The sequence below is a fragment of the Struthio camelus genome, chromosome 1 (assembly GCF_040807025.1).
Source record: "Struthio camelus isolate bStrCam1 chromosome 1, bStrCam1.hap1, whole genome shotgun sequence".
Classification (NCBI taxonomy): Eukaryota; Metazoa; Chordata; class Aves; order Struthioniformes; family Struthionidae; genus Struthio; species Struthio camelus.
The window spans coordinates 212,093,548-212,213,719 of NC_090942.1; the positions used below are offsets into that span (position 1 = coordinate 212,093,548).

A 120,172-nucleotide genomic window follows, 5' to 3' on the forward strand; every position below is an offset into this window, starting at 1 on the left:
GCCCGCGCCTCGCCCAGCCGGCTCCGGTCGGCGCTGAGGCGGCAGCCGGTGATGTTGTAGCGCCGCCGGCAGTCGGCCGTGCGCCGCGGCCGCCCGAAGGGCTCCCACCACAGCAGCACGCTCACCTCGCCCCCGGCCCCGGCCGCGGCCCCGGGGGCCGGCGGCGGCCCCGGCTCCCGCAGGCAGGCGTAGAGGGCCAGGGCTGCGCCCAGCAGCGCGGCCGCCAGCGCCCAGCGCAGCCGCCGCCACCAGCGCCGCGGGCAGCGCGGCCGCGCGGCGGGGCGGCGCCGCGGGCCCGGCTCCATCGCGGCCGCCCGCCGCCGCTCTGCCCGCCCAGGAGCCGCCGGGCCGGCGCCGGCCCGCGCATGCTGCTGCTGCTGCTGCTGCTGCCGCCGCCGCCTCTCAGCGCCCACCCCCTGCCCCGCCGGCGCCCCGGCCCGCGGCGGCGGACACCCGCCGGCCGAGGGCGGGCAGCTGCCGCCAACGCCGCCCCGCCCGGCCATGCCGGCCCGGCCCCCGGCCCGGAACCAACCGCCCGCTCCCGGCGGCGGCGGCGGCGGCCGAGCCCCCGCCCCGCCCCGCCCGCCTGCGCGGGGCCGCTGCCGCCGCGGCTCCCCCCGCCCTCAGGGCTGGCAGCCGGGCGCTCCCTGCCCCTGGTCCCGCGTGGGCGTCTCCCCCCTCCCATCCCTCTGCCTGCTCTTTCTCCCCTTCCTCGCCTGCGGCTTAGTCTCACAGCCTCACGCCCTCCCTTCCCGCCCGTCTCCGCCGGCCTCCGCCGCTGCTGCCCGCCTGCCGCGCAGGCCCGCGTCCCGCTCCCCCGCGCCCGCCCTCGCGCCCCAGAAGGCCCACGGCGCGCGGTCAGGCCGCGGCTCGGCCTGGGCTTCAGGGCTGCCTGGCCTTCCCCACGCGGGGAGCAGAGCGGGGGCGCAGGCACCCCGGCGCGCGCACAGCACAGCCCGGGCTGTCGCGGCACGCGGGCCCCAGGGCTGACGCTCGCTCCTTTCCCTCTCGCTCAGGATGAACGTGCCCCCTTGCTTCCCACGCACCTTCTCTCTTTCCGTTCCTTCCCATCCACCTCCCTCCCAGAGCCAGAGGTTTTAACTCAAAATCCCTTTCCCGCATAAGCTCATGTACTGTATTGGGTGGGCATGCAGGAAAGTACAGTGGAAGAGGCAGGGGACTTTCTTTCTGAACAGTTGTTGTTTTGGAAGTAAAGCGGAGAAAAGTTTTGAACAAATCATTTGGCAAACAAACGGAGAGAGAGCAGCCACAGTAGCTTTGAATTCCTGCCAAATTCATCAAACAGTTTCAAGTGCCTCTGAAAGGATTTACAGTTTGGCAAGGGAGAAATAAATACTTTATAAACAAGTGGAATTTTTTATTTGTAGTTTCAGAACATCTTTTAGAATCAACCATGTTTAATTTTTAAACCCGACAGGTATTTAAACAAATATAAAACTTTACGATTAACAGAAAATTACCTTTTCCAGCTCTGTTTCACTCAGAATAACGGTGTGAAAAGTATCTCAGTATTTCACATTTGCTTCAGTGACCTAAGAGATCTTTGATTCACACAGTTCAGAGAAACCGGACAGTTTCCAAATCTGACACTACGCATTTTCTTATCCAGCACTATAGATCCAAGGTCATCTCTTTTATAAACCCACTGAAAACAACGAAGTTACATCAGGCATATATTCAGCGAGAATTTTATGCCTGGTGTAAGACCGCTGTCTTCAGTGACAGTGAAGGCTCACTGACCATTTACACTGCAGCATTGTATTTACATACCAAACAGGCCAAGGCCCCATGACTTGTCACTGTGTTAGTAGAGAAAGTGATTTACGACTGTTCCCCCCCCCAGAATAAAGAACAGTTGTGTGTGAGGTTGATGTTAGTAAGCTAATAACTAGGTATGTCTCCATAAACTTAATTTAATAGTTGTACATAAAATCACTTGCAGACTTGCACTGGCGATGTTGGAAGTATTCATAAAATACAAAAAACACCCAGCACCAGTGGTTATAGTTCAATGGCATTTTCTTCTGCGCTGGAACCTCACGTGCAAAATTTTCTATACTTCCATACCGTATTTCTCCAATTTATGTACAAACAAACTCCTATCTCATTTGCTAGAACTTGGAAAATCTTCGAGGATTACCGTCTTGTTGGCCCAGCTGCATTCAATTACAGAGAACAAAAATGGGATGTGCTAAACCCAAGCAGTCCTTAAAGGAGCTCTGATCCTTGAATGGGCTCGTGTGAAAAGATCTATATGTGCATATATTTATCACAACATCAAAATTACAGTTACAGATGGTCATCATAGCTTCGTTAGCCAAAGTCAGTATCATATTGCCTCTTTCTAACACACAGTGTTGGTTAGAAGGGAGCTCTGAAGGTCACTAGTCCACCCTCGCACTCAAAGCAGAACCATTGCCAACGCCAGCCCAGGCGCTCACCTAGGTAGCAGCTCGACTAGCATCGAGGTCTTGAACACGTTAAAGGATGGGGGCTTCGTAACATCTCTAGGCAGCCGTGCTGTTCCCACGCTGCAACACCCTCTTAGTGAAGAATTTTTTCCTCATGTCTAGCCCTGCACTCCCAAACTGTAATTTGTGGCTGTTGCCCTTTGTTATATCCAAGAACAGTCTGGCTCTATCTTCTTCATAATTTACTTTCAACCTGGCTGCTATTGAAACATCACTTCACCACCTCTTCACAAGACTAGCCCAAGTTCAGCTCTCTGAACCTCAGGACATACTGCTGGACATACTTCTCCTGATGTTGCCCAGCATGTGGTTTGCTTTATTTTTGAAAAGCGTTCACTGCTCACTCACATTCAGTTTGTGTTCGCTGTAACCCCCAGGTTCCTTTCAGCACGATTGCTTATCAGCCAGTCTATTCCCAGCCTGTACCAATGCATGCGGTTTTCTGCCTCACATGCAGAGGCAGATGTATTTCTCCTTGTTGAACTTCACAAGGTTTTCGTGGTCTCATTATTTAAGTTTCTCAAGGCCTCTGCAAACTGAAGCTCTACTGTCCAGTATGTCAACCCCCTTTCTAGTTTAGTATTGTCTGCAAAGTAGTGTGCTAGCCAATATCAGCAAAAAAAATTAATTCAGTATACACAGGAGCTGTCTTGACAAATAACCACACTGATTTATGTTACATCATGGGAATCTGGGAAAATGACTCCATAGTAAAAGAAAACTCCACATGAATACGGAAATATAATATAATGCCAACCAAAAGTCAAATTCTCTGCACTTTCAATTCCCTAACGCAATAAATATCTTTCTCCCCATTCAGAGCGCCCATTAAAAAGCCAATAGCACAAACTGCCCTGAGTCTATCCAGAGCCCACAGAGTACAATGAACATCAGCTAAAAAGAGCACAGCCCCTAGTCTGCCTTAACTAAGGATTCAAAGTGGTCTAAAAGCTCAACTTTAGTTTTACTAATTTTCTTTCCTGACCCATTTCTGCAAATAATGTGAAAAATTTGGGACCAATGAAAGGCAGTGGGAAAGCTCAACTGACTTCTGTGGAATTGTGATTCATCCAATACATTCGATCATATCAGCTGCAATTGCAGTTCCTTCAGAGGCATAAATTTCAGCATTGATGTAAGACTTTGGAGGAAGCTAAACCACATTTTACTTGCCTAGTCAAGTTTTCATGTCTATTGTTCGAAGATTTGTTGCTAAGCCATTTCAATTCCAAGGCCTAGCCAATTACAGCTAATTCATCAGCTCAGGCCGGATCCTGCACACAGTGATGACAACAAAAACATTTGGCATTAAATTAGCGTTTGCAAAATGTTTCAGGGCATCTAAACACAAAAGTTTCATAAGCCAAGTAGTGGTAAATTTGAAAATAAAATATGCTTTCTTTTTCATGATTAGTAGCTAGAGTTAGCTAGTTACTTTTGATTTTTTGCAGTCTCACAGTGAAAATTCAATATGAAATTCAACTGTATTGCAATGGCATCCTTCTAATTTTAAGATTAATGTCATGTGGGAACAACTCTGCTGATCAAAACGATGCTTTCTACATTCATCAGCTCACCATCAGCCAAAACTTTACAGTGCATATTGAAGAAAGCTATTATTGAAATTTACATTAAATTCCTATGGTATATACAGCATGGAAATGTAGTATTATAACGTTTCCCATTTGTTTTATTATGGCAAATAAAAATTAGACAATTCAAGATGAGAGGAAAGCAGCCTAAAATGTTTCACTGAGTGAGACTTTCACAATAAGTTCCACTTCATATTACAACTGTTTCAGTGGAGATCTGTATGTGTTTACATGTACACATCACAAGTAATCCACTAGTATGAAAGTCTTTATAGAGCTTGTATCTAGAGCATGAAGAAACTTATTTTTAAGGCATATTTTAGATTTCTAAAAATTACAGACCTGATAGTTGTGTTATTGCTACCCTTTCTTCAAACTTCTCATGAAGTGAGAGACAGTGCAAAAATATATTTTGATTAGATTCTCATCAAAATCACTAATAAAGGTAACAGCAGAAGTGCCTTCATCTAAATGTCTAACAGCCTTTTAGAAATTTTGGTGTAGTAAACTTATGAACAAGACATGGTATGTTAGGGTACAGGGAGAGACAGCTGTGTGGACAGACTTCCCAAGGTTATGGAAAGAACCTTTGTCAATGCCACCATCAGAAGTTAGATGGTCTCATTACCGTGTAGAGATTACTGGCTTTTCTGTCCTTCTTTTTAATATCTCACTTCTTCTATAGAGAAGAAATAGCAGTCTGGCACAATTATTCACTTGTCAGCTCTGTTTTGCCTCATTTCTGGCTTAAGACGCAGTTTATCAGTGGCACCATTTAAATCAGATACTCTGAGGCGCAGCAGCCCTATGGATTTGTAACCACCAGCTATGCCCTGCCCCTAGCACTGCTTTCACAAACCGCACCTGAGCAGAGCTGGGAACATGGAGATTGGCACAGCACTTCCTTCACAGTATTTCTTTTTCATAAAAGTAGGGTTTTGTCAAGCAGTTTTGTTCACTCTGACTCCCGTAGACACCAATGGGAAGCACAACGTAATGAAAGATAAGCAATGGCATTGTATGCCTGCAGACAATCCAGATTTTATCTGCTTTTGGAGGCAAAACAGCCCAGGATCTAGCTCCTTCTTGGACTGAGGACCGCACAGAATTCTTGGTGCTGTGTACACAAGTCAGGGAACTGTGATTAACTGCTCCATGGAAACTGCAGTAAGCTCTACTGTTGCTGATAGACAGGAATTAAAAAAAAATGCTGGCCCTTAGCAATGAAGCTGTTGCAAAATAAAAAAAAAATATTTTGCTTTTTTGAATGTTAAATATTTGCATTTTCTAACAGCAGTATTTTTTTTTTCTGCCTAGGGCTGCCAATCTGGCTTCCTCAGCTCCTCTGAATCATTCTGTTTTGTCACACTTGAGAAGTACTTAAGCCTGGAAGATTCTTTGAAGTTATTTAAGAACTGTCTTGAAAACAAAGTTTAAAAAGGTACTGGATGATGAAGTTGTATTTTCAGCCACAGCTATCAAGCCAGGTTCTATCAACCAAGGAAATCCTGTGGGGTTTTTTAATCCTAAAACAATGCGACCTGCTTAAAAGAGTGGCAGGACGCTATCTGGTACCAAAATGACACTAATAATGACTTTGAAATCTCTTCTGCATAAACAGTCCCTTTTCAATGGAAATTTTTGCCAAGTAAGGCAGTAAATCCTGTGTGCAAAAGAGTGGTGATATAAGTTCTGTTCTGTATAAATTGCATGCTCTATTTTAGTATAATGTTTACAAGCCTATAATTTGATTACTTAATGTTTCATATTTGGGATTATGATCTTGTTGCTTGACAGTTTAAAATTCTGAAATCTGACCAGAGATAAAAGATCCAGTTGAAAGTTGATGCCTGCCTCATGGGATGGACAGGCAAGCCACACTGTGCATGACTGGCACATGAAGCAAATGTGATGTTAAAATATTCTGCCTGGCTACAGTTCCATTTGTGCCTGTGAGTAGAGTTGGATTAAACCTATGCAAAGCTGGCATTTGCAGGTCACGGCACAGGCACAAACAGATGTGCTGAGCACACGGTCAATCAAGGATACTGTCCCCAAATGCTCTTCTACCTTCCGTTGCAGTAGACATCTTTGCTGTTCGTAAATAGGAGCCAAAACTGGAGCAGAAAACTCTCCTACCCAAAGCAAGCCAAAATGTGACTCTGTGGATATTTGTTAGCTATTATCACGGATTTCAATCTTGCTTGTTTTTTGGAGCACTGAACTATGAAAAGTAGGCTCATAAATTCAGAGAGAAAGAAGTAGGTATAAACTGCACCTTCAGACCTAATCTGCAGATGGATATATAAAATTATTTTAAGGTGAAGATCTGTAATTCTCCCACTGGCTTCAGGAATACAGGCCTTTCTGCTAGCACAGAGTATCTTTGAATCACTGGACTAGAGAGATCAGTTCAGAGAGTGCTGAGGGATGCAGTTGTTACTCCAAGTTAATATATTAAAGTTTGCCTACAAGCACTCCCCTGGTAACTAGAACACTATCACTCTCATCTGCTTCTACCAATGATAAAAAAGGAGAAAATATTTAGAAGAAAAAAATGAAATAATGGGCTTGTTGAATCTCCATTGCTTAATTCAGCCCTTTCAAGCAACGAGCATTTTATAAAGTGTTTTTTTTTTTATAGTAGCAGCTTAGATATATTGCATAACAACTTCTCTTTATTCCAGTCTGAAAGAAAAAGCTCACCCACATCTTATTTGTCATGAGAACATTACATAGAGACAAAGAAAAAAAAACTACTTAGGGCACAGCAGGTACTTGGAGGTAATTTGGAGGAGGCTGAGAAAGTTCATATCCAGTCCTTCACACAGGCAACGGTACCTGGTAGTCAGATGACAAAAGCATCTTCAATTTTAATATGGCATGTAGTAAAGGCATGACTAAACTGGGCATGGTCTCCTTCAGTTGTCCAAGCAAAGCCTGGTAATACAGTTATGCATTGAAATGCCTTAAGTGATTCAGGCAGGCACCCAAACGCTACAAATGATCCTTTTTCTGCTCAAAAAAGGCATCAGCATCCACTTTGATTCTGGGACTAGAGTTAAAAAAAACACGGATGTTGTGAGACCTTTCAGGGAAGCTTCCCGAGATGTCCATAAACTGTCTCAGTGGTCCATCAGGGCTGAAGAACAAGCGACTTGCAGCTCTAACAGTTTATATAATTATAGTTGCCCTGACCCGAGCACTGCATTAGAGCATGAAAAGCATCCATACAATTGCAGAACCCACGTAAGCAAAGGTTCAAGGGGTCTTACTAGCACCCTCCACGTGGACTAGCTCCAGTAAGAGGGCCGGAGTGATAGTCTTAAGGACGTCAATGACAAACTTGTCCACAGTGCATTTGCCCTCCCAAAGCTGTTAGCTGCTGACTACTAAGAATCAAAGATCATGATGCTTCACAGGGCAAAAAACACTCCCTTGAAAATAGGTTTGGACTCCTAAAATTCTGTCTGACAGTGGCAAAGTCATGGTGCCTGCTCTTGGCAGAGGGTGCTACCTGTGGTCCCTCACAGACAAGGTTTTGCACTTCCTGCTGGTCATCCAATGTTTCAGCTGTTCTGTGGTCCCTCCAGTCCAGGTTTATCTCCTTAGAGAAAATCCTCCATTTAGCCCAGGCAAAACAATTGCAGTGGCAACGACTCTCAGAAATTCACTGTCCCTTTCTTCCTCCTCACAGAAAAGGATCTGTGGGAAGATGCAAGTTGATTTATTTGGGGTGTCCTTCTGGAGAGTTGCCACAACTGAAGGATTAAGCACACCATTCCCTCCATACTTCACTTCTGTTTGGCAGTGGCCAAGCTTAGAGGCAGAATAAGGACTTGGGCAGCAGATACCATGTTATCACTTGTAAATGAGCAAGAACAAATACAAGAATTGCTTTTGCCTGTGAGATCTTACACAAGCAACAGTGGCAGGAACAGTGATGTGCAACCACCATCTGTACAAAACAGACAAAAGGTCTGATTCTCTCACTTTACCCAGTGAGAGTCCCCCAGTCCAGAGTGTGAGGGTTTGTGGTATAGCTTTTCTTCAAGTATATCTGAATCTCGAGCACAGAGGGGACATGAGGTCCAGTGAACTAGACTAGCTCTAGTTTGAAGTAAATCTCCTGAAACACTTATAGTCTAGTTGAGGGACCCTCAATACCGATTGCTTTAATATATTGATCCCCTTTTATTGTGCCTTATTACTTGATAATGTAGACATAGCCTTTGAAAGATCTGTCAGCGTTTGAATACTCTTAGCTGGAAGCGATGATAAGTGTTGTCTTTCAAAACAGCAGTGTTTAGTTTGGAAATGAAATAATACAAAAAAGGGAAGAGAAAAGAGTAGCTGAACAGTTAAAGAGTGAAAAATCACTGTGAAAACATGTGAGCACAGATTACCAGAAACTTCATTTAACGGATTATTATAATACTATAATTATTATAACATAATTTTTATAATAGTATTATAATATTTAAACAAATTACTCAGTTTGATTTGAATAAAAATTGAGACTCATAAAAAGGAACAGCAATGAACATGCCATACTAAGCTAAGAAACGCCCAAACCTTCACACTGGCGATAAGAAAATATTCAGCAGCTAAGATCTAAGACATTTCTCTGCTGTACAAGGTTGCATAAGAAGGAAGAGGGAGCTAGAGCAGCAGTGAGCTGTACTGAGACAGTCAGGTTTACACCGCCTGTGTTGCAGCTGAACTGAGCTAGTGCAGGAATCCAGGGTGAACCCAGAAAATCTTCTCATTTGTAAAGTTTTAAAACAAAATCATAAGGAGGAAAAATGACTAAGAATGAGAAAGCAGGGAGAAAAAGAAAAGAGTTAAAAACGAAGCAGGAAGCAGAAGTGAGACATAGCAAGGTTAATAAAAACCTCTATCTGATAACCCAGTGTTTTTAAAATATCATTGTGCTGTTTATGATCGCACTTGTATCTAAAAAAAAAAAAAAAAAAAGAATAAAGGTTTTAAAAGCAGCAAATCCTCTAGTTCCTCAAGTGCAATTCTCAGTGCTAATATTTTTTTCATTTAGAAATCCAATTAAAATGCTGAAAAGAGTTGCCTTTCAGCCAACTAGAAATAAGTTGTTTTTTTCTCACTGATATAAATATAATAGCAAGACTTTCTGGTATCAGAGAAGAGTCTCAGGCAATCTAAAAAAAAAACAAATCCCACTCCATCTGCAGATAATTGAAAAAAAAAAGGGCAAAGAAAAGATAGTCTGGCTTCATAAAGTTGTCACTGTGGCTATTTCTTTTTAACAATATTCAGTGTCGTTAAGATACTTCCTTAGGATACTAGAGTTCCAGAAACAAATCCCATGTCACCTCTTAGGATCATGCCCTAGGAAAGATGTGAAGTATCAGTCCAAGATAGAACTGAGAATAAGGAACTTCAACTTGGATGCTTATCCACCGGTCCTAGTTCACTTTTTTCACTATACCACACAATCTCCTCCTTTAAAAAGACAGTAACACTTCCCTATCCCACAACTGTGTTGGAGAGATGTCTGGAAAGAATTCTGACGATGAAACCTGTAAGGTAAGAGCTATGTACTATTAATTTGGAAAAGAATGTGATACAGTTATTCTCTAAGTACGGCATGGACTAATTAATTTAGATTGTTAAACTTGAAGACAGGAACTATCACACAAACACAGAAAGGCTGAGGTGGGAAAGGACATCTGGAGATCGCCTAGTCCAATCCCCCTGCTCAAGCATGTCCACTTAGAGCAGGCTGCCCAGTGCCATGTCCAGCCAGTTTTGAGTATCTCCAAGGATGGAGACTCTACAACTTCCCCGGGCAATTTATGGCAGTGTTTGAACACCTTCTCAGTAAAAGAGTTTTTTTCTTATGTTTAAATGGAATTTCCTGTATTTCAGTTTGTGCCCATTGCCTCTTTTACTCTCACTGGATACCACTGAGAAGAGCCTGGCTCCATTATCTTTACTCCCCCCCACCCTCCCACCCCATCAGGCATTAATACACATTGATAAGATCCTCCTGAGCTTTCTCTCCTCCAGGCTGAAAAACCCCAGCTCTCTTCAACATCCATCCCAGGCACACTTCCATGCATTCCCACTGCTCTCTCACGTAGTCTGCCCTTCCTAAAGAGCCTGTATCTCCAGCCAGCACTCCAGCCATGTGAGTTAACCCACCACATCTCTGTGATCCCAGTGAGATCTGCAACTGCACACAGATGCCTAATTCCCCCTGCTTGTTCCCCATACTGCATGCATTTGGGTACATGCACTCCACTCAAGAGATTTGGGCACCCACTCATGATTTCCCAGAAGAGTATGAGAGCTTTGCCCATAATGCTGTCTTGTAGGCACTCCCCAATTTTTGTGTATATACTTTAGGGTGGGCCCCCTTATGCCATATTCTGTTGTTTTCAGGGGCTCTCCTGTCTACACCACTCTGCACCCTTTGCTTACCAGCCTGGTCCACCACCTCCTCACTTCACTGGGGGCTGTCATTTCCCTTCTCCATCATTCCTATTTTATAGGTCTCCTCAGCAGGTTGGCCAGCCTGTTGGCAAAGATGGTTTTGCCCTGCTTGGTCAAGTGGATCCTATCTCTTCCTAGAAGTTCCCAGTCCTCAAAGAAGGTCCCATGGCTACAAAAGCCAAATCCCTGTTTAGTGCAGCCAATCATGGAGCCACAGGACCCATCCACTACTCTTCAAGCCCTTCCCCCTTACCAGCAGGATCGAGGAGAAAACCACCTGGGTCCCCATGCCCTTGACTCTCACCTCACAGCCACAGTCATGCTTGATACACTCCAGGTCTACCCTGCCAGTACCATTGTGTCACACGGAAGAGCAGCAAGGGGTAACAGTCCAAGGGCCAGACAAACCTGGGCAGTTTGCTCAGTGGCCTGGAGCTGAGCCCCTGGTAAGCAATACACCTACCTACACAGCATGTTGGGCTGGCCGATCGGGGCCTCTGTCCACTGCAGCAGGGAGTCTCCCATTGCTGTCGCTCACCACTTCCTCCTGGTGCTCCAGCATGGTTCAGGCACAGCCAGCTCACATGCTTTGCTGGGGAGAACTTTCAGCCCCTCATCAAAGGGTGAACTTTCAGTGCACCCTCAGCAAGTTTGCTGATGATACTAAACTGGGGGGAGAGGCTAACACACCAGAAGACTGTGCTGCCATTCCGAGGGACCTGGACAGGCTGGAGAGCTGGGCCGAGAGGAACCTCCTCAAGTTCAACAAAGGCAAGTGCAAGGTCTTGCACCTAGGCAGGAATAATCCCATGCACCAGGACAGGCTGGGGGTTGACCTGTTGGAAAGTAGCTCAGCCGAGAAGGACCTGGGAGTGCTGGTGGACAACAAGTTAAACATGAGCCAGCAGTGTGGCCTTGTGGCCAAGAAGGCCAATGGTCTCCTGGGGTGCATGAGGCAGAGTGTTGCCAGCAGGTGGAGGGAGGGGATCCTGCCCCTCTACTCAGCCCTGGGGAGCCCTCACCTGGAGTACTGTGTCCAATTCTGGGCTCCCCACGACAAGAGAGACATGGCACTCCTGGAGAGAGTCCAGCGGAGGGCTACCAAGATGATGAGGGGACTGGAGCATCTCTCCTCTGAAGAAAGGCTGCGAGAGCTGGGCCCGTTCAGCCTGGAGAAGAGAGGACTAAGGGGGATCTGATCAATGTATACAACTATCTAAAGGGAGGGTGTCAAGAGATTGGGGCCAGCCTCTTCTCGGTGGTGCCCAGCAACAGGACAAGAGGCAATGGGCAGAAACTGAACCACAGGCAGTTCCATCTGAACCTGAGGAAAAACTTCTTTCCTGTGAGGGTGACCGAGCACTGGAACAGGTTGCCCAGAGAGGCTGTGGAGTCTCCTTCCCTGGAGATATTCAAAACCCACCTGGACGTGATCCTGGGAAATATGCTCTAGAGGCCCCTGCTTGAACAGGGAGGTTGGACTAGATGATCTCCAGAGGTCCCTTCCAACCTCTACCATTCTGTGATTCTGTGATTTGCTACCACAGCCCTGAACCTATTCTATAGCTGCTGATCTGCAGATAGAAAAGGATCCTTCTTCCTGGTGCCAGAAGTCACAAGCTTCCGGCCTTCTCCATCATGGGAGCTTCATTTCTCAACCCAACAAGCACTCTGCCTGTCCCTCCTTCATTACAGATTGCCCCGGAGTCTTTTCTCCTCGAAGCTAAACAATCCCACCTCCCTGATCCTTTCCTGAATGACAGATGCTCCAAGTCCTTAATCATCTTCATGGCCCTTCGCTCCAGTAAATCCATACCTTTTCTTGTACTGGAGAGCCCAGTACTGGACACACCACTCCAGGTGTGGCCTCATCAGTACTGAGTAGAGAGGAAGGATCACCTCCCTCACCCTGCAGGCAACACTCTCCCCAAAGCTCTCCCAGCCTGTCCTGGTGCACAGGATTATTCCTCCCCAGGTGCAGGGCTCAGTATTCCCCTTTGTTGAAATTCAAGAGGTTCTTGTTGGCCCATTTCTCCAGCCTGTCAAGATCCCTGTGAATGGAAGCACAACCATCCACTTTATCAGTTACTCCCCTCAGTTTTGTACTGTCTGCAAACTTGCAGAGGGTGCACTCTGTCCCATCATCCAGGTCATTAATGAAGAAAAACTGTATTCAACCCAGTATCAGTCCCCAGGAGACATCACTAGTGATTGGTCTCCCGCTCAATTTGGTGCCACTGATCACAGCCCTGTGAGCCCAGCCGTTCAGCCAGCTTCCAGTCCACTTCACCGACCATTTATTTAGCCGGTAATTCATCAATTTGTGCAGGAGAAAGCTATGGGAGACAGCACCAAAAGCCCTGCTAAAAAAACAAGATAACATTCATGGCTCTCCGCTTGTCCACCAAGCCAGCCATCTCATTATAGAAGGCCATCCAGTCAGTGAAGCACAATTTCCCCTTTATGAATCCATGCCGGCTACTCCCAATCACCTTCTTGTTCTTCATATGTTTGGAAACAGTTTCTAGGACTATTTGCACCTTCCCAGGAATCAAGATAAGGGTGACCAGCCTGTAATTCCCCAGATCTCCTTCTTGCCGTTCTTGAAGAGAGCAGTAACATTTGCTTTCTTGCAGTCCTCAGGAACCTCCCCCCATCACCCATGACTTTTCAAAACTAATTGTTGTTCTGTGTTTGTGCACTACCTAGAAAACAATCATGGATCCTTCTAAGTGCTGTGATAACTCAAAAATACTTATTAATGATCATTCAGTATCACGTTACTGCAATAATGCTTTAGAGTGCGAATTAAGTGACAGGTTATTTCCAGTTCCATGTTGTTTCTATCATTCTTTAACACAAAGGTAGCTATGTTGTGTAAACACAGACATCACAGGCTTATTTATGTTAAGCTTTTATTAAATCACATTAGATAGTGAACCACAAACTCTTGGCCTATGAGCTGCTGGGTTTAATAAACGAACTCAGCCTAAAGAATAAGGTATCTCTACAATTATATTACAATCTTCTGCTGGAAGTTAGAATCATTTTACAACACAGAAGCGTATAAAAACGCCAAGTTTCACAGCAGCACATTTTTGTCCTCAAGTGACTTATTTAGCGCCTAATTTAGTGACTCTTGGATTGTGACATCTTCATCACTGACTGAAATACTAATCATATTTGGATACTACAGCTGAAGGAAGGCAGCACAAAGATATGAATAAAACAACAACAAAGGGAGAAGCAATAACCCCTTATCTAAGCAGAACTTTCTTCAAATCTTAGAAATATAGATCTACATTTCCAAAGGCAGCTAGTGATTTGGGCTGTTTGTTTTCAGAAATCAAACGGGACAAAAGTTCAGTAACCTGCAAAATACAAGATCCTCTACGAGGACAGGTGAGACACCTACATAGTGAAGCCCCCACAACCACTAGTCACTTAAAATGTATCCTACAGGATGGATTTTAGGGAAAGGCAATAAAAGGAAGAAGTAAAAATAAATGCATTAATTTCATGAAATTCAGCAGCATGGGCATACTCTCTTAATTTTTATAAGTTTTTATCTCTGCGCTGCTGAACTGTGTTCTTCTCTCTGGTTCTCCTATCTCCAGTTTCATTCAGAAATTCTTAACCTTTTGTTCTATGTCTGTTCTCTCATTCCTCTTGTCAATGTTTCTTCCTTTTCCTTTGGGGTATGCCTATTCTCCTTGCTCTAAAGCTGGTAGATTCATCTCCTTTCTAGAAATCTCTTTTCTTTTTGGTTCTTCCATAGCCTGTACCTATCCATCTCTCACTCTCTTGGTATATTATCACTTCATTTTTGCCTCAGTTCCTTTCACAGAAGAGGGTATGTGAACGGAAATGGACTCGTGAGTATAGGAGCTGAAGCCAGTTTGCTTCCACTTTTTCTTCTCTTCTGTATCTTTTCTGCCATTCCTTCTCTTATTTACCTGCCTGTTGTGCTGTAGAACATTCAGTATAGCTACTGAGGAGACACATCACTTGTACCTTTGTTTCTAGGGACTGCTACTAAACAGACATCTGGATCCCAAAAGGAAAACCAATAGATATCATGCATTTCAGCATCAAAATCAACTTGAATAAACTGCTTGATTTTAAAGCTGTGCTTCTCTTATGGAACTTAATGGGAAATGGAGGCAATCAGGATCCTTGAAAACTCTGTGTGCTTTTACTGGAAGCCTTATGAACACGACTTTTAAAATTATACCTACGTCTCTGAGCTCCGAGGCACTCTTTGACTATATTATCTATGTTTTGACTAAGATTTATTTCGCTTAAGTTCATACCACAGGTGACTGCAGTTAATATCTGACATAGATTAGGTCTGCTCTATAACCAAAATATTTCTCCAAGTACTACCCCTAGAATAAAGGCAGCCATGGCAGAATGCTATACTGGGTTAAACACATCTTATACTAATAGTAACTTAATTCAGGCTACTGCTGTAATTACACTCATATAACTTCCATATTCGGATAATCCAACAAAATTAGAAATATGATTCGCTAGTAGTATGAAACTTCAGACAAATAGATCTGGTTGCAGAGCCCTTGCATATTCACCCATTCCAGTTGCAATGCTGATAGATGCCCATGTAGATACCTTTACTATTTTATTGTTTAACTGGTATAGTATAAGCATTTTATACTTTTGAAATTGGGAAGTTTTTTTGTAAGAAACGACTGCTGTAGGTCTGATAATCACAGGTGCTTCTGCCCTGCTCAGTGTTCTTCAAAAATGAAGATGCTGCTTTTCATGAAGCCTATCCTAAGGAAAAAGTGCATACCGAAACAAGACAAATTAGCACATATCTTATGCTGAAGGGATTTTTTTAAATGATTTTGGCTCAGAATTATATCTCATTTTAAGATAGCTAGATAAGGTAGTACAGTGTATCTAAACCCACTCTAGAAAATTCTGTAGAGTACAGAATGCTAACTTTGAAGGGAAGAAAGAAAACGGAAATTAGATGTACCCAGGATGTCTTAGTTGTGTGTTAGTCAATCACTTATGGCCAAAAAGGGCTAGTTCTTAAGATGCCACTATCTCCAGAGCTCACAAGATCAAGATAGGAGAAAAGAGGTGCTGAAAGGGAAGTCATGCAGCCAGTCATATTTTAACACCACCGGTCCAAGAATGTGAGAAGGAGCCGTATTTAACTGCAAAATATGCTAAGTTCATATATTCTGCAAGCTTACGGCATGAACAATTTTCTTCTCATAAAGCTTATGAACTCTGCATTTCCTTTGGATCAGAAACTCTCTCTCTCTCCTCTATAGAGTTAATGTATTTCCAAGAAAGAGAGAAGCTGGGCGCATTGAGAAAGAGTATGCTAGGATCTACCAGCTCAGAAAGAACAGGGCCACTTTGCAAAAGCTACATCCCAGTGAGTTTAAAAACTACATGCCCCACAGCAGGCAAATGCTAAGATGCCTGAAATCATACTCAGAGCCATCTCTTTTCAGTTGTTGTGTTGGAGGAAGGCTTATTACAGCTGTAGGTATGCAAACATTTGAACTGGTTAAGGCAGGATGTTAAGAAATGCAAGGTTCACTATCTATGCATAAAAGTCACTGACCGTCAGTAAGAAACATGTGATTACTCTGCATGTTTTAGCAAGGTTTCAGGATATGAGATAAGGTGACTGAACATAGCAGTCCTGAACAGGTTTCTTAGGCAAAGATCTGAAGTGTGAAAGGAAGAGATGAGCTATGGCCTTAGAGAAAATACATCTGCAGTCCAGTAAGAAGATGTCTATGAGTTATAAAATAGTATCACCCTGCTATTTTAAAATCAGGTGTTACAGCAAAAATTTTTTATTATTGACTCTTACTTTTCATTCCTTCATGCCTCGAGTAGAATTTAGGTTGTAAAAGTAAACTGTTTCTGTTCTGTGATGCTGGTTTCAGGCCTCCCATGGAGAAATTCTTTTTCACACTCCAAATTCCTTCCAGAGCCACTGTTAATAATTTGTTAAAATAATACCATTATAACTGATTACTCCAACTTGGTCCAGAATTAATGTAACTTTTTAAAGACAATCCCTTTGGTCAATACCATAATTGGAAATAGTTAAGGACAACACCATAATATTCCTTCATAGTCAATGAAAGGCTTCTTCAGAGAGCAATTCATATCGCTAAAGATGCACATCTCTCTGTACTGTCTATACAACAGCCTAGGACTACTACGCTCCTAACATAAGCTGGGCGCAGCTGATCTATGATGAACACGAAATACTAGTTATACCATAAATGGATGTATTTATGATATATTGGTCATACAGGAACAGCAAATGTCCTCACAAATTCTCCCTAAAGATAGCAGAACAACAACAACAAAAGCCAATTTATTTTGTAGCAAGGTTACATTTTACTAATCTTAGTAAAACAGTAACCTTCTTACTAACCATCTACAATGTGTAAATCAGTAACTGCCCAACCCGAACAATTAGCTTTTATCAAAGCCCAGACCACTTAGGGAGCATCTCTATTCTCCAGATGCATACAGGAGATGAAAAAGGAACCAGGCAGTTGCTGAACAACATGCACACCACCATCTAATTGACCTTATTATAGATAGCGGTAAACCCTGTAAAGAATATTTTTGTACTGGTTCTATTTTATCTGAACTAACTTAAGCCTCTGTCACATACGTTTCACGACGGGATGTCCAGAAATCGGGAGAACATATATGGTAGCATCCGTTCATACGATCAGATTGAAATCATCCAGATACTTTTGATCCACTGGCTGATGAGCACAGTGAAACATAGATGTGTTAAGCTCTTAGTGACATTAGATAACATGAACAGCATCATCAGACCAAAGTTAACATCGGTAATTGAGCTAGTTGTCCAGATCCCCTTTACAGTCAATAAAAAAAGAACAGGGATTTTACAGCTTGATTCATGCAAAGATAGATGTCTACGTTACATCAGAGGAATTATGTTTTCAAAGTGCCTTTTCCTCTCCATTTACTATAAACAGAGCCTACCTACATAAGCAGTTCATTTCAAGGTGTGTGCCATACTACCTATAAAAAAATGAATCATAGTTGTGGAGTTGCAGGTTCTAATAGTCATTACACCTGATAGGATACTGATTACATCACCTAAATATTGTACATTTTCACCTGTGAATCCAACTGTTTAAAATCATTTTTAGTTAAGTTCACACTTGGGTCTCAATCCTGCATGAGAGAAATTGCGAAGACTTTTTTCCAACACTTTTTTCCAGATCTTCCAAATTTAGAAATAAAGATAAAATGCTTCTGTTACACTTATGGAGGATGTAATGATTAAGAGAGATAACGGTGGGCTTATTCCAGCAAAACGCACCCTAATATATCCAATAAACAGCTTTACTCTAAGGAAGAGAACCTTCCCTACAGAGTGGGAACAGCATATTGTGGAGAAACAGTATAAAGGCTTTACGAGCAACGGTCAACAAATAGTTCAAGGCCCTAGCGCTAATGTGATTTCTGGATACCAGTAGAAAGGTTAACGGAAGTACACGACTCTCCCTCTGTACAGGCCATGGGTGATACCAATACTGAAATAACACGATCAGATTTGGTATTTACATTTTAAAAGAGGAGGCAAGACAATTGGCGAGAGTACAGAAAGAGACCAAATTAAGTGCTAAACAAAATGTTTACACAGAGAGATGTTAAGAATTTAAACCGCTTAACCTATTAAACACTGAATATTAGCTGCTTTCATTACAGCAAATAAGTTAATTCTCTGAAAGAAAATCCGGGATACTAAAAAAACCACTATAACTAAGAAAAGCAAGAAGTTGAGTCATGCATACCAAAATTAGAAACCAGGTATGAATTCTTAACACACCAACCAGTAGAACAAACTAACAAGGCAAGTTGTGCAATAACCAGCTTTACTCATTGGACTATACGCCAAGGTACCTGGAGTGGCAATAAAGGCAGTGAGACCTGACAGTCAACCAGATAAGCTATCCTATCCTTAAACATTACACATTTCTGAAAAATACATTTTTAAAATTAGATTAATAGATATTATGGCTGCACGAAACCACCATCTCTTGATGTACATTAACATCCTACACGGGTCACAGGGCTACATACTAATTCCATCCTCAGGACTAGTAAATGAGTTTGGACCAGGCCTAAAACCTGAAGTGGAAAATATTCAAAATTTGTACTAAAAGTGCAGAACCTAATTGATCATTGTTAAATTGTTCCAGCATTAAGCACCTTATTTGTTAAAAATTACTATTTCTGCTTTGATTTTAGCACCAGTTCTTGGAGCCTGTAATACTTTTGTCTCTAGACAAAAGACCCTCTGACCTCTCACACAACTTACATTTCTTTGCCTACTGTAATCACATCTCTCCATAACCTTTAAGCTGCCTAAACAAGGCTGACAGTTTTCATTGTTTTCCTGTCCTTTATTTGCTCTTATCACTCTTATCTCAACATTTTCTTTTCAATACCAGCTTCAATTTTGAACAGCAATACTGGATACAGGATTCTAATAACTACAGCACTTGCTTCAAACAATGTGGTAACATAACTTCCCCGCTGTTTGATACTTGCTTCTGTTTTATTCAACTGATATGGAAGTATCTGTGTTCTCTATGCTCCTACAAGTTTAGGCTAAAAACATCTAATAAAGCCTATATGCAACTCTTCAGTTCTAAAGGTTCCCCAGGTTATTAAATAAATGTTCTGGAGTGCTTTTAGCAACGTTTTCACCACAGTTCCTCAAAACATTTTAATTTCATTTTCCCTGACAAACACTTTCCATGTGCTGATACTGTCAATTACCTGCAGCCGGATGTTTAATGTGGCATTCTTCTTTCCGAAAATAAAGCTCTTCTTCAAGTATTTCTTTAACTCTCCTAGATGGCTCAACATATACAAACTTCTTCCCTGTTTGTGAAACATATTACAAAAGAACCAGTTATTTTAAAACACAGCAAACGCTAACATGCTTTGTCGAATGTAATTTCATTTTTTCTTGCTCTACTTATAAGTGTCTTCAACAGTCTTTAATATACATCATTTACAGATATGCAATAGCATTCAGGCAGGCCCAGCTCCCCAAAAGTGAGCGACTCCTCACAACGGGGCCCCAGCCAGCATCTAAAAAGGGAGTGCTGCTAGATTCAGGCTGCACAGATGACAAGCAGCATGGCGGTGCAGCGGCTCTCTCCAGCAGGACACCACAGCCAGGGCGACCCCAGGGCATGAGGGACGGACAAGTGTGGTGAGGCCACAGCCAGGGCGACTCCAGGGCACAAGAGACAGAGAAGCACGGCGAGGCGGCTCTCTCCTGCAGGACACCACAGCCAGGGCGACCCCAGGGCACGAGGGACGGAGAAGCGCGGCGAGACGGCTCTCTCCCACAGGGCACCACAGCCGGGGCGACCCCAGGGCACGAGGGACAGAGAAGCGCGGCGAGACAACTCTCTCCTGCAGGACGCCACAGCCAGGGCGACCCCAGGGCACGAGGGACGGAGAACTGTAGTGAGGCCACAGCCAGGGCGACCCCAGGGCACGCGGGCCGGGGAGCGGGCTGTGCGGGGGCACCGCAGAGGCGTCTCCCCACGGCAAACAGACCAAGGTGCTGCCGAGGGCAGGCCTGCGCCTCAGGCGGCCGATGGAGGAGGTCTCCAGGGAGGCGCCTGGGCAGAGCCCGTGGGGGCCCCTCAGGGCAGCAGGGGGGCCCTTCCCGTCAGGACACTACCCCTGGAAACGGCAGCGATGGCTCGCGGCGGGATGAAGCCCCTTCCTCCCCTACGAGCCCTCAGGAAGAAGACAGCGCCCATCACCCGTGGGAAAGGGGGAGCCGGGGGACCCCCGCGAGGCGACGGGTCCCTAAGGGAACCAGAGGGGCCGGCGGAGGCAGCGAGGCTCCGCCCGGGGCGGGGAAGCGGGAGCCGCGTCCCGCCGCCCCGAAGCCGGGCGGGCTGCGCAACGACGGCCCGGCCCCCGCAGCAACGGCCGGCGAGCGCGGGGGGCCGCTGCCCGCGGAGGGGGGGGGACGCCGCCGCGCTCACAGGGCTGCCCGCCTCCCGCCGCCGCCTCGCCGCGGCTACCGCCGCCCGCCTCCTCGGCCGCCACGGCCGGCTGCTCCCCGCTGGCCGCCCGCATGGCCGCCGCCGCCGCCGCCGCGCCCGGGCGGTAGCAGGCGCACAGGCCGGTTGCCACAGGAGCGCGGGGCGGGGAGGGCGGGGCGGCGGCACCTGCTCGGCGCGGCCCCGCCCCCGCCATGTTGGGGCCGCCCCCGCCATGTTGGGGCCGCCCGGCCTCGTCCTTCGGGGGATGCGTGGCCGCGGGCGAGCCCGTCTCCTTTTCCGCCCGCATCTGAGGTGTTTTGCCCCTTCCGCAAGCCGGGGGTAACGACGGGCTGCGGGGGCGACCTCGAAGGCAGCTCATCCCGTCTCGTTAATATGCGGGCTGCGCTGTGGGACAGCGGTTCAGCGCTGCCTAGGCGCCTGCTTTGGACGGGCAGGGCATCGCGACCTGGAAATGCGGCGGCTGGTTAAAGAAGGGGGGTTGGTTGGTGCAAGCCGCCGGGGCGAGGCTCTGGGCAGGCCCCGACCTCGTTTGGAGCCCCACCGCGAGTTGCCGCTGCCTCGCGTTTTGACAAGGCGCCGAGCGTCCCTCACGCAAAGGGAGGAAACAGCGGGTTGAGGAAAATAAAGTCAGACGAATCCAGTCTGATTGGAGGCATGACGTAGGCCTAAGCATCAGCTTGTTTTAATAACGCCCTTTATAAAATGACGCATATTAGGACATACTTTATTTACAGGAGCGAAGCAGAGTTTCAGCTCCCCTCGTTTTGCTGCTATTTAACTCTCTTTTTTTGAAATTTGAGAGAGCAGTTAGAAATCGCTGTAGTAAAGGGGGAGAGCCGCCGGATGGCAGCAGGCACACGCACAGACACAAGACGAGTTTTGGTACAGTGTATGGCTGAGATCGCTTTGACAAAGTCATATTTTGCATACAGTAGAAAGTGAGAATATAGAACACGTAAACCATGTCTGGTTACACAAATGCACAGTAATGATGATTTTGGAAATATGAACTTGCCTTGTCTGCTTTTTCAGATAACAAGATACACTAATGTGTTGGTATATTCCTGTACAGCTGCTAGATTTAGTAATGTGTATCTGCATTCTGGAAGTTTAGTGTTACACTTTGTTCAGTGTCTAAAAGTTACAACACTATTAATAAAAGCTTAAAACATAATTACACATGAAAAGTGAAGAATGAAGATCCATACAATGCACATTTCTGTAGTTTTCCTTGATGCATTTCAAGGTGCATTCATCTTCTACAGCTGTCCAGACACCGGATTTCCAAAATACCTAGCATTAAAAATCATCTTGATCAATTCATATTTCAAAGGCAGTTCTGTATTCTCTAACAGAAATGCTGAACAGTGCTGTAGAAAGCTGGAGCAGTGGTGATGTCCACTATAGGTGCCTGATCAGAGGACCAAATGCGGGCCAGCATATCCCAGCCCTGCTGGCTGCTGCTGCTAAAAGCGTGCAAGTCCACATTAGTGGCAGCTAGATGGAGCTTGGGGGGAAACCACTTAGTAGGGTGTCTGCACAAGACAACAAAATGTTTTGTTAAGAGTTCTTATAAGGAGTGACGGTACTTCAAATCTCATATTCCCTTTTCGGTTCAAGTTGATTGACAAATAGAAACAAGTCTCTCCAGTCCTGAGTTATAGATGGAAAAGTTGAAGGTCAGAATCATACAGCGTGCCATCATCATGGGAAAAACTTTAGTGTCCAATTCTCATCCACTGCTTTACAGATCCCATGCTGGGCTAACAGCATTGCTGAACTTCTGCCAGTATCCTTCTAATTCACTCTGATTAGGGCGGAGTGCCTGCTCAAAGCAATTGTTCTGAGATGTACTATATTGATCCTTAAAAATTCACTCATTAAATGCTTGCATGAGGTCATGATTTTTGTCTGAAACTTGCACTAAATAAAGCAAAAAGAAAAAAAGCAAAAAAAAAATTAATAGACCTCTTACTGATAGCTAAGTAATCCAGATATGCCAGTTCTCTAAAAGAAGTTGAAAGACAGCAAATGCTGATCACTGCAGCTGATGTGAACAGTAACACTGGTATAGCATTACCTAAATATTTCCTGCTAAGTTAAACCAAATAGAGTACTCAGAGCTAGGACTTTAGAATACACACCTCAGAGGAACACTAATGCTAGTAGGAATGACTGAATCCATTTTAGTAATAGATAGACAGTTGCTGTTAACAAACAGTTGCTGATGAGGATCCTGGGCAACAAGTGCAGCCCATTGAGTAAGTGTGACACAGTCCTGTGATTAGACAGCTACAGCTGTGTAAAGGCAGAATCAACTGAAATTGCAGTACACAATTCAAGTTAAGAGATATCTCTTTAGACAGCTATGAGAGACGCTTGCTAAGAGTCTAATAGAGTTTGCATTTATTTATTCCAATGTGTTAGTCATTAGGCAAAGCAGGAAAAAAAAAAAAGAATCATGTAGTATTATCAACACTTCTGATTTTTCCCTGCAAATCTTTGGGTGAAGTTAGCCTATTCATTAAAGTCCTTGAACTTGAAGTCATGAAGAACACCTAAGGGCCCTAGCTTTCATTGTAAACAACTGAGGTCCTAGCCTGCATGACTGCAGATAAAAACCTGCATTCAGCTGCATGCTAAAGGACTCAAAATCTAATACATCTTGAGTTTGGTAGTCAAATCAGTGTCGGGACTTTTAGAAGCCCAACCCACACTTGAGTGCCTATAGTTAGCAATACTATCTATCATGAATTAAAAACGCATCAAATAAGGAAGCGAAAAGAACAGAATGGTATGGAAATTAGGGAAAAAAATACTAGTAAGCTTTTAAACCACGTTGGTGTCCTAGTATTTGAGTTGGAATAAGGGATTCTGTCCAGAGATTCAAACATGGAAGAGAAACACAGTTGAGTGTGTCTTGCACTAAGTTAGGTATAACTAAATCAAACACAATAGTATGTTGACTGTAAAACTTTACTCAAGTCATTTGCAAAGAAAAGCAAACTGGATCTTTAAAGAACGTCATTTCCTTGAAAAGTACCAAGAAAAATAAACTGAAACTACTTTAGCATTCTATGAATAATGCTCTCGATTATGAACAGGCAATTGCATTCATTATTGACTTTTCAATTAAAAATATGACAACATAACATTTACTGTTTAATATTTTATAATAAGCTGTACAACAGGATCACCAAACATTGTGTATCCCCCAAGTAATTTACATTCATCTTCAGCTTTCATGGAGTCTTTATAAAGTTAAATTTCTCAAAAATTAAGTTCCAAATGAGCTTTAATAAAGTCTGCATAACCAAGCTAGAATTTTTTCACATAAAGTAAATATTCCCGTTTTCCCTGCATTTCAAAAGACATTACTGTTTAGGACTAATTATAGTAGGTCCCTCTAAACGTGCACTACTTAAGTGGAGACTCACTGAAACTACTGAATTCACCGAAATTTTCTGAATACCCTGAGTAACAGCAATCACACTTCAAAGTACGAACCTACTGTCACTGAACTGCAAAAAAACTAACATGTTGATGGATAAGAATACTAAAATATCTCCAATTAAATCATGATTAAGAATGGACAGACCACCACAGCTGAGCATACAGAGTCCTGTCTAACAATCAAGAGGAAATAAAACTCACATTCCCAAGCTTAATTACAACTTTCAAGTATTTGACACACAATTTATGCAGTCTTCTACTATTTCAAAAAGGTAGTGATAAATATCAGTCCTCCTAGCAATGTCAAGGGCAGTTTCATCCAAGTTATTCTTCAGGTCTGGTTTCACATAGCGATTCATCAGCAAAAGTAGGAGGGTTTGTTTACTGTTTTTGTTTCCTGCAGCAATATGCAAGGGTGTCAGCAATCCATTTGTCTGAGCATTGATGTCTGCACCCTGCTGAAGTAAGAATGAGGCCACTTTTGTATTGTTCCACTTACAAGCACTATGCAGAGGCGTCCAGCCGTCCACGGTCAACGCGTGAACATCTGCCCCTTGGGCAACCAATTCTCGTGCAATGTCCAAATGCCCACTGTAGGCAGCTCGATGGAGAGGAGTGTATTGATCTTCATCACGAGCATTAACTGGAGCTAGCTTTTGGGAAAGTAGCCTTCGCACTGTACTCAGCTATGTAAGGAAAACAGATAATTTAATATGAAACACTGCAAGTGAGATGTATGGCTTTTACTGTTATGTTCTAGAAAAGTACTACAAAAAGCAAGTTTCTGTAGTCTCCAAAAAGCTTAGGTGCAACGTAAAATTTAAAAACAAAATTGTTTTTTCATCACTGGTTCTTTTAGAGATAAAACAGGAATTTTGGTCTTTTCTCCCCCACTTTAAAGAACAACAAGTTTTTCTGCACTAACAAGATAGGAAAGCAGACATTGAATTCTCTGTATATGTAGCTTTGATGAAAATAAACACAATTTTAAACACACGCCTTTCATCCCTATTAAAAAGCTTACTTTCTGTGAAGAAAAGTCTTGCATGCTTTTAGTTTCTGTGAAGAAAAAATCTTGTATGCTTTTAGTTTATAGCACGCTGTAAACACGTCCAAGTGCTGCTACTTGAACTACGATCAGAGCTTTTGTTCTGAAAACTAATTTACCCAGGGATGGGTGGGTGGCTGGCTGTGACTGTACCAAAAACAGACACCTTCTATATGGAGCGGCTTGCAAAACCTTGACAAAAATAGTTTAGAGAGATGAAATAAAGTATATGTAAGGTTTTTGCTGGAAGAAATTATAGATATCTATTCAAGATAACATTATTGTCAGTGATACAGATGAAGAAAATGAACATCTTACCCGGTTGTTTTCAGCTGCCCAGAGCAGCAATTTCTCTGGATTTTTTTCCATTTTTTTCTCTTGCATTTCATACCATTCCTCACTTTTTTCTTGTTCGTCCTCTTCATCTTCAGACTGCCCCGACCAACAACTCTGAGTTCCTACAGGAATCAAATGCCTGTGCGTTTCCAGCAGTTCCAGTTGGTTAAAGTTCTCCGTAAAATCCGCTAACGGCTCGCTGTCCTCGTCCCTTCCCTCAGCACCCTTCTCGTCCAAACGCTTGCCTTCGCTCATTTTCGCCTAGTGTCTCTAACAACCAGATACGCGATATTAACGTTTTTCCCTCTGTTGCTACCGTCGCGATTTTTCTCGCACGCTCTTTCCCTTTTTTTTTCCCCCTCTGAAACACAAAATTCCCCCGGGATTTTTTCCACGGTTTCGCTGTCGAGCGGCAGGAGTCAAGAAGGGCCTGTTTCTCCTCTGGCGCGTCACCAGCGCTCCCTGTTAACGCCGACCGCTCGGCAGCCGCATCGCCTTCAAAGCCGCACCACAAGAGCCGGCAGGTCTTCGGCACAGCACACTTGACGTCCCGCAGGACACCGAAAACGCTACGTTTCGCGTCGAGACCTCCGGGCCCGCGAGGGGCCGCGGCAGGGCTAGGCCCAGGGCCGCAGGCCTCGCTCCGCTCCCGCGGGGCCCAACCCGCTGCCAGCCTCAAGGGTGCCCAGCTCCAGAGTTTCGGGGCCGGTTTATCTCTGAGCCTCCCACCACCAGGTTTCGGTGCTCGCTGCTGGCAGAGCGCCGCCTGCCTGCCTGACGCACCCGCCGTCTCCCATCCGCGCTCGGACCCCGGCCGGCCCTGCTTAGCTTGTGCCCACTCCCGACCGCCCTCCCCCACAGGCCGCCACAGAGCCGAGCGCGCCCGCTACCCCCCCACCCCCGCGGGCCGCGCTCCGGGGGCGGGGCGGTGCCACCACCCGCGCGCCACTCACCAAAGGGGCGCTTCCGGCCCGCGCGCTCCGCTGGAAGTGACGGAGGCGGCTACCGGGACGGACGCTGCCAACCGACCAATCGCACCACTCCTACCTCCACGAAGGGCGGGCGAGCGCGCGCGCTTTGAGCCGGGCGGGTCTCGCGAGAGCCTCGCGCGGTCGCCGCGTCGGGCCCCGCCCCCCTCGGCGCCATGGAAACGGCGCGAGGGGCCGACGGTGGCGGGGCCGGGCCGTGGGGTGAGGAGGGGCGGCGGGGCCGGGCCGGGCCGCGGGGTGAGGAGGAGGAGGGGCGGCGGCGGGGCCGGGCCGGGCCGGGCCGGGCCGCGGGGTGAGGAGGAGGGGCGGCGGCGGGGCCGGGCCGGGGGGTGAGGAGGAGGGGCGGCGGCGGGTGAGGAGGAGGGGCGGCGGCGGGGCCGGGCCGGGCCGGGCCGGGCCGGGCCGGGCCGCGGGGTGAGGAGGAGGGGCGGCGGCGGGGCCGGGCCGGGCCGGGCCGCGGGGTGAGGAGGAGGGGCGGCGGCGGGGCCGGGCCGGGCCGGGCCGGGCCGCGGGGTGAGGAGGAGGGGCGGCGGCGGGGCCGAGCCGGGCCGGGCCGCGGGGTGAGGAGGGGCGGCGGCGGGGCCGGGCCGGGCCGGGCCGGGCCGGGCTGGGCCGGGCTGCGGGGTGAGGAGGGGCGGTGGCGGCGGCGGGGCCGGGCTGCGGGGTGAGGAGGGGCGGCGGCCGGGCCGGGCCGGGCCGGGCCAGGCAGGGTCGCGCCGCGGGGTGAGGAGGGGCGGCGGCGGGGCCGGACCGGGCCGCGGGGTTGAGGAGGGGCGGCGGGGCCGGGCCGCGGGGTGAGAACGGTGGGTGGTGGGGCCGGTTGGACCGGCCCTGGGCGGTGGCGGCGCTCGGGGCAGCCAGGCGGCGGTGTCAGGCCGGAGGGGGCCGCGGGGCGCGCCCCGGTGGCCTCAAGGTAGTGCGGCCGGCCCGGCGCGGCCCGGTCTGTCTGCTCAGGCGGCCCCGCTTCGCCGCCGTTGCCTCGGAGCGCCGTTGGGGCCCGCCTCGGGGGGCCGCTGCCTCTGCATGCCGGTGCGAGCCGGAGCTGGCTCATCTCCGCCCCGTGTGATCGAGATGTGTTGTGCGGCCGTCAGTGGTTGAGCTAAGCTTCCTTGCCTGAACTTGTTTTTCTGGTTTTTTGTTTGTGTTCTGGGCTTTTGCGGCTATTTTTCTTCCCCAAGGAATCCTTATTATTGAAAGACTAGGTAGATGGCAGCTCGGTTCGCTGTACCTTCGATTATAATTCGTTTGCGTTTTTCTCTCTTAGATATTATATAGCATCTTCAAAGCTAGAAACACAGTTTCTGGCCGGACTTATTAAGCCGTGTCTGCAGCCTCTTTGTGAGCAGTCTCTGCACAAAGATGAGTACCATCACCTCACAGTAAGCTGTTCTCCTCACCTCCGTGCTGACCTAGGAAATAACAAGTCTTGTGTGTTTGGAATGAGTTGAGAAGAGCTCGGTTTTGCATTAATGTTTTCTTTCAAATCCTTATGATCCTCATGCTTTCCCTCGTGTGTATGTAGATCACCAGTGCAAACAGAGGGGAGGAATGCTTATTTTCTTAAGTCTTTTTAGAGGCAGAAAACACACAAAGGATTCTTTAGTTATTTTATTAGTTCATTCAAAGAGATGTTTTCAGCTGTGTGGTAGACTGATTTAGATGACCTAACTTTCAAAATAGTTTGCTTAGTTATCTGAAGTACTGTTTGCAACGATAGTTACATGTTTTGAGAACGTTACAGGAAAGAAGAGATAACGTAGTAAAACTTTGTAACAAGTTCTCCTGTGTGCTTCATGACTTCAGACAGAACAGCTTATCTTAATAAAGTCAGTGCTATAGTTCTCAATTATATTGTTCTTCAGCACTAATTTTCCCTTTTTACTCAGGGATGATGAAGATACCTTTAAAATACTAATTGCTACTGATATTCATCTTGGATATTTGGAGAAAGACCCAGTACGTGGAAATGATACCTTTGTAACTTTTAATGAAATTTTGGAGCAAGCTCAAACAAATGAAGTAAGTAGTACTTATTTGGAAAAGAAAACAGTGAGACCATGGAAAGTCCATTGGAGCCCAAAAGCATGTAGTGTAAAGCTTAGTCCTGGTGCAGTCTTAGTAATAACAAACTAAATTTATTTATTTATTGCGACGACTTACACTTCTGTCTTGCTAAAAAGAAATATTTTTTCCTTCATGAGAGTGTTCTTCTTAAACTATAACTTTGGTAAAGTTAATAGTGATTTCAGCTTGCTGTTACCAGTTCCAGAGGAAGGAAAAAGAACTGGGGAGAGTGAGGATTATGATTTTAAAAAAAAAAAAAAAGTCTTCAAAAACAGGAACTCTTCAGAAAACAGGAACTCTTTAAAAACTTTTCAAGTGTTGTAACTGTTCTTAAGAACTGAATATACTTCAGTCAAATTACTTGTACTCTTGATGATTTTTTTTATGCCTATTTTAGAAACTAAATATATCCAGAAACTAACATCCACCCAAAGTAATGCAGCAGTAGGTACTGACTTCCTCCGTCTACTATCACGGGAATAAAAAGATATGCATCTCCCCTTGACTATCAAAGGAAACATTCAGGAGCTGATTTGGGACCATTATTAAACCCCCTTTTTTTTCTTTTTTTTTTTTTTGTTAACAGTCTGTTCTGTCCTAAAGACTTTTTCATAGATTGTAATTTTTTTGAAATAATTTACTTAATTTCATGAGAAAATGAAGTACAGAATGTCTGCAACTATAAACTAGTCTTTTATCTAGAAGTCCAGCTATGATGAGATATATAGAACTCCTTAAAAGATATAACTTAGACGGTTGTTAACAAGTCTTTTAAGGTAGTAGAAAATGCTATATTAAAATAATAGAGCTTTTTGTTGCATACAGGTGGATTTTGTTTTATTAGGTGGGGACCTTTTTCATGAAAACAAACCTTCCAGAAAAACAGTACACTCTTGTTTGGAGTCGCTAAGAAAATACTGCATGGGTGATCGTCCTGTTCACTTTGAAATTTTGAGTGATCAGGCAGTTAATTTTCATTTTAGCAAGTAAGTATATTTCTATAAATTATGGTGTGGCTTATTTCATTTGGTTATTGGTTAATATATTGTGAATTTATTATTTAGAATTTCTGTGAATAGAACCTTGAAGTTTTAGGCCTGTGTGGGACAGTTAGTAGCATCACCTCATCTGTGTTCTTTTATAATCTAAGCCTATACGTGACTGTATACCATTTTTTGAGAAACTTCTAAATATCTTGTAACCCTTGATACTTCTATATGATACGTAGGTCCTAACCTTTCAGTATGATATGAAGAAACCGACTAACATGAAATGTTGTGGTAAAATCAGCAGAGTTCTTCATGTGTAGAGAAAGGTTGCACAGCCCAGTTCACTGCTCTTGCATGTATCATACAGTTCTCATAAACATGCCCTTAAAAAAACAACAGCAGCAACACCTGTCTCTGCTACCCTACTCTGAGTGAGAAGCTCCGTTTCAGATCATAGATAAGTCTTGCACTGTGCAGCTTAAGCTTACTCATAACCATTCAGTATTCATTTTTGCCACAGTCATGATGTATTTATGATGATACTGATTTGAAGAGAATACTGTGAATTGTCTATAAACAAATCTATGGATAAAATTTAACTTGTCTTCCCCTTTCTGTTCAGGTTTCCATGGGTGAACTATCAGGATGGAAATCTCAACATTTCTATTCCAATTTTTAGTATTCACGGCAATCACGATGATCCCACAGGGGTAATTATCATAGTTGTACTATGGTATTATATTACAGAAATAATATTAAACCTGTATTTCTATGAGAACAGATTAGCTGCAGTCTGTTGTTTCTCTCTTCATTTAAATCTTTCTGTATGTCTTTAGGAGTTCTCTTAATTAGTGGCCACACCTCGAGCGTGAGGTTAGAAAGAAAGGAAGGAAGGAAATTAAGCAGTCTGTATGGACTGCTTTTAATCTCTTAGTTTACCTAGACTTCTGTCCTTAAGAAGAGAAGCGCTTCTTTCGCCAAGAAATGATAGACCTCCAGAAAGTTTCTAAAAGCAATTCTGTTTATAGAGAGTAGAAGCCTTTTTCTTCAGGAAAGTAACTTCTTGATTTGCTCTCGGAAGACACAAGTCTATTGTATACACTACCTATCAAATAAACTTACATTTTCAAGGAAGCTAATTTAATAATGATCAAATGATTCTTTGAAAATCAACATCTAGAAGTAAACAGGAACAGTTAGTTGGAAAAACCACTAGGGGTATATGTTCTGTATTAATAATCATGCATTTGAGATGTAATAGTTACTAACGTTACCAGCATATCACACAGATTAGTGTTTTAACAGCGGAAGTTTAACTTGAGAGCTACTGCTAAGTAGTTAATTTAACCAGATACTTTTTTGTAGTATCTGAGAGCCTTTGTCAGTTTTTATTTTTTTTTCTTAACAATTTTAAAGGGCAGATGTCTGTTAAAATGGGGCAAAACTTGTAAGGAAATGTATTTTGCCTCTATGCTGGTAAGTGCTGAAAAAATGCTAATGTATGTAGGGGAGGTCTACAACTGTAGAAGTTACTTAAGGAAAGAGGCTTTCTTTCCCTTTCGAGACACATTTTGATTGGACTTTCACAGCTACTATGTTATTACTCCAACTACAATTTCTGTAAATGTTCTATTGAAAGTCTTTATATTTATTTCTTACTATTTTCCATAGGCAGATGCACTGTGTGCATTGGATATTTTAAGCTGTGCAGGATTGCTGAATCACTTCGGACGTTCAACCTCTGTAGAGAAAATAGATATTAGTCCCATTTTGTTGCGTAAAGGCAGAACAAAAATTGCCCTATATGGCTTGGGTAAGTGTTAGTCTAGCCTCGCTCTGGCAGACTTTTTATGTATTACCAAAGTTCAATAGGTCCAAATTAAGTTTGGAACAAACATAATGGTGCAACAAACACAAAGGACTAAGTAATATTAAATTTAAGCGTATCAGTTCTGTGATAGCGTGTTGCTCAGGAATGTACATGCACCACCTGTGTTCTTATTTTGTGAGTTTGCAACAAGACTATTAACCTCTTAGGTTTATGCCTTTGTTTTTATAGGACCGCGATTATTTTGTCTCTCTTGTCAATTTGGATGTTCTGGGGAATGTCATGTTCTTCCCCCTGCTGCACTTTCATTGTCTGCCACATAGCTTTGTTTTTTATAAATCCTTCAATAACTGTATTTCTGTATTTCTAATAGTCTTAAATGAACCCTGCTTAAACTGGCCACAATGCCTGTGCATTGAGTCAGGGCGATTGCACTCTTTAATTTCTCACTTGCTTTGTATTTTGCTTCCTTCTTTCCAGGTAAAACTTACACTGTACATTTGTGTGCCATTTTGGTTTTGTTTAAAAACAAACTGAGCAGAAACCTAAGTTCTGGCCTGTCTGTCTGAAGTAGTTCATGAGCAACATCTGTCGCATTTAACCTCAATTTCTTTCAAGAAGCTTGTTTCATATTTTAAAGCTGTTCTGTGCTGGTTTTCATCTTCAGTTTGTCCCTTAATATTTTTTTTCTCCCCCTGCCCCTCAACCCTTGTTTCTTATTTAGACAGGTTATGCTTGTCCACTTTCTATCCAGAGGAGTTAATTGTTAGGATCTTTACCTTTTCCCCTCTTATTTTATGTCCAATCATGAGTGCCTAAACGTTAATTTCTAAACAATTTTTTACAGCTACAAGTTAAGGCCTAGTTGGCTACGATTCCCTGTGCTTAATGAGATACTTTAAAAGCTTATTAGGTATTTTAAGGATTAACGATGAGGGTTCTAATGTCACAGTATAAACATATTAAAAACCATTTGACTTTCTAGTACTCGGAACCGCTACCAGGAAATGTAACAACTTTTCTAAAGCATGGATGTTAGTGCATCAAAATGTACAGTCATAAAAAGTTTCTTTGAGCTACTGACAGGCTTATGTACCCTCCTGACCTATTCTGAGATAGCGAGCACTTATTCGTGTACAAATAATGTAAACTCTGTAGGATTTTATTGAAGTTCATCATAAATACTGAATATGTGATTCAGGCATGTGCAATTTTTTGTTTATTTGTTTTTTTCCCCCTTGTTTAAAAACATTTGGGAAATGATCGGTTCCCTGTTGTGCAGTAAAGCACAGACTTCAGAATTCATGGTTTATTTTTTGTTTTGTAAGATAATTTCAAAGAGAATTTAAGAACACCATTTCTAGTCAGTAGTATCTGTTTTTAGAATCATCCTTGCAACAAAGTATGTTTTTTACTCCGTAAACAAGAAACAAAACACCTTATTATAATATTACCTTCTGCCCATAGTCAGTTGTTCTGCACAGAAAACTGTCAAGAAGTGTCAAAGTAGATATAGTTAATGAAAATGCTTTTAGCAGTTATTTAAAGGAGAATTTCATGTTAGAATGTCCTCTTTTCAAAAAAAGCCTACCTAGAAAATAACTGATTTAAACTGTGATCTGTTCAAATTAGTAATCATACCTCAGACTTCTTGATCTAATTTTGTCAAAGTTTTTTTTCTCCATGCTCTTTTTAATAGAGTTGCTAATACAGATGCTATAAAATAAAAAGTCGGTTTACCAAACAAAAATAAAATGAAAAACATTAAATCATTTTATTTTGTTTATTCCAGGAGCCATTCCAGATGAGAGGTTGTATCGTATGTTTGTCAATAAACAAGTAACCATGCTGAGACCAAAGGAAGATGAGGATAGTTGGTTTAACTTGTTTGTGATTCACCAAAATAGGTAGCAATATTGATTCAATCAAGAGGACTTTTGAACTTCTCTATGCTGTTTCATTAAACTGCCTTTAAAAGAATATGCAAGAGAGGCGGATGTGGTATTTGGTGCCTCTTGAGTTGCTGATTCCTTTTTTTTTTCTTCCCAAAAAGCTAAGTTTTTCCCCTTTATTTAAGCATTATTTTACAGTTGTTCTTGTTATAGAAAGATCATAAAGGAATAGAGTTGAAGTAAAGAAATTGGGAATGTTGGGAGATTGCTCCCTTGACTCTCATAGTTGGGCATAAGGCAAGATTTGTGTTATAAAATGCATATAACTAAGTCTTAAGTCTACATGTTAGAGCTGAAAAGAAAATCAACTGTAGATGCAGTTACATTGCATTTGCTGTGTTAATTTGAGCTATAATTTGGCAAGTACCAGATCTTTGCTTGCGCTGTTATACTTCACAGAGCCTCTAGCCTAGCTAGCCCACCTTCTCTGTGCCTACGCGTTTCTCCCAGCTGTGTTACTAGGAACAGGCAAGAGTTCCTGATAAGACTGGTACAATTCTACAGTATTTTGTACAATCTCTTCTAGGTACTTTCATATAGCTTTTCCTGAGTGAATCAGAATGCAGTCTTCATGTGGGAAGTAATGAGGCAGAAGTATACAGATAGGGCTGAGATAACACTGTGTACTGGTCTCTGTCCAGTAGTGTTAAGGAGTTCTCCTCTTTTCTATTTTAGGAGAGCTACCTGCTAGTTATGAATAGTAAAGATGAAAGCGGGAAGGATGCGTGGGGTGTCCTACGTCTGTTTAAATCAGCCTTTTTTGACCTCACTGTTCAAAAAAAACAAGTTTCAAAAAAAAAAAGTTTGAGGTGCTATAAAAGCATTCATATAGAGAAAAACTCTATATGAAGATCATGCAAGCCAAGTAAAAAAGGATAAGGAAGGAAAGGGGCCTAAATAAAAAGTAGGAAGTAGAGAAGAACGAGCTTCATTCGGAACAGAAAAATGCTAAGGAAACTCCCTGTGTCAGTTAAATATTTTTCCTGACTTTAATCGGTATAAGTTGCCTTTTTGTTTAACCAAACACTTGAACAATTCCTATTTGATTAGGAAGTAGAGTACTGGATGCGAAATGTCAAATATTTTTACTGGCATATCTCTATCACTTTAAATCACACTTAGATGATTTATTTTGTGACTAACCTCCTTCCCTTCCTCCCCCCACCCCTTCCCCCCTATTTTTCTCTTCTCTTGAACAGGAGCAAACATGGAGCCACTAATTACATTCCAGAACAATTTTTAGATGACTTTATTAATCTTGTTGTATGGGGTCATGAACACGAGTGTAAAATAGCTCCAACTCAAAATGAACAGCAGCGTTTCTATGTTTCTCAACCTGGAAGTTCGGTGGTGACGTCTCTGTCCCCGGGAGAAGCTGTGAAGAAGTGTGTGATTTCTTCTTTTTTTTTTTTTTTCTTATTTATATCTTGCCTTGTTTCTTTTCCATGTTGTGTTGATAAGGACATTTATCTTTGCTTCACTTAACATTAAATCTAACATTTGCAGCAAATGCAGCCCAACTCAGCCATGAGTCAGGCTCGTCCTTGGACTGCAAGGGACTGTTTATATATGCTTGTATGTGGAACAAGTACAATATAACTCTTAGAACTAAAGTTTGGGAGGCTCAACCTTGAAGCACAGATCTGAGAACTCCTATGGCTTTTATGTTTATCTCTGTAAAACATACATGGACTTAAGACAAACTTTTTGTACCTTAGTTTTGTTAGATTTTTCTTCTAGTAAGTTACCTTTCTCTTTCTAGACATGTTGGTTTGCTGCATGTTAAAGGGAAAAAAATGAAAATGCAGAAGATTCCTCTAAAGACGGTGCGAAGTTTCTACATGGAGGATATTGTTCTAGGTGATCATCCAGATCTGTTTAATCCAGATAATCCTAAAGTAACTCAGGCAATACAAGCATTCTGCATGGAAAAGGTAACTAGTAATGCTAACAGCATATGGATAGGCAATGTGATCTGTGACTAGTTTAAGAACGGAAGATAAGAAGTCTTATATCTTGCCGTACAGGATGTCGGTTTGACTGAGGCTGTTTTCACAGGAGCCTAATTTCATGATGTTCACTGCAGCCTTGGTTCCCAGATTCCCTAACTGGAAAGACCTACTGAAGTAGGCTGCGTAACCCCTTTCTGATCTCTTTGTCCTCATCATGTTTGTGTGAAAACTCCCGCCTGAGAGCGGGGGCAATGACGCATTTTCTGTTTGGAACCAGCATCAATATACCCATCAAAACCCAGATAGTTGGGCTGTGCAGTGTGAAAACAACCTGAGTAATTAGGGCAGGCTTATTGGTCGCTCTTAATTTTTTTAGGATTTGTGTTAGTCTCTTGTTGCTTTTCTGCAGAACTGCTAATTCTGCAAACTATAGCAGCTAAAATGCTATAGAGTAGAACAGTATGGATGGTGTAGGCACTGTTGGAATAACGTATCTGAAATATAAGCCTTTCATTGTGGGTTGTTTTTTTCTCTCTCCCATTCCTATGACTTTTGGCTGAATATTTTGTATTGGATTTATTCAACCTATATTGGATATACTTTTAGGTTATACTTGAACGGTTCAGACATCTTTAAGAGAATAAAAAGAAACTGAAGGCTTGGTTTTGCTTCACAGGTTGAAATGATGCTGGATAACGCAGAAAGGGAACGTCTGGGAAATCCACAGCAGCCAGAGAAGCCTCTCATAAGATTACGAGTAAGACGTTGTTCAGTGTGGGTTGCTTTATTCTAAAAAGTCACTGTGAAAAGTTTAAGCAAAGTCATGCTGTATGTTTAATGGTATAATATACAAAATTTCTTAATGTTTACAGGCAAATATAATCTGTCTTCATCCCACAGCTAGGTTAGCACGTGTTATAACATTTTATAGTAAGGGATGAGATTGTAAGTGTATTTCAGTGTCGCTTTTCTGAGCGAGGGGATCAAAAGTCTCTATTTACAGAGTGGTTTGTTGGTTGATTGCTTGGGTTTTTTTGGTCATGGCCTTGTGTTTGTTTATAACATAATATATGGAAACTTTCCTGAAGGCTAGAAAAGGAAACAATGCTGGGAAGAAGTTAGGAATCTGGGCTCTTATTAGCTATTCTACATAGTATGGTAAAGTATTAATTTCAGTTTTATTTATTTTTTTTTTTACTTTTATTTTGCCTTTGAAGGGTAACAACATTATCTTGGTCTACGTGACTTCTGTTTCTATTTGTTTCATCTTTAAATGTTTCCTTTCCTCTCTTAGGTTGATTATACAGGAGGCTTTGAACCATTCAGTGTCCATCGTTTTAGCCAGAAGTATGTGGATAGGATAGCTAACCCAAAAGACATCATACACTTTTTCAGGCATCGTGAACAAAAAGAGAAGAATGGTAATTAGAAAGGAAAGAATCACTGACTTTCTTTTGATTTTCATTTGTTTTACACGCTTCATTTTTTTGTTAACCAGCCTTTGCAAAAGCTTGGTGTCTGCCATCTCGTTTGTTACACAAGGAGTAAAGGTGTAGTTTTATTCAAGTTTAAATATTGCACAAGTATTCCTTTTCTATTTCTTGGGTTTGTCTTAAATTTTGACATTTGGCGCAGCGTCTTTGGACAGTTGTTCTTAAATAATTCCTTTTTTGCCCTCAAATCTTAAAAAGTTAAAATACTACATGTACCCCCTATAGGTAGGAATCCCTTCCAAACTGAATTGTTCCATGATTCTGTGATAGCTACCACGAAGAGTGTTAAACATCTCATTTATGGGATTTTCAGCATGAGATGGTTGACTCTGGGACATCCTGTAAGGAAAAAAGAGAAGTGCTGTGCTTTTTTTCCCTTCTGTTTTTTGTTGGTTTTTTTTTTTCATTTTATTGGTGTAGTAAATAATTCATTTATTTATGCCTAAAATAGTAATAGAGGAGATGTGCCTGAGAGACTTTTTTATTAAAAGACAAGCAGTCCCAATATGCAAGAGTATTTTCTTTGCCCTATCTCATCATGTGTATGACGTACTGTTTTTTTTAACTTGCTCCAGGTATGTCTTCATTCAAGCATTTCTACAAAATAAATAATAGATGTTGTAATACTCCCTGTGCCTAGAATTTTTAAGAAATGGATAACAAATGCTGACAGTTTTGCCCTAATGCTGGATCAGTAGTCACTAATGAAAATGCAGCTTGCATAAGAACATACTGTGCTGATCTGAAGAACTGTTAGAATGCACTGATGTGCTATGTTAAGTACTCCAATTCCATTGACAGTTTTTGTTTACACTGTAACTTCTATGAAGTTGACAGCATTACGTATTGGGAATAAAAACTGCATTTAGTGAGGTGTTTACTTTTTTGAGTTTTGTTGCATTACTTTTTCTTTTTTTTTAGCTAGTTACATAATCTTATTAACACTTTCAGAAAGCGGTATAGCTACCATACTTTTCATTGTGTTTAGTCAGTGCATTGTCATTTGTCTACTTAATACGCATCTCAGCTTCAGGAACCTTTTAATAAAAATTAGGCGGCTAGTAAAGCAAACATAATTTCTATTGCACATGTGCATAATGCTGTAACTCAGTACGGGAAGATGCTAAGACTTTGTTTAATGGTTCAGAAGGTTTTACTGTTTCTTTTGTCATAGCTGCTTATAAAAAAGAGCTAACAAAATATTCTATTTTGTGTTTGCATGCGGCAAATGTCTAGAAGCGCTCTGTAGTGTTTTTATATTAATTGGCATGGTAAATGGTAACCCCAGTTGATTATCACCATCATTCTTTTATCATTTCTACCACACTGCGTGGTGTTGGGGGCAACCTCAACAAACTATGAACCTTTCGTACTTAAAATCAGTCGGCAGGCTTCAGAAGAAACTTTATTCTGTAATAACAGAGTTACTCATTTAACATTCCTCGTGCTTGGATGGGTCCTTCAATTTTCTCCCAGTTGTGATCTATTTGAATTCATTTTTAATAACCATCAGGACATAGTGTTCAGTTTCTCATTCCAGAAATTTGAGTTTGAAGAACTTTATTTTTGTATCTACTGGAGAGGCAGTTCTAACTTATATTATTGTTGCACCTCTTACGTTTATCTGTTACCGTACATTAGTCTACAGTTTTAAAAATAAACTTCTATGTCTAAAAGGGATCACAGTTCTTAAGAGGCCTACATTAATCACTTTTCCTGTTATTGCCCATGGAGTCATGCTAATTGAAAGCTGCTAACTCTTGCCTGAATAGTGGGTGATAGTGCCAATATGCTTTTCTATTCTAGACAGTGATCTTAATTTTGGAAAACTGGTTGGCAGACCTGCTTCTGAGGGGATGACACTGAGGGTAGAAGACCTTGTAAAGCAGTATTTTCAGACAGCAGAGAAGGTATCCTTATATCTCTTATGAATTTGTTTATGATATATCATGTTTTCATCTTCTTTGCACGTTTTACTTTCTTAATGGAAGAGGTGCGGCCTGAGAAGTCTTTGGCATACACCCAAAGGTATAACCTATTTCCTGTATAAATGTATGTGTATCCCTGAATAAAGTGCATGTCTTAGGTTAACAAGTAGTCGTTGTGTATAGGATATATGAAGGCATCCTGTTTTGCATCATTAAAAACTCTTCATATGAACTTGCAATATCTGCCCTGTACTAAATGATGTGTCATGTCCTTACTGGAGGAAGATAAGATAGTATTCTCTGAGAGAGAAGCTACTGTAATTTAGTATAGGATCAGTGTGTTGCCATACCAGGTACTATTACCAACTGACTTGAAGTAATTTGTTACCTTGCAGAACTTTGTCTACAATCAGACATGCTGCAGTTCCACTCCCTCCATTTTAAATATAATGTGAGAAGATGATGATTGGGGGGGGGAGGGGAAACCTGCTTAGTTTGCTTTCTCCCCACCCTTTCATTAGGTCTAACTTATCCTCTTTGTCCCCACACCAGTGCTGCAGGGCCTTGGGTAAAAAAAAAAAAAATCCATGGATTGAAACACCCAAATGCATGATCTAGATGCATGATCTAGAAGCATAACTTCCAGAACATGCTTTGCAGAAAGTCATTAGAACATGGAACCTTAGGCAAAAATTCCTAAAGATATTGGTTTAAGATGAGATTCATCTTGCCTAACCTTAGATGTGTGTTAGGTGCTTGTATTAGGTTGGGATGAATCATGCCCTGGAAGTGTCAGTCTGCCTTCTGAATGTTGAAGGGAGCCCAGGCCAACTAGTTCAGAGAGATATATTTGTTCAGATGTGTGCTACCCCTAATTACCTTGAGAAGGGTAGCAGTGTCAAGCAGAGGGCACTGTGGTGTCCTATGATAAATTGTTGCGTTTACTCTTTCCTCCCTTGTTCTACAGAATTCTGTCCTCTTACACCGTCCTCTCACCTTGTTTGTACATTCTTGCATAAATATCTCATTTACTGGTCCTGCCATTTATGAAGCCTGCTTCAGCTGATTAGCATCTATCTATAAAGATTTTGAAGGACCTATCAGTGTTCCAGCGAGGCTTGCAGTAGGGGGATAATATATTTTTAAGTTGACACTGGTGTAAGGAAAAGAAGAGGAAAAAGCATATTGTGCCCCCAAATTATGGTAAGATAGGGATATTAAACTGTGTTATGACATATGATGCTTCAAGCTCTAAACACCTGATCTTCTCTGATCAGGTAAACTAAACAGTCCTTGGATCCCTGGGTACCACAGGGCTGTAGCTGGATGTTCAACAAATGTTAGATCAAAGATAACAAGTACCAGACTGTTCAGTTTCACTGTTGCTGGTAAGCTGAGGCCTGGGAGTTAAAATCACTGCTGTTATCTCTTTAGTATGTACTTTTTTCATTTTAGAAGAAAGCTTATTGCTGAAAGTCAGTGTTAAAAATCTCAGTAATTACAATCAGTCATTCTTTTGAGGTGATCGTTTTATTATTTTTTGTTAACTTCTTGTTTTTGTGGTAGCTATAGAATTTATTCCTCTGCTGAGGTCCCTCCTCCCCACCCCGGGAAGCCTTTAGTCTCCTGAAGCAACTCACAAAACAGTTCTTAGGGGACATGTAGAGGATCAAAAATCTTTAATAAGCATAAATAATGCTTATTACCAATAAATGTATCCATGTGTGAATTTCTTTCTCAGAACATCTCTCCCCTTATTGTATTGGGGAAGGAGGGTAGAGGAGATGGGAGGGAATGGCAATGAAACAGCACCAGTAGCTTCTGCTACTTTGACTATTTGCTGTCTGTAGTAATATCTTGATGAACAAGTAAGAACTACTGGTATTGACAGAATTGCATTTCAGTAGAGTAGAGTTCTGCTCAATAGCTCGTGATGCTTCAAAATAAAAATTTTCACTGCTCTGAAACTGCCCCTTTTTTGATATTTAGAATTATTGTAAAATTTTAATAAGTTTTTTCTTCGTAGTCAATCATTAATAATTCGGTGGCTGTTTTTTAAAAGGTTTTTTACTTCTCTGCAAGTTAATCTTACTTTAATTTAAAAAAAAAAAAAGGACAAGGGACTAGAAAAGAATACAGTTTACCTTCTCACTTTCCTCAGAAATACCTTCAGAACAAATTATTTTACATATGACTAGCATTGTAATTTGTTTACTTATCCTGAAATGTTTTTCTTTGACTGATCTGGAAAATGCTCTAAGTTATATGTATCACGCTAACATCAAGAGGATTGTAACTATGAAGACTATATAACTATGTAATTATGAAGAACCACCTGCTTGGTTTTGCTGTGCTATTCTCTGATTGAAATCTTCAATGCATGTTACTTTTTCTACTATCAACTTAAAGTAATATTTATCTGAAATAGCAGGAATGTTACTTGTTTTTTCTGATGGTAGATTCTCTTAACAGTTTTTTCCCCTTTTTTAAAGAAAGTACAGCTTTCACTTCTAACTGAAAGAGGAATGGGAGAAGCAGTGCAGGAGTTTGTAGACAAAGAAGAAAAAGATGCTATAGAAGAGTTGGTGAAGTTTCAACTAGAAAAAACACAGAGGTTTCTTAAGGAGCGTCGCACTGATGCAGAGGAAGAAAAAATAGATGAGGAGGTAGTATATACTGTAAACCTTTATTCTTTAGAAAAGGCCAAGACTGACAGTAGAAAAGTTAGCACTCAAAACTGGTTTAATAGCTTTGCCTGTGTGGCACAGTGGGTGCAACGCTTGTCTATAGTCAGTCACCTGTGTTCTGGAATTAACTAACGTGATGATGATGAAGTTTCAAATAGATAGTTTAAAAGCTTGTATTAAAACTGTGTTTTATGGTATGTTTATGCTGATTTCCACTTTATTTGCGCACACACACATACGTTAAAAAGATCTCCTGCCCCTCTAGCTGTGTGCAAACTTTCGTGAAACATACCACACATGATGCTAAGTAATCTTACATACAAAAACTCATTCACTCTAATAATCTAGTCCTGAAGGACTGAGGCTTAATTGACAAATTATCTCTAGTGCGAGAAAGATAGAGTTAACTAGATAACAATAGAAGCATATATGATGATATAAGCATATATGATATGCTAATGTGTTACTGTTGGAGAACACATCTTAAAAGTATAAGTCTCAGGATCTAAGAGCATTTCATACTGGGTTTAGACCAAAAATCTGTCTAGATCAGTATGCAGTCTTCAACTACATATGCTTAAAACAAAAATTTGTTCTTAGTTTTTTTTCATACTGCCTTAGGAAGGAGTACATGAACAGGGCAAGCATAAAGGACACTTTCCTTCAAGTGATCTACTATCTTTTAATTGCTTGCAGCTCAAGGTTGTCCGGAGCTAAACCTGCTTTCTGTGTGTAGAAATCCTGAATAGATTTCTGCATCAACTTCTTGAGCGTCTACTTGACCGCATGTAAACTTATAGCCAAGCATAGTATGATCAGGAGTTCTACAGCTTAACTGTGCACTGTGTAAAGAATACCCTTGGGTGTGGTGGGGAGAGGGAAGGAGGCTGCACCTACCTGCATGCTTGTTGCTTTAATTCGTGAGGGTTTGAAAGATGCCATGAACAATTAGTACCTGTAAGCTTTCTGTGCTACTTACAGGATTTTTGTTTTGTCTTTTGGACTAATACCATCTTATTTCCTTGTCCCCATCATATCTTCTCCATACTTGACAAGTTGAGCTTTCTTAGTTGTATGTGTACATTGCAATATTTGTCTCCTTGTAATCTTATTTCCTTCTAATGTGCCTCTTCATCTCAACCCCCTCTTTTCCAGTTACTCGTATTTAACTGTCCCTTATTGCTTAATTACCTGTATTCTGTTTCTCTTGAATGTAGTGTCTCCTACTTTTCATCATGTACAAAGCTTTTTTCCCCTGCAGTGATGTAGCTATAGGAGAGTTAAAGATAACATGAGATTCTTAAACAGCCCATAATGTAGTTATAGAAAGGAAGTAGGAAGGAAAGGGCTCTAAACAGATTGTTTAACTGTTATTACACTTTTGTTTTCTTCTCATGTGAGCAGCAACTTGGCATAGGGGGGGAGTGGGAATGCTAATGTGTGCGTTTTGTTTGTTTTTTAGCAAGTAATATTGAAACTTCTGAGGCCCTCTGAGCCCTGGACCTTTGTATGACTGACTTTGATCCAGGACACTCTGGAGCTGATTCAAGATATTTTGTACTACTTTCACTTGAAATTTCTTGATTGCTGAATAGTTAGGGCCTTTCTGTATCTCCCAAAGTAGTAGAATGTGTTAGAAACTCGGGAATGGAGCTGTTGCTGTCTTCCCTTCAAAACTTTCCTTGAAAAATAATTGTCATTCTGCTTCCATTCAGAACAAATCTACCGTGAAGGTGCTTTGTTTAGATCACCAGTAACAAGTCGATTGAGTTTGACTTAATATTTCAGAGATCAAGACTTCTCACTTTTTTTGTATCTTGAATTGTGTGAAATAAATTACTATTTTGATGGGAATTTTTTTTTAATTCAGGTGCGAAGATTTAGGGAGAGTAGAAGAAAGAATACTGAAGAAGAAGATGAGGAAGTTCGTGAGGTAAGTCCTTTGAATTGTGAATGTAAATTGAAGAATTGAATGGTGACTTTGGCATATGAAAGAAGTAGCTTAGTGTAGTACTTGAACATGATCCTTGAGGAAAAAGTGCCTATCTGCTTAGGAAAGATTAGCAAATCTTTTTAAAGACATCCTTAGTATAGTATGTGCCTAAGCTACTGCTTGATTTGGCTTTTAAGGTCTCTTTTCTTGTGTAAATTATTTTATGAGCCTGAATATCCAGTAGTCCTTACTTTGAACTGACCTTAGACCAGGCAGGTGATCTCCAGAGATCTTCAGCTGTTTGTGATCCCATCACCGGTGGAGATGGGCTCTGTTGAGTGATGTTACTGGAAGGAATGAATCTTGGCAGCACCTTAGTACTGTATTCTTTCTCAGCAATTCAGATCTTAGATCTCCCAAAGATTCAGGTCTCGGTGGTAGATGTCTTTCCAAAGAGAATTTGCAGCCACCACCACCACTGGTTCCTTTGCCTTTGTAAGCTATATGGGACTGGAATAAAATCTTAAGGAGAAGGACACTTGGAGTGATATTCAACTTTCCTAATTTGGACTTGTTCACTTCATGGGAACTAGTTGTCCAAGTACCTAGTGTCATCAATAAAGATCTAGTCAATGGAACCCAGAGGGCACTTCCTCGGAGTTAGGTGTACATATCTAACATAAGATGGTCCAAATTCTTCACTAACCTCCACTGACCATAGTCTATTAACTACGCTCTCTTACAGAATGGAGCTGGTTAACTACTTCCCATATACACTTCTAAATTAAATAAGGTGACTCTTGACCCTAGTTTTTGACAGACTTCCTTGACTTTCATAAAGCTGTGGATTTAGATCTACTGAGTTTGAATTGTTTAAACATACATATGAAAACTAGGATTTAACACTGCTGCATCTCGTCTTTTAAGGTTCTTTTCCTATATCACTTACTGTTCCCTTTCAGGCAATGACCAGAGCTAGAGCCCACAGATCTGAGGATACAATTCTTGCCTCAGCCTCCAGTGATGAAGAACTAATGGATATGGGGATGAAAGCCACTGGTGATTCAGATGACAGCCTTCCTTCAACAATGAGCCGAGGAAGGGGTAGGGGAAGAGGTAGGGCAAGAGGTGCAAGAGGGCAAAGTTCAACAGCAAGAGGATCATCTCGAAGGGGAAGAGGTAAGAAAAATCTAATTCTTTGTACTGCAGTTACTGACCCTTTTCTTTAAAAGGGGGACTCTCTTCTGACGCTACCATGCAGTGCAAATTTGTTGCTTAAGAACTCCTATTGAAAAATCTTGCACAAATATTTATGATGCCATACCATATATGGTTAACTGCCTTACAAAGCCTAAGCTGTGACTTTTTCACAGTTTAATTGTCTTCCTTCCCTGCTAGGGAAACTTAGCAGACTTGGGAGATATAAGAAATGCATTGTTGGGAAGGTGTGTGCTATGAAGTGTGTCAACGTAGCTTTCTTACTGCTAATGGTAGTGCAACAGTTTGGATCTTATCAATATAAGGAGGAGGTACAGATTAGCTCTATCCTAACACAATTTACCTGAGACTTCATTGTTTCTGATGACTGAGAAAGTAGTAGGGAGTGTTTCCTCAGTAAGATGAATTAAACAGCTCTTTGGCTGTATGTGGTTATGTACTTTACAGTGATTGCTTTACTTCAGTTATGGAGGCTTACTTAATGATGTAATTTGGAGTCTTGCCAGTAGTATATTCTCCTTTGACTTGTCTTAGTAAGACGCACAGAAGTCTGAAAGTGAGAGATCTAAGAGCAGGATGAGTTGGAACAAAGCCATCTTAAGAATGGATTGGTTTGTGCCTTGAAGATAGTTTTATAAGCATGTACTCCAACATAGTTGTGATGTAGTCAGATCTGGGGTGCATTTGATACAAGGCTGTGCGTGTGGAGCTTGACCCAAAGCAGGCCCTCAGCATGCAGGAAGGCTTGGACTTAAGGAAGGAAGGGAAGGAGTGAAGAGGAATGGATGTTTTTAAGTGACTTCCCACTCGGTAATGACAGACTAAAGGAAAAAAAAACTTAAAAAATAAAAATAAAAAAACCAACCCTCTGAACAGAACTGCATCCTGCTTATTATTCCTACAGGAAACACGAGTCAAGAATCAGCTACTAGTAGCAGAACATACAAGCCTGTGTCCATTCCTGCTAAGAACATGTCTATTGTGGATGGTATGTCTGCTCTAATCTACTCTCTCAAATTATAATGAAACTGTCTATTTTATGGTGAAGTCTCTTAATTGTCTTTATTTGTATTAGATTCAGCTGTGAGATTATTTTTGACTCTAATGAAATAACTGTGTGTGAGAGAGACAGTTCACTAAATCTCATTGACTAGACCTCATAAAACATTGAGATGGCATTTAACTCCATAATCAGCTGATCTGGTCACATATCTGACAAGGAGTTATAAAATGCAACCAGAATGGTATCTTCAGAAGTGAAGGACAATGCGTGACCAGTAGGTTCTGGCATTGTAAAGAACTCTTTTTGTTACAAGAATGGTGGAGGCTAGTTGAATGCGATCAAGATGAATGTGACAAATAACTAGGATTTGGAAGATGCAAATAACTATTGTTCGCTTGCATTCATTCAGCAAAAAACTGGGATTTGAAGAATACAAATAGTAAATGCACCCATTTCTTTTTCATAGTGTAAGGAAAATTGAAGTGAATATAGCAATGATTAAGAATGAAGATTGGGACATGTGGTATGCTTGTATAAATCTTGAATGACTCGACACAAAAGTAAACTAAATTCATTCATTCTTGCTTCATAAGAACAGTTGCCTTTGAAAGTTACCTTTTTCACCTGGTCTTTAAATGGCCTCTTTGCATATTAATGAAAATACATACACTAACCTGAAAAATCTCTTCAGTACAATGATGTGGCTTTTAGATTACTATCACCTTCAGGAAATTGAGATTAGAACTTCAAATTATCCGAATTTCCTTACGAGCTGCACTCCAGCGGTGTTGATTCTGTTGAGTTATTGTCGTCAGGGCTATTTATAGGTGTATTACTTTGCTGCATTGGAGCCAATGGGTGTTTTATTCTACTTCATTGCTGTAAACAATTAACTTAATCTCAAAGTAACTGCTACAAAATTACTTTTGTAAAACTTTTGAGATCCTACCATAAACATATTAAATGACTTCCCTTTAGCAAGCCAAGTTTAAATAACACTCTCTGTTAAGATCTTGAGTTCTGTTAAACTCCCTGTTAAAAATAGATTATGAATAGTATATGTTCCTAGGCAAAGCTATGGTAGTTTTTGTAACTTGGTTAGATCAAAAGATGGAATGTTTGAACTTCTTGTCAGTGTGCTCTGAGTTTGCAGATACTGCATATGGTGCCCCTTCTGTACTGGCATGTGGATTGCTTAAAATGCCCATAGATGCTATGGGGTGTGCAGAGATCGTTTTGTTCTTGTTCTTTCTGAGAGCTGGAGGTGAAACTGATAAACGACTTCTTTCTTGTTAGAGATACTGGTAGTTGTGTTTTAATTGTGACTGAGCCCCCTCTTTTCTGTCGTAGAAATAGGCACTTGCACTTAACAGGTGTTAGATCTTGGGACAGCATGCAGATGCAGCAGACCCAAACTAGGCACCTGTAGATTAACCTTATCATACATTTGCAGGTAATGGTAAATCAAGCTGTTTATATTCTTGAACTACATATGAAACATGCTCAAATTCTTAGAAGCATTTTTATTTCTCCTTTATAATAGCAGACTTTTTCCTGAACAAATCAGGGCTACGGCTTCTTGCTCCTCCTTAATTCATTGCTAACCCTTCTATATGGGGCTATCATAGTTCTTCTTACTCCCACATGTGTTCTGCAGGGATCTGGTGCTTCATCCCTCAACTGTTTACTACCTTCATAAAAAACAACATTCATATGTCAGTTTGCTTTCTTAACTGCAGCTTATTAGCAAGTCCAAAAGAATATCTTCAGAGGTCTAGCTCTGAAGCTGTCAAACTGAAATATTAAACTAAACTTCAGCTGAAGAAACAGGTGATGATAAAACTCTCTGCTGGATTCAGGCATAGGCAGCCCTCTGGCAAGACCTCTCGCTCCTGGCTGCAATCAAGTATCCTGTGACTGGAAGGGAAAGTAGCAGCTCTCGCTAACCTTTATATGCAATTTCTCCAAAAAAGAACAAAAAAGAGAGAAAGATTTGGTCTTGCAATAGTATGATGATGAGGACTTTGACTAAAGCATGCCCCAAATGGGTTGTTAGCAAGTTTTGACCTTTTGGCAGGAGCCCATCTATTTAAACTAAGCTCCATCGACCTTGGAGTATTTCGCCTGGGCTTCGAGTCTAGATTTGTAAGCACTGTTTTTCTTCTTTAATGCTTCGATTATCTGTGCTGTTTCTTCAGAGCCTGCCCCCTGGAGCAATGAACGACTGCTCACAGCGTGTGGCTTAAGTAGCTTATCAGTTTATCTCCCCTAGTACCAACTGGTGTTCCAACAACTTGCTACACAGTAAGACCAAGCGGATTTGTGTTAGAGTTTACTCAACTTGTAGAAACTGGTCCAGTTTCCATTTTTTAAGGGCTGCCAACATTCTACATCGAGTAGAGCTTATTAAGTCGCCGCCTTCTTCTTCCTGAAGCAACTGGGTACAGTATGCAGGAAGATGTTGCCTACTGCCCGTTCCAGGTCGATGTTCCTGGCACATTTATTTTACCTCCTGTGGCACTAGGGTATAGCTATTCCTTTTCTTTGACAGATACTGCAAAATTAACATGCAAAAGCCTCAGCCAGTGACCTAAAATACTGCCTAGACATCATCGGGCTTACCCAGTGCATCACTGTGTCCATTAAATGTGAGACGTACAGGACAATCAATAGCATTGCTAGTCTCTCTTCATCCAACCCAAAGTTTCTGTGGGTTTGGCAGTCAGACGGGCAAGCACTTGCTAATGCCTGCGGAGGTCAGATCCTTGGAGCCGTCAGGTTCTCGGAAGGGCTTAATTTCTATTTTATCAGCCAAGGACCTTGGCTTGTCTTGCTTTGTGTGTGTGTGGGGGAGGAGGGGGTTTGTGTGCGTGGGTGTGCGTTTTCAGTCCTCTACAGAAGACATGCCTGCTCAGCAGGTTTTGGTGTGACAAGATCTACATGACACTGTTTGCATGTTGTCACGCGAGCCCCTTAAAAATACTAACTTTGTTTTACTCTAGCCTTTAGGTCTTTGAAACCACAGCCCTCCTGGAATTCATCTAAGTCTTACTCAGAGGTGAGAAGCATCTGGCAGGAATACAGCTGCAGAGCTGCCTTCTGCTACCTTGTGATCTGGAAACAAGTAGCTGGTCAAAACTTCAGCGTAAACCAGCCCAAGTTCCCAAGCTGCTGGTTGCAGCAGCAAGGGTCTGCACGTTCGTTCTTTGTTGTTGGGGTTTTTTTGGTTTTGGTAGTGGGTCTCTCAGAAAAATACAAAGACCGCGTTGTACTTGTGAAGAGTCCGTAGTCTAAGACGTGCAGAGCTATAGGCCTGCGGGCTCCTTTGGGGATTTGCAAGGTCGAGAGCCACACTTCTGCTGGAGCTGCACACTGTACAGTTCCAGCCTGGAGCCCCCTCAAGTGTGTGCTACAGCTAAGTAGGTATTCAATTTGGGTCCCCTTCTCCCCTCCCCCAGGAAAGGCACTCTCCTCAAACTTTATGTGCTGTATCTCTGGGAGAATGAAAAATTTGGTCTACAAACTTTATAAAAGGCCTGCCTCTTTTCTGTTTTTTCAGGATATTATAGATGATGACTCCGACGTAGAAGGAATTCCAGTTGTTCCTTCTTCCAGAGGAAATCACAGGTTGGTACGTGTCTTTTGTTAAGAAGTCTGCCATGACTGCGTTACTTCTGATTGCGAAGCAGTAGAATCTGGGGCTGGGGGTCACTCTTTGGACAAACAGATTTTCAAAAAATTCGGAGCAGTGTTTAGAGAACTTAGATGACCTTTGGTTACCTACTGATGTGCATGATCTCCATGTGACAGGAAGCTGATGTGTTGACTGAGAGAAGCTAGGGCAGAGTTTCACACTTCATCAGTATGTGTAAAACTGGCTCCCTCTGCACACTGCGATTTCCATTCATTCTTAAGCTCTGTACTGATGGAGCAGATCGGAGTTAAAGCTGCTGGAACATCTCCTATTTGAGAACTGCACTTGGTAACTTTTTCTCCCCCTCCCTTCTCCTCTTTGTATATTTCAAGGTTGCCCACTACATCTTCACTTAGTAGAAGGGCTTCACAAAGCCAAACATCTCGAGGAGTTGAATTCGACTCAGAGGAGGTAGGGGATACAGTGGTCTTCTCTCTGTCTAGTTCTTGTCCGTGTCTTTCGTTTACTGTTTTACAGCTGCTTGAAGAAAGCACCTCAGAATAAACTGGCGTGGTTTTTTTACTAACAGCACTACATTAGGGCAAGCAATTTTTAATAAAAACAGGTGCAGGATTGTCACACATACGTAAGGCTAGAAGGGACCTCAAGCAGATATCCAGAAGTGAGGGGAAAAAACAGATTGGCTGTCTCGTTGTCGTTCCTGAGAAGTGTGGAACAGGGGAGGCTACTGCATGCTATGGGCAGTCTGTCCACGTGCTTGGCTATGTCCTTTGACTTATTTCCTGGGCTCTTAATTGCTCCAAATCGTGTGAATCCTTTAGAAAACCAACACACCAAACAAACCCCTGTGCCCTCAACAATTCAGCTGCCCGTTCTTCCCGTATGTATGGGAACTGCCGGGAAGAGTTTACTCTGCAATCAGTAAACGGGTAGCATGTCCTTTATTCCCAGCTTTACACTGACTACAATACAGGCTCTGCTGTAAGCACTCTGCTGCCTGTTGTCATGGACTCTGCGGTTGTCCTGTGTGGCCGGGATCCCGGCCTTAGGGATGTCAGACGTTGGCAGATTATGTGAAATGTTTCTTCCTTCTGCCCACTCTACTGTCTGTTGGTACCTGAAATACAAAGCTGCATGTCTTCCTGAATGTACAAAAACAGTACCTTGATTCTTGCATTTCTTATTACCTCATGAGGTGTAGATGAATATGACTTCATCTGAAGTATGTTCTGCCCCTAATGACAACATTTTGCTAATCTAAAGAGGAGCTCCCTCTCTGTGGCTCGGAATGCATGACGGTTTGAGGAATGCATATCTATTTGCAAATTGCAGGAGGAATTTGACCCCTTCAAGAGCACTGCAGCATCAAGAAGAACTAAATGATTTCAGGCTCGCTAGATCAGAGAGGCCACTGAAGGAAATGGAGAGCAGTATACGAAGCATACCCTGTACGATGCTTTTCTGTAAACGATGGTTTGCCTTAAATCTCCACTTCTGTGGCATGGCTTAATTTGGTGGCACTGCATTCAGTACGATGTGTGTGTCGCGTTACTCGATGCAGAGAGTGTCTAACATTTTACAAGCTTTTTGAAGAAGTACTGCCTGAAACTGCTAATTCTGTGTGAAGCTTCCAAAAGCCTTTCAGATGCTTTTTCAGATGGGAATGTAAGCAACAGAGTCATATCTTTTATAGAAAAGGTCATTCTTTGGGGACTTGAGTTTTCCGGAGGAGTAAATTCAGGGTAGGATGCAGGTATGGAAAAGGACATGGATTTGGCCAGAACAACGAACTTTGCACTTATTTGCAATTTTGGTACCGTTACAGTTCAAAACTCTAAAGAGTAGCAATTTGACCCAAAGATACCGTACTGCCCAGAGTGTTCAGGGTTAGCACTGGAAAATGTGGTGGTACTTCCAGCTTCCCGGGAGAACTAAACCCATGACTTCTGCTCCGTAAGCCCTAGACTTCAGGCTGAATTGCATTATCAGCTTCCTACCCTTCTAAATAAGATGCAGGGGCTAGAACCCTGCAACTGTGCAAGGAATGCTGCTTGAAGAACTAAGGAGTTGAGCCAGGAAAGGGCAAGACGTTGCCTCCTACTTTCTCTTAGTTGATGGTTTCCAGCTCTCTCTTACCGCGGCCCTCCTGAAGCGTCCTTGCTGTTTTTCCAAATACTTCTCCACACGAGACTTTCAACACGGAATAGTGTGTTGACAGCGAGGAAACAACTGCTATTGGACCTGCTAGAAGAGCTAGACCTGCTGCTTCTTTGCCTTTTCTCTCCCCCGCCGCCTCAAAACAAAGAAGTGCCAAGATGTCAATTGCCAAGATGGAGCTTTTCCAGGAAGAAGCCAGAAGAATTTATCAGCTAAGCCCCCAGCACGTCAGAGACGCACTAAACACAGCGAGGAGCAGCAGCCATGCTTTTGCGTTGTTTTGCCTTCTCCCCCAAAGGTAGGCGGTTGCCCGTCGTGTTGCTGTCTGTGGCTCTCGCTGAATGTGACTGTTGCTACTTGGTCTGCCAGCATTCTGCCGAAGTGAACTTAAAGGAGGCTCACGCTTCCCGAGGACTTCTGTAGCAATGATCAAGCCTTTGGAATTCCTAGGGTACAACTCAGTTAGCAATTCCCAGAGCAGTATGCTCACTTCAGGTTTTGGGACGCAGTTTGGTACTCTTAATGAAGGTAAACAGTAAGAGCTGTCAAAGCCATTAGAATAATAACCTATGCACTAGACAAGCGGCTGCCTTTTTTGAGCTATCTGTGTTAAAGAAACAGTGCATGTCACTTGTATGGACTGCATTGAATCAAAGGGATTAAGATTTTAATGTGCTTTGCTTCTTTATGTTGCTACCCAAATTACACCTATTTTGTTAGAGAGACTGGAGACAAATAGCTAATTCACTGCTTCATTAAGATCTTAAGGGGAGTCTGTCTTCTAAGGTTGCAGGCACATGCTGGGCAAAGACCTTTAGCAAAGGTGTCAGAAAGGAGTCATTTCAAAGTCTGTTTGGTTTGGTCTACCTTCTTCACAAGGATGTTGTTGGTTTTCTCCGTTAACTGTCAAATTCATAGACGGTACGTTTTTCTGTTAAACTGCAGCCGTTGTCAAATAGCCTGACAGAAGATAAAGACAGGATCTTTACTTTCAGAGGGGAAAGTGGTGTGCGTAGAAAGATATTTCTTCTAATGATCAACGTGCTTGTACAAGGACAAGACACTGTTTCTCCCTCACAGCATGCTGTTGTAAAAAGGATGCTTCTCGTTCGTGTAACTTGCAAGCCACCTTCCGAAGGAACCTCTTGGAGCCTCGAGGCACTGTTAGGCAGAGCGCTGCACAGGGCAACGAAGATGTGCTCAGAGCAGGGAGCTCTGAGGGACGTGAGGTCTAGGGAGAAGGTGAGGAGAGGCCACGGGGAGCCCAAGGCCCTTCAGGTGCCCTTCCCAGCACTGCTGCAGGGCTTTGCTGTGCAGAGGCCATCAGGGAGCAGCTGAGGCGGGAAGACTTGCGCTCAGCAAGCCTGCGGGGCCTGGGCAAGGAGAGAGCACCTCGCCGCCCTGGCAGACCAGCTCCCCAGCCATCTGCCGTGGGCTGCGCTACGGCAATGCATTCAGCTTTGCTCCGAGAGAGCCTCCCGCGTGTTCCCACCATCGGCGCTTGGGCACGTGTCCCTGGCATATTTGCATATCAAAGCCAGTTGGGTGGTCCTGGAGTTTCCCAGCAGCCTTTGCTCCCTCACGCCTCAGCGCTGCCGCTCACGGGTCACAGTGGCCTTGATCACGTTGCCAGGAGCTGCTGGTGTGGTGCTGCACTCCTTGGGCAACCGAGGAGGTGGGAGGTGGTGAGAGGGCCTGCTCTGCGGTTGCGCCTTGGGACCTGGAGCAGCACTTTCACCACTTGTGTTTTCCCTTTGGCATCGCCGACTCAGAGCCTGTGGGCTCTGAGTCATCGTCGTCGCAGCCATGCTGCGTAAGGACGGGAGGACAAACAACCCCCCCAAGAGAGTCCGATTCCAGCTCCCCGAGAGGCACTGGCGCGAGGAGCTGGACTGCGAGAGCCGCGAGGCTGCTGCGGCGCTTTCGGGCGCAGCAGCTCCCTCGTCCTCTTCTGCGCTGCTCTGGGGGGAGCCCAGCCAGCCTGACGAGCACGGCCTGCCCCGCGCGTGGCCAGCTCGGAAGGCAAGGAAGACCTGGCTGAGGGGCCTGTCTTCTCGTCTCTGGCAGCTGGGCAGATGCTCTGCGGGTAAGAAAGTCCTCAGAGCCAGCAGCTCTCCACATGCCGCTGGGGATCCCTCCCTTGGCAGAGCAGGGCAGCCCAGCGGGGAGAGATGGCTGAGGGGCGCTCGGCCTGCCCCAGCCTCCTCGAGCAACATCCTAAGGGCAGGCAGGTGGCTTCCCCAGGAGGTACGCTGCCTGCCTTGAGTCAAGGCCCCTCCGAGGGGCTTCTTGGAGCAGGGAGCCCAGGCAGGGATGGAGGGCCCCTGCCCACAGCAGCCCTGAGACCCTCAGTGCTCCTGCCGGGGCAGCCAGGCACCGGCGCTCATACCTGGGGGTTTTGCACTCCTTCCGTTGCCAGCCAGCCAGTCTTGCTCCAGCAAGAAGAAAGGCAAGAAGGCCCAGAAGCCCATGGAGACCCTTGCTGCCATGTAAGCCATTTCTGTCCAGCTCTCTCCTACAGATCGTTCCCCCTGTTCCTCAGTGGACCCCAGCATGCCCTCGGGCTGGCCAGCCAGCCAGCCGGCACACACATCCTCCCCGCATGGCCCTGCCCAAAGCACACGCGCTGCACTGGGCCCCCATCCAGGCGAGGCACATCACAGCCTGCTCGAGCTCACCTCGAGCTGCCTCTCCTGGCCCTCCTCAGGGCTGAGCCTCAGCTCAGCTCTCCTCCTCCACCCGCACTGCCCACAAGGCCAGGAGAAGCTGGCCTGAGCCCCCCGGCAGTCGGGAGTGCGAGGCAAACTGTGGTGGCCCCAGGGCTGTGCCCGGCACACCAGCCGGCTGCACTTTGGAGGAGGCCTGAGTCTGTCATCTGCACCCTTCTGCTCACTGCCTTGCCCTTCCCGTCGCTGCAGCGTGCCCACGGGCCTTGTGGACGAGCAAGGGGAGAGCAGCACCAGTGCCTCCGGCCCAGTCAGCGGCCAACACCTGGTGAGTGAGGGCAGCCCCCGTCACACAGGTCTCAGCTGGCCCCTGCGGCGACACCCGTGCCCGCCTTGGCAAGCGGCAGAGCCCCCAAGCCCAGGGCACAGGGTCCCCGCTCCCCTCCCGGCCCGGCCCGGCTGCACCCAGCCTTGGCCTGCTGCCTGCTCGCCCTCCTGCCGTTGGCCAGCGGAGGAGAAAGGCAGCAGGCAGCTCAGTCCCAAAGGCAGAGAGCGCCTGGGCAGCAGTTGGGAGGAGCAGCTGTGGAAAGGCTGCCTTCCATGCACGTCCCAAACGCCTCCTGTTGGAGCAGGGGCTGCGCCCGGGAAGCTGCAAGCACCGCCGCAACAGCCCCAGCAGCCCTGGCTTGCCATCTGGCTCTGCCTGCCAGAGCCCCCAGCCTCCCTCGAGATCCATCGCCTCCACACCTTCTCTCCTTCCTCTCTGAGCCCTTGTCTTTCCCGCCCTTGTCCACAAAGGCCGAGGAGAGCCTCGACGCAGGGGTGCCCAGCCCTGAGGAAAGGGGCATGCCTTGTGGGGAAGACACCGGCGAGACGGGTAAGCCCCGAGCTGCCTGGGTGCCCACGCAACAAGGCTGGCACGACATGGGCATGCAGGGGTGCTGGGCTGAGCCAAGCAGCTGGCAGCAAAGGGCATCCCTTCCTGGACAACCTGGACATAGCCGTGAGAAGGCCTTGGGAGGTAGCGTGGGTGTGGGGTGCCCAGGATGCCTTGGGGAAGCGGTTTCCTGCAGCAGGGTTGACAGAGGTGACAAAAGATGCCCAGGAGAAGAGCCCCAACAGACATGACCCAGGCTGCTGCTGGCAGCGGGCAGTGCCTGCAGGGCGCCAGCACCCGCTGATCCCAGGAGGGATCTGGGGCCTGCTGGGGCAGATGCGCAAGCAGGGATCTGGGGGCTGCCTGCAAGGCAGGCCATGGGCAGACGGGTCAGGAACGGGAAGCCCTGCTGGGACTCAGCAAGGCCATCCTGCCCTGCTGCTGCTGCTGCTGCTGTTTTCCTGGCTCCTCTGGTGCTTTGGGAAACTCCACGGCATTTGCAGCGCGTAGGGGAGGCAACGGCTGTGCTTGGCAGGAGCACCGTTCAGTTGGGCTCTCCTCTCCTCCCATCTTCCTCCTCGCCCCCCTGCAGCAGAAGGCTGTGCCTCGGAGCCAAGCTGCGACGAGGACATAGAGGCGGCCGTCCGATACATCTGCAAATACGTCAAGGACCTGGCCGCCTACATGGACCAAGCCATCGCCCTGGGTAGGCCGCCAGGGCTGGAGGGTGAGGTCTGGTGCACAGCGGGACTGGGCTCCCGCTGACGGCCGCAGAGCCAAGCGTGAAGGGAAGGCAGGGTCTTTTGTTGGAAGGGAAGAGCTTTCCGACCTCACTGTGCACGTGGAGAGGGAACAGAGGGTTGGCGGGTGCCCCCTGGCCTGAGCCCCAGGCTGGCAGCCCGCCTGGGCAGTTGACACCAGGCTCTCTGGCTCACCTGGTGCGCAGGACGCGGGACAAAGGCCTTTCTGCCCGCGGCTTTGTCCTTGCCTGCGTGGGGGTGGAAGAGCTCCCCACCGAGGCAAGGAGGGCTGTCCACCGAGGCAAGGAGGGCTGGCAAGAGCAGGCCTGAACGTCTGTGCCTGCTCTTGCTGTCCTTGGGGGTTTTGTCAGAGGGCGCCCCATCAGCAGGCCCAAACCCTTGTGGGCTGCGGTGTCTCTTTTCACCTTGGGCTTTTTCCTTCCAGAAATGGAGCTCGCCAAAGGCCTTCAAGCCTTGGCAAGCGTCTTCAAGAAGACCAGCTCTGCAGAGGTAAGCTGGTGCAGATGCGCAGCTCCCAGAGCTCACCCCACAAACCCCGGTGCCCTGCTCCCTGGGCTCCCACTCCAGCTGCCCGGCAGCGGGCTTGGCCCTGCCAGCTTCTGCAGGCCTCCCGTCTCCCTCCCAGCAGGCTCTTTGCCGCCTGCGCCTGCCAGCTCCCAGCCCAGGCCGGCGCTTTGCTGCTTGCACGCGTGCAAGGCAAGCACGGCTAAGACACCTAGAAACAACCCCTTCCACATGGCCGTCTTGCTGAGAAGACTCTTTTCCTCACTCTTCCTCCACCTTTGAGAAGGTACTTCCCTGGTCTCGCCATGTCGTCGTCACTCGCAGCAACACGTGTTTTCTCGTTTCACAGGCATCCGTGCCAGCGCTGCAGCACGAGGCAGCCACCGAGGTAGGCCCTCGGCAAGGCAATGAAGAGCAAAAGCTGCGCCTTCAGGTAGCAGAGCCGCCCAACACAGGCTCTTGCCCCTAGTCCCACACAAGGCTGCTCATGCGTGCGCCCCGGCATGCACAGTCCTGAGCCAGACAGTGCAGAGGGCCTCTGCTCAGCAGCAAGGACATGCTGGCCACCTCCCTACTCCCGGCGACCACAGGCAGCTCTTGCCACAGCTGCCTTCTCGTTTGTGCTCGGCCTTGCTAGTGCCTTGGCGCAGCTCCCCTTCCACGCGCACCCGGCCACGCGGGTCTCGGGGCTCTCTGGCCGCATGCAGCAGGCAGCCAGGCCTCACGTGCTGCTGTGGGGGCAGAGGGTGGCTCGTGCTGTCATCACCCGGAAGGCAAAGGGCATCTGGTGCCTCTGAAGCTGCAGTGGCTTGCAGGGCAAAATCTGTCTGCGCCCGCTTGTTCTCATTTCCAGCTCCACAGGCTCCGCGGGCTCCGACCGCGACGCCTCGCGGCACGCACCAAGGCAAAGGCAAAGGCAAGCCCCGGCAGCTTCTGGCTCCAGCCACTCTCAGGCTTGGGTTCTTTCTCTCTCCCTCCTTCAGGCACTCGGGCAAACCATCCTCATCGACCAGCAGCTGCTAGAGAGGATGGAGCAGCAGTGGCAGCAGGCCGAAAGGCAGCTGGTAAATAAGCATTCCCCACTCAGGCTGCCTGTGTGCTCCCCGATGCAGCCCCAGCTCGCACAGCCACGTGCACGGCCTTGAGGATGCAGCTCCCCGCTGCTATGCTCGGCCACAGGAGCGGTGCTCTGGCAGCAAAGAGCCTCGGCCAGCTACACCCCCAGCCGGGGGAGGCTCCCGCCAACCAACATCTCCGAGCTCTTGCTGTCCTCTTCCTCCTTGCTCTTGCTGGGGAAGCCTCAGCTTGGGTCACTTTTTCTCTGGCAGCAAAAGGAAAAGGCCCAGCTGGTGGACCTGCCATGCTGTGAGGAGAACGAGCAGGATGGGCCAGCTGAAGAAGAGCAGCTGGGTGCCCGTTGCACCGCCAGCCCTGAAGGCCTGCGCAGCTGGAGGTCGGAGCTGAGGAGACGGTGAGAGCAGAGCTGCTCCGGGCAGCCGCTGCGCCAGCAGCCTGCTCAGAGCCTGCATACGGAGGCGCTGCCCCCGCCTGGGAAGGGCTGCCTCTCCGTGCCCCAGGGCACGCGCAGCGCTCTCCTGGCGGCCCTGAAGCACCTTCGCTGCCCCCCTTGCTGCCCCGGGATGTCCTTCCTTAGCCCACGCCAGCCTGGGGACGGAGGGGCACTCCTGTCGCTGGCCAAACACTGGTGGCCGCCCCAGGTGCTCTGGAGGGGCTCCCCAGAGCTGCTGGTGGGTGAGCAGCCACCTTGCAAGTGTCGCCTGCCTGGCAGCTGTTGCGGCCCAGGCAGAGCCCAGGGCAAAAGGGCCTCACTTGACATTCCCACCCATGCTCAGCTGGCATGTAGGACAGCCGGCAGAAAGAGTCGGGTCCTTTGTGCTGGAGCTCTTCTGGCAGGCAGGGCTGTCCTGTCCTGGCAGTGCCCGGCGGACATCCCCAACTGATTGCGTTGCACAGTGCTGGCCAGCAGCCCAGGGAGCACAGGGGGAGTGGGCAGAGAGCTCGTCCTGCCCTCTGAGCTCTTCTCCTTTCCTTCTCTCCCTTCTCTCAGCCTGCAGAGCAAATGGCAGCTCCTGCAGCCTGCAGCACTGAGGAGATTTCCTGCCAGGCTGACCCAAAAAGCACGCTAAGCTTTCCTCCCCTCCAGACGTGGTGCACACGCACCAGTTTTCCAGACGCAGCCATGGTCTTCCGGTACAGCCTCGTGGAGACAGACCTATTATCCAAGCGTGCCTGAGTCAAAGGTCTACAAGGCAAAGCAGGTTCTGAAACGGCTGGGGCTTTTAAAGCTATTGTTAGCAGGGGCACAAACCTCCAAAATTACCAACTGACTGCAGAAAAGCATTTTTAAAGCAGCCTTTGATCAAGCTGTTAAAGCCATACAGTACTCACCATGTGGTTGCTCATAGTGAATTGAAAGCCTCTACCGTAGAGCGTTTGAACGGGACATTTCCAACCGAGGAGTGGAGATACGGAGAGCAGGAAACACTTTTTGCTGCCCTGAGGGGTTGTGCGAGTTTATCAAGAGCTGGAAGCACAGCTTGCAGCGACCTGTCAGAGCCCGGCCGTGGCCATGAAGCCTTTCAGCTCGGCGAGGGCTTGGGAAACTGCCCATGGCATGTGTTTCGAATGAGAGACTCTGCTCCCCTGTGCTAAAAGGGAGACCACGTCAGGGTGCCTCCAGCAAAAGCGAGAGCTGAGAAAGGTTGTGAGCAGACTTTGACAGAACGACCGGATGACAGGATGACAGAATGGCCGAGGTTGGAAGGGACCTCTGGAGATCATCTAGGCCAACCCCGCTGCTCAAGCAGGGTCATCTAGAACACGTTGCCCAGGATTGCGTCCGGGTGGGTTTTGAATCTCTCCAGGGAAGGAGACTGCAACCTGCGCTTACCTTCACCAGCCTGCGGTGAAGGCCCTCAGCATCCTGTGGTATATGCTATTTTGGCTCTTGGTCTTCTGCTCTTGATCTGATAGTTCCTCATGCCTTGCCGGAGAAGAAACACACTGCAGGTCTCCTCAGTGCTCAACGCCCAGCGTGCGGCTGCTTGTCGCTGTGCTTGTTGGATTCGCTGGTCGGGGCCGTCCCTTCTAGTCCTCCTTTCCTTACAAGCACCTGTTTGTGACTACACCTGTATTTGTACAAAACCTAGAACGTACCACTTAGGATCCAATCTGTATTCCAAGAGGATCCAATCTGTATTCCCTTGGCCAGGAGAAAATCCCTGCCAACAGAAAGCTTTGCCATGCTAGAGGAGTGAGAGGAAAGCTTCCAAATCAGCTGCTTATTCGCTGTCCATCTGTTGCCATAGCCCTGTTGGTCTGCTAGTTAGTAGATGCTGTGCTGTTATGGCCAGGCCGAAGCTTGCCTGCCAGATCTCGACGCCGGAACTTGAATTGGGAATTTCCTTTTGAAGATAGCACCGCTGCCCCACCCAGTGCTGGTGGATAAACAGCGCAGAATTTGCAGCAACTCACTAATGGCTGTGCACAGCATGAAAGGATGCTGAAGGCTGAAGAGAGTGGCTTTGTCTTTCTCCTAGCGAGCAGATGCGTTGACCTTGGAGTAGTGCCCTGGGGGAAGGTAGTCGCGCGTGAAATGAACACGTCAGAGTAGAAATGTTGTGCAGCCCGATGGGCAGAGATCCTTGCTCAGAGCTTGTGCAAGACGGGAGCTTGCTGAAGCTGGGTATAAAGGCAGCAAGAAGCAGAGAGAGAAGCACATACTGAGCGCACAGCAGAGCAGCGCTGTGGCCGGGCACGTGCGTTGCGTCCTGCCTTCCCCAATGGCCTTTGGGCATCGTTTACAGCCAGGAAGAGCGTTAGCGCGCAGGCAAGTGAACGACTGCTCTGCAAGTCTCCTGTTGACTCCGTGTGCTGTACTGCATCGTAAATGCCATGTTTCTGACTCGGAAGAGCAGAGCAGCCTTTCAGAAATGGTTTTTCATTTTGTCTGGCTCCTTAGTTAATGCCTTTGCCACATCGGGAAAGTTACCCCTTAACAGAAGTTTTGAAGAGCCTTTTGCACTCCCAAACTTTTCCAGTGTCTTTTCCTGGGAAGACTACACCCTGGCTGACTGGCAGAGCTTCGTGGGCAGGAGTCGAGACGGAGCCCAACTGCGGAATCTCACAGCCAAAGCCCTGCTCATTGCGGCATACTCCTGTAGCCTCATCTTCTCGCTCTTCGGCAGTGTCCTGGTCTGCCACGTTGCGATCCACAACCAAAGGATGCACTCTGCCACCAGCCTGTTCATCGTGAAGCTGGCCGTAGCTGACATCATGATGACACTTCTCAACACACCTTTTACGCTGGTAAGAGTGGGACAGAGACCCCTGACTATGGACCCATAGCTATGACACATTGGCATAACTGAAGGCTCCGCCTCAGGGTCTTATGACATGAGCCCTCCTCCTCCTCTTTCTCTCATTTGCTCCTGCTGCAGTGCCCTGGCATATGCCCTCTCACCTGCTGTCCCACGCCTTCAATTGCAGTGAGGAAGTTGCGCGGTGCCTCTGTCTCCCAGATTTCCCCGAGCCAGCTGCCCTCTACTGGGAGTATCTAGGCTTAACAACCTTCATTTTGCTCTAGGTCCTGCCGCTTGTCCTCATCTCTGCTGCCTACGTGACAGTGGCCAAGAAACTCGGGCTGCGCCATGTCATGGGGGATGGCACCCCTGAGCAGTACTTTGCCCTTCGCAAAAAGGCGGCGACCACTATCAAGATGCTGATGCTCGGTGCCATCCTCTTTGCGGCCTGCTGGTTTCCCTTAAATTGCTACGTTGTCCTCCTCTCCAGCCAGACCGTGCGCACCAACAGTGCCTGGTACTTCGCCTTTCACTGGTTTGCAATGAGCAGCACCTGCTACAACCCTTTCCTCTATTGCTGGCTCAGTGACAGTTTCCGATCGGAGCTGAAGGCTTTGCTCAACGTATGCAGGGAATCTCCTGGCCCTAGAGAACAGAGGCTTCCTTCCACAGCCCCGTCCTACCGACTAGCTTGGCCACAACACGGCAACTTGAAGAACTTACGTGGCCCCCGTGCCCTTCCATCAGCCTCCAGCCTCCAGCCAGCAAAGACAGACATCTCTTCAGTGGAGCCGACAGTCACTGTGAGATAAATAGTGGCCCTGGGAAAAAGTAGAAGCACTGTACCTAGGTGTGGCTAGAGCTAAAACAGTGCGAAGACGGGGAGTCCTGCACTCCTACTAGTGGCAGTGCCAGCACGCCGGATAAAACCAACAAGCCCAGCTCTGGCAGAGGTAACGGGAAGGAGTTACATCTTTGATGCTGGCTGATAATAAAAGGGAAGGAAGCAAACTCTTGGCAGGAAGGAACTCTTCTTATGTTTGTCAAATGGCCTTTGGCTCTCTTTGCAGGACGGGCTTCTCTGCATCTGTGCCCCTAGGTTATCTGCGTGAAAAACAAGAGAACTGGGGCCTGTTCTTTGCACAGAGGTCAAACCTGGGCTTGTGACTACAGCAAGTGTTGGCAATGCTGTATCGCCCAGGATTTTTCTTCCATCTTCTGGCCATGAATACTCAGAAGGCTTGTCTTCAAATAGAGCCAGAGAAAAAGAAAGGACATTCCAAAAGCTGTATCTTGCCTTGCAATGGAAAGAAACTAGTTTCCCTATCCTGTGGCAATGAGTTGGAGCGGCACACGAGGGAGCCCACTTCCACGTTCAACTTGTAGCAGCTAGCGACCAAGTGAGAAAAATCGCCTGGTCTTTCAATGACTGTAGATGAAAAAAGAGAAAGTGTTCTTTGCAATGTCCTGCAATAAATGCACCTTTGTGAAATCGTGCCAAGGCTTGGCAAGGTTTTCACACACAAAAGGGAACACAGCAACTGCCATTTCTTGCAGCTAGCCTCTCCTTCCACACCTCTGCATGTCTCACTTCTTCTGTGTCCCCTTGCTTTTTCTGTCACAGGTGCTGCGAGTAGCGTTAAACTCGGTATGCGTCAGTAGCTTGAATTCAGGATCGTGTTACTGCTTCTGTATTAAGCACCCAGGAGCCAGAGCATTTCGTGTGACTGCTGCGCAGGTGCAAAGCTTTCTTCCTACCTGCTTTGACCTTGTAGGCCAAGTCCCAGTCAATCCCTTGCCATTTGCAATATGTCAGCAGGAGGACCCCAACGTGGAGGGCCCGCGATCCACGCTCCCCAAGCTAACGACAGCACAGCCTGACTCTTTTGCAGCGAATTAGTCTTTGGGAACGTGGACTATCTAACAAAACTGTTACCGTGCACTTAGAAGAGAAAAGCAGCGGCGCGATATTTTTAGAGCCGCACCAACCTTGGATGTAGTTTAAACTGCTCTAAATGAAAACAATTCCTTGTTTCAGGTGCTCAAGATGTAGCCCATGTGAGCAATATCAGTTTTAGGTTGATACAGGAAAGCAGGTGAAAGAAGCCGGGACCTAAGCCCATTTCTGCTCCGGAAGAAAGAGAGGTGCAGGAGTGTTGGAAAAGGCCCCTTCCAGCAGCGTGGGAAGTTAGCCCGTCCCTTCCAAAATCTTTCCCGTGAACATTATCCTCTCATGTTTCCCCTCGCCTCTTCCTTCCTTGTAATCATGCAGCTCTGACTTAATTTCAGAGTCCCTCGTAACCCTGCAGCCATCCTCGCCACTTTTGAACCCTTTTAACTTCTCTCTTGGGTACGTCAGTGTTTCCCCAAGGGAAGGGAAAAGGTGCGTGTCCATATATGTGCAAGGGCTGAAGCAACAACATAGCGGCTGCGTTTGGGTCCCTCTGTCCAAAGAAAAACTGTCCGTGCTTACATGCAGTTTACAGGAGCAAGTGCTCACTCGGTGGCAGTAAAGGGGAGGGCTGAGAGAGCTGAAGAGAAAGCTCTCTCTCAGAGAGGGAGGGAGTGTATGACAGGGGCAGGCAGCAGGATGGGGATTGGGACACAGAGACAGGACACATGGAAAAGTGGTGACACGAGGAAAGGAGATATCTGGAGCCTATGCTGTCATCGTCCCACCTTACCCTTGTCACAGAGGTTGTGAATTTTGAGCCTAACCACGGTGATGATGGCATACTTGTTGTTTTGTACTTATTAATAAAAACCTTGAATTAACAACAACAGAGTTTTACTCGTAATGTGATCTTCTACTGTGATCCTTCAGAGCATTTTCGCTCCTGTGAAGGAACATGCGGTGCTCATGGCGCCAGCCAGATGAGCACTCCAGTGGGGTCTCTCATGTCGGCATCACCTGCTGGCTGCGAAGGGCTGAGTGAGCTCACGCCTCGGTCACTCCCACTCAGAAAACTAATGCAAGGAATTTCCAAAATACGACTCTGCTGCTCTCAAGTCCATCACAGCGGTGAGGAATAAATCTTCCTTTGCATTCTGGATGCATCTCTCTGTGCTTTAAGTCCTTTCTTTGTTTCTGCTTCCGTTTCTTCCTTCCTTCCTTTCTTTCCCTTCCAGTACACGTGGTGCAGTTGCTCTCAAGCATGTGCCCATGTGACGCCTAGAAGAGCTTCTGGGACTGGAGTCTCGTATTTAGCTTTGTGTGGGACTAAGGGATTCTGGTGTGGACTCAGGTAGGATGTTCTTTCTGAAGCTGAAGGGAGCCTTTTGCCATCTAAGGGAATATGCTCTGTCTTTGGGTGCAGTTATCATCCTCTGAGTAAGCACATATGGAGAATCTTGCCAGAACGCCAATACACAAAACCCTCGGAGGTCCAGGCACCCACGTGCTTGCTCCAGCTAGCTCGGAGCAGGGCTCCCGCAGGCATAACCCTGGATCCTGTCCCCCAGCGCTGACCGCAGAAAACCTCTCTCCTCCCAGTTCCGCCCCATGCCCCACCGGATCCAGGCAGAGAGGAAGAATGACAAGTCCAGTGAAGTGCAGGCGACCAGAGAGATGGACCTGCTACAAAGAGAAGAGGAGGTGCATCGGACGGAGTTCCTGAATGCTCTCATCGAGGACTGAGCTGAAGGGGCCCAGTACAAGGCAGAGTTTTAGAGCAAGCAGGACACGACAAGGCAGGAGAAGGACAAGCTCACGGTGAAAGCAGTTGAAGCGGTGCCCTTGCCAGCTGATTTGTTTCCCTGCCTGTATTTCACACGCTGTGCTGTAATGTACCTAATGCGCTACAGGGAAACGTCTGAGGAGCGTTTGCTAATTATGTATTCTTCATTTGCTTCCTGTCTGACTGGGGATTCTGGAGGAAGAGTTTGCGTCCAGCAGCGCTGCTGAAATCAGTGGGGGCTGTGCTTTGAGCCCAGGCAGCGCAGTATACAGCTATTGCAACAACATAACACCCTAGGCAATTTAAAGTGGGCATCCGGACTTTGTGGGGATGTTTGCATCCTACCTCAGCTGGGCTGCTGATCAGAGGCATTCCTTTAAAATGTAAATAAGGTTATTTACACCGCCTTCAGATGCCATCTTGGTGCATGCGAAAAGCTGGTCGGAGTGACGAGGGAATGCGGCGGTATGTGCACGGGGCAGAGATCATCTTCTTCCATTTTGCCTTCTGTGTGTATATTTGTCTGCTTGGTGGAGCTTGACTTCTTGTTCCTTACATATTGTGCAGGGATGTGCAACCATCAGACCGGTGGTTGAGTAATTCGCCTTGGAAAGACAGATTAGCAAGAAGGACAGTCTGTGAGAGGACTTTGGTGTGAAAAGGGACTGGTTACTCTGCAGCACCGTCAGCATCATGCTGTCGGGAGGCTTTTCTTTTCCCTACGGGGATATAATGCATCAGGGCTCAGTGGGAGACATTATGGAAAGGGAAGATCATTTTGTTTCGTTTGACTTTCGAAGCAAGCGGATTCTCCCCACTCCCACTCTCATACTCACAGCTTCACAAGCATCAAGACTGGCTTGGCCAGCATCACTGGTGTGTGATGCAGAGGTCAAGGGATGCTGGCTGCTGAGGCATTACGCCCCTCAGGTTCCTCTTGATTGACAACAAGGAATTCGTTTTTGGACAGACCTGTAATATTCTCTAGGAGACAACAATTATTAAGTTATCTTCTCCCTCAGAATCTTGCTCCTGCTTCCATTAATCTTAGGCAAAGGCACTGCCTGCTGTGGCCTCATTTGGAGCATCCTCATAGCTACAGACCGTCTTCCTGTTGCGGTAAAGGAAGGGGAATGGTATGTGCAACGTACTGGAACTCTGTTGCTCTCCTGTTGTCATAGCACAGGTCTTCTGCTGCCGTGTCATCTAGGTTGAGGTCTTATCAAAGCACTGGTCAAAGCGCTCTGCCCTGATGTAAAGAGTGTGTTAGCCTGTGTTTAGCAGTTTGACTGCTGTCTGTCATGTCTGTCATGTCTACTTTTTAACGGCTGCCAACGTTCTGCATCGAGTAGAGCTTATTAAGTCGCCTTCTTCTTCTTCCTGAAGCAACTGGGTACAGTATGCAGGAAGATGTTGCCCACTGCCCGTTCCAGGTCGATGTTCCTGGCACATTTATTTTACCTCCTGTGGCACTAGGGTATAGCTATTCCTTTTCTTTGACAGATACTGCAAAATTAACATGCAAAAGCCTCAGCCAGTGACCTAAAATACTGCCTAGACATCATCGGGCTTACCCGATGCATCACTGTGTCCATTAAATGTGAGACGTACAGGACAATCAATTCCATTCCTAGTCTCTCTTCATCCAACCCAAAGTTTCTGTGGGTTTGGCAGTCAGACGGGCAAGCACTTGCTAATGCCTGCGGAGGTCAGATCCTTGGAGCCGCCAGGTTCTCGGAAGGGCTTAATTTCTCTTTTATCGGCCAAGGACCTTGGCTTGTCTTGCTTTGTGTGTGTGTGGGGGGGGGGGGTTTGTGTGCGTGCACGTGTGCGTGCGCGTGTGCGTGGGTGTGCGTTTTCAGTCCTCTACAGAAGACATGCCTGCTCAGCAGGTTTTGGTGTGACAAGATCTACATGACACTGTTTGCATGTTGTCACACGAGCCCCTTAAAAATACTGCCTTTGTTTTACTCTCGCCTTTAGGTCGTTGCAACCACAGCCCTCCTGGAATTCATCTAAGTCTTACTCAGAGGTGAGAAGCATCTGGCAGGAGTACAGCTGCAGAGCTGCCTTCTGCTACCTTGTGATCTGGAAACAAGTAGCTGGTCAAAACTTCAGCGTAAACCAGCCCAAGTTCCCAAGCTGCTGGTTGCAGCAGCAAGGGTCTGCACGTTCGTTCTTTGTTGTTGGGGTTTTTTTGGTTTTGGTAGTGGGTCTCTCAGAAAAATACAAAGACCGCGTTGTACTTGTGAAGAGTCTGTAGTCTAAGACGTGCAGAGCTATAGGCCTGCGTGCTCCTTTGGGGATTTGCAAGGTCGAGAGCCACACTTCTGCTGGAGCTGCACACTGTACAGTTCCAGCCTGGAGCCCCCTCAAGTGTGTGCTACAGCTAAGTAGGTATTCAATTTGGGTCCCCTTCTCCCCTCCCCCAGGAAAGGCACTCTCCTCAAACTTTATGTGCTGTATCTCTGGGAGAATGAAAAATTTGGTCTACAAACTTTATAAAAGGCCTGCCTCTTTTCTGTTTTTTCAGGATATTATAGATGATGACTCCGACGTAGAAGGAATTCCAGTTGTTCCTTCTTCCAGAGGAAATCACAGGTTGGTACGTGTCTTTTGTTAAGAAGTCTGCCATGACTGCGTTACTTCTGATTGCGAAGCAGTAGAATCTGGGGCTGGGGGTCACTCTTTGGACAAACAGATTTTCAAAAAAATTCAGAGCAGTGTTTAGAGAACTTAGATGACCTTTGGTTACCTACTGATGTGCATGATCTCCATGTGACAGGAAGCTGATGTGTTGACTGAGAGAAGCTAGGGCAGAGTTTCACACTTCATCAGTATGTGTAAAACTGGCTCCCTCTGCACACTGCGATTTCCATTCATTCTTAAGCTCTGTACTGATGGAGCAGATCGGAGTTAAAGCTGCTGGAACATCTCCTATTTGAGAACTGCACTTGGTAACTTTTTCTCCCCCTCCCTTCTCCTCTTTGTATATTTCAAGGTTGCCCACTACATCTTCACTTAGTAGAAGGGCTTCACAAAGCCAAACATCTCGAGGAGTTGAATTCGACTCAGAGGAGGTAGGGGATACAGTGGTCTTCTCTCTGTCTAGTTCTTGTCCGTGTCTTTCGTTTACTGTTTTACAGCTGCTTGAAGAAAGCACCTCAGAATAAACTGGCGTGGTTTTTTTACTAACAGCACTACATTAGGGCAAGCAATTTTTAATAAAAACAGGTGCAGGATTGTCACACATACGTAAGGCTAGAAGGGACCTCAAGCAGATAGCCAATCTGTTTTTTCCCCTCACTTCTGGATGTCTCGTTGTCGTTCCTGAGAAGTGTGGAACAGGGGAGGCTACTGCATGCTATGGGCAGTCTGTCCGCGTGCTTGGCTATGTCCTTTGACTTATTTCCTGGGCTCTTAATCGCTCCAAATCGTGTGAATCCTTTAGAAAACCAACACACCAAACAAACCCCTGTGCCCTCAACAATTCAGCTGCCCGTTCTTCCCGTATGTATGGGAACTGCCGGGAAGAGTTTACTCTGCAATCAGTAAACGGGTAGCATGTCCTTTATTCCCAGCTTTACACTGACTACAATACAGGCTCTGCTGTAAGCACTCTGCTGCCTGTTGTCATGGACTCTGCGGTTGTCCTGTGTGGCCGGGATCCCGGCCTTAGGGATGTCAGACGTTGGCAGATTATGTGAAATGTTTCTTCCTTCTGCCCACTCTACTGTCTGTTGGTACCTGAAATACAAAGCTGCATGTCTTCCTGAATGTACAAAAACAGTACCTTGATTCTTGCATTTCTTATTACCTCATGAGGTGTAGATGAATATGACTTCATCTGAAGTATGTTCTGCCCCTAATGACAACATTTTGCTAATCTAAAGAGGAGCTCCCTCTCTGTGGCTCGGAATGCATGACAGTTTGAGTAATGCATATCTATTTGCAAATTGCAGGAGGAATTTGACCCCTTCAAGAGCACTGCAGCATCAAGAAGAACTAAATGATTTCAGGCTCGCTAGATCAGAGAGGCCACTGAAGGAAATGGAGAGCAGTATACGAAGCATACCCTGTACGATGTTTTTCTGTAAACGATGGTTTGCCTTAAATCTCCACTTCTGTGGCATGGCTTAATTTGGTGGCACTGCATTCAGTACGATGTGTGTGTCGCATTACTCGATGCAGAGAGTGTCTAACATTTTACAAGCTTTTTGAAGAAGTACTGCCTGAAACTGCTAATTCTGTGTGAAGCTTCCAAAAGCCTTTCAGATGCTTTTTCAGATGGGAATGTAAACAACAGAGTCATATCTTTTATAGAAAAGGTCATTCTTTTGGGACTTGAGTTTTCCGGAGGAGTAAATTCAGGGTAGGATGCAGGTATGGAAAAGGACATGGATTTGGCCAGAACAACGAACTTTGTACTTATTTGCAATTTTGGTACCGTTACAGTTCAAAACTCTAAAGAGTAGCAATTTGACCCAAAGATACCGTACTGCCCAGAGTGTTCAGGGTTAGCACTGGAAAATGTGGTGGTACTTCCAGCTTCCCGGGAGAACTAAACCCATGACTTCTGCTCCGTAAGCCCTAGACTTCAGGCTGAATTGCATTATCAGCTTCCTACCCTTCTAAATAAGATGCAGGGGCTGGAACCCTGCAACTGTGCAAGGAATGCTGCTTGAAGAACTAAGGAGTTGAGCCAGGAAAGGGCAAGACGTTGCCTCCTACTTTCTCTTAGTTGATGGTTTCCAGCTCTCTCTTACCGCGGCCCTCCTGAAGCGTCCTTGCTGTTTTTCCAAATACTTCTCCACACGAGACTTTTAACACGGAATAGTGTGTTGACAGCGAGGAAACAACTGCTATTGGACCTGCTAGAAGAGCTAGACCTGCTGCTTCTTTGCCTTTTCTCTCCCCCGCCACCTCAAAACAAAGAAGTGCCAAGATGTCAAGGCTGCAGCCTGTGGAGCTTTTCCAGGAAGAAGCCAGAAGAATTTATCAGCTAAGCCCCCAGCACGTCAGAGACGCACTAAACACAGCGAGGAGCAGCAGCCATGCTTTTGCGTTGTTTTGCCTTCTCCCCCAAAGGTAGGCGGTTGCCCGTCGTGTTGCTGTCTGTGGCTCTCGCTGAATGTGACTGTTGCTACTTGGTCTGCCAGCATTCTGCCGAAGTGAACTTAAAGGAGGCTCACGCTTCCCGAGGACTTCTGTAGCAATGATCAAGCCTTTGGAATTCCTAGGGTACAACTCAGTTAGCAATTCCCAGAGCAGTATGCTCACTTCAGGTTTTGGGACGCAGTTTGGTACTCTTAATGAAGGTAAACAGTAAGAGCTGTCAAAGCCATTAGAATAATAACCTATGCACTAGACAAGCGGCTGCCTTTTTTGAGCTATCTGTGTTAAAGAAACAGTGCGTGTCACTTGTATGGACTGCATTGAATCAAAGGGAATAAGATTTTAATGTGCTTTGCTTCTTTATGTTGCTACCCAAATTACACCTATTTTGTTAGAGACTGGAGACAAATAGCTAATTCACTGCTTCATTAAGATCTTAAGGGGAGTCTGTCTTCTAAGGCTGCAGGCACATGCTGGGCAAAGACCTTTAGCAAAGGTGTCAGAAAGGAGTCATTTCAAAGTCTGTTTGGTTTGGTTTACCTTCTTCACAAGGATGTTGTTGGTTTTCTCCGTTAACTGTCAAATTCATAGACGGTACGTTTTTCTGTTAAACTGCAGCCGTTGTCAAATAGCCTGACAGAAGATAAAGACAGGATCTTTACTTTCAGAGGGGAAAGTGGTGTGCGTAGAAAGATATTTCTTCTAATGATCAACGTGCTTGTACAAGGACAAGACACTGTTTCTCCCTCACAGCACGCTGTTGTAAAAAGGATGCTTCTCGTTCGTGTAACTTGCAAGCCACCTTCCGAAGGAACCTCTTGGAGCCTCGAGGCACTGTTAGGCAGAGCGCTGCACAGGGCAACGAAGATGTGCTCAGAGCAGGGAGCTCTGAGGGACGTGAGGTCTAGGGAGAAGGTGAGGAGAGGCCACGGGGAGCCCAAGGCAGGGTCAGGTGCCCTTCCCAGCACTGCTGCAGGGCTTTGCTGTGCAGAGGCCATCAGGGAGTAGCTGAGGCGGGAAGACTTGCGCTCAGCAAGCCTGCGGGGCCTGGGCAAGGAGAGAGCACCTCGCCGCCCTGGCAGACCAGCTCCCCAGCCATCTGCCGTGGGCTGCGCTACGGCAATGCATTCAGCTTTGCTCCGAGAGAGCCTCCCGCGTGTTCCCACCATCGGCGCTTGGGCGCGTGTCCCTGGCATATTTGCATATCAAAGCCAGTTGGGTGGTTCTGGAGTTTCCCAGCAGCCTTTGCTCCCTCACGCCTCAGCGCTGCCGCTCACGGGTCACAGTGGCCTTGATCACGTTGCCAGGAGCTGCTGGTGTGGTGCTGCACTCCTTGGGCAACCGAGGAGGTGGGAGGTGGTGAGAGGGCCTGCTCTGCGGTTGCACCTTGGGACCTGGAGCAGCACTTTCACCACTTGTGTTTTCCCTTTGGCATCGCCGACTCAGAGCCTGTGGGCTCTGAGTCATCGTCGTCGCAGCCATGCTGCGTAAGGACGGGAGGACAAACAACCCCCCCAAGAGAGTCCGATTCCAGCTCCCCGAGAGGCACTGGCGCGAGGAGCTGGACTGCGAGAGCCGCGAGGCTGCTGCGGCGCTTTCGGGCGCAGCAGCTCCCTCGTCCTCTTCTGCGCTGCTCTGGGGGGAGCCCAGCCAGCCTGACGAGCACGGCCTGCCCCGCGCGTGGCCAGCTCGGAAGGCAAGGAAGACCTGGCTGAGGGGCCTGTCTTCTCGTCTCTGGCAGCTGGGCAGATGCTCTGCGGGTAAGAAAGTCCTCAGAGCCAGCAGCTCTCCACATGCCGCTGGGGATCCCTCCCTTGGCAGAGCAGGGCAGCCCAGCGGGGAGAGATGGCTGAGGGGCGCTCGGCCTGCCCCAGCCTCCTCGAGCAACATCCTAAGGGCAGGCAGGTGGCTTCCCCAGGAGGTACGCTGCCTGCCTTGAGTCAAGGCCCCTCCGAGGGGCTTCTTGGAGCAGGGAGCCCAGGCAGGGATGGAGGGCCCCTGCCCACAGCAGCCCTGAGACCCTCAGTGCTCCTGCCGGGGCAGCCAGGCACCGGCGCTCATACCTGGGGGTTTTGCACTCCTTCCGTTGCCAGCCAGCCAGTCTTGCTCCAGCAAGAAGAAAGGCAAGAAGGCCCAGAAGCCCATGGAGACCCTTGCTGCCATGTAAGCCATTTCTGTCCAGCTCTCTCCTACAGATCGTTCCCCCTGTTCCTCAGTGGACCCCAGCATGCCCTCGGGCTGGCCAGCCAGCCAGCCGGCACACACATCCTCCCCGCATGGCCCTGCCCAAAGCACACGCGCTGCACTGGGCCCCCATCCAGGCGAGGCACATCACAGCCTGCTCGAGCTCACCTCGAGCTGCCTCTCCTGGCCCTCCTCAGGGCTGAGCCTCAGCTCAGCTCTCCTCCTCCACCCGCACTGCCCACAAGGCCAGGAGAAGCTGGCCTGAGCCCCCCGGCAGTCGGGAGTGCGAGGCAAACTGTGGTGGCCCCAGGGCTGTGCCCGGCACACCAGCCGGCTGCACTTTGGAGGAGGCCTGAGTCTGTCATCTGCACCCTTCTGCTCACTGCCTTGCCCTTCCCGTCGCTGCAGCGTGCCCACGGGCCTTGTGGACGAGCAAGGGGAGAGCAGCACCAGTGCCTCCAGCCCAGTCAGCGGCCAACACCTGGTGAGTGAGGGCAGCCCCCGTCACACAGGTCTCAGCTGGCCCCTGCGGCGACACCCGTGCCCGCCTTGGCAAGCGGCAGAGCCCCCAAGCCCAGGGCACAGGGTCCCCGCTCCCCTCCCGGCCTGGCCCGGCTGCACCCAGCCTTGGCCTGCTGCCTGCTCGCCCTCCTGCCGTTGGCCAGCGGAGGAGAAAGGCAGCAGGCAGCTCAGTCCCAAAGGCAGAGAGCGCCTGGGCAGCAGTTGGGAGGAGCAGCTGTGGAAAGGCTGCCTTCCATGCACGTCCCAAACGCCTCCTGTTGGAGCAGGGGCTGCGCCCGGGAAGCTGCAAGCACCGCCGCAACAGCCCCAGCAGCCCTGGCTTGCCATCTGGCTCTGCCTGCCAGAGCCCCCAGCCTCCCTCGAGATCCATCGCCTCCACACCTTCTCTCCTTCCTCTCTGAGCCCTTGTCTTTCCCGCCCTTGTCCACAAAGGCCGAGGAGAGCCTCGACGCAGGGGTGCCCAGCCCTGAGGAAAGGGGCATGCCTTGTGGGGAAGACACCGGCGAGACGGGTAAGCCCCGAGTTGCCTGGGTGCCCACGCAACAAGGCTGGCACGACATGGGCATGCAGGGGTGCTGGGCTGAGCCAAGCAGCTGGCAGCAAAGGGCATCCCTTCCTGGACAACCTGGACATAGCCGTGAGAAGGCCTTGGGAGGTAGCGTGGGTGTGGGGTGCCCAGGATGCCTTGGGGAAGCGGTTTCCTGCAGCAGGGTTGACAGAGGTGACAAAAGATGCCCAGGAGAAGAGCCCCAACAGACATGACCCAGGCTGCTGCTGGCAGCGGGCAGTGCCTGCAGGGCGCCAGCACCCGCTGATCCCAGGAGGGATCTGGGGCCTGCTGGGGCAGATGCGCAAGCAGGGATCTGGGGGCTGCCTGCAAGGCAGGCCATGGGCAGACGGGTCAGGAACGGGAAGCCCTGCTGGGACTCAGCAAGGCCATCCTGCCCTGCTGCTGCTGCTGCTGTTTTCCTGGCTCCTCTGGTGCTTTGGGAAACTCCACGGCATTTGCAGCGCGTAGGGGAGGCAACGGCTGTGCTTGGCAGGAGCACCGTTCAGTTGGGCTCTCCTCTCCTCCCATCTTCCTCCTCGCCCCCCTGTCACAGAGCAACCCCCTGCAGCAGAAGGCTGTGCCTCGGAGCCAAGCTGCGACGAGGACATAGAGGCGGCCGTCCGATACATCTGCAAATACGTCAAGGACCTGGCCGCCTACATGGACCAAGCCATCGCCCTGGGTAGGCCGCCAGGGCTGGAGGGTGAGGTCTGGTGCACAGCGGGACTGGGCTCCCGCTGACGGCCGCAGAGCCAAGCGTGAAGGGAAGGCAGGGTCTTTTGTTGGAAGGGAAGAGCTTTCCGACCTCACTGTGCACGTGGAGAGGGAACAGAGGGTTGGCGGGTGCCCCCTGGCCTGAGCCCCAGGCTGGCAGCCCGCCTGGGCAGTTGACACCAGGCTCTCTGGCTCACCTGGTGCGCAGGACACGGGACAAAAGCCTTTCTGCCCGCGGCTTTGTCCTTGCCTGCGTGGGGGTGGAAGAGCTCCCCACCGAGGCAAGGAGGGCTGTCCACCGAGGCAAGGAGGGCTGGCAAGAGCAGGCCTGAACGTCTGTGCCTGCTCTTGCTGTCCTTGGGGGTTTTGTCAGAGGGCGCCCCATCAGCAGGCCCAAACCCTTGTGGGCTGCGGTGTCTCTTTTCACCTTGGGCTTTTTCCTTCCAGAAATGGAGCTCGCCAAAGGCCTTCAAGCCTTGGCAAGCGTCTTCAAGAAGACCAGCTCTGCAGAGGTAAGCTGGTGCAGATGCGCAGCTCCCAGAGCTCACCCCACAAACCCCGGTGCCCTGCTCCCTGGGCTCCCACTCCAGCTGCCCGGCAGCGGGCTTGGCCCTGCCAGCTTCTGCAGGCCTCCCGTCTCCCTCCCAGCAGGCTCTTTGCCGCCTGCGCCTGCCAGCTCCCAGCCCAGGCCGGCGCTTTGCTGCTTGCACGCGTGCAAGGCAAGCACGGCTAAGACACCTAGAAACAACCCCTTCCACATGGCCGTCTTGCTGAGAAGACTCTTTTCCTCACTCTTCCTCCACCTTTGAGAAGGTACTTCCCTGGTCTCGCCATGTCGTCGTCACTCGCAGCAACACGTGTTTTCTCGTTTCACAGGCATCCGTGCCAGCGCTGCAGCACGAGGCAGCCACCGAGGAAGGCCCTCGGCAAGGCAATGAAGAGCAAAAGCTGCGCCTTCAGGTAGCAGAGCCGCCCAACACAGGCTCTTGCCCCTAGTCCCACACAAGGCTGCTCATGCGTGCGCCCCGGCATGCACAGTCCTGAGCCAGACAGTGCAGAGGGCCTCTGCTCAGCAGCAAGGACATGCTGGCCACCTCCCTACTCCCGGCGACCACAGGCAGCTCTTGCCACAGCTGCCTTCTCGTTTGTGCTCGGCCTTGCTAGTGCCTCGGCGCAGCTCCCCTTCCACGCGCACCCGGCCACGCGGGTCTCGGGGCTCTCTGGCCGCATGCAGCAGGCAGCCAGGCCTCACGTGCTGCTGTGGGGGCAGAGGGTGGCTCGTGCTGTCATCACCCGGAAGGCAAAGGGCATCTGGTGCCTCTGAAGCTGCAGTGGCTTGCAGGGCAAAATCTGTCTGCGCCCACTTGTTCTCATTTCCAGCTCCACAGGCCCCGCGGGCTCCGACCGCGACGCCTCGCGGCACGCACCAAGGCAAAGGCAAAGGCAAAGGCAAGCCCCGGCAGCTTCTGGCTCCAGCCACTCTCAGGCTTGGGTTCTTTCTCTCTCCCTCCTTCAGGCACTCGGGCAAACCATCCTCATCGACCAGCAGCTGCTAGAGAGGATGGAGCAGCAGTGGCAGCAGGCCGAAAGGCAGCTGGTAAATAAGCATTCCCCACTCAGGCTGCCTGTGTGCTCCCCGATGCAGCCCCAGCTCGCACAGCCACGTGCACGGCCTTGAGGATGCAGCTCCCCGCTGCTATGCTCGGCCACAGGAGCAGTGCTCTGGCAGCAAAGAGCCTCGGCCAGCTACACCCCCAGCCGGGGGAGGCTCCCGCCAACCAACATCTCCGAGCTCTTGCTGTCCTCTTCCTCCTTGCTCTTGCCGGGGAAGCCTCAGCTTGGGTCACTTTTTCTCTGGCAGCAAAAGGAAAAGGCCCAGCTGGTGGACCTGCCATGCTGTGAGGAGAACGAGCAGGATGGGCCAGCTGAAGAAGAGCAGCTGGGTGCCCGTTGCACCGCCAGCCCTGAAGGCCTGCGCAGCTGGAGGTCGGAGCTGAGGAGACGGTGAGAGCAGAGCTGCTCCGGGCAGCCGCTGCGCCAGCAGCCTGCTCGGAGCCTGCATACGGAGGCGCTGCCCCCGCCTGGGAAGGGCTGCCTCTCCGTGCCCCAGGGCACGCGCAGCGCTCTCCTGGCGGCCCTGAAGCACCTTCGCTGCCCCCCTTGCTGCCCCGGGATGTCCTTCCTTAGCCCACGCCAGCCTGGGGACGGAGGGGCACTCCTGTCGCTGGCCAAACACTGGTGGCCGCCCCAGGTGCTCTGGAGGGGCTCCCCAGAGCTGCTGGTGGGTGAGCAGCCACCTTGCAAGTGTCGCCTGCCTGGCAGCTGTTGCGGCCCAGGCAGAGCCCAGGGCAAAAGGGCCTCACTTGACATTCCCACCCATGCTCAGCTGGCATGTAGGACAGCCGGCAGAAAGAGTCGGGTCCTTTGTGCTGGAGCTCTTCTGGCAGGCAGGGCTGTCCTGTCCTGGCAGTGCCCGGCGGACATCCCCAACTGATTGCGTTGCACAGTGCTGGCCAGCAGCCCAGGGAGCACAGGGGGAGTGGGCAGAGAGCTCGTCCTGCCCTCTGAGCTCTTCTCCTTTCCTTCTCTCCCTTCTCTCAGCTTGCAGAGCAAATGGCAGCTCCTGCAGCCTGCAGCACTGAGGAGATTTCCTGCCAGGCTGACCCAAAAAGCACGCTAAGCTTTCCTCCCCTCCAGACGTGGTGCACACGCACCAGTTTTCCAGACGCAGCCATGGTCTTCCGGTACAGCCTCGTGGAGACAGACCTATTATCCAAGCGTGCCTGAGTCAAAGGTCTACAAGGCAAAGCAGGTTCTGAAACGGCTGGGGCTTTTAAAGCTATTGTTAGCAGGGGCACAAACCTCCAAAATTACCAACTGACTGCAGAAAAGCATTTTTAAAGCAGCCTTTGATCAAGCTGTTAAAGCCATACAGTACTCACCATGTGGTTGCTCATAGTGAATTGAAAGCCTCTACCGTAGAGCGTTTGAACGGGACATTTCCAACCGAGGAGTGGAGATACGGAGAGCAGGAAACACTTTTTGCTGCCCTGAGGGGTTGTGCGAGTTTATCAAGAGCTGGAAGCACAGCTTGCAGCGACCTGTCAGAGCCCGGCCGTGGCCATGAAGCCTTTCAGCTCGGCCAGGGCTTGGGAAACTGCCCATGGCATGTGTTTTGAATGAGAGACTCTGCTCCCCTGTGCTAAAAGGGAGACCACGTCAGGGTGCCTCCAGCAAAAGCGAGAGCTGAGAAAGGTTGTGAGCAGACTTTGACAGAACGACAGGATGACAGGATGACAGAATGGCCGAGGTTGGAAGGGACCTCTGGAGATCATCTAGGCCAACCCCGCTGCTCAAGCAGGGTCATCTAGAACACGTTGCCCAGGATTGCGTCCGGGTGGGTTTTGAATCTCTCCAGGGAAGGAGACTGCAACCTGCGCTTACCTTCACCAGCCTGCGGTGAAGGCCCTCAGCATCCTGTGGTATATGCTATTTTGGCTCTTGGTCTTCTGCTCTTGATCTGATAGTTCCTCATGCCTTGCCGGAGAAGAAACACACTGCAGGTCTCCTCAGTGCTCAACGCCCAGCGTGCGGCTGCTTGTCGCTGTGCATGTTGGATTCGCTGGTCGGGGCCGTCCCTTCTAGTCCTCCTTTCCTTACAAGCACCTGTTTGTGACTACACCTGTATTTGTACAAAACCTAGAACGCACCACTTAGGATCCAATCTGTATTCCAAGAGGATCCAATCTGTATTCCCTTGGCCAGGAGAAAATCCCTGCCAACAGAAAGCTTTGCCATGCTAGAGGAGTGAGAGGAAAGCTTCCAAATCAGCTGCTTATTCGCTGTCCATCTGTTGCCATAGCCCTGTTGGTCTGCTAGTTAGTAGATGCTGTGCTGTTATGGCCAGGCCGAAGCTTGCCTGCCAGATCTCGACGCCGGAACTTGAATTGGGAATTTCCTTTTGAAGATAGCACCGCTGCCCCACCCAGTGCTGGTGGATAAACAGCGCAGAATTTGCAGCAACTCACTAATGGCTGTGCACAGCACGAAAGGATGCTGAAGGCTGAAGAGAGTGGCTTTGTCTTTCTCCTAGCGAGCAGATGCGTTGACCTTGGAGTAGTGCCCTGGGGGAAGGTAGTCGCGCGTGAAATGAACACGTCAGAGTAGAAATGTTGTGCAGCCCGATGGGCAGAGATCCTTGCTCAGAGCTTGTGCAAGACGGGAGCTTGCTGAAGCTGGGTATAAAGGCAGCAAGAAGCAGAGAGAGAAGCACATACTGAGCGCACAGCAGAGCAGCGCTGTGGTCGGGCACGTGCGTTGCGTCCTGCCTTCCCCAATGGCCTTTGGGCATCGTTTACAGCCAGGAAGAGCGTTAGCGCGCAGGCAAGTGAACGACTGCTCTGCAAGTCTCCTGTTGACTCCGTGTGCTGTACTGCATCGTAAATGCCATGTTTCTGACTCGGAAGAGCAGAGCAGCCTTTCAGAAATGGTTTTTCATTTTGTCTGGCTCCTTAGTTAATGCCTTTGCCACATCGGGAAAGTTACCCCTTAACAGAAGTTTTGAAGAGCCTTTTGCACTCCCAAACTTTTCCAGTGTCTTTTCCTGGGAAGACTACACCCTGGCTGACTGGCAGAGCTTTGTGGGCAGGAGTCGAGACGGAGCCCAACTGCGGAATCTCACAGCCAAAGCCCTGCTCATTGCGGCATACTCCTGTAGCCTCATCTTCTCGCTCTTCGGCAGTGTCCTGGTCTGCCACGTTGCGATCCACAACCAAAGGATGCACTCTGCCACCGGCCTGTTCATCGTGAAGCTGGCCGTAGCTGACATCATGATGACACTTCTCAACACACCTTTTACGCTGGTAAGAGTGGGACAGAGACCCCTGACTATGGACCCATAGCTATGACACATTGGCATAACTGAAGGCTCCGCCTCAGGGTCTTATGACATGAGCCCTCCTCCTCCTCTTTCTCTCATTTGCTCCTGCTGCAGTGCCCTGGCATATGCCCTCTCACCTGCTGTCCCACGCCTTCAATTGCAGTGAGGAAGTTGCGCGGTGCCTCTGTCTCCCAGATTTCCCCGAGCCAGCTGCCCTCTACTGGGAGTATCTAGGCTTAACAACCTTCATTTTGCTCTAGGTCCTGCCGCTTGTCCTCATCTCTGCTGCCTACGTGACAGTGGCCAAGAAACTCGGGCTGCGCCATGTCATGGGGGATGGCACCCCTGAGCAGTACTTTGCCCTTCGCAAAAAGGCGGCGACCACTATCAAGATGCTGATGCTCGGTGCCATCCTCTTTGCGGCCTGCTGGTTTCCCTTAAATTGCTACGTTGTCCTCCTCTCCAGCCAGACCGTGCGCACCAACAGTGCCTGGTACTTCGCCTTTCACTGGTTTGCAATGAGCAGCACCTGCTACAACCCTTTCCTCTATTGCTGGCTCAGTGACAGTTTCCGATCAGAGCTGAAGGCTTTGCTCAACGTATGCAGGGAATCTCCTGGCCCTAGAGAACAGAGGCTTCCTTCCACAGCCCCGTCCTACCGACTAGCTTGGCCACAACACGGCAACTTGAAGAACTTACGTGGCCCCCGTGCCCTTCCATCAGCCTCCAGCCTCCAGCCAGCAAAGACAGACATCTCTTCAGTGGAGCCGACAGTCACTGTGAGATAAATAGTGGCCCTGGGAAAAAGTAGAAGCACTGTACCTAGGTGTGGCTAGAGCTAAAACAGTGCGAAGACGGGGAGTCCTGCACTCCTACTAGTGGCAGTGCCAGCACGCCGGATAAAACCAACAAGCCCAGCTCTGGCAGAGGTAACGGGAAGGAGTTACATCTTTGATGCTGGCTGATAATAAAAGGGAAGGAAGCAAACTCTTGGCAGGAAGGAACTCTTCTTATGTTTGTCAAATGGCCTTTGGCTCTCTTTGCAGGACGGGCTTCTCTGCATCTGTGCCCCTAGGTTATCTGCGTGAAAAACAAGAGAACTGGGGCCTGTTCTTTGCACAGAGGTCAAACCTGGGCTTGTGACTACAGCAAGTGTTGGCAATGCTGTATCGCCCAGGATTTTTCTTCCATCTTCTGGCCATGAATACTCAGAAGGCTTGTCTTCAAATAGAGCCAGAGAAAAAGAAAGGACATTCCAAAAGCTGTATCTTGCCTTGCAATGGAAAGAAACTAGTTTCCCTATCCTGTGGCAATGAGTTGGAGCGGCACACGAGGGAGCCCACTTCCACGTTCAACTTGTAGCAGCTAGCGACCAAGTGAGAAAAATCGCCTGGTCTTTCAATGACTGTAGATGAAAAAAGAGAAAGTGTTCTTTGCAATGTCCTGCAATAAATGCACCTTTGTGAAATCGTGCCAAGGCTTGGCAAGGTTTTCACACACAAAAGGGAACACAGCAACTGCCATTTCTTGCAGCTAGCCTCTCCTTCCACACCTCTGCATGTCTCACTTCTTCTGTGTCCCCTTGCTTTTTCTGTCACAGGTGCTGCGAGTAGCGTTAAACTCGGTATGCGTCAGTAGCTTGAATTCAGGATCGTGTTACTGCTTCTGTATTAAGCACCCAGGAGCCAGAGCATTTCGTGTGACTGCTGCGCAGGTGCAAAGCTTTCTTCCTACCTGCTTTGACCTTGTAGGCCAAGTCCCAGTCAATCCCTTGCCATTTGCAATATGTCAGCAGGAGGACCCCAACGTGGAGGGCCCGCGATCCACGCTCCCCAAGCTAACGACAGCACAGCCTGACTCTTTTGCAGCGAATTAGTCTTTGGGAACGTGGACTATCTAACAAAACTGTTACCGTGCACTTAGAAGAGAAAAGCAGCGGCGCGATATTTTTAGAGCCGCACCAACCTTGGATGTAGTTTAAACTGCTCTAAATGAAAACAATTCCTTGTTTCAGGTGCTCAAGATGTAGCCCATGTGAGCAATATCAGTTTTAGGTTGATACAGGAAAGCAGGTGAAAGAAGCCGGGACCTAAGCCCATTTCTGCTCCGGAAGAAAGAGAGGTGCAGGAGTGTTGGAAAAGGCCCCTTCCAGCAGCGTGGGAAGTTAGCCCGTCCCTTCCAAAATCTTTCCCGTGAACATTATCCTCTCATGTTTCCCCTCGCCTCTTCCTTCCTTGTAATCATGCAGCTCTGACTTAATTTCAGAGTCCCTCGTAACCCTGCAGCCATCCTCGCCACTTTTGAACCCTTTTAACTTCTCTCTTGGGTACGTCAGTGTTTCCCCAAGGGAAGGGAAAAGGTGCGTGTCCATATATGTGCAAGGGCTGAAGCAACAACATAGCGGCTGCGTTTGGGTCCATCTGTCCAAAGAAAAACTGTCCGTGCTTACATGCAGTTTACAGGAGCAAGTGCTCACTCGGTGGCAGTAAAGGGGAGGGCTGAGAGAGCTGAAGAGAAAGCTCTCTCTCAGAGAGGGAGGGAGTGTATGACAGGGGCAGGCAGCAGGATGGGGATTGGGACACAGAGACAGGACACATGGAAAAGTGGTGACACGAGGAAAGGAGATATCTGGAGCCTATGCTGTCATCGTCCCACCTTACCCTTGTCACAGAGGTTGTGAATTTTGAGCCTAACCACGGTGATGATGGCATACTTGTTGTTTTGTACTTATTAATAAAAACCTTGAATTAACAACAACAGAGTTTTACTCGTAATGTGATCTTCTACTGTGATCCTTCAGAGCATTTTCGCTCCTGTGAAGGAACATGCGGTGCTCATGGCGCCAGCCAGATGAGCACTCCAGTGGGGTCTCTCATGTCGGCATCACCTGCTGGCTGCGAAGGGCTGAGTGAGCTCACGCCTCGGTCACTCCCACTCAGAAAACTAATGCAAGGAATTTCCAAAATACGACTCTGCTGCTCTCAAGTCCATCACAGCGGTGAGGAATAAATCTTCCTTTGCATTCTGGATGCATCTCTCTGTGCTTTAAGTCCTTTCTTTGTTTCTGCTTCCGTTTCTTCCTTCCTTCCTTTCTTTCCCTTCCAGTACACGTGGTGCAGTTGCTCTCAAGCATGTGCCCATGTGACGCCTAGAAGAGCTTCTGGGACGGGAGTCTCGTATTTAGCTTTGTGTGGGACTAAGGGATTCTGGTGTGGACTCAGGTAGGATGTTCTTTCTGAAGCTGAAGGGAGCCTTTTGCCATCTAAGGGAATATGCTCTGTCTTTGGGTGCAGTTATCATCCTCTGAGTAAGCACATATGGAGAATCTTGCCAGAACGCCAATACACAAAACCCTCGGAGGTCCAGGCACCCACGTGCTTGCTCCAGCTAGCTCGGAGCAGGGCTCCCGCAGGCATAACCCTGGATCCTGTCCCCCAGCGCTGACCGCAGAAAACCTCTCTCCTCCCAGTTCCGTCCCATGCCCCACCGGATCCAGGCAGAGAGGAAGAATGACAAGTCCAGTGAAGTACAGGCGACCAGAGAGATGGACCTGCTACAAAGAGAAGAGGAGGTGCATCGGACGGAGTTCCTGAATGCTCTCATCGAGGACTGAGCTGAAGGGGCCCAGTACAAGGCAGAGTTTTAGAGCAAGCAGGACACGACAAGGCAGGAGAAGGACAAGCTCACGGTGAAAGCAGTTGAAGCGGTGCCCTTGCCAGCTGATTTGTTTCCCTGCCTGTATTTCACACGCTGTGCTGTAATGTACCTAATGCGCTACAGGGAAACGTCTGAGGAGCGTTTGCTAATTATGTATTCTTCATTTGCTTCCTGTCTGACTGGGGATTCTGGAGGAAGAGTTTGCGTCCAGCAGCGCTGCTGAAATCAGTGGGGGCTGTGCTTTGAGCCCAGGCAGCGCAGTATACAGCTATTGCAACAACATAACACCCTAGGCAATTTAAAGTGGGCATCCGGACTTTGTGGGGATGTTTGCATCCTACCTCAGCTGGGCTGCTGATCAGAGGCATTCCTTTAAAATGTAAATAAGGTTATTTACACCGCCTTCAGATGCCATCTTGGTGCATGCGAAAAGCTGGTCGGAGTGACGAGGGAATGCGGCGGTATGTGCACGGGGCAGAGATCATCTTCTTCCATTTTGCCTTCTGTGTGTATATTTGTCTGCTTGGTGGAGCTTGACTTCTTGTTCCTTACATATTGTGCAGGGATGTGCAACCATCAGACCGGTGGTTGAGTAATTCGCCTTGGAAAGACAGATTAGCAAGAAGGACAGTCTGTGAGAGGACTTTGGTGTGAAAAGGGACTGGTTACTCTGCAGCACCGTCAGCATCATGCTGTCGGGAGGCTTTTCTTTTCCCTACAGGGATATAATGCATCAGGGCTCAGTGGGAGACATTATGGAAAGGGAAGATCATTTTGTTTCGTTTGACTTTCGAAGCAAGCGGATTCTCCCCACTCCCACTCTCATACTCACAGCTTCACAAGCATCAAGACTGGCTTGGCCAGCATCACTGGTGTGTGATGCAGAGGTCAAGGGATGCTGGCTGCTGAGGCATTACGCCCCTCAGGTTCCTCTTGATTGACAACAAGGAATTCGTTTTTGGACAGACCTGTAATATTCTCTAGGAGACAACAATTATTAAGTTATCTTCTCCCTCAGAATCTTGCTCCTGCTTCCATTAATCTTAGGCAAAGGCACTGCCTGCTGTGGCCTCATTTGGAGCATCCTCATAGCTACAGACCGTCTTCCTGTTGCGGTAAAGGAAGGGGAATGGTATGTGCAACGTACTGGAACTCTGTTGCTCTCCTGTTGTCATAGCACAGGTCTTCTGCTGCCGTGTCATCTAGGTTGAGGTCTTATCAAAGCACTGGTCAAAGCGCTCTGCCCTGATGTAAAGAGTGTGTTAGCCTGTGTTTAGCAGTTTGACTGCTGTCTGTCATGTCTGTCATGTCTACTTTTTAACGGCTGCCAACGTTCTGCATCGAGTAGAGCTTATTAAGTCGCCTTCTTCTTCTTCCTGAAGCAACTGGGTACAGTATGCAGGAAGATGTTGCCCACTGCCCATTCCAGGTCGATGTTCCTGGCACATTTATTTTACCTCCTGTGGCACTAGGGTATAGCTATTCCTTTTCTTTGACAGATACTGCAAAATTAACATGCAAAAGCCTCAGCCAGTGACCTAAAATACTGCCTAGACATCATCGGGCTTACCCGATGCATCACTGTGTCCATTAAATGTGAGACGTACAGGACAATCAATTCCATTCCTAGTCTCTCTTCATCCAACCCAAAGTTTCTGTGGGTTTGGCAGTCAGACGGGCAAGCACTTGCTAATGCCTGCGGAGGTCAGATCCTTGGAGCCGCCAGGTTCTCGGAAGGGCTTAATTTCTCTTTTATCGGCCAAGGACCTTGGCTTGTCTTGCTTTGTGTGTGTGGGGGGAGGGGGGGTTTGTGTGCGTGGGTGTGCGTTTTCAGTCCTCTACAGAAGACATGCCTGCTCAGCAGGTTTTGGTGTGACAAGATCTACATGACATTGTTTGCATGTTGTCACGCGAGCCCCTTAAAAATACTGCCTTTGTTTTACTCTCGCCTTTAGGTCGTTGCAACCACAGCCCTCCTGGAATTCATCTAAGTCTTACTCAGAGGTGAGAAGCATCTGGCAGGAGTACAGCTGCAGAGCTGCCTTCTGCTACCTTGTGATCTGGAAACAAGTAGCTGGTCAAAACTTCAGCGTAAACCAGCACAAGTTCCCAAAGCTGCTGGTTGCAGCAGCAAGGGTCTGCACGTTCGTTCTTTGTTGTTGGGGTTTTTTTGGTTTTGGTAGTGGGTCTCTCAGAAAAATACAAAGACCGCGTTGTACTTGTGAAGAGTCCGTAGTCTAAGACGTGCAGAGCTATAGGCCTGCGTGCTCCTTTGGGGATTTGCAAGGTCGAGAGCCACACTTCTGCTGGAGCTGCACACTGTACAGTTCCAGCCTGGAGTCCCCTCAAGTGTGTGCTACAGCTAAGTAGGTATTCAATTTGGGTCCCCTTCTCCCCTCCCCCAGGAAAGGCACTCTCCTCAAACTTTATGTGCTGTATCTCTGGGAGAATGAAAAATTTGGTCTACAAACTTTATAAAAGGCCTGCCTCTTTTCTGTTTTTTCAGGATGTTAGAGATGAGGACTCCGACGTAGAAGGAATTCCAGTTGTTCCTTCTTCCAGAGGAAATCACAGGTTGGTACGTGTCTTTTGTTCAGAAGTCTGCCATGACTGCGTTACTTCTGATTGCGAAGCAGTAGAATCTGGGGCTGGTGGTCACTCTTTGGACAAACAGATTTTCAAAAAATTCGGAGCAGTGTTTAGAGAACTTAGAGGACCTTTGGTTACCTACTGATGTGGATGTCTCGTATTTGAGAACTGCACTTGGTAACTTTTTCTCCCCCTCCCTTCTCCTCTTTGTGTACGTTGCAAGGTTGCCCACTACATCTTCACTTAGTAAAAGGGCTTCACAAAGCCAAACATCTCGAGGAGTTGAATTCGACTCAGAGGAGGTAGGGGATACAGTGGTCTTCTCTCTGTCTAGTTCTTGTCCGTGTCTTTCGTTTACTGTTTTACAGCTGCTTGAAGAAAGCACCTCAGAATAAACTGGCGTGGTTTTTTTACTAACAGCACTACATTAGGGCAAGCATTTTTTAATAAAAACAGGTGCAGGATTGTCACACATACGTAAGGCTAGAAGGGACCTCAAGCAGATAGCCAATCTGTTTTTTCCCCTCACTTCTGGATGTCTCGTTGTCGTTCCTGAGAAGTGTGGAACAGGGGAGGCTACTGCATGCTATGGGCAGTCTGTCCGCGTGCTTGGCTATGTCCTTTGACTTATTTCCTGGGCTCTTAATCGCTCCAAATCGTGTGAATCCTTTAGAAAACCAACACACCAAACAAACCCCTGTGCCCTCAACAATTCAGCTGCCCGTTCTTCCCGTATGTATGGGAACTGCCAGGAAGAGTTTACTCTGCAATCAGTAAACGGGTAGCATGTCCTTTATTCCCAGCTTTACACTGACTACAATACAGGCTCTGCTGTAAGCACTCTGCTGCCTGTTGTCATGGACTCTGCGGTTGTCCTGTGTGGCCGGGATCCCGGCCTTAGGGATGTCAGACGTTGGCAGATTATGTGAAATGTTTCTTCCTTCTGCCCACTCTACTGTCTGTTGGTACCTGAAATACAAAGCTGCATGTCTTCCTGAATGTACAAAAACAGTACCTTGATTCTTGCATTTCTTATTACCTCATGAGGTGTAGATGAATATGACTTCATCTGAAGTATGTTCTGCCCCTAATGACAACATTTTGCTAATCTAAAGAGGAGCTCCCTCTCTGTGGCTCGGAATGCATGACGGTTTGAGTAATGCATATCTATTTGCAAATTGCAGGAGGAATTTGACCCCTTCAAGAGCACTGCAGCATCAAGAAGAACTAAATGATTTCAGGCTCGCTAGATCAGAGAGGCCACTGAAGGAAATGGAGAGCAGTATACGAAGCATACCCTGTACGATGCTTTTCTGTAAACGATGGTTTGCCTTAAATCTCCACTTCTGTGGCATGGCTTAATTTGGTGGCACTGCATTCGGTATGATGTGTGTGTCGCGTTACTCGATGCAGAGAGTGTCTAACATTTTACAAGCTTTTTGAAGAAGTACTGCCTGAAACTGCTAATTCTGTGTGAAGCTTCCAAAAGCCTTTCAGATGCTTTTTCAGATGGGAATGTAAACAACAGAGTCATATCTTTTATAGAAAAGGTCATTCTTTTGGGACTTGAGTTTTCCGGAGGAGTAAATTCAGGGTAGGATGCAGGTATGGAAAAGGACATGGATTTGGCCAGAACAACGAACTTTGTACTTGTTTGCAATTTTGGTACCGTTACAGTTCAAAACTCTAAAGAGTAGCAATTTGACCCAAAGATACCGTACTGCCCAGAGTGTTCAGGGTTAGCACTGGAAAATGTGGTGGTACTTCCAGCTTCCCAGGAGAACTAAACCCATGACTTCTGCTCCGTAAGCCCTAGACTTCAGGCTGAATTGCATTATCAGCTTCCTACCCTTCTAAATAAGATGCAGGGGCTGGAACCCTGCAACTGTGCAAGGAATGCTGCTTGAAGAACTAAGGAGTTGAGCCAGGAAAGGGCAAGACGTTGCCTCCTACTTTCTCTTAGTTGATGGTTTCCAGCTCTCTCTTACCGCGGCCCTCCTGAAGCGTCCTTGCTGTTTTTCCAAATACTTCTCCACACGAGACTTTTAACACGGAATAGTGTGTTGACAGCGAGGAAACAACTGCTATTGGACCTGCTAGAAGAGCTAGACCTGCTGCTTCTTTGCCTTTTCTCTCCCCCGCCACCTCAAAACAAAGAAGTGCCAAGATGTCAAGGCTGCAGCCTGTGGAGCTTTTCCAGGAAGAAGCCAGAAGAATTTATCAGCTAAGCCCCCAGCACGTCAGAGACGCACTAAACACAGCGAGGAGCAGCAGCCATGCTTTTGCGTTGTTTTGCCTTCTCCCCCAAAGGTAGGCGGTTGCCCGTCGTGTTGCTGTCTGTGGCTCTCGCTGAATGTGACTGTTGCTACTTGGTCTGCCAGCATTCTGCCGAAGTGAACTTAAAGGAGGCTCACGCTTCCCGAGGACTTCTGTAGCAATGATCAAGCCTTTGGAATTCCTAGGGTACAACTCAGTTAGCAATTCCCAGAGCAGTATGCTCACTTCAGGTTTTGGGACGCAGTTTGGTACTCTTAATGAAGGTAAACAGTAAGAGCTGTCAAAGCCATTAGAATAATAACCTATGCACTAGACAAGCGGCTGCCTTTTTTGAGCTATCTGTGTTAAAGAAACAGTGCATGTCACTTGTATGGACTGCATTGAATCAAAGGGATTAAGATTTTAATGTGCTTTGCTTCTTTATGTTGCTACCCAAATTACACCTATTTTGTTAGAGAGACTGGAGACAAATAGCTAATTCACTGCTTCATTAAGATCTTAAGGGGAGTCTGTCTTCTAAGGCTGCAGGCACATGCTGGGCAAAGACCTTTAGCAAAGGTGTCAGAAAGGAGTCATTTCAAAGTCTGTTTGGTTTGGTTTACCTTCTTCACAAGGATGTTGTTGGTTTTCTCCGTTAACTGTCAAATTCATAGACGGTACGTTTTTCTGTTAAACTGCAGCCGTTGTCAAATAGCCTGACAGAAGATAAAGACAGGATCTTTACTTTCAGAGGGGAAAGTGGTGTGCGTAGAAAGATATTTCTTCTAATGATCAACGTGCTTGTACAAGGACAAGACACTGTTTCTCCCTCACAGCACGCTGTTGTAAAAAGGATGCTTCTCGTTCGTGTAACTTGCAAGCCACCTTCCGAAGGAACCTCTTGGAGCCTCGAGACACTGTTAGGCAGAGCGCTGCACAGGGCAACGAAGATGTGCTCAGAGCAGGGAGCTCTGAGGGACGTGAGGTCTAGGGAGAAGGTGAGGAGAGGCCACGGGGAGCCCAAGGCAGGGTCAGGTGCCCTTCCCAGCACTGCTGCAGGGCTTTGCTGTGCAGAGGCCATCAGGGAGCAGCTGAGGCGGGAAGACTTGCGCTCAGCAAGCCTGCGGGGCCTGGGCAAGGAGAGAGCACCTCGCCGCCCTGGCAGACCAGCTCCCCAGCCATCTGCCGTGGGCTGCGCTACGGCAATGCATTCAGCTTTGCTCCGAGAGAGCCTCCCGCGTGTTCCCACCATCGGCGCTTGGGCACGTGTCCCTGGCATATTTGCATATCAAAGCCAGTTGGGTGGTTCTGGAGTTTCCCAGCAGCCTTTGCTCCCTCACGCCTCAGCGCTGCCGCTCACGGGTCACAGTGGCCTTGATCACGTTGCCAGGAGCTGCTGGTGTGGTGCTGCACTCCTTGGGCAACCGAGGAGGTGGGAGGTGGTGAGAGGGCCTGCTCTGCGATTGCGCCTTGGGACCTGGAGCAGCACTTTCACCACTTGTGTTTTCCCTTTGGCATCGCCGACTCAGAGCCTGTGGGCTCTGAGTCATCGTCGTCGCAGCCATGCTGCGTAAGGACGGGAGGACAAACAACCCCCCCAAGAGAGTCCGATTCCAGCTCCCCGAGAGGCACTGGCGCGAGGAGCTGGACTGCGAGAGCCGCGAGGCTGCTGCGGCGCTTTCGGGCGCAGCAGCTCCCTCGTCCTCTTCTGCGCTGCTCTGGGGGGAGCCCAGCCAGCCTGACGAGCACGGCCTGCCCCGCGCGTGGCCAGCTCGGAAGGCAAGGAAGACCTGGCTGAGGGGCCTGTCTTCTCGTCTCTGGCAGCTGGGCAGATGCTCTGCGGGTAAGAAAGTCCTCAGAGCCAGCAGCTCTCCACATGCCGCTGGGGATCCCTCCCTTGGCAGAGCAGGGCAGCCCAGCGGGGAGAGATGGCTGAGGGGCGCTCGGCCTGCCCCAGCCTCCTCGAGCAACATCCTAAGGGCAGGCAGGAGGCTTCCCCAGGAGGTACGCTGCCTGCCTTGAGTCAAGGCCCCTCCGAGGGGCTTCTTGGAGCAGGGAGCCCAGGCAGGGATGGAGGGCCCCTGCCCACAGCAGCCCTGAGACCCTCAGTGCTCCTGCCGGGGCAGCCAGGCACCGGCGCTCATACCTGGGGGTTTTGCACTCCTTCCGTTGCCAGCCAGCCAGTCTTGCTCCAGCAAGAAGAAAGGCAAGAAGGCCCAGAAGCCCATGGAGACCCTTGCTGCCATGTAAGCCATTTCTGTCCAGCTCTCTCCTACAGATCGTTCCCCCTGTTCCTCAGTGGACCCCAGCATGCCCTCGGGCCGGCCAGCCAGCCAGCCGGCACACACATCCTCCCCGCATGGCCCTGCCCAAAGCACACGCGCTGCACTGGGCCCCCATCCAGGCGAGGCACATCACAGCCTGCTCGAGCTCACCTCGAGCTGCCTCTCCTGGCCCTCCTCAGGGCTGAGCCTCAGCTCAGCTCTCCTCCTCCACCCGCACTGCCCACAAGGCCAGGAGAAGCTGGCCTGAGCCCCCCGGCAGTCGGGAGTGCGAGGCAAACTGTGGTGGCCCCAGGGCTGTGCCCGGCACACCAGCCGGCTGCACTTTGGAGGAGGCCTGAGTCTGTCATCTGCACCCTTCTGCTCACTGCCTTGCCCTTCCCGTCGCTGCAGCGTGCCCACGGGCCTTGTGGACGAGCAAGGGGAGAGCAGCACCAGTGCCTCCGGCCCAGTCAGCGGCCAACACCTGGTGAGTGAGGGCAGCCCCCGTCACACAGGTCTCAGCTGGCCCCTGCGGCGACACCCGTGCCCGCCTTGGCAAGCGGCAGAGCCCCCAAGCCCAGGGCACAGGGTCCCCGCTCCCCTCCCGGCCCGGCCCGGCTGCACCCAGCCTTGGCCTGCTGCCTGCTCGCCCTCCTGCCGTTGGCCAGCAGAGGAGAAAGGCAGCAGGCAGCTCAGTCCCAAAGGCAGAGAGTGCCTGGGCAGCAGTTGGGAGGAGCAGCTGTGGAAAGGCTGCCTTCCATGCACGTCCCAAACGCCTCCTGTTGGAGCAGGGGCTGCGCCCGGGAAGCTGCAAGCACCGCCGCAACAGCCCCAGCAGCCCTGGCTTGCCATCTGGCTCTGCCTGCCAGAGCCCCCAGCCTCCCTCGAGATCCATCGCCTCCACACCTTCTCTCCTTCCTCTCTGAGCCCTTGTCTTTCCCGCCCTTGTCCACAAAGGCCGAGGAGAGCCTCGACGCAGGGGTGCCCAGCCCTGAGGAAAGGGGCATGCCTTGTGGGGAAGACACCGGCGAGACGGGTAAGCCCCGAGCTGCCTGGGTGCCCACGCAACAAGGCTGGCACGACATGGGCATGCAGGGGTGCTGGGCTGAGCCAAGCAGCTGGCAGCAAAGGGCATCCCTTCCTGGACAACCTGGACATAGCCGTGAGAAGGCCTTGGGAGGTAGCGTGGGTGTGGGGTGCCCAGGATGCCTTGGGGAAGCGGTTTCCTGCAGCAGGGTTGACAGAGGTGACAAAAGATGCCCAGGAGAAGAGCCCCAACAGACATGACCCAGGCTGCTGCTGGCAGCGGGCAGTGCCTGCAGGGCGCCAGCACCCGCTGATCCCAGGAGGGATCTGGGGCCTGCTGGGGCAGATGCGCAAGCAGGGATCTGGGGGCTGCCTGCAAGGCAGGCCATGGGCAGACGGGTCAGGAACGGGAAGCCCTGCCGGGACTCAGCAAGGCCATCCTGCCCTGCTGCTGCTGCTGCTGTTTTCCTGGCTCCTCTGGTGCTTTGGGAAACTCCACGGCATTTGCAGCGCGTAGGGGAGGCAACGGCTGTGCTTGGCAGGAGCACCGATCAGTTGGGCTCTCCTCTCCTCCCATCTTCCTCCTCGCCCCCCTGTCACAGAGCAACCCCCTGCAGCAGAAGGCTGTGCCTCGGAGCCAAGCTGCGACGAGGACATAGAGGCGGCCGTCCGATACATCTGCAAATACGTCAAGGACCTGGCCGCCTACATGGACCAAGCCATCGCCCTGGGTAGGCCGCCAGGGCTGGAGGGTGAGGTCTGGTGCACAGCGGGACTGGGCTCCCGCTGACGGCCACAGAGCCAAGCGTGAAGGGAAGGCAGGGTCTTTTGTTGGAAGGGAAGAGCTTTCCGACCTCACTGTGCACGTGGAGAGGGAACAGAGGGTTGGCGGGTGCCCCCTGGCCTGAGCCCCAGGCTGGCAGCCCGCCTGGGCAGTTGACACCAGGCTCTCTGGCTCACCTGGTGCGCAGGACGCGGGACAAAGGCCTTTCTGCCCGCGGCTTTGTCCTTGCCTGCGTGGGGGTGGAAGAGCTCCCCACCGAGGCAAGGAGGGCTGTCCACCGAGGCAAGGAGGGCTGGCAAGAGCAGGCCTGAACGTCTGTGCCTGCTCTTGCTGTCCTTGGGGGTTTTGTCAGAGGGCGCCCCATCAGCAGGCCCAAACCCTTGTGGGCTGCGGTGTCTCTTTTCACCTTGGGCTTTTTCCTTCCAGAAATGGAGCTCGCCAAAGGCCTTCAAGCCTTGGCGAGCGTCTTCAAGAAGACCAGCTCTGCAGAGGTAAGCTGGTGCAGATGCGCAGCTCCCAGAGCTCACCCCACAAACCCCGGTGCCCTGCTCCCTGGGCTCCCACTCCAGCTGCCCGGCAGCGGGCTTGGCCCTGCCAGCTTCTGCAGGCCTCCCGTCTCCCTCCCAGCAGGCTCTTTGCCGCCTGCGCCTGCCAGCTCCCAGCCCAGGCCGGCGCTTTGCTGCTTGCACGCGTGCAAGGCAAGCACGGCTAAGACACCTAGAAACAACCCCTTCCACATGGCCGCCTTGCTGAGAAGACTCTTTTCCTCACTCTTCCTCCACCTTTGAGAAGGTACTTCCCTGGTCTCGCCATGTCGTCGTCACTCGCAGCAACACGTGTTTTCTCGTTTCACAGGCATCCGTGCCAGCGCTGCAGCACGAGGCAGCCACTGAGGAAGGCCCTCGGCAAGGCAATGAAGAGCAAAAGCTGCGCCTTCAGGTAGCAGAGCCGCCCAACACAGGCTCTTGCCCCTAGTCCCACACAAGGCTGCTCATGCGTGTGCCCCGGCATGCACAGTCCTGAGCCAGACAGTGCAGAGGGCCTCTGCTCAGCAGCAAGGACATGCTGGCCACCTCCCTACTCCCGGCGACCACAGGCAGCTCTTGCCACAGCTGCCTTCTCGTTTGTGCTCGGCCTTGCTAGTGCCTCGGCGCAGCTCCCCTTCCACGCGCACCCGGCCACGCGGGTCTCGGGGCTCTCTGGCCGCATGCAGCAGGCAGCCAGGCCTCACGTGCTGCTGTGGGGGCAGAGGGTGGCTCGTGCTGTCATCACCCAGAAGGCAAAGGGCATCTGGTGCCTCTGAAGCTGCAGTGGCTTGCAGGGCAAAATCTGTCTGCGCCCGCTTGTTCTCATTTCCAGCTCCACAGGCCCCGCGGGCTCCGACCGCGACGCCTCGCGGCACGCACCAAGGCAAAGGCAAAGGCAAGCCCCGGCAGCTTCTGGCTCCAGCCACTCTCAGGCTTGGGTTCTTTCTCTCTCCCTCCTTCAGGCACTCGGGCAAACCATCCTCATCGACCAGCAGCTGCTAGAGAGGATGGAGCAGCAGTGGCAGCAGGCCGAAAGGCAGCTGGTAAATAAGCATTCCCCACTCAGGCTGCCTGTGTGCTCCCCGATGCAGCCCCAGCTCGCACAGCCACGTGCACGGCCTTGAGGATGCAGCTCCCCGCTGCTATGCTCGGCCACAGGAGCGGTGCTCTGGCAGCAAAGAGCCTCGGCCAGCTACACCCCCAGCCGGGGGAGGCTCCCGCCAACCAACGTCTCCGAGCTCTTGCTGTCCTCTTCCTCCTTGCTCTTGCCGGGGAAGCCTCAGCTTGGGTCACTTTTTCTCTGGCAGCAAAAGGAAAAGGCCCAGCTGGTGGACCTGCCATGCTGTGAGGAGAACGAGCAGGATGGGCCAGCTGAAGAAGAGCAGCTGGGTGCCCGTTGCACCGCCAGCCCTGAAGGCCTGCGCAGCTGGAGGTCGGAGCTGAGGAGACGGTGAGAGCAGAGCTGCTCCGGGCAGCCGCTGCGCCAGCAGCCTGCTCGGAGCCTGCATACGGAGGCGCTGCCCCCGCCTGGGAAGGGCTGCCTCTCCGTGCCCCAGGGCACGCGCAGCGCTCTCCTGGCGGCCCTGAAGCACCTTCGCTGCCCCCCTTGCTGCCCCGGGATGTCCTTCCTTAGCCCACGCCAGCCTGGGGACGGAGGGGCACTCCTGTCGCTGGCCAAACACTGGTGGCCGCCCCAGGTGCTCTGGAGGGGCTCCCCAGAGCTGCTGGTGGGTGAGCAGCCACCTTGCAAGTGTCGCCTGCCTGGCAGCTGTTGCGGCCCAGGCAGAGCCCAGGGCAAAAGGGCCTCACTTGACATTCCCACCCATGCTCAGCTGGCATGTAGGACAGCCGGCAGAAAGAGTCGGGTCCTTTGTGCTGGAGCTCTTCTGGCAGGCAGGGCTGTCCTGTCCTGGCAGTGCCCGGCGGACATCCCCAACTGATTGCGTTGCACAGTGCTGGCCAGCAGCCCAGGGAGCACAGGGGGAGTGGGCAGAGAGCTCGTCCTGCCCTCTGAGCTCTTCTCCTTTCCTTCTCTCCCTTCTCTCAGCTTGCAGAGCAAATGGCAGCTCCTGCAGCCTGCAGCACTGAGGAGATTTCCTGCCAGGCTGACCCAAAAAGCACGCTAAGCTTTCCTCCCCTCCAGACGTGGTGCACACGCACCAGTTTTCCAGACGCAGCCATGGTCTTCCGGTACAGCCTCGTGGAGACAGACCTATTATCCAAGCGTGCCTGAGTCAAAGGTCTACAAGGCAAAGCAGGTTCTGAAACGGCTGGGGCTTTTAAAGCTATTGTTAGCAGGGGCACAAACCTCCAAAATTACCAACTGACTGCAGAAAAGCATTTTTAAAGCAGCCTTTGATCAAGCTGTTAAAGCCATACAGTACTCACCATGTGGTTGCTCATAGTGAATTGAAAGCCTCTACCGTAGAGCGTTTGAACAGGACATTTCCAACCGAGGAGTGGAGATACGGAGAGCAGGAAACACTTTTTGCTGCCCTGAGGGGTTGTGCGAGTTTATCAAGAGCTGGAAGCACAGCTTGCAGCGACCTGTCAGAGCCCGGCCGTGGCCATGAAGCCTTTCAGCTCGGCGAGGGCTTGGGAAACTGCCCATGGCATGTGTTTCGAATGAGAGACTCTGCTCCCCTGTGCTAAAAGGGAGACCACGTCAGGGTGCCTCCAGCAAAAGCGAGAGCTGAGAAAGGTTGTGAGCAGACTTTGACAGAACGACAGGATGACAGGATGACAGAATGGCCGAGGTTGGAAGGGACCTCTGGAGATCATCTAGGCCAACCCCGCTGCTCAAGCAGGGTCATCTAGAACACGTTGCCCAGGATTGCGTCCGGGTGGGTTTTGAATCTCTCCAGGGAAGGAGACTGCAACCTGTGCTTACCTTCACCAGCCTGCGGTGAAGGCCCTCAGCATCCTGTGGTATATGCTATTTTGGCTCTTGGTCTTCTGCTCTTGATCTGATAGTTCCTCATGCCTTGCCGGAGAAGAAACACACTGCAGGTCTCCTCAGTGCTCAACGCCCAGCGTGCGGCTGCTTGTCGCTGTGCATGTTGGATTCGCTGGTCGGGGCCGTCCCTTCTAGTCCTCCTTTCCTTACAAGCACCTGTTTGTGACTACACCTGTATTTGTACAAAACCTAGAACGCACCACTTAGGATCCAATCTGTATTCCAAGAGGATCCAATCTGTATTCCCTTGGCCAGGAGAAAATCCCTGCCAACAGAAAGCTTTGCCATGCTAGAGGAGTGAGAGGAAAGCTTCCAAATCAGCTGCTTATTCGCTGTCCATCTGTTGCCATAGCCCTGTTGGTCTGCTAGTTAGTAGATGCTGTGCTGTTATGGCCAGGCCGAAGCTTGCCTGCCAGATCTCGACGCCGGAACTTGAATTGGGAATTTCCTTTTGAAGATAGCACCGCTGCCCCACCCAGTGCTGGTGGATAAACAGCGCAGAATTTGCAGCAACTCACTAATGGCTGTGCACAGCATGAAAGGATGCTGAAGGCTGAAGAGAGTGGCTTTGTCTTTCTCCTAGCGAGCAGATGCGTTGACCTTGGAGTAGTGCCCTGGGGGAAGGTAGTCGCGCGTGAAATGAACACGTCAGAGTAGAAATGTTGTGCAGCCCGATGGGCAGAGATCCTTGCTCAGAGCTTGTGCAAGACGGGAGCTTGCTGAAGCTGGGTATAAAGGCAGCAAGAAGCAGAGAGAGAAGCACATACTGAGCGCACAGCAGAGCAGCGCTGTGGCCGGGCACGTGCGTTGCGTCCTGCCTTCCCCAATGGCCTTTGGGCATCGTTTACAGCCAGGAAGAGCGTTAGCGCGCAGGCAAGTGAACGACTGCTCTGCAAGTCTCCTGTTGACTCCGTGTGCTGTACTGCATCGTAAATGCCATGTTTCTGACTCGGAAGAGCAGAGCAGCCTTTCAGAAATGGTTTTTCATTTTGTCTGGCTCCTTAGTTAATGCCTTTGCCACATCGGGAAAGTTACCCCTTAACAGAAGTTTTGAAGAGCCTTTTGCACTCCCAAACTTTTCCAGTGTCTTTTCCTGGGAAGACTACACCCTGGCTGACTGGCAGAGCTTCGTGGGCAGGAGTCGAGACGGAGCCCAACTGCGGAATCTCACAGCCAAAGCCCTGCTCATTGCGGCATACTCCTGTAGCCTCATCTTCTCGCTCTTCGGCAGTGTCCTGGTCTGCCACGTTGCGATCCACAACCAAAGGATGCACTCTGCCACCGGCCTGTTCATCGTGAAGCTGGCCGTAGCTGACATCATGATGACACTTCTCAACACACCTTTTACGCTGGTAAGAGTGGGACAGAGACCCCTGACTATGGACCCATAGCTATGACACATTGGCATAACTGAAGGCTCTGCCTCAGGGTCTTATGACATGAGCCCTCCTCCTCCTCTTTCTCTCATTTGCTCCTGCTGCAGTGCCCTGGCATATGCCCTCTCACCTGCTGTCCCACGCCTTCAATTGCAGTGAGGAAGTTGCGCGGTGCCTCTGTCTCCCAGATTTCCCCGAGCCAGCTGCCCTCTACTGGGAGTATCTAGGCTTAACAACCTTCATTTTGCTCTAGGTCCTGCCGCTTGTCCTCATCTCTGCTGCCTACGTGACAGTGGCCAAGAAACTCGGGCTGCGCCATGTCATGGGGGATGGCACCCCTGAGCAGTACTTTGCCCTTCGCAAAAAGGCGGCGACCACTATCAAGATGCTGATGCTCGGTGCCATCCTCTTTGCGGCCTGCTGGTTTCCCTTAAATTGCTACGTTGTCCTCCTCTCCAGCCAGACCGTGCGCACCAACAGTGCCTGGTACTTCGCCTTTCACTGGTTTGCAATGAGCAGCACCTGCTACAACCCTTTCCTCTATTGCTGGCTCAGTGACAGTTTCCGATCGGAGCTGAAGGCTTTGCTCAACGTATGCAGGGAATCTCCTGGCCCTAGAGAACAGAGGCTTCCTTCCACAGCCCCGTCCTACCGACTAGCTTGGCCACAACACGGCAACTTGAAGAACTTACGTGGCCCCCGTGCCCTTCCATCAGCCTCCAGCCTCCAGCCAGCAAAGACAGACATCTCTTCAGTGGAGCCGACAGTCACTGTGAGATAAATAGTGGCCCTGGGAAAAAGTAGAAGCACTGTACCTAGGTGTGGCTAGAGCTAAAACAGTGCGAAGACGGGGAGTCCTGCACTCCTACTAGTGGCAGTGCCAGCACGCCGGATAAAACCAACAAGCCCAGCTCTGGCAGAGGTAACGGGAAGGAGTTACATCTTTGATGCTGGCTGATAATAAAAGGGAAGGAAGCAAACTCTTGGCAGGAAGGAACTCTTCTTATGTTTGTCAAATGGCCTTTGGCTCTCTTTGCAGGACGGGCTTCTCTGCATCTGTGCCCCTAGGTTATCTGCGTGAAAAACAAGAGAACTGGGGCCTGTTCTTTGCACAGAGGTCAAACCTCGGCTTGTGACTACAGCAAGTGTTGGCAATGCTGTATCGCCCAGGATTTTTCTTCCATCTTCTGGCCATGAATACTCAGAAGGCTTGTCTGAGTCAGACAATAGAGCCAGAGAAAAAGAAAGGACATTCCAAAAGCTGTATCTTGCCTTGCAATGGAAAGAAACTAGTTTCCCTATCCTGTGGCAATGAGTTGGAGCGGCACACGAGGGAGCCCACTTCCACGTTCAACTTGTAGCAGCTAGCGACCAAGTGAGAAAAATCGCCTGGTCTTTCAATGACTGTAGATGAAAAAAGAGAAAGTGTTCTTTGCAATGTCCTGCAATAAATGCACCTTTGTGAAATCGTGCCAAGGCTTGGCAAGGTTTTCACACACAAAAGGGAACACAGCAACTGCCATTTCTTGCAGCTAGCCTCTCCTTCCACACCTCTGCATGTCTCACTTCTTCTGTGTCCCCTTGCTTTTTCTGTCACAGGTGCTGCGAGTAGCGTTAAACTCGGTATGCGTCAGTAGCTTGAATTCAGGATCGTGTTACTGCTTCTGTATTAAGCACCCAGGAGCCAGAGCATTTCGTGTGACTGCTGCGCAGGTGCAAAGCTTTCTTCCTACCTGCTTTGACCTTGTAGGCCAAGTCCCAGTCAATCCCTTGCCATTTGCAATATGTCAGCAGGAGGACCCCAACGTGGAGGGCCCGCGATCCACGCTCCCCAAGCTAACGACAGCACAGCCTGACTCTTTTGCAGCGAATTAGTCTTTGGGAACGTGGACTATCTAACAAAACTGTTACCGTGCACTTAGAAGAGAAAAGCAGCGGCGCGATATTTTTAGAGCCGCACCAACCTTGGATGTAGTTTAAACTGCTCTAAATGAAAACAATTCCTTGTTTCAGGTGCTCAAGATGTAGCCCATGTGAGCAATATCAGTTTTAGGTTGATACAGGAAAGCAGGTGAAAGAAGCCGGGACCTAAGCCCATTTCTGCTCCGGAAGAAAGAGAGGTGCAGGAGTGTTGGAAAAGGCCCCTTCCAGCAGCGTGGGAAGTTAGCCCGTCCCTTCCAAAATCTTTCCCGTGAACATTATCCTCTCATGTTTCCCCTCGCCTCTTCCTTCCTTGTAATCATGCAGCTCTGACTTAATTTCAGAGTCCCTCGTAACCCTGCAGCCATCCTCGCCACTTTTGAACCCTTTTAACTTCTCTCTTGGGTACGTCAGTGTTTCCCCAAGGGAAGGGAAAAGGTGCGTGTCCATATATGTGCAAGGGCTGAAGCAACAACATAGCGGCTGCGTTTGGGTCCCTCTGTCCAAAGAAAAACTGTCCGTGCTTACATGCAGTTTACAGGAGCAAGTGCTCACTCGGTGGCAGTAAAGGGGAGGGCTGAGAGAGCTGAAGAGAAAGCTCTCTCTCAGAGAGGGAGGGAGTGTATGACAGGGGCAGGCAGCAGGATGGGGATTGGGACACAGAGACAGGACACATGGAAAAGTGGTGACACGAGGAAAGGAGATATCTGGAGCCTATGCTGTCATCGTCCCACCTTACCCTTGTCACAGAGGTTGTGAATTTTGAGCCTAACCACGGTGATGATGGCATACTTGTTGTTTTGTACTTATTAATAAAAACCTTGAATTAACAACAACAGAGTTTTACTCGTAATGTGATCTTCTACTGTGATCCTTCAGAGCATTTTCGCTCCTGTGAAGGAACATGCGGTGCTCATGGCGCCAGCCAGATGAGCACTCCAGTGGGGTCTCTCATGTCGGCATCACCTGCTGGCTGCGAAGGGCTGAGTGAGCTCACGCCTCGGTCACTCCCACTCAGAAAACTAATGCAAGGAATTTCCAAAATACGACTCTGCTGCTCTCAAGTCCATCACAGCGGTGAGGAATAGATCTTCCTTTGCATTCTGGATGCATCTCTCTGTGCTTTAAGTCCTTTCTTTGTTTCTGCTTCCGTTTCTTCCTTCCTTCCTTTCTTTCCCTTCCAGTACACGTGGTGCAGTTGCTCTCAAGCATGTGCCCATGTGACGCCTAGAAGAGCTTCTGGGACGGGAGTCTCGTATTTAGCTTTGTGTGGGACCAAGGGATTCTGGTGTGGACTCAGGTAGGATGTTCTTTCTGAAGCTGAAGGGAGCCTTTTGCCATCTAAGGGAATATGCTCTGTCTTTGGGTGCAGTTATCATCCTCTGAGTAAGCACATATGGAGAATCTTGCCAGAACGCCAATACACAAAACCCTCGGAGGTCCAGGCACCCACGTGCTTGCTCCAGCTAGCTCGGAGCAGGGCTCCCGCAGGCATAACCCTGGATCCTGTCCCCCAGCGCTGACCGCAGAAAACCTCTCTCCTCCCAGTTCCGCCCCATGCCCCACCGGATCCAGGCAGAGAGGAAGAATGACAAGTCCAGTGAAGTACAGGCGACCAGAGAGATGGACCTGCTACAGAGAGAAGAGGAGGTGCATCGGACGGAGTTCCTGAATGCTCTCATCGAGGACTGAGCTGAAGGGGCCCAGTACAAGGCAGAGTTTTAGAGCAAGCAGGACACGACAAGGCAGGAGAAGGACAAGCTCACGGTGAAAGCAGTTGAAGCGGTGCCCTTGCCAGCTGATTTGTTTCCCTGCCTGTATTTCACACGCTGTGCTGTAATGTACCTAATGCGCTACAGGGAAACGTCTGAGGAGCGTTTGCTAATTATGTATTCTTCATTTGCTTCCTGTCTGACTGGGGATTCTGGAGGAAGAGTTTGCGTCCAGCAGCGCTGCTGAAATCAGTGGGGGCTGTGCTTTGAGCCCAGGCAGCGCAGTATACAGCTATTGCAACAACATAACACCCTAGGCAATTTAAAGTGGGCATCCGGACTTTGTGGGGATGTTTGCATCCTACCTCAGCTGGGCTGCTGATCAGAGGCATTCCTTTAAAATGTAAATAAGGTTATTTACACCGCCTTCAGATGCCATCTTGGTGCATGCGAAAAGCTGGTCGGAGTGACGAGGGAATGCGGCGGTATGTGCACGGGGCAGAGATCATCTTCTTCCATTTTGCCTTCTGTGTGTATATTTGTCTGCTTGGTGGAGCTTGACTTCTTGTTCCTTACATATTGTGCAGGGATGTGCAACCATCAGACCGGTGGTTGAGTAATTCGCCTTGGAAAGACAGATTAGCAAGAAGGACAGTCTGTGAGAGGACTTTGGTGTGAAAAGGGACTGGTTACTCTGCAGCATCGTCAGCATCATGCTGTCGGGAGGCTTTTCTTTTCCCTACAGGGATATAATGCATCAGGGCTCAGTGGGAGACATTATGGAAAGGGAAGATCATTTTGTTTCGTTTGACTTTCGAAGCAAGCGGATTCTCCCCACTCCCACTCTCATACTCACAGCTTCACAAGCATCAAGACTGGCTTGGCCAGCATCACTGGTGTGTGATGCAGAGGTCAAGGGATGCTGGCTGCTGAGGCATTACGCCCCTCAGGTTCCTCTTGATTGACAACAAGGAATTCGTTTTTGGACAGACCTGTAATATTCTCTAGGAGACAACAATTATTAAGTTATCTTCTCCCTCAGAGTCTTGCTCCTGCTTCCATTAATCTTAGGCAAAGGCACTGCCTGCTGTGGCCTCATTTGGAGCATCCTCATAGCTACAGACCGTCTTCCTGTTGCGGTAAAGGAAGGGGAATGGTATGTGCAACGTACTGGAACTCTGTTGCTCTCCTGTTGTCATAGCACAGGTCTTCTGCTGCCGTGTCATCTAGGTTGAGGTCTTATCAAAGCACTGGTCAAAGCGCTCTGCCCTGATGTAAAGAGTGTGTTAGCCTGTGTTTAGCAGTTTGACTGCTGTCTGTCATGTCTGTCATGTCTACTTTTTAACGGCTGCCAACGTTCTGCATCGAGTAGAGCTTATTAAGTCGCCTTCTTCTTCTTCCTGAAGCAACTGGGTACAGTATGCAGGAAGATGTTGCCTACTGCCCGTTCCAGGTCGATGTTCCTGGCACATTTATTTTACCTCCTGTGGCACTAGGGTATAGCTATTCCTTTTCTTTGACAGATACTGCAAAATTAACATGCAAAAGCCTCAGCCAGTGACCTAAAATACTGCCTAGACATCATCGGGCTTACCCAGTGCATCACTGTGTCCATTAAATGTGAGACGTACAGGACAATCAATTCCATTCCTAGTCTCTCTTCATCCAACCCAAAGTTTCTGTGGGTTTGGCAGTCAGACGGGCAAGCACTCGCTAATGCCTGCGGAGGTCAGATCCTTGGAGCCGCCAGGTTCTCGGAAGGGCTTAATTTCTCTTTTATCGGCCAAGGACCTTGGCTTGTCTTGCTTTGTGTGTGTGTGGGGGGGGGGGGTTTGTGTGCGTGCACGTGTGCGTGGGTGTGCGTTTTCAGTCCTCTACAGAAGACATGCCTGCTCAGCAGGTTTTGGTGTGACAAGATCTACATGACATTGTTTGCATGTTGTCACACGAGCCCCTTAAAAATACTGCCTTTGTTTTACTCTCGCCTTTAGGTCGTTGCAACCACAGCCCTCCTGGAATTCATCTAAGTCTTACTCAGAGGTGAGAAGCATCTGGCAGGAGTACAGCTGCAGAGCTGCCTTCTGCTACCTTGTGATCTGGAAACAAGTAGCTGGTCAAAACTTCAGCGTAAACCAGCCCAAGTTCCCAAGCTGCTGGTTGCAGCAGCAAGGGTCTGCACGTTCGTTCTTTGTTGTTGGGGTTTTTTTGGTTTTGGTAGTGGGTCTCTCAGAAAAATACAAAGACCGCGTTGTACTTGTGAAGAGTCCGTAGTCTAAGACGTGCAGAGCTATAGGCCTGCGTGCTCCTTTGGGGATTTGCAAGGTCGAGAGCCACACTTCTGCTGGAGCTGCACACTGTACAGTTCCAGCCTGGAGCCCCCTCAAGTGTGTGCTACAGCTAAGTAGGTATTCAATTTGGGTCCCCTTCTCCCCTCCCCCAGGAAAGGCACTTTCCTCAAACTTTATGTGCTGTATCTCTGGGAGAATGAAAAATTTGGTCTACAAACTTTATAAAAGGCCTGCCTCTTTTCTGTTTTTTCAGGATGTTAGAGATGAGGACTCCGACGTAGAAGGAATTCCAGTTGTTCCAGCTGAGGCGGGAAGACTTGCGCTCAGCAAGCCTGCGGGGCCTGGGCAAGGAGAGAGCACCTCGCCGCCCTGGCAGACCAGCTCCCCAGCCATCTGCCATGGGCTGCGCTACGGCAATGCATTCAGCTTTGCTCCGAGAGAGCCTCCCACGTGTTCCCACCATCGGCGCTTGGGCACGTGTCCCTGGCATATTTGCATATCAAAGCCAGTTGGGTGGTTCTGGAGTTTCCCAGCAGCCTTTGCTCCCTCACGCCTCAGCGCTGCCGCTCACGGGTCACAGTGGCCTTGATCACGTTGCCAGGAGCTGCTGGTGTGGTGCTGCACTCCTTGGGCAACCGAGGAGGTGGGAGGTGGTGAGAGGGCCTGCTCTGCGGTTGCGCCTTGGGACCTGGAGCAGCACTTTCACCACTTGTGTTTTCCCTTTGGCATCGCCGACTCAGAGCCTGTGGGCTCTGAGTCATCGTCGTCGCAGCCATGCTGCGTGAGGACGGGAGGACAAACAACCCCCCCAAGAGAGTCCGATTCCAGCTCCCCGAGAGGCACTGGCGCGAGGAGCTGGACTGCGAGAGCCGCGAGGCTGCTGCGGCGCTTTCGGGCGCAGCAGCTCCCTCGTCCTCTTCTGCGCTGCTCTGGGGGGAGCCCAGCCAGCCTGACGAGCACGGCCTGCCCCGCGCGTGGCCAGCTCGGAAGGCAAGGAAGACCTGGCTGAGGGGCCTGTCTTCTCGTCTCTGGCAGCTGGGCAGATGCTCTGCGGGTAAGAAAGTCCTCAGAGCCAGCAGCTCTCCACATGCCGCTGGGGATCCCTCCCTTGGCAGAGCAGGGCAGCCCAGCGGGGAGAGATGGCTGAGGGGCGCTCGGCCTGCCCCAGCCTCCTCGAGCAACATCCTAAGGGCAGGCAGGTGGCTTCCCCAGGAGGTACGCTGCCTGCCTTGAGTCAAGGCCCCTCCGAGGGGCTTCTTGGAGCAGGGAGCCCAGGCAGGGATGGAGGGCCCCTGCCCACAGCAGCCCTGAGACCCTCAGTGCTCCTGCCGGGGCAGCCAGGCACCGGCGCTCATACCTGGGGGTTTTGCACTCCTTCCGTTGCCAGCCAGCCAGTCTTGCTCCAGCAAGAAGAAAGGCAAGAAGGCCCAGAAGCCCATGGAGACCCTTGCTGCCATGTAAGCCATTTCTGTCCAGCTCTCTCCTACAGATCGTTCCCCCTGTTCCTCAGTGGACCCCAGCATGCCCTCGGGCTGGCCAGCCAGCCAGCCGGCACACACATCCTCCCCGCATGGCCCTGCCCAAAGCACACGCGCTGCACTGGGCCCCCATCCAGGCGAGGCACATCACAGCCTGCTCGAGCTCACCTCGAGCTGCCTCTCCTGGCCCTCCTCAGGGCTGAGCCTCAGCTCAGCTCTCCTCCTCCACCCGCACTGCCCACAAGGCCAGGAGAAGCTGGCCTGAGCCCCCCGGCAGTCGGGAGTGCGAGGCAAACTGTGGTGGCCCCAGGGCTGTGCCCGGCACACCAGCCGGCTGCACTTTGGAGGAGGCCTGAGTCTGTCATCTGCACCCTTCTGCTCACTGCCTTGCCCTTCCCGTCGCTGCAGCGTGCCCACGGGCCTTGTGGACGAGCAAGGGGAGAGCAGCACCAGTGCCTCCGGCCCAGTCAGCGGCCAACACCTGGTGAGTGAGGGCAGCCCCCGTCACACAGGTCTCAGCTGGCCCCTGCGGCGACACCCGTGCCCGCCTTGGCAAGCGGCAGAGCCCCCAAGCCCAGGGCACAGGGTCCCCGCTCCCCTCCCGGCCCGGCCCGGCTGCACCCAGCCTTGGCCTGCTGCCTGCTCGCCCTCCTGCCGTTGGCCAGCGGAGGAGAAAGGCAGCAGGCAGCTCAGTCCCAAAGGCAGAGAGCGCCTGGGCAGCAGTTGGGAGGAGCAGCTGTGGAAAGGCTGCCTTCCATGCACGTCCCAAACGCCTCCTGTTGGAGCAGGGGCTGCGCCCGGGAAGCTGCAAGCACCGCCGCAACAGCCCCAGCAGCCCTGGCTTGCCATCTGGCTCTGCCTGCCAGAGCCCCCAGCCTCCCTCGAGATCCATCGCCTCCACACCTTCTCTCCTTCCTCTCTGAGCCCTTGTCTTTCCCGCCCTTGTCCACAAAGGCCGAGGAGAGCCTCGACGCAGGGGTGCCCACAAAGGCCGAGGAGAGCCTCGACGCAGGGGTGCCCAGCCCTGAGGAAAGGGGCATGCCTTGTGGGGAAGACACCGGCGAGACGGGTAAGCCCCGAGCTGCCTGGGTGCCCACGCAACAAGGCTGGCACGACATGGGCATGCAGGGGTGCTGGGCTGAGCCAAGCAGCTGGCAGCAAAGGGCATCCCTTCCTGGACAACCTGGACATAGCCGTGAGAAGGCCTTGGGAGGTAGCGTGGGTGTGGGGTGCCCAGGATGCCTTGGGGAAGCGGTTTCCTGCAGCAGGGTTGACAGAGGTGACAAAAGATGCCCAGGAGAAGAGCCCCAACAGACATGACCCAGGCTGCTGCTGGCAGCGGGCAGTGCCTGCAGGGCGCCAGCACCCGCTGATCCCAGGAGGGATCTGGGGCCTGCTGGGGCAGATGCGCAAGCAGGGATCTGGGGGCTGCCTGCAAGGCAGGCCATGGGCAGACGGGTCAGGAACGGGAAGCCCTGCCGGGACTCAGCAAGGCCATCCTGCCCTGCTGCTGCTGCTGCTGTTTTCCTGGCTCCTCTGGTGCTTTGGGAAACTCCACGGCATTTGCAGCGCGTAGGGGAGGCAACGGCTGTGCTTGGCAGGAGCACCGATCAGTTGGGCTCTCCTCTCCTCCCATCTTCCTCCTCGCCCCCCTGTCACAGAGCAACCCCCTGCAGCAGAAGGCTGTGCCTCGGAGCCAAGCTGCGACGAGGACATAGAGGCGGCCGTCCGATACATCTGCAAATACGTCAAGGACCTGGCCGCCTACATGGACCAAGCCATCGCCCTGGGTAGGCCGCCAGGGCTGGAGGGTGAGGTCTGGTGCACAGCGGGACTGGGCTCCCGCTGACGGCCACAGAGCCAAGCGTGAAGGGAAGGCAGGGTCTTTTGTTGGAAGGGAAGAGCTTTCCGACCTCACTGTGCACGTGGAGAGGGAACAGAGGGTTGGCGGGTGCCCCCTGGCCTGAGCCCCAGGCTGGCAGCCCGCCTGGGCAGTTGACACCAGGCTCTCTGGCTCACCTGGTGCGCAGGACGCGGGACAAAGGCCTTTCTGCCCGCGGCTTTGTCCTTGCCTGCGTGGGGGTGGAAGAGCTCCCCACCGAGGCAAGGAGGGCTGTCCACCGAGGCAAGGAGGGCTGGCAAGAGCAGGCCTGAACGTCTGTGCCTGCTCTTGCTGTCCTTGGGGGTTTTGTCAGAGGGCGCCCCATCAGCAGGCCCAAACCCTTGTGGGCTGCGGTGTCTCTTTTCACCTTGGGCTTTTTCCTTCCAGAAATGGAGCTCGCCAAAGGCCTTCAAGCCTTGGCAAGCGTCTTCAAGAAGACCAGCTCTGCAGAGGTAAGCTGGTGCAGATGCGCAGCTCCCAGAGCTCACCCCACAAACCCCGGTGCCCTGCTCCCTGGGCTCCCACTCCAGCTGCCCGGCAGCGGGCTTGGCCCTGCCAGCTTCTGCAGGCCTCCCGTCTCCCTCCCAGCAGGCTCTTTGCCGCCTGCGCCTGCCAGCTCCCAGCCCAGGCCGGCGCTTTGCTGCTTGCACGCGTGCAAGGCAAGCACGGCTAAGACACCTAGAAACAACCCCTTCCACATGGCCGCCTTGCTGAGAAGACTCTTTTCCTCACTCTTCCTCCACCTTTGAGAAGGTACTTCCCTGGTCTCGCCATGTCGTCGTCACTCGCAGCAACACGTGTTTTCTCGTTTCACAGGCATCCGTGCCAGCGCTGCAGCACGAGGCAGCCACTGAGGAAGGCCCTCGGCAAGGCAATGAAGAGCAAAAGCTGCGCCTTCAGGTAGCAGAGCCGCCCAACACAGGCTCTTGCCCCTAGTCCCACACAAGGCTGCTCATGCGTGTGCCCCGGCATGCACAGTCCTGAGCCAGACAGTGCAGAGGGCCTCTGCTCAGCAGCAAGGACATGCTGGCCACCTCCCTACTCCCGGCGACCACAGGCAGCTCTTGCCACAGCTGCCTTCTCGTTTGTGCTCGGCCTTGCTAGTGCCTCGGCGCAGCTCCCCTTCCACGCGCACCCGGCCACGCGGGTCTCGGGGCTCTCTGGCCGCATGCAGCAGGCAGCCAGGCCTCACGTGCTGCTGTGGGGGCAGAGGGTGGCTCGTGCTGTCATCACCCAGAAGGCAAAGGGCATCTGGTGCCTCTGAAGCTGCAGTGGCTTGCAGGGCAAAATCTGTCTGCGCCCGCTTGTTCTCATTTCCAGCTCCACAGGCCCCGCGGGCTCCGACCGCGACGCCTCGCGGCACGCACCAAGGCAAAGGCAAAGGCAAGCCCCGGCAGCTTCTGGCTCCAGCCACTCTCAGGCTTGGGTTCTTTCTCTCTCCCTCCTTCAGGCACTCGGGCAAACCATCCTCATCGACCAGCAGCTGCTAGAGAGGATGGAGCAGCAGTGGCAGCAGGCCGAAAGGCAGCTGGTAAATAAGCATTCCCCACTCAGGCTGCCTGTGTGCTCCCCGATGCAGCCCCAGCTCGCACAGCCACGTGCACGGCCTTGAGGATGCAGCTCCCCGCTGCTATGCTCGGCCACAGGAGCGGTGCTCTGGCAGCAAAGAGCCTCGGCCAGCTACACCCCCAGCCGGGGGAGGCTCCCGCCAACCAACGTCTCCGAGCTCTTGCTGTCCTCTTCCTCCTTGCTCTTGCCGGGGAAGCCTCAGCTTGGGTCACTTTTTCTCTGGCAGCAAAAGGAAAAGGCCCAGCTGGTGGACCTGCCATGCTGTGAGGAGAACGAGCAGGATGGGCCAGCTGAAGAAGAGCAGCTGGGTGCCCGTTGCACCGCCAGCCCTGAAGGCCTGCGCAGCTGGAGGTCGGAGCTGAGGAGACGGTGAGAGCAGAGCTGCTCCGGGCAGCCGCTGCGCCAGCAGCCTGCTCGGAGCCTGCATACGGAGGCGCTGCCCCCGCCTGGGAAGGGCTGCCTCTCCGTGCCCCAGGGCACGCGCAGCGCTCTCCTGGCGGCCCTGAAGCACCTTCGCTGCCCCCCTTGCTGCCCCGGGATGTCCTTCCTTAGCCCACGCCAGCCTGGGGACGGAGGGGCACTCCTGTCGCTGGCCAAACACTGGTGGCCGCCCCAGGTGCTCTGGAGGGGCTCCCCAGAGCTGCTGGTGGGTGAGCAGCCACCTTGCAAGTGTCGCCTGCCTGGCAGCTGTTGCGGCCCAGGCAGAGCCCAGGGCAAAAGGGCCTCACTTGACATTCCCACCCATGCTCAGCTGGCATGTAGGACAGCCGGCAGAAAGAGTCGGGTCCTTTGTGCTGGAGCTCTTCTGGCAGGCAGGGCTGTCCTGTCCTGGCAGTGCCCGGCGGACATCCCCAACTGATTGCGTTGCACAGTGCTGGCCAGCAGCCCAGGGAGCACAGGGGGAGTGGGCAGAGAGCTCGTCCTGCCCTCTGAGCTCTTCTCCTTTCCTTCTCTCCCTTCTCTCAGCTTGCAGAGCAAATGGCAGCTCCTGCAGCCTGCAGCACTGAGGAGATTTCCTGCCAGGCTGACCCAAAAAGCACGCTAAGCTTTCCTCCCCTCCAGACGTGGTGCACACGCACCAGTTTTCCAGACGCAGCCATGGTCTTCCGGTACAGCCTCGTGGAGACAGACCTATTATCCAAGCGTGCCTGAGTCAAAGGTCTACAAGGCAAAGCAGGTTCTGAAACGGCTGGGGCTTTTAAAGCTATTGTTAGCAGGGGCACAAACCTCCAAAATTACCAACTGACTGCAGAAAAGCATTTTTAAAGCAGCCTTTGATCAAGCTGTTAAAGCCATACAGTACTCACCATGTGGTTGCTCATAGTGAATTGAAAGCCTCTACCGTAGAGCGTTTGAACAGGACATTTCCAACCGAGGAGTGGAGATACGGAGAGCAGGAAACACTTTTTGCTGCCCTGAGGGGTTGTGCGAGTTTATCAAGAGCTGGAAGCACAGCTTGCAGCGACCTGTCAGAGCCCGGCCGTGGCCATGAAGCCTTTCAGCTCGGCGAGGGCTTGGGAAACTGCCCATGGCATGTGTTTCGAATGAGAGACTCTGCTCCCCTGTGCTAAAAGGGAGACCACGTCAGGGTGCCTCCAGCAAAAGCGAGAGCTGAGAAAGGTTGTGAGCAGACTTTGACAGAACGACAGGATGACAGGATGACAGAATGGCCGAGGTTGGAAGGGACCTCTGGAGATCATCTAGGCCAACCCCGCTGCTCAAGCAGGGTCATCTAGAACACGTTGCCCAGGATTGCGTCCGGGTGGGTTTTGAATCTCTCCAGGGAAGGAGACTGCAACCTGTGCTTACCTTCACCAGCCTGCGGTGAAGGCCCTCAGCATCCTGTGGTATATGCTATTTTGGCTCTTGGTCTTCTGCTCTTGATCTGATAGTTCCTCATGCCTTGCCGGAGAAGAAACACACTGCAGGTCTCCTCAGTGCTCAACGCCCAGCGTGCGGCTGCTTGTCGCTGTGCATGTTGGATTCGCTGGTCGGGGCCGTCCCTTCTAGTCCTCCTTTCCTTACAAGCACCTGTTTGTGACTACACCTGTATTTGTACAAAACCTAGAACGCACCACTTAGGATCCAATCTGTATTCCAAGAGGATCCAATCTGTATTCCCTTGGCCAGGAGAAAATCCCTGCCAACAGAAAGCTTTGCCATGCTAGAGGAGTGAGAGGAAAGCTTCCAAATCAGCTGCTTATTCGCTGTCCATCTGTTGCCATAGCCCTGTTGGTCTGCTAGTTAGTAGATGCTGTGCTGTTATGGCCAGGCCGAAGCTTGCCTGCCAGATCTCGACGCCGGAACTTGAATTGGGAATTTCCTTTTGAAGATAGCACCGCTGCCCCACCCAGTGCTGGTGGATAAACAGCGCAGAATTTGCAGCAACTCACTAATGGCTGTGCACAGCATGAAAGGATGCTGAAGGCTGAAGAGAGTGGCTTTGTCTTTCTCCTAGCGAGCAGATGCGTTGACCTTGGAGTAGTGCCCTGGGGGAAGGTAGTCGCGCGTGAAATGAACACGTCAGAGTAGAAATGTTGTGCAGCCCGATGGGCAGAGATCCTTGCTCAGAGCTTGTGCAAGACGGGAGCTTGCTGAAGCTGGGTATAAAGGCAGCAAGAAGCAGAGAGAGAAGCACATACTGAGCGCACAGCAGAGCAGCGCTGTGGCCGGGCACGTGCGTTGCGTCCTGCCTTCCCCAATGGCCTTTGGGCATCGTTTACAGCCAGGAAGAGCGTTAGCGCGCAGGCAAGTGAACGACTGCTCTGCAAGTCTCCTGTTGACTCCGTGTGCTGTACTGCATCGTAAATGCCATGTTTCTGACTCGGAAGAGCAGAGCAGCCTTTCAGAAATGGTTTTTCATTTTGTCTGGCTCCTTAGTTAATGCCTTTGCCACATCGGGAAAGTTACCCCTTAACAGAAGTTTTGAAGAGCCTTTTGCACTCCCAAACTTTTCCAGTGTCTTTTCCTGGGAAGACTACACCCTGGCTGACTGGCAGAGCTTCGTGGGCAGGAGTCGAGACGGAGCCCAACTGCGGAATCTCACAGCCAAAGCCCTGCTCATTGCGGCATACTCCTGTAGCCTCATCTTCTCGCTCTTCGGCAGTGTCCTGGTCTGCCACGTTGCGATCCACAACCAAAGGATGCACTCTGCCACCGGCCTGTTCATCGTGAAGCTGGCCGTAGCTGACATCATGATGACACTTCTCAACACACCTTTTACGCTGGTAAGAGTGGGACAGAGACCCCTGACTATGGACCCATAGCTATGACACATTGGCATAACTGAAGGCTCTGCCTCAGGGTCTTATGACATGAGCCCTCCTCCTCCTCTTTCTCTCATTTGCTCCTGCTGCAGTGCCCTGGCATATGCCCTCTCACCTGCTGTCCCACGCCTTCAATTGCAGTGAGGAAGTTGCGCGGTGCCTCTGTCTCCCAGATTTCCCCGAGCCAGCTGCCCTCTACTGGGAGTATCTAGGCTTAACAACCTTCATTTTGCTCTAGGTCCTGCCGCTTGTCCTCATCTCTGCTGCCTACGTGACAGTGGCCAAGAAACTCGGGCTGCGCCATGTCATGGGGGATGGCACCCCTGAGCAGTACTTTGCCCTTCGCAAAAAGGCGGCGACCACTATCAAGATGCTGATGCTCGGTGCCATCCTCTTTGCGGCCTGCTGGTTTCCCTTAAATTGCTACGTTGTCCTCCTCTCCAGCCAGACCGTGCGCACCAACAGTGCCTGGTACTTCGCCTTTCACTGGTTTGCAATGAGCAGCACCTGCTACAACCCTTTCCTCTATTGCTGGCTCAGTGACAGTTTCCGATCGGAGCTGAAGGCTTTGCTCAACGTATGCAGGGAATCTCCTGGCCCTAGAGAACAGAGGCTTCCTTCCACAGCCCCGTCCTACCGACTAGCTTGGCCACAACACGGCAACTTGAAGAACTTACGTGGCCCCCGTGCCCTTCCATCAGCCTCCAGCCTCCAGCCAGCAAAGACAGACATCTCTTCAGTGGAGCCGACAGTCACTGTGAGATAAATAGTGGCCCTGGGAAAAAGTAGAAGCACTGTACCTAGGTGTGGCTAGAGCTAAAACAGTGCGAAGACGGGGAGTCCTGCACTCCTACTAGTGGCAGTGCCAGCACGCCGGATAAAACCAACAAGCCCAGCTCTGGCAGAGGTAACGGGAAGGAGTTACATCTTTGATGCTGGCTGATAATAAAAGGGAAGGAAGCAAACTCTTGGCAGGAAGGAACTCTTCTTATGTTTGTCAAATGGCCTTTGGCTCTCTTTGCAGGACGGGCTTCTCTGCATCTGTGCCCCTAGGTTATCTGCGTGAAAAACAAGAGAACTGGGGCCTGTTCTTTGCACAGAGGTCAAACCTCGGCTTGTGACTACAGCAAGTGTTGGCAATGCTGTATCGCCCAGGATTTTTCTTCCATCTTCTGGCCATGAATACTCAGAAGGCTTGTCTGAGTCAGACAATAGAGCCAGAGAAAAAGAAAGGACATTCCAAAAGCTGTATCTTGCCTTGCAATGGAAAGAAACTAGTTTCCCTATCCTGTGGCAATGAGTTGGAGCGGCACACGAGGGAGCCCACTTCCACGTTCAACTTGTAGCAGCTAGCGACCAAGTGAGAAAAATCGCCTGGTCTTTCAATGACTGTAGATGAAAAAAGAGAAAGTGTTCTTTGCAATGTCCTGCAATAAATGCACCTTTGTGAAATCGTGCCAAGGCTTGGCAAGGTTTTCACACACAAAAGGGAACACAGCAACTGCCATTTCTTGCAGCTAGCCTCTCCTTCCACACCTCTGCATGTCTCACTTCTTCTGTGTCCCCTTGCTTTTTCTGTCACAGGTGCTGCGAGTAGCGTTAAACTCGGTATGCGTCAGTAGCTTGAATTCAGGATCGTGTTACTGCTTCTGTATTAAGCACCCAGGAGCCAGAGCATTTCGTGTGACTGCTGCGCAGGTGCAAAGCTTTCTTCCTACCTGCTTTGACCTTGTAGGCCAAGTCCCAGTCAATCCCTTGCCATTTGCAATATGTCAGCAGGAGGACCCCAACGTGGAGGGCCCGCGATCCACGCTCCCCAAGCTAACGACAGCACAGCCTGACTCTTTTGCAGCGAATTAGTCTTTGGGAACGTGGACTATCTAACAAAACTGTTACCGTGCACTTAGAAGAGAAAAGCAGCGGCGCGATATTTTTAGAGCCGCACCAACCTTGGATGTAGTTTAAACTGCTCTAAATGAAAACAATTCCTTGTTTCAGGTGCTCAAGATGTAGCCCATGTGAGCAATATCAGTTTTAGGTTGATACAGGAAAGCAGGTGAAAGAAGCCGGGACCTAAGCCCATTTCTGCTCCGGAAGAAAGAGAGGTGCAGGAGTGTTGGAAAAGGCCCCTTCCAGCAGCGTGGGAAGTTAGCCCGTCCCTTCCAAAATCTTTCCCGTGAACATTATCCTCTCATGTTTCCCCTCGCCTCTTCCTTCCTTGTAATCATGCAGCTCTGACTTAATTTCAGAGTCCCTCGTAACCCTGCAGCCATCCTCGCCACTTTTGAACCCTTTTAACTTCTCTCTTGGGTACGTCAGTGTTTCCCCAAGGGAAGGGAAAAGGTGCGTGTCCATATATGTGCAAGGGCTGAAGCAACAACATAGCGGCTGCGTTTGGGTCCCTCTGTCCAAAGAAAAACTGTCCGTGCTTACATGCAGTTTACAGGAGCAAGTGCTCACTCGGTGGCAGTAAAGGGGAGGGCTGAGAGAGCTGAAGAGAAAGCTCTCTCTCAGAGAGGGAGGGAGTGTATGACAGGGGCAGGCAGCAGGATGGGGATTGGGACACAGAGACAGGACACATGGAAAAGTGGTGACACGAGGAAAGGAGATATCTGGAGCCTATGCTGTCATCGTCCCACCTTACCCTTGTCACAGAGGTTGTGAATTTTGAGCCTAACCACGGTGATGATGGCATACTTGTTGTTTTGTACTTATTAATAAAAACCTTGAATTAACAACAACAGAGTTTTACTCGTAATGTGATCTTCTACTGTGATCCTTCAGAGCATTTTCGCTCCTGTGAAGGAACATGCGGTGCTCATGGCGCCAGCCAGATGAGCACTCCAGTGGGGTCTCTCATGTCGGCATCACCTGCTGGCTGCGAAGGGCTGAGTGAGCTCACGCCTCGGTCACTCCCACTCAGAAAACTAATGCAAGGAATTTCCAAAATACGACTCTGCTGCTCTCAAGTCCATCACAGCGGTGAGGAATAGATCTTCCTTTGCATTCTGGATGCATCTCTCTGTGCTTTAAGTCCTTTCTTTGTTTCTGCTTCCGTTTCTTCCTTCCTTCCTTTCTTTCCCTTCCAGTACACGTGGTGCAGTTGCTCTCAAGCATGTGCCCATGTGACGCCTAGAAGAGCTTCTGGGACGGGAGTCTCGTATTTAGCTTTGTGTGGGACCAAGGGATTCTGGTGTGGACTCAGGTAGGATGTTCTTTCTGAAGCTGAAGGGAGCCTTTTGCCATCTAAGGGAATATGCTCTGTCTTTGGGTGCAGTTATCATCCTCTGAGTAAGCACATATGGAGAATCTTGCCAGAACGCCAATACACAAAACCCTCGGAGGTCCAGGCACCCACGTGCTTGCTCCAGCTAGCTCGGAGCAGGGCTCCCGCAGGCATAACCCTGGATCCTGTCCCCCAGCGCTGACCGCAGAAAACCTCTCTCCTCCCAGTTCCGCCCCATGCCCCACCGGATCCAGGCAGAGAGGAAGAATGACAAGTCCAGTGAAGTACAGGCGACCAGAGAGATGGACCTGCTACAGAGAGAAGAGGAGGTGCATCGGACGGAGTTCCTGAATGCTCTCATCGAGGACTGAGCTGAAGGGGCCCAGTACAAGGCAGAGTTTTAGAGCAAGCAGGACACGACAAGGCAGGAGAAGGACAAGCTCACGGTGAAAGCAGTTGAAGCGGTGCCCTTGCCAGCTGATTTGTTTCCCTGCCTGTATTTCACACGCTGTGCTGTAATGTACCTAATGCGCTACAGGGAAACGTCTGAGGAGCGTTTGCTAATTATGTATTCTTCATTTGCTTCCTGTCTGACTGGGGATTCTGGAGGAAGAGTTTGCGTCCAGCAGCGCTGCTGAAATCAGTGGGGGCTGTGCTTTGAGCCCAGGCAGCGCAGTATACAGCTATTGCAACAACATAACACCCTAGGCAATTTAAAGTGGGCATCCGGACTTTGTGGGGATGTTTGCATCCTACCTCAGCTGGGCTGCTGATCAGAGGCATTCCTTTAAAATGTAAATAAGGTTATTTACACCGCCTTCAGATGCCATCTTGGTGCATGCGAAAAGCTGGTCGGAGTGACGAGGGAATGCGGCGGTATGTGCACGGGGCAGAGATCATCTTCTTCCATTTTGCCTTCTGTGTGTATATTTGTCTGCTTGGTGGAGCTTGACTTCTTGTTCCTTACATATTGTGCAGGGATGTGCAACCATCAGACCGGTGGTTGAGTAATTCGCCTTGGAAAGACAGATTAGCAAGAAGGACAGTCTGTGAGAGGACTTTGGTGTGAAAAGGGACTGGTTACTCTGCAGCATCGTCAGCATCATGCTGTCGGGAGGCTTTTCTTTTCCCTACAGGGATATAATGCATCAGGGCTCAGTGGGAGACATTATGGAAAGGGAAGATCATTTTGTTTCGTTTGACTTTCGAAGCAAGCGGATTCTCCCCACTCCCACTCTCATACTCACAGCTTCACAAGCATCAAGACTGGCTTGGCCAGCATCACTGGTGTGTGATGCAGAGGTCAAGGGATGCTGGCTGCTGAGGCATTACGCCCCTCAGGTTCCTCTTGATTGACAACAAGGAATTCGTTTTTGGACAGACCTGTAATATTCTCTAGGAGACAACAATTATTAAGTTATCTTCTCCCTCAGAGTCTTGCTCCTGCTTCCATTAATCTTAGGCAAAGGCACTGCCTGCTGTGGCCTCATTTGGAGCATCCTCATAGCTACAGACCGTCTTCCTGTTGCGGTAAAGGAAGGGGAATGGTATGTGCAACGTACTGGAACTCTGTTGCTCTCCTGTTGTCATACCACAGGTCTTCTGCTGCCGTGTCATCTAGGTTGAGGTCTTATCAAAGCACTGGTCAAAGCGCTCTGCCCTGATGTAAAGAGTGTGTTAGCCTGTGTTTAGCAGTTTGACTGCTGTCTGTCATGTCTGTCATGTCTACTTTTTAACGGCTGCCAACGTTCTGCATCGAGTAGAGCTTATTAAGTCGCCTTCTTCTTCTTCCTGAAGCAACTGGGTACAGTATGCAGGAAGATGTTGCCTACTGCCCGTTCCAGGTCGATGTTCCTGGCACATTTATTTTACCTCCTGTGGCACTAGGGTATAGCTATTCCTTTTCTTTGACAGATACTGCAAAATTAACATGCAAAAGCCTCAGCCAGTGACCTAAAATACTGCCTAGACATCATCGGGCTTACCCAGTGCATCACTGTGTCCATTAAATGTGAGACGTACAGGACAATCAATTCCATTCCTAGTCTCTCTTCATCCAACCCAAAGTTTCTGTGGGTTTGGCAGTCAGACGGGCAAGCACTCGCTAATGCCTGCGGAGGTCAGATCCTTGGAGCCGCCAGGTTCTCGGAAGGGCTTAATTTCTCTTTTATCGGCCAAGGACCTTGGCTTGTCTTGCTTTGTGTGTGTGTGGGGGGGGGGGGGTTTGTGTGCGTGCACGTGTGCGTGGGTGTGCGTTTTCAGTCCTCTACAGAAGACATGCCTGCTCAGCAGGTTTTGGTGTGACAAGATCTACATGACATTGTTTGCATGTTGTCACACGAGCCCCTTAAAAATACTGCCTTTGTTTTACTCTCGCCTTTAGGTCGTTGCAACCACAGCCCTCCTGGAATTCATCTAAGTCTTACTCAGAGGTGAGAAGCATCTGGCAGGAGTACAGCTGCAGAGCTGCCTTCTGCTACCTTGTGATCTGGAAACAAGTAGCTGGTCAAAACTTCAGCGTAAACCAGCCCAAGTTCCCAAGCTGCTGGTTGCAGCAGCAAGGGTCTGCACGTTCGTTCTTTGTTGTTGGGGTTTTTTTGGTTTTGGTAGTGGGTCTCTCAGAAAAATACAAAGACCGCGTTGTACTTGTGAAGAGTCCGTAGTCTAAGACGTGCAGAGCTATAGGCCTGCGTGCTCCTTTGGGGATTTGCAAGGTCGAGAGCCACACTTCTGCTGGAGCTGCACACTGTACAGTTCCAGCCTGGAGCCCCCTCAAGTGTGTGCTACAGCTAAGTAGGTATTCAATTTGGGTCCCCTTCTCCCCTCCCCCAGGAAAGGCACTTTCCTCAAACTTTATGTGCTGTATCTCTGGGAGAATGAAAAATTTGGTCTACAAACTTTATAAAAGGCCTGCCTCTTTTCTGTTTTTTCAGGATGTTAGAGATGAGGACTCCGACGTAGAAGGAATTCCAGTTGTTCCAGCTGAGGCGGGAAGACTTGCGCTCAGCAAGCCTGCGGGGCCTGGGCAAGGAGAGAGCACCTCGCCGCCCTGGCAGACCAGCTCCCCAGCCATCTGCCGTGGGCTGCGCTACGGCAATGCATTCAGCTTTGCTCCGAGAGAGCCTCCCACGTGTTCCCACCATCGGCGCTTGGGCACGTGTCCCTGGCATATTTGCATATCAAAGCCAGTTGGGTGGTTCTGGAGTTTCCCAGCAGCCTTTGCTCCCTCACGCCTCAGCGCTGCCGCTCACGGGTCACAGTGGCCTTGATCACGTTGCCAGGAGCTGCTGGTGTGGTGCTGCACTCCTTGGGCAACCGAGGAGGTGGGAGGTGGTGAGAGGGCCTGCTCTGCGGTTGCGCCTTGGGACCTGGAGCAGCACTTTCACCACTTGTGTTTTCCCTTTGGCATCGCCGACTCAGAGCCTGTGGGCTCTGAGTCATCGTCGTCGCAGCCATGCTGCGTGAGGACGGGAGGACAAACAACCCCCCCAAGAGAGTCCGATTCCAGCTCCCCGAGAGGCACTGGCGCGAGGAGCTGGACTGCGAGAGCCGCGAGGCTGCTGCGGCGCTTTCGGGCGCAGCAGCTCCCTCGTCCTCTTCTGCGCTGCTCTGGGGGGAGCCCAGCCAGCCTGACGAGCACGGCCTGCCCCGCGCGTGGCCAGCTCGGAAGGCAAGGAAGACCTGGCTGAGGGGCCTGTCTTCTCGTCTCTGGCAGCTGGGCAGATGCTCTGCGGGTAAGAAAGTCCTCAGAGCCAGCAGCTCTCCACATGCCGCTGGGGATCCCTCCCTTGGCAGAGCAGGGCAGCCCAGCGGGGAGAGATGGCTGAGGGGCGCTCGGCCTGCCCCAGCCTCCTCGAGCAACATCCTAAGGGCAGGCAGGTGGCTTCCCCAGGAGGTACGCTGCCTGCCTTGAGTCAAGGCCCCTCCGAGGGGCTTCTTGGAGCAGGGAGCCCAGGCAGGGATGGAGGGCCCCTGCCCACAGCAGCCCTGAGACCCTCAGTGCTCCTGCCGGGGCAGCCAGGCACCGGCGCTCATACCTGGGGGTTTTGCACTCCTTCCGTTGCCAGCCAGCCAGTCTTGCTCCAGCAAGAAGAAAGGCAAGAAGGCCCAGAAGCCCATGGAGACCCTTGCTGCCATGTAAGCCATTTCTGTCCAGCTCTCTCCTACAGATCGTTCCCCCTGTTCCTCAGTGGACCCCAGCATGCCCTCGGGCTGGCCAGCCAGCCAGCCGGCACACACATCCTCCCCGCATGGCCCTGCCCAAAGCACACGCGCTGCACTGGGCCCCCATCCAGGCGAGGCACATCACAGCCTGCTCGAGCTCACCTCGAGCTGCCTCTCCTGGCCCTCCTCAGGGCTGAGCCTCAGCTCAGCTCTCCTCCTCCACCCGCACTGCCCACAAGGCCAGGAGAAGCTGGCCTGAGCCCCCCGGCAGTCGGGAGTGCGAGGCAAACTGTGGTGGCCCCAGGGCTGTGCCCGGCACACCAGCCGGCTGCACTTTGGAGGAGGCCTGAGTCTGTCATCTGCACCCTTCTGCTCACTGCCTTGCCCTTCCCGTCGCTGCAGCGTGCCCACGGGCCTTGTGGACGAGCAAGGGGAGAGCAGCACCAGTGCCTCCGGCCCAGTCAGCGGCCAACACCTGGTGAGTGAGGGCAGCCCCCGTCACACAGGTCTCAGCTGGCCCCTGCGGCGACACCCGTGCCCGCCTTGGCAAGCGGCAGAGCCCCCAAGCCCAGGGCACAGGGTCCCCGCTCCCCTCCCGGCCCGGCCCGGCTGCACCCAGCCTTGGCCTGCTGCCTGCTCGCCCTCCTGCCGTTGGCCAGCGGAGGAGAAAGGCAGCAGGCAGCTCAGTCCCAAAGGCAGAGAGCGCCTGGGCAGCAGTTGGGAGGAGCAGCTGTGGAAAGGCTGCCTTCCATGCACGTCCCAAACGCCTCCTGTTGGAGCAGGGGCTGCGCCCGGGAAGCTGCAAGCACCGCCGCAACAGCCCCAGCAGCCCTGGCTTGCCATCTGGCTCTGCCTGCCAGAGCCCCCAGCCTCCCTCGAGATCCATCGCCTCCACACCTTCTCTCCTTCCTCTCTGAGCCCTTGTCTTTCCCGCCCTTGTCCACAAAGGCCGAGGAGAGCCTCGACGCAGGGGTGCCCACAAAGGCCGAGGAGAGCCTCGACGCAGGGGTGCCCAGCCCTGAGGAAAGGGGCATGCCTTGTGGGGAAGACACCGGCGAGACGGGTAAGCCCCGAGCTGCCTGGGTGCCCACGCAACAAGGCTGGCACGACATGGGCATGCAGGGGTGCTGGGCTGAGCCAAGCAGCTGGCAGCAAAGGGCATCCCTTCCTGGACAACCTGGACATAGCCGTGAGAAGGCCTTGGGAGGTAGCGTGGGTGTGGGGTGCCCAGGATGCCTTGGGGAAGCGGTTTCCTGCAGCAGGGTTGACAGAGGTGACAAAAGATGCCCAGGAGAAGAGCCCCAACAGACATGACCCAGGCTGCTGCTGGCAGCGGGCAGTGCCTGCAGGGCGCCAGCACCCGCTGATCCCAGGAGGGATCTGGGGCCTGCTGGGGCAGATGCGCAAGCAGGGATCTGGGGGCTGCCTGCAAGGCAGGCCATGGGCAGACGGGTCAGGAACGGGAAGCCCTGCCGGGACTCAGCAAGGCCATCCTGCCCTGCTGCTGCTGCTGCTGTTTTCCTGGCTCCTCTGGTGCTTTGGGAAACTCCACGGCATTTGCAGCGCGTAGGGGAGGCAACGGCTGTGCTTGGCAGGAGCACCGATCAGTTGGGCTCTCCTCTCCTCCCATCTTCCTCCTCGCCCCCCTGTCACAGAGCAACCCCCTGCAGCAGAAGGCTGTGCCTCGGAGCCAAGCTGCGACGAGGACATAGAGGCGGCCGTCCGATACATCTGCAAATACGTCAAGGACCTGGCCGCCTACATGGACCAAGCCATCGCCCTGGGTAGGCCGCCAGGGCTGGAGGGTGAGGTCTGGTGCACAGCGGGACTGGGCTCCCGCTGACGGCCGCAGAGCCAAGCGTGAAGGGAAGGCAGGGTCTTTTGTTGGAAGGGAAGAGCTTTCCGACCTCACTGTGCACGTGGAGAGGGAACAGAGGGTTGGCGGGTGCCCCCTGGCCTGAGCCCCAGGCTGGCAGCCCGCCTGGGCAGTTGACACCAGGCTCTCTGGCTCACCTGGTGCGCAGGACGCGGGACAAAGGCCTTTCTGCCCGCGGCTTTGTCCTTGCCTGCGTGGGGGTGGAAGAGCTCCCCACCGAGGCAAGGAGGGCTGTCCACCGAGGCAAGGAGGGCTGGCAAGAGCAGGCCTGAACGTCTGTGCCTGCTCTTGCTGTCCTTGGGGGTTTTGTCAGAGGGCGCCCCATCAGCAGGCCCAAACGCTTGTGGGCTGCGGTGTCTCTTTTCACCTTGGGCTTTTTCCTTCCAGAAATGGAGCTCGCCAAAGGCCTTCAAGCCTTGGCAAGCGTCTTCAAGAAGACCAGCTCTGCAGAGGTAAGCTGGTGCAGATGCGCAGCTCCCAGAGCTCACCCCACAAACCCCGGTGCCCTGCTCCCTGGGCTCCCACTCCAGCTGCCCGGCAGCGGGCTTGGCCCTGCCAGCTTCTGCAGGCCTCCCGTCTCCCTCCCAGCAGGCTCTTTGCCGCCTGCGCCTGCCAGCTCCCAGCCCAGGCCAGCGCTTTGCTGCTTGCACGCGTGCAAGGCAAGCACGGCTAAGACACCTAGAAACAACCCCTTCCACATGGCCGTCTTGCTGAGAAGACTCTTTTCCTCACTCTTCCTCCACCTTTGAGAAGGTACTTCCCTGGTCTCGCCATGTCGTCGTCACTCGCAGCAACACGTGTTTTCTCGTTTCACAGGCATCCGTGCCAGCGCTGCAGCACGAGGCAGCCACCGAGGAAGGCCCTCGGCAAGGCAATGAAGAGCAAAAGCTGCGCCTTCAGGTAGCAGAGCCGCCCAACACAGGCTCTTGCCCCTAGTCCCACACAAGGCTGCTCATGCGTGCGCCCCGGCATGCACAGTCCTGAGCCAGACAGTGCAGAGGGCCTCTGCTCAGCAGCAAGGACATGCTGGCCACCTCCCTACTCCCGGCGACCACAGGCAGCTCTTGCCACAGCTGCCTTCTCGTTTGTGCTCGGCCTTGCTAGTGCCTCGGCGCAGCTCCCCTTCCACGCGCACCCGGCCACGCGGGTCTCGGGGCTCTCTGGCCGCATGCAGCAGGCAGCCAGGCCTCACGTGCTGCTGTGGGGGCAGAGGGTGGCTCGTGCTGTCATCACCCGGAAGGCAAAGGGCATCTGGTG

General features: G+C 50.1%; 4 protein-coding genes and 4 pseudogenes across 34 annotated transcripts in view; 5 read left to right on the forward strand and 3 right to left on the reverse strand.

Moving 5' to 3' along the window:
- FUT4 (fucosyltransferase 4) overlaps positions 1–320 on the reverse strand; it is a 1,098-nt gene extending 778 nt beyond the window's left edge. The window contains exon 1 of the mRNA XM_009690184.2: positions 1–320. This exon is cut by the window's left edge and continues 778 nt beyond it. Coding sequence (XP_009688479.2) covers positions 1–305 — 305 coding nt within the window. The 5' untranslated portion in view covers positions 306–320.
- Positions 321–13,455: 13,135 nt separating this feature from the next.
- C1H11orf97 (chromosome 1 C11orf97 homolog) lies at positions 13,456–20,727 on the reverse strand. Its single transcript, XM_068930448.1, has 4 exons — positions 20,623–20,727; positions 19,388–19,492; positions 16,416–16,541; positions 13,456–15,349 (listed from the first exon to the last, which is right to left on the reverse strand). The coding sequence occupies exons 1-4, from the start codon at positions 20,714–20,716 to the stop codon at positions 15,345–15,347; spliced, it is 330 nt and encodes a 109-aa protein (XP_068786549.1). The 5' UTR covers positions 20,717–20,727; the 3' UTR covers positions 13,456–15,344.
- A 624-nt stretch (positions 20,728–21,351) lies between these two features.
- ANKRD49 (ankyrin repeat domain 49) lies at positions 21,352–26,507 on the reverse strand. 3 transcript variants are annotated; one of them, XM_068930478.1, is made up of 4 exons: positions 26,434–26,507; positions 25,463–25,750; positions 24,596–24,782; positions 21,352–22,566 (listed from the first exon to the last, which is right to left on the reverse strand). In XM_068930478.1, exons 2-4 carry the CDS (start codon positions 25,733–25,735, stop codon positions 22,517–22,519), a joined length of 510 nt encoding a protein of 169 aa, XP_068786579.1. In that variant the 5' UTR covers positions 25,736–25,750; positions 26,434–26,507; the 3' UTR covers positions 21,352–22,516. The 3 variants fall into 3 exon arrangements, with proteins under 3 accessions (XP_068786579.1, XP_068786576.1, XP_068786578.1); XM_068930475.1 differs by lacking the exon at positions 21,352–22,566 and having other exon boundaries at positions 23,606–24,782; XM_068930477.1 differs by lacking the exons at positions 21,352–22,566; positions 26,434–26,507 and adding an exon at positions 26,264–26,390 and having other exon boundaries at positions 23,606–24,782.
- Positions 26,508–26,540: 33 nt separating this feature from the next.
- Positions 26,541–85,707, forward strand: MRE11 (MRE11 homolog, double strand break repair nuclease). Of its 29 annotated transcripts, none has more exons than XM_068930460.1 (20): positions 26,541–26,670; positions 27,734–27,848; positions 28,356–28,488; positions 29,359–29,519; positions 30,145–30,232; positions 31,194–31,335; positions 33,143–33,257; positions 34,502–34,687; positions 35,065–35,236; positions 35,931–36,011; positions 36,549–36,675; positions 38,554–38,657; positions 41,168–41,341; positions 43,233–43,295; positions 44,258–44,474; positions 45,418–45,501; positions 48,519–48,574; positions 49,076–49,143; positions 49,543–49,621; positions 50,504–51,999. In XM_068930460.1, exons 2-20 carry the CDS (start codon positions 27,829–27,831, stop codon positions 50,552–50,554), a joined length of 2,121 nt encoding a protein of 706 aa, XP_068786561.1. In that variant the 5' UTR covers positions 26,541–26,670; positions 27,734–27,828; the 3' UTR covers positions 50,555–51,999. The 29 variants fall into 29 exon arrangements, 23 of the variants coding, with proteins under 23 accessions (XP_068786561.1, XP_068786566.1, XP_068786565.1 ...); XR_011138725.1 differs by lacking the exons at positions 48,519–48,574; positions 49,076–49,143; positions 49,543–49,621; positions 50,504–51,999 and adding exons at positions 66,111–66,167; positions 66,669–66,740; positions 67,137–67,215; positions 68,098–68,272 and having other exon boundaries at positions 26,565–26,670; positions 45,418–45,500; XR_011138721.1 differs by having other exon boundaries at positions 26,565–26,670; positions 49,076–49,147.
- On the forward strand, positions 58,221–61,617 carry LOC138065624 (G-protein coupled receptor 83-like; annotated as a pseudogene).
- LOC138065617 (G-protein coupled receptor 83-like) lies at positions 77,877–79,234 on the forward strand (annotated as a pseudogene).
- A 6,645-nt stretch (positions 85,708–92,352) lies between the features above and the next one.
- On the forward strand, positions 92,353–98,284 carry LOC138065625 (G-protein coupled receptor 83-like; annotated as a pseudogene).
- Positions 98,285–106,452: 8,168 nt separating this feature from the next.
- LOC138065618 (G-protein coupled receptor 83-like) lies at positions 106,453–112,384 on the forward strand (annotated as a pseudogene).
- The last annotated feature ends 7,788 nt before the right edge of the window (positions 112,385–120,172 follow it).

Excerpts from the sequence above, each read along its gene's own strand:
- MRE11 (XM_068930459.1), top strand. The coding sequence starts at position 27,829 with ATGAGTACCATCACCTCACA. Across the intron at positions 30,233-31,193 it reads ATCACGATGATCCCACAGGG|GCAGATGCACTGTGTGCATT; the intron begins GTAATTATCATA and ends TATTTTCCATAG. Across the intron at positions 41,342-43,232 it reads AAGAAAAAATAGATGAGGAG|GTGCGAAGATTTAGGGAGAG; the intron begins GTAGTATATACT and ends TTTTTAATTCAG.
- ANKRD49 (XM_068930475.1), bottom strand. The coding sequence starts at position 25,735 with ATGAGCGAAGGCAAGCGTTTGGACGAGAAGGGTGCTGAGGGAAGGGAC. Across the intron at positions 24,783-25,462 it reads GGGCAGCTGAAAACAACCGG|CTGAGTACAGTGCGAAGGCT; the intron begins GTAAGATGTTCA and ends TTCCTTACATAG.
- C1H11orf97 (XM_068930448.1), bottom strand. The coding sequence starts at position 20,716 with ATGCGGGCGGCCAGCGGGGAGCAGCCGGCCGTGGCGGCCGAGGAGGCG. Across the intron at positions 19,493-20,622 it reads GGCGGGAGGCGGGCAGCCCT|GGAAGAAGTTTGTATATGTT; the intron begins GTGAGCGCGGCG and ends TTTCACAAACAG. Across the intron at positions 16,542-19,387 it reads CATTAAACATCCGGCTGCAG|TGGCTCTGGAAGGAATTTGG; the intron begins GTAATTGACAGT and ends AATTATTAACAG.